Source organism: Salmo salar, chromosome 05 (assembly GCF_965601325.2).
Source record: "Salmo salar chromosome 05, fSalSal1, whole genome shotgun sequence".
Taxonomy (NCBI): Eukaryota; Metazoa; Chordata; class Actinopteri; order Salmoniformes; family Salmonidae; genus Salmo; species Salmo salar.
In genome coordinates, this window is record NC_138295.1 from 42505899 (window position 1) to 42650077 (window position 144179).

At 42.9% G+C, this 144179-nt stretch overlaps 4 protein-coding genes across 5 annotated transcripts; 1 reads left to right on the forward strand and 3 right to left on the reverse strand.

The window, feature by feature from the left end:
* The first annotated feature begins 13088 nt into the window (after nucleotides 1-13088).
* LOC106604936 (protein FAM13B) lies at nucleotides 13089-88412 on the forward strand. Of its 2 annotated transcripts, XM_014200084.3 has the most exons (21): nucleotides 13089-13304; nucleotides 29054-29215; nucleotides 29899-30090; nucleotides 32779-32991; nucleotides 33237-33414; nucleotides 34040-34181; nucleotides 58907-59034; nucleotides 75003-75044; nucleotides 76052-76147; nucleotides 76430-76583; nucleotides 77765-77874; nucleotides 78389-78440; nucleotides 78562-78676; nucleotides 80645-80861; nucleotides 81141-81282; nucleotides 81410-81491; nucleotides 81912-82061; nucleotides 82738-82943; nucleotides 83099-83574; nucleotides 84123-84224; nucleotides 84479-88412. In XM_014200084.3, exons 3-21 carry the CDS (start codon nucleotides 29940-29942, stop codon nucleotides 84600-84602), a joined length of 2880 nt encoding a protein of 959 aa, XP_014055559.1. In that variant the 5' UTR covers nucleotides 13089-13304; nucleotides 29054-29215; nucleotides 29899-29939; the 3' UTR covers nucleotides 84603-88412. The 2 variants fall into 2 exon arrangements, with proteins under 2 accessions (XP_014055559.1, XP_014055560.1); XM_014200085.3 differs by lacking the exon at nucleotides 81912-82061.
* A 1475-nt stretch (nucleotides 88413-89887) lies between these two features.
* On the reverse strand, nucleotides 89888-115566 carry LOC106604937 (kelch-like protein 3). The gene is made up of 15 exons (XM_014200086.3): nucleotides 115235-115566; nucleotides 112902-113024; nucleotides 111497-111603; nucleotides 111165-111286; nucleotides 109768-109930; nucleotides 108012-108121; nucleotides 107243-107359; nucleotides 106859-107008; nucleotides 106591-106708; nucleotides 97890-98087; nucleotides 97460-97561; nucleotides 97089-97217; nucleotides 92902-93042; nucleotides 92645-92788; nucleotides 89888-92532 (listed from the first exon to the last, which is right to left on the reverse strand). The coding sequence occupies exons 1-15, from the start codon at nucleotides 115252-115254 to the stop codon at nucleotides 92504-92506; spliced, it is 1773 nt and encodes a 590-aa protein (XP_014055561.1). The 5' UTR covers nucleotides 115255-115566; the 3' UTR covers nucleotides 89888-92503.
* Nucleotides 115567-126977: 11411 nt separating this feature from the next.
* LOC106604938 (heterogeneous nuclear ribonucleoprotein A1-like 2) lies at nucleotides 126978-128598 on the reverse strand. The gene has a single exon (XM_014200087.3). It carries the CDS (start codon nucleotides 128507-128509, stop codon nucleotides 127610-127612), a length of 900 nt encoding a protein of 299 aa, XP_014055562.3. The 5' UTR covers nucleotides 128510-128598; the 3' UTR covers nucleotides 126978-127609.
* A 2957-nt stretch (nucleotides 128599-131555) lies between these two features.
* On the reverse strand, nucleotides 131556-133294 carry LOC106604941 (heterogeneous nuclear ribonucleoprotein A0). The gene has a single exon (XM_014200088.3). The coding sequence runs from the start codon at nucleotides 133204-133206 to the stop codon at nucleotides 132277-132279; it is 930 nt and encodes a 309-aa protein (XP_014055563.1). The 5' UTR covers nucleotides 133207-133294; the 3' UTR covers nucleotides 131556-132276.
* Nucleotides 133295-144179: the final 10885 nt, after the last annotated feature.

The window sequence follows — 144179 nt, forward strand, 5'->3', positions numbered from 1 at the left end:
GACAACAAGGCTACAAGGCTAACAGTACACAGTATAATCAAGCTTCCAGAAAAACAATGGAGAACGTTATCTACAAGTTATATGCCTCTATGTGTTGTTTTTCATTCAAGGTTAGCAGTACACTGTAAAGGCCTATTAACCAAGTTTTCAAAAACCAATAACAGAGACAAGATGGAAAGATAATACATAATACAGAGACATGATGAGTATCTATCAAGGTCATTAAAGGCATTTTCTGTAGAGTTAAAAAAATACTACTAATAAATAAATAAATAAATAAAAGATTTCACCTTTATTTAATCCAGGTAGGCTAGTTGAGATCAAGTTCTCATTTGCAACTGCGACCTGGTCAAGATAAAGCAAAGCAGTTCGACACATACAACAACACAGAGTTACACATGGAATAAACAAACATACAATCAATAATACAGTAGAAAAATCTATAAACAGCATGTGCAAATGAGGTAGGATAAGAGAGGTAAGGCAATAAATAGGCCATGGTGTCGAAGTAATTACAATATAGCAATTAAACACTGGAATGGTAGGGTGTGCAGAAGATGAATGTGCAAGTAGAGATACTGGGGTGCAAAGGAGCAAGATAAATAAATAAATACAGTATGGGGATGAGGTAGATTGGATGGGCTATTTACAGATGAGCTATGTACAGGTGCAGTGATCTGTGAGCTGCTCTGACAGCTGGTGCTTAAAGCTAGTGAGGGAGGTAAGAGTCTCTAGCTTCAGAGATTTTTGCTGTTCGTTCCAGTCATTGGCAGCAGAGAACTGGAAGGAGAGGCGGCCAAAGGAGGAGTTGGCTTTGGGGGTGACCAGTGAGATATACCTGCTGGAGCGCATGCTACGGGTGGGTGCTGCTATGGTGACCAGTGAGCTGAGATAAGGAGGGGCTTTACCTAGCAGAGACTTGTAGATGACCTGGAGCCAGTGGGTTTGGCGACGAGTATGAAGCGAAGGCCAGCCAACGAGAGCATACAGGTCACAGTGGTAGGTAGTATATGGGCTTTGGTGACAAAACGGATGGCACTGTGATAGACTGCATCCAATTTGTTGAGTAGAGTGTTGGAGGCTATTTTGTAAATGACATCACCGAAGTCGAGGATCGGTAGGATGGTCAGTTTTACGAGGATATGTTTGGCAGCATGAGTGAAGGATGTTTTTTGCGAAATAGGAAGCCAATTCTAGATTTCATTTTGGATTGGAGATGTTTAATGTGAGTCTGGAAGAAGAGTTTACAGTCCAACCAGACACCTAGGTATTTGTGGTTGTCCACATATTCGAAGTGAGAACCGTCCAGAGTAGTGATGCTGGACGGGCGGGCAGGTGCGGGCAGCGAACGGTTGAAGAGCATGCATTTAGTTTTACTTGCACTTAAGAACAGTTGGAGGCCACGGAAGGAGAGTTGTATGGCATTGAAGCTCATCTGGAGGTTAGTTAACACAGTTTCCAAAGAAGGGCCAGAGGTATACAGAATGGTATCGTCTGTGTAGAGGTGGATCAAAGAATCACCAGCAGCGAGAGCGACATCATTGATGTATACAGAGAAGAGAGTCGGCCCGAGAATTGAACCCTGTGGCACCCCCATAGAGACTGCCAGATGTCCGGACAACAGGCCCTCCGATTTGACATACTGAACTCTATCGGAGAAGTAGTGGTGAACCAAGCGAGGCAATCATTTGGGAAACCAAGGCTGTTGAGTCTGCCAATAAGAATGTTGTGATTGACAGAGTCGAAAGCCTTAGCCAGGTCGATGCACAGTAATGTCTCTTATCGATGGCGGTTATGATATCGTTTAGGACCTTGAGCGTGGCTGAGGTGCACCCATGACCAGCTCTGAAACCAGATTGCATAGCGGAGAAGGTATGGTGAGATTCGAAATGGTTGGTAATCTGTTTGTTAACTTAGCTTTCAAAGACCTTAGAAAGGCAGGGTAGAATAGATATAGGTCTATAGCAGTTTGGGTCTAGAGTGTCTAGATGACCGCGGCAGCTTTCCAATCTATGGGAATCTCAGACGATACGAAAGAGAGGTTGAACAGGCTAGTAATAGGGGTTGTAACAATTTCGGCAGATCATTTTAGAAAGAGAGGGTCCAGATTGTCTAGGCCGGCTGATTTGTAGGGATCCAGATTTTGCAGCTCTTTCAGAACATCAGCTATCTGGATTTGGGAGAAGGAGAAGTGGGGGAGGTTTGGGCGAGTTGCTGTGCGGAGCGCAAGGCTGTTGACCGGGGTAGGGGTAGCCAGGTGGAAAGCATGGCCAGCCGTAGAAAAATGCTTCTTGAAATTCTCAATTATTGTGGATTTATCGGTAGTGACAGTGTTTCCTAGCCTCAGTGCCGTGGGCAGCTGGGAGGAGGTGCTCTTATTCTCCATGGACTTTACAGTGTCCCAGAAGTTTTTTGAGTTTGTACTACAGGATGCAAATTTCTGTTTGAAAAAGCTAGCCTTAGCTTTCCTAACTGCTTGTGTATATTGGTTCCTAACTTCCCTGAAAAGTTGGCTATTCGATGCTAATGCAGAACGCCACAGGATGTTTTTGTACTGGTCAAGGGCAGACAGGTCTGGAGTGAACCAAGGGCTGTATCTATTCCTGGTTCAACATTTTTTGAATGGAGCATGCTTCTTTAAGATGGTGAGGAAGGCACTTTTAAAGAATAACCAGGCATCCTCTACTGATGGGATGAGGTCAATGTCATTCCAGGAAATACCGGCCAGGTTGATTAGAAAGGCCTGTTCGCTGAAATGTTTTAGGGAGCGTTTGACAGTGATGAGGGGTGGTCGTTTGACCGCAGACCCATTACGGATGCAGGCAATGAGGCAGTGATCGCTGAGATCTTGGTTGAAAACAGCAGAGGTGTATTTGGAGGGCGAGTTAATTAGGATGATATCCATGAGGGTGCCCGTGTTTACGGATTTGGGGTTGTACCTGGTAGGTTAATTGATAATTTGTGTGAGATTGAGGGCATCAAGCTTAGATTGTAGGGTGGCCGGGGTGTTAAGCATGTCCCAGTTTAGGTCACCTAGCAGCACAAGCTCAGAAGATAGATGGGGGGCAATCAATTCACATATGGTGTCCAGGGCACAGCTGGGGGCAGAAGGTGGTCTATAGCAAGCAGCAACGGTGAGAGACTTGTTTCTGGAAAGGTGAATTTTTAGAAGTAGAAGCTCGAATTGTTTTGGTACAGACCTGGATAGTAAGACAGAACTCTGCAGGCTATCTCTGCAGTAGATTGCAACGCCGCCCCCTTTGGCAGTTCTATCTTGGCGGAAAATGTTATAGTTAGGGATGGAAATTTCTGGGTTTTTGGTGGTTTTCCTAAGCCAGGATTCAGACACGGCTAAGACATCCGGGTTGGCAGGATGTGCTAAAGCAGTGAATAAAGCAAACTTAGGGAGTAGGCTTCTAATATTAACATGCATGAAACCAAGGCTTTTACGGTTACAGAAGTCAACAAATGAGAGCACCGGGGAGTAGGAGTGGAGCTAGGCACTGCAGGTCCTGGATTATGCTCTACATCATCAGAGGAACAGAGGAGAAGTAGGATAAGGGTACGGCTAAAGGCTATAAGAACTGGCCGTCTAGCACGTTCGGAACAGAGTAAAAGGAGCAGGTTTCTGGGCACGATAGCATAGATTCAAGGCATAATGTACAGACAAAGGTATGGTAGGAAGAGAGTACAGTGGAGGTAAACCTAGGCATTGAGTAATGATGAGAGAGATATAGTCTCTAGAGACGTTTAAACCAGGCGATGTCATTGCATATGTGGGAGGAGGAACAACATGGTTGGTTAAGGCATATTGAACAGGGCTAGAGGCTCTACAGTGAAATAAGACAGTAATCACTAACCAGGACAGTAATGGACAAGGCATATTGATATTAGGGAGAGGCATGTGCAGCCAAGTGAATTGTATGGGTCCAGTGAGTGGTTGGGTTGGCTGGGGACACGGCGATTCTGACAGTTAGCAGGCCGTGGCTAGCAAGCTAGCAGTTAGCAGGCCGGGGCTAGCAAGGTAGCAGAAGGGCCTTAGAGGGACGTCGCGATGGGGGAAAGTCTGTTTCTGCCGCCTCGTGCGGTGACGTCGATAGACCAGTCGTGGAATTAGTAGGATTCCAAGTAGCAGATGGGTCCAAGTCAAATTGGCAAAATGGGTATAGTGGTCCAAGAAACTGGCCGATGGATCAGCTAACAGTCTAATATGCTCTAGATTACTGCCACTAACTATATGTTGCATTTCTATGGCTATAACTGTCCAATGTGACTTTAAATTCACAGGCACTATCAGATGCTCAAAACACCACCAATTGTGCCCTGTTCCAGGCACATTTGGCATAACCTTTTTGTCGTCACAAAACAGACTATGTAATTCCTGACTCGCAAAAGACACAGGGGACATTAAAACCTCTTAAGGATCATACACTTTGTTCAATTTTCGGCTAAAATGACATACCCTCAGTTAGATTTGGGTATCTCAGGACCTGAAGCAAGGATATGCATATTCTTGTTACCATTTGAAAGGAAACACTTTGAAGTTTGTGGAAATGTGAAATTAATGTAGGAGAATATAACACATTAGATCTGGTAAAAGATAATAAAAAACCAAAAAACATGCGTTTTTTTTGTTGTTCCGTCATCTTTGAAATGCAAGAGAAAGACCATAATATAATATTGCAGTTTAGGCGCTATTTCGATTTTGTCCACTAGATGGCAGTAGTGTGTGTGCAAAGTTTCAGATTGATCCAGTGAAGCGTTGCAATATGTTGTATCAAGTCTGCCCAAATGTGCTGGATTGGTAAATTGATACATTTTCAAGTACATAACTATAGAGAACATACAAAAATGATATGGTGATGCAAAATGTAAGTTTACACACTGCCAGGATCATTAGCTTATACTAGAGGTCGACCGATTATGATTTTTCACCGCCGATACCGATACCGATTAATCGGCCGAATTTTTCCCTTTTATTTAAATGTTATTTATTTGTAATAATGGCAATTACAACAATACTGAATGAACACTTATTTTAACTTAATATAACACATCAATAAAATCAATTTAGCATCAAATAAATAATGAAACATGTTCAATTTGGTTTAAATAATGCAAAAACAAAGTGTTGGAGAAGAAAGTAAAAGTGCATTATGTGCCATGTAAGAAAGCTAACGTTTAAGTTCCTTGCTCAGAACATGAGAACATATGAAAGCTGGTGGTTCCTTTTAACATGAGTCTTCAATATTCCCAGGTAAGAAGTTTTAGGTTGTAGTTATTATAGGAATTATAGGACTATTTCTCTCTATACGATTTGTATTTCATATACCTTTGACTATTGGATGTTCTTATAGGCACTTTAGTATTGCCAGTGTAACAGTATAGCTTCAGTCCCTCTCCTCGCTCCTACCTGGGCTCGAACCAGGAACACATTGACAACAGCCACCCTCGAAGCAGCGTTACCCATGCAGAGTAAGGGAAACAACTACTCCAAGTCTCAGAGCGAGTGACGTTTGAAACGCTATTGGCGCGCACCCCTCTAACTAGCTAGCCATTTCACATCGGTTACACCAGCCTCATCTTGGGAGATGACAGGCTTGAAGTCCTAAACAGCGCAATGCATTGCAAAGAGCTGCTGGCAAAGCACAGTAAAGTGCTATTTTGAATGAATGCTTACAAGCCTGCTGCTGCCTACCATCGCTCAGTCAGACTGCTCTATCAAATCATAGACTTAATTATAACATAATAACACACAGAAACACGAGCCTTAGGTCATTAATACGGTCGAATCCATAAACTATCACATTTATTCTTTCAGTGAAATACGGAACCGTTCCGTATTTTATCTAACGGGTGGCATCCATAAGTCTAAATATTCCTGTTACATTGAACAACCTTCAATGTTATGTCATAATTACGTAAAATTATGGCAAATTAGTTCGCAACGAGCCAGGCGGCCCAAACTGTTGCATATACCCTGACTCTGTTGCAGAGGTGACACATTTTCTCTAGTTAAAAGAAATTCATGTTAGCAGGCAATATTAACTAAATATGCAGGTTTAAAAATATATACTTGTGTATTGATTTTAAGAAAGACATTGATGTTTATGGTTAGGTACAAGTTGGAGCAACCTTTTTCGCGAATGCGCACCGCATCGATTATATTATATATTATATATATATTATATTTGAAAAGAAGGTTGACGATATCCGATCCTCGTTTGCTAAGTCAAACGAGGAGCTGGTCCTGCTCACACTGCCCTACCCTGTGCTTTGACCTCTTTCTCCCCTCTCTCTCCAGATGAAATCTCGCGTCTTGTGACGGCCGGCCGCCCAACAACCTGCCCACTTGACCCTATCCCCTCCTCTCTTCTCCAGACCATTTCCGGAGACCTTCTCCCCTACCTCACCTCGCTCATCAACTCATCCTTGACCGCTGGCTACGTCCCTTCCGTCTTCAAGAGAGCGAGAGTTGCACCCCTTCTGAAAAAACCTACAATCGATCCCTCCGATGTCAACAACTACAGACCAGTATCCCTTCTTTCTTTTCTCTCCAAAACTCTTGAACGTGCCGTCCTTGGCCAGCTCTCCTGCTATCTCTCTCAGAATGACCTTCTTGATCCTAATCAGTCAGGTTTCAAGACTGGGCATTCAACTGAGACTGCTCTTCTCTGTGTCACGGAGGCTCTCCGCACTGCTAAAGCTAACTCTCTCTCCTCTGCTCTCATCCTTCTAGACCTATCTGCTGCCTTTGATACTGTGAACCATCAGATCCTCCTCTCCACCCTCTCCGAGTTGGACATCTCCGGCGCGGCCCACGCTTGGATTGCGTCCTACCTGACAGGTCGCTCCTACCAGGTGGCGTGGCGAGAATCTGTCTCCGCACCATGCGCTCTCACCACTGGTGTCCCCCAGGGCTCTGTTCTAGGCCCTCTCCTATTCTCGCTATACACCAAGTCACTTGGCTCTGTCATATCCTCACATGGTCTCTCCTATCATTGCTATGCAGACGACACACAATTAATCTTCTCCTTTCCCCCTTCTGATAACCAGGCGGCGAATCGCATCTCTGCATGTCTGTCAGACATATCAGTGTGGATGACGGATCAGCACCTCAAGCTGAACCTCGGCAAGACGGAGCTGCTCTTCCTCCCGGGGAAGGACTGCCCGTTCCATGATCTCGCCATCACGGTTGACAACTCCCTTGTGTCCTCCTCCCAGAGTGCTAAGAACATTGGCGTGACCATGGACAACACCCTGTCGTTCTCCACTAACATCAAGGCGGTGACCCGATCCTGTAGGTTCATGCTCTACAACATTCGCAGAGTACGACCCTGCCTCACACAGGAAGCGGCGCAGGTCCTAATCCAGGCACTTGTCATCTCCCGTCTGGATTACTGCAACTCGCTGTTGGCTGGGCTCCCTGCCTGTGCTATTAAACCCCTACAACTCATCCAGAACGCAGCAGCCCGTCTGGTGTTCAACCTTCCCAAGTTCTCTCACGTCACCCCGCTCCTCCGCTCTCTCCACTGGCTTCCAGTTGAAGGTCGCATCCGCTACAAGACCATGGTGATTGCCTACGGAGCTGTGAAGGGAACGGCACCTCCATACCTTCAGGCTCTGATCAGGCCCTACACCCAAACAAGGGCACTGCGTTCATCCACCTCTGGCCTGCTGGCCCCCCTACCTCTGAGGAAGCACAGTTCCCGCTCAGCCCAGTCAAAACTGTTCGCTGCTCTGGCACCCCAATGGTGGAACAAGCTCCCTCACGACGCCAGGACAGCGGAGTCAATCACCACCTTCCGGAGACACCTGAAACCCCACCTCTTTAAGGAATACCTAGGATAGGATAAAGTAATCCTTCTAACCCCCCCCCCTTAAAAGATTTAGATGCACTATTGTAAAGTGCTTGTTCCACTGGATATCATAAGGTGAATGCACCAATTTGTAAGTCGCTCTGGATAAGAGCGTCTGCTAAATGACTTAAATGTAAATGTAAATGTAAATATGCAACACAGGACAGGCTATATAAACTAGTAATAATATCAACCATGTGTAGTTAACTAGTGATTATGATTGATTGATTGTTTTTTCATAAGATAAGTTTAATGCTAGCTAGCAACTTACCTTGGCTTCTTACTGCATTCGCGTAACAGGCAGGCTCCTCGTGGAGTGCAATGTAAAGCAGGTGGTTAGAGCGTTGGACTAGTTAACCATAAGGTTGCAAGATTGAATCCCCAAGCTGACAAGGTAAAAATATGTTGTTCTGCCCCTGAACAAGGCAGTTAACCCACTGTTCCTAGGCCGTCATTGAAAATAAGAATGTGTTCTTAACTGACTTTCCTAGTTAAAAAATATTTATTAAAAAATAATAATAATTAAAATAAAAAAATCGGTGGCCAAAAATACCGATTACCGATTGTTATGACAACTTGAAATCGGCCCTAATTAATCGGCCATTCCGATTAATCGGTCGACCTCTAGCTTATGCACTAACTTTCTCACATCTAGATGACCGGGCGGGGTGGGTGTGGAGCCAGAGACAGCAGGGGTTCAAACTGTAGAACCCAGTGCTTACATTTGAATATAAACATTTATTTTATCAAATAAAACTATGCTACATTTTATCTCTGGGACCCTCAGGATGACAAATCAGAGCAAGATTACTGAATGTAAGTACATTATTTACCTTCAGGTGAATGTATCAAACCAGTTGTCGTGATAAGCTTTTTGTTGTTGTGCACTCTCCTCAAACAATAGCATGATATTTTTTCACTGTATTAGCTACTGTAAATTGGACAGTGCAGTTAGATTAACAAGAATTTAAGCTTTCTGCTCATATAAGACATGTCTATGTCCTGGAAAGTTTGCTGTTACTTACAACTGTCATGCAAATCACATTAGCGGACGTTAGCTCAACCGTTCCGGTATAGTTACACCGATCTCATAGAGGATAATAGAAATTGCATCTTCAGATGTGATAATTGTACCCATCAATTATTCGATCATTGTCGTTGTTTAATTTGTTATAATCCTCGTTAGTAAGTGAAGATGGAAGGGTTTTGGTTGTCTTTGGAATTTGAAGTTTAGTTATTTTTTTGTGCATTTGTCAGAGCACAGATGACTTTTGATATTTCTGAAGAAAATGTAGTACTTTCTCAATGTGTTTATTTTCATATGATACCAGATAGAACACAGCTTGCTTCAGGAATTATTGGACCTTCTCTAAGGTAAAGCACACACTTGATTTTGAAACTTGAGTGCAGTCCATATACCAGAGCTTGCCATGCAGTGTGTACGATTTCCCAAATGGGTAATTATATGAAAATGCTATAATACTAGATCATTCGAAGAAGTGAATGTTATATACAGTATACTATAGGCAGGATATTTCATTTGTCAGGCCAAGCGATTGACCTGATGGAGTTTTTGGCACATGTCAAGCTTGGCCTTGGGCTGATTTGAATATGTGTAAAGGCGTATCCATTACCATCACCATTAGGTTAATCTAGGTCGTCAACAGGTATGCCAGTCCATCATTGTTTACATTTTATTTCACACTGGAAGCAACAAAAAAAAGTGTTCAAGTTTTTTGTCTTTACAACTGATAGTCAACACAACATAACATTAATTTATTGTTTTGGAATTAGTTTAACACGCAGGACTAAATGCATATGTTTATAACACTGTCTCCCTACAAAACTAACCATATTTGGTCAGTAGAGAAACTACTGAGTATTTCACACCCCAGATAGAAAGGTTTTCTCTCTACAAGCCGATATGTACAGTACCAGTCAAATGTTTGGACACAGCTACTCATTCAAGGGTTTTCTTTATTTTTACTATTTTCTGCATTATAGAATAATAATGAAGACATTAAAACTATGAAATAACATATGGAATCATGTAGTACCCCAAAAAGTGTTTTATATTTGAGATTCTTCAAAGTAGCCACCCTTTACCTTGATGACACTCCTGGCATTCTCTCAACCTGCTTCATGAGGTAGTCACCTGGAATCCATTTCAATTAACAGGTGTGCCTTGTAAAAAGTTAATGAATGCATTTGAACCAATCAGTTGTGTTGTGACAATGTAAGGGGGGGGGGGTATACAGAAGATAGCCCTACTTAGTAAAAGACCAAGTCCATATTATGGCAAGAACAGCTCAAGTAAGCAAAGAGAAACAACAGTCCATCATTACTTTAAGACATGAAGGTCAGTCAATCTGGAACATTTCAAGAACTTTCAAAGTTTCTTCAAGTGCAGTCACAAAAACCATCAAGTGCTATGATGAAACTGGCTCTCCTGAGGACCACCACAGAAAAGGAAGACCCAGAATTACCTCTGCTGCATGACAAGATATAGAGGATAACATCATTAGAGTTAACTGCACCTCAGAAATTGCAGCCCAAATAAATGCCTCACAGAGTTTAAGTGACAGACACATCTCAGCATCAACTGTTCAGAGGAGACTGCGTGGCCTTCATGGTCGAATTTCTGCAAAGAAACCACTACTAAAGTACACCAATAATAAGAAAAGACTTGCTTGGGCCAAGAAACATGAGCAATGGACATTAGACCGGTGAAAATCTGTCCTTTGGTCTGATGAGTCCAAATGTTCGATTTTTGGTTCCAACCGCTGTGTCTTTGTGAGACGAAAGTAGGTGAATAGATGATCTCTGCATGTGTGGTTCCCACTGTGAAGCATGGAGGAGGGGGTGTGATGGTGTGGGGGTGCTTTGCTGGTGACACTGTCTGTGATTTATTTAGAATTCAAGGAGCACTTAATCAGCATGGCTACCACAGCATTCTGCAGCGATACGCCATCCCATCTGGTTTGTGCTTAGTGGGACTATCAATTGTTTTTCAACAGGACAATGGCCAAACACACCTCCAGGCTATGTAAGGGCCATTTGACCAACAAGGAGAGTGATGGAGTGCTGCATCAGATGACCTGGCCTCCACAATCATCCGAACTCAACCCAATTGAGATGGTTTGGGACGAGTTGGACCGCAGAGTGAAGGTAAAGCAGCCAACAAGTGCTCAGCATATGTGGGAACTCCTTCAAGACTGTTGGAAAAGCATTCCAGGTGAAGCTGGTTGAGAGAATGCCAAGAGTGTGCCAAGCTGTCATCAAGGCAAAGGGTGACTGCTTTGAGGAATCTCAAATATAAAATATTTGTTTAACACTTTTTTGGTTACTACCTGATTCCATATGTGTTATTTCATAGTTTTGATGTCTTCACTATTATTCTACAATGTAGAAAATAGTAAAAATAACGAAAAACTCTGGAATGAGTAGGTTTGTCCAAACTTTTGACTGGTACTGTATATATATATTTATACTCTATACTCCAACATTGCTCATCCTAATATTTCTTAATTCCATTTTTTTACTTTTAAATTTGTGCGTTTTGTTGTGTATTGTGAGATATTACTGCACTGTTGGAGCTAGAAACAAGCATTTCACTACACTTGCAATAACATCTGCTAAACATGTGTATGGACCGATAAAATGTGATTTGATTTTGATTTGAGAAATGCAGAAATATCTGCATTACAAACACTACATTTAATACTGTGGCTACCAAAAATACAAAAACAACAACAAAAAATGAAACACGTTTGGCCGTTTACCTCTGATAGAGACACTGATGAAGAATAGATTTTGTCATAGAAAGATGATGGTTGTCTAGAAGCTTGCTGTACACTACCCGATTTTGTCCCCGATTTAACAGTCCCAGACAAGTTTTTGAGATCAGACACAAAATACACATGTTGTTTCCTACTCGGGGCGCGAGGCCGTCATCGACGATCGTTAAATGTGAGCGGGTCAAAGAGACGCCATCGGAGAGCTTTCGATCCAGTCTTTGAGCAGTCACAGGGATCCCGATATTTTCAAACATGCTTGATTTTTTCCCGCACAAAATCAGCAACGCTCTTGTAGTGTGCGATATGCAACAGCAAGATTTGAGAACGGCGATCAGCAATAGCCAATGAGAGCTCTCCAGAGAACGAGCCAGTGAGACGATGACGTATCGAATCATCCAGAATTTGTACTCTCGAGCAAGAGCAATGACTACTACTAGTTTGTACTTACGAAAGTGTAAAATCGTTACAGTTCTGACAAGCTCTTTACACGCAGTGTTATTCAGTTGAAAATGTATTGGCTAGATATTTGAACTCTATATGGCAAACGTGAATGTCTGACAAAAAACGTTTATTTGGCTGCTTTGAGCCATAGCTCGTTCTAGCTATCAAATCACATCACATCCTTGTTATTGAGCAAGAGCCTCAACAGCAAAAACAATCTGTAGTATTTCTCCCAGTAGATGGCGCACAAACTCTTTCCGATCATTATGGACAGTCCCAAATTTCAAATCCAAGATGCATCGCATCAGATAAAGTAATCTTTGTTTGAACATTTTAAATAATTTCGAATAAATTTATCCACGATATTCAGGTTGGAACAGTCTGAAAAGTCAAATAATTTAGCCCAAAGGTGGAGTGACAAAGGTGGAGTGACAGTGGCCTACATGTTCATGCTATGTATGTTTTAGTCATTATTTTAAAGCCATATGTTTTAATTTCATCAACATGATTTGTGAACTGCTGCGATTGTATAGACAAGGTGATACTTGAGTATTTATTCACATGGAAGATTGTTTGTAAACCACTTGTATTAATTTGTGCAATTTTACCTTGAAAACATTTCTAATGAAACATCTAACTGTCTGCACTGTGACTGTGTCTTCAAAATATGTAATGGCAACATGTAGCTAGCGATTATATCATATGCTATATCATAAACTGCTACTGTATCTGACATTCTTGCTTCTAGAGATGTGAGATGCGATGAGGAAGTTTTCCACTTGCTTTTGTGGTGGTATTCATTAGAACACAACGTAGCAAAACGTTTAAAACATTTTTTGACGGAACACGAAAACAAGCGATATTTATTGGACAATTCCATAAAAGCCCTCCATGTTTTAGTATGTTTGATTTAGTTTGGTGCCCAATGAATACAACCCCGAGCAATGGGAGAGGCGGGGACAAAAATTTGGCAGCTTCATCTCTTGTGGGTGTGAGCTGAGACGTTATAGCAACGAGCTACACACGGTATCTGAATTTCAACAAACGGGAACCGAATTGTTTTCAAATAGCTAGCTATGTTATCAATTGTTTGTTTTGCTAATATCTGTTTCATTTTTATCAAATTTGTCGTCCGTTAAGACCTCAATTAAAAACTCAAAACGATAATTGATGGTCATTGCTCTCCGTTCCTGTTGGATTTAATCTGGTAGGTTCACAACATTTGCTCCCCAGTTTAGCTAACATTGTTAGCATGCTAACATTTCCTAATTATTTGTACAGGTGTTTTTGTTTGACTAAATAATTGCATTATTCTGTAGTCACATCCGCAGGCTGATGGGTATGAATGTGCTACAACGTCTACTAGCGATGTTCATTTTTTTTCATTTAACCCATTGCCAAGATTTTGATGCTAGCTAACGTTAACAAGGTGAAAAGCAGCTTCTGCCAGTTAGCCTGCTAACATTTAGTATATGCTAACCCGAAAGCTAGCTAGCTTTCCACCGTCAATCCTGCCAGAGATTGGTTTAATTTCGGTTTCGTGTTAGCTAATACGAATGTTCGACATGACCACAGTTTTCGTTTTCTCACAAATGCTTACTCAATAGTTTATTTTTCTATTGCAATTTAGTAAACGTTGCACACTGAATTGGCTAGTCTGATTAATCAGACTGTAATACATACTATGTTATGTAAACAGCCTGAAATGAATAGCTACAAAACCGTATAAATGTTCCTTCCTTTACAAGCCAGAACGTTGAATAGAATGACGGTTGTCTGTGAGGTTGGTCCTTTAGCTGCTTGAAATTTTAGACACACACAGCCACAGGAATAAAGCTAGTTATACGTTATAAAACATCTTTAGTATTGTTTACCCGACTTTTTAGAGAGCTGGTAGGTAATTTTAAGTTTGTTTTATATTGGCTATTCGGTTATATTGGATATTCGGTTTTCTCTCGTCAGTAGCTATTGAAACAAGGATGCCATGAAATTGGTATAGTCTGAATCAGGAGAGGATGGATGGATGGAGAACAATCCACAACTGTTTTATTTTTTTAAATTATCCGAATAAAAAATAAATATAAAATTCACACACAAAGGTGCTGACTGTTCATCTAGTAATGCATGTTATTTAACTAGCTAGCTTGTTATCATATTCTGTGGTCACCATCAACAGGATGCCACAGTTGCATGCTATTTTTTATGCTTTTCATGTTCTGGGTTGACACTTTTTTTATGTGTGATTGAGTTTTTAATTTGGCTGTTTTCTTTAGACATCTGATTAACTTTTGACACAGTCTCTAAAGAAAAACACCAAGCTTATTTATTGCATGGTGGATTCCTGAAATATGATGGAATGATCTCTAAGAATAGTCTGCAATGCGAAAGCAACACAAGTCTCCCTCATCCAACAATAATATTGTGATTAAAATGCATTGTCCTCTGCAATTCCATTTTATTCGGAGTAATCAATGCCAAGCTGAATGAAAATGGCCCACCTCAATAAAGCTAACACCAGCTTGAGATTGTGAAGTACTGCAAATGTGTGGGATCCAAAGGTCAGCAGCAGTGATGCTCTGATGATGGAAAGCTATAACTAGGCCATGTCCACGCTGGTGCTATTGACTTAGATTCTACAAACTACAGTATTACATTTAGGCCTAATCTTTTGGATTTTGGTTATGAATGAGTAACTTTTATTGTTTTAAAATGAATACCAGAATGTTTAACTGCCTGCTATGTTACTGAATGTCATCTCCTCTTCAATTACTTCTATGTCAGACAGATAGTTAATGAGTTTTATCTGCAGGCAAGCTTTTAATGGTACCTTAGCATTTGAGGGAATGTCAGGAAAGGGAAAATAAAGTCACTCGAGTGCACAGCCTCCTGCCATGTGAGATTGTTGTTGCTAGAGGATTGTTTTGTGACGCAAACGGGCCAAGCATAACCAAATCTGGTCAGATGAGCCTAGGACAGGACATCCAAAAGGCCAGAAACCGATGTGTTCGCAGCAGAATGAAACGAACCGGGCTAACCCCAGAGGTTCTCTAAACAGAAAAAGGCGGGCGCTAGAATAACTTGGCTTCTTGGAGCCCCTGGGTAGGCCTATGCCTATATCCAGTAAGAATCCGATCACAAGATAGACCTAGGCCCCACTATGGGGTACAGGTCTATCTTGTGATCGGATGCTTGCAGCAGAGGTGTCCTGCCCTTTAAACCTGCTGAATGTGTGTCTGTTCAGATTACCACAGCCTAAACCAGCTGTCCATCAGGCCAGGGGATTTCTCTGCTTGGTGAGCTCTCCTCCTGGTGTTGGATTAGGCTCTCCTTTCCATCGCCATCCCTGGCAGCTTAGATGGACATTGGGCAGTTCTGAGACAGTTGGTGCACCAGTATGAATTATCCCCTCTACATAACTGTTTTTGCCTGTCTTGTGAATCTCTATCAGTTTTTATTGAGTGAAAAATGTTCCTATATCTTGTCATGTGATAACTAGACCGATGAAATACGTTTTTTATTATTGTATATCCTTATGAGTGAAATGTTAGAACCTGATGTAATATTTGATATTATCTAATGTCTGTAGGCAGGGGAGTGGTTTGTAAGCACAAGATTAACATGCTCTGGTGAAGCACCGTCTGCCAAAGGCTATATTGAGCTGAGTTTGTTTTCCTGTTGATTGAGTGGAGAGAGCAGTGGAGTTGAAGGCACAAGATCAGTTTCCCACTGTATGTACGCACTCAAGGTCAGAGGACGTAGGAAGCACAGCAATGCAAACTTTCTGGACTGATAGGGTCCAAATGAGCTTGGGTGTAAAGTCTCCTATTTGGCACCCGACCCAATGCTTCTTGGATACTCTTAGGGGAGAATTCAATTGAAATGTTTCGTCAATTCAGGAAATTAGTTTAAAATCCTTCATATGGAAAATTACTACGCTAGCAACAGATTCGGCTCCACCCACAAAGGGTAAAGAAAAAGGAATTTCTCATTGAAATGCATTCATTTTAGTGCCGCATTAAATTGCTTAAGTATTTTCAGAAAACCCTGTTTTCTATAGTCTTACTGTTGTTATTGTAGGAGTGGACCCGTTGTTTGCAGAGCGCACAACCTAGGCTACACTAAGTTTTAGTTTATTTATTTCCATTTAAGAGTTGTCAATTTATTCATTGTCTTTTGTTTGGAGCGCTCCTGTCAATCGTGAGTAAGGACACACCTGATTACGCATATAGAAGTAGGACTAGTCTAGAAGTAGGACTAGTTTACCAGTAGGACTAGTCTACCTGGAGTGCGTGCAAATGTAGGCCTGCAAATGTAGGCCTATAAATATGCCCATTTGGGGATCTAATACTCTTTCTGATTTGTCTTAATTCACCATCACTGGAGCTTTTCAAAGTAACTTTTTTCTTCACCTCGAACGGCAAGTAAACAGTCTGTTTTTACATCCATTTAGAATGATAATAGTTCATCAATGTAATCTTTCGAGCTCTCTCCCTATTGATTACCACTCAGCATGAAAGGGGAAAAATATGTCATGCTCTGATCAGACGGAAACATCATAAAATAGGCCTACCTGATTACTTGTTATCCCCTGCACAAAATGGCTTACAGCAGTGTATGTCTGTCTAGAGCTCACTGGGACAGGACACCCTTGAGAGAATTTTTTTTTTATACAGTGTTGCAAATTTGCTAGCACCGGACCAAGTTAAGAGTTGATACAATTTTGCAAGTTCGTTACAGACAAGTCATGCTTAGCCATTGTGATTTTATAGGATATTTATTTTTATCAGGATATTTTCTACCTATGGGCTGCAATGTTTTTATCTGTTGGCTTTATTTAGGCAATTTTTACATGTTGGCAATAAAAGCTACTTTTTAGATTTGTATCATTTTTATTTAGATATAATTTTGATTAACATGACATTGATTTTGAGATATGAAGACTTTATACATTTTAAATTGTGCCACAAATGTGCATATGAAAATCATAACTGGCATGCAGATCAGTAGAAATGGTACGATAACGTGGCACTCCATATTGAAAAGGTTGCTGACCCATGGTGTAGCCTATTACCAGCAACTTCAGGAGCTTAATGGCAGAATCTGCGAAGGCTAGCAGTGGGAGGAGGGTTGGGAACATATATATATATTTTTTTTCTTCCCCCTTCTGGCTAGCCTATTGATCTCTGGCGCCCTCTTTAGTAATTTGTCTTCATTTTTAATAGCAGTGCTTAAAGCATCAGACAAGCTCAGCAGCCTACATGTTTTTTTTTCAGAGTGGTGCAGCGGTCTAAAGCACTGCATCTCAGTGCTAGAGGCATCACTACAGACCCTGGTTCGATTCCAGGCTGTGTCACAACCGGCAGTGATTGGGAGTTCCTATAGGGGTGGCGCACAATTGGCCCAGCGTCGTCCGTGTTAGGGTTTGACTGGGGTAGGCCATCATTGTCAATAAGAATTTGTTCTTAACTGACTTTCCTAGTTAAATAAAGGTTAAAACCTATTTATTTTTTTAAAAGCCGAACAAGTGAGCGTGGTTTAGGACGAGCAGAAAAAAACAGTTGCAGTCAACCAAGACTACTTCTTGCATCACGATAATTAATTTTATTTTACCTTTATTTAACTAGGCAAGTCCGTTAAGAACAAATTCTTATTTTCAATGACGGCCTAGGAACAGTGGGTTAACTGCCTTGTTCAGGGGCAGAACGACAGATTTGTACCTTGTCAGCTCGGATTTGAACTTGGAACCTTTCGGTTACTAGTCCAACACTCTAGCCACTAGGCTATGATAAACCAAATATGTTGTTTGGAGAGATCCTCTCTTTGATAAGCTGAACTCTTTTGTAATCTTTTTTTTTTTTTTTTTTCACCTTTTATTTAACCAGGTAGGCAAGTTGAACAAGATCTCATTTACAATTGCGACCTGGCCAAGATAAAGCAAAGCAGTTTGACACATACAACAACAGAGTTACACATGGAGTAAAACAAACATGCAGTCAATAATACAGTAGAAAAATAAGTCTATATACAATGTGAGCAAATGAGGTGAGAGAAGGGGGGTAAAGGCAAAAAAAGGCCATGGTGGTGAAGTACATACAATATAACAAGTAAAACTAGATTTGCAGTGGAAGAAAGTGCAAAGTAGAAATAATGGGGTGCAAAGGAGCTAAATAAATAAATACAGTAGGGGAAGAGGTAGTTGTTTGGGCTAAACTATAGATGGGGTATGTACAGGTGCAGTGATCTGTGAGCTGCTCTGACAGCTGGTGCTTAAAGCTAGTGAGGGAGATAAGTGTTTCAGAGATTTTTGTAGTTCGTTCCAGTCTTTGGCAGCAGAGAACTGGAAGGAGAGGCGGTCGAAGGAGGAATTGGCTTTTGGGGTGACCAGTGAGATATACCTGCTGGAGCGCGTGCTACAGGTGGGTGCTGCTATATAACTCTAAATGCACTGCGGTCAAACTGACTACTTTTGGTTGACTAAGATTATTTATTTTTTGGCCGGGGAGATACCAAGAACATTATCAAGTTTTTGCTTTGATTACTCTCCACTGCAGTGTATTTCTGGAGGCTAGGACTGGATCAAGCTGCTGCTAGCTGTTGAGCATTTTGAATGTGATGACATTCAAGCAACCCAAAGACTGTAAGCTAGCTAGTTTGCTAACTATTTTTGAATAAGACATTTGTATCATAACCCTTGTAGGTAAGGTTGAAAGCAGTGTTATCTAGCCGGCATAAAACGTTTTGCTTTGTTTGTCGATCTCCAATGCTGGCTAGCAATGCAATACCAACCTGCTTAGCTGCCCATCCAACCAGCAAACAATGGGCAACTAGCTAGCTAAATATTTATAGTACAGAAAATACATTCTTCAAGTTGGATATTAGTAGGGCTGTAGTAATGGATATATTATACAGCCAGTTAAGATGGCATTAAAATGATTTACACCTACAAATATAGCAGGTGCTTTGCTTGAAATTAACATGTAAGTGAAGTTTTCCAACGTTCTGAAGCTTTGCTCTTCTTGGTTATTGCTAAACAATGGGCCTCACAACATTGATGACACAAACCTGTCTTCCTCCATTGTAACATTCAAGTCTTTGATCTGCCCAGTGAGGTTTTTGTCACGATGACTCATGTCTCAGTGAGGCACTACCCTCGTTATAAATCAGTTGTTACTTCCTTTGAGCGGCAAAGGAGGGAGCTTCAGTTTGCAAAGTCATTCTGATGTGCATTCTTTTTCATTGTCTTGGTTGTAGTAGGCTCAGGCAAGGTAAGGCTAATTATAGTTTTACAAGAATTTCTCTCTTTTGACCTGTTGTTTATAAGACGTTGCTATGTGCTAAGCAATGCATTAGTTATTCATTGCCTCTATTCATAGCTCTCAAATATCAACTCTCATTAGCAGCCATTACTCACCCCCATCAACTAGGTCTGTTTATCCCCACCCCACACATAACAATCTTTTGATAATGGTGAAGGACTGTTCCTTGCAACAAAGCAAAGGATTTTTGTTTTGCGCTGGTACAGAGGTGATAAAGTCAACGCTAAATCCATAATCAGAATGTCATTGTCTAAGGCAAGAGGGCCAACTCGGCTGAGTTGCAGGCATTTCAAGCCTACACCCACACCTCAAGCCTTCAGACAGCCGACATCAGTATCCAAGATGGAAAATGTATGCAAATGCACAATAAATGGTTCGGTCTGCCCATGCTCAGACAGTAAAATGGCATTGTGACTGAGACATTTCACACCTGGGTCGTAACTGATTATCTGTTCAATATATAAACTTAGTATGTTATCTACAGAACAATAAGTTGGCACCCTGTATAAATTTAGGCTACATCAGTGCTGTAAACTGTAACTTATGAATAGGTGCTGATTTACTGAGAGAACTATTACCTTTTTCTCTCTGCCACCCTGGCCTCTGGGTTAAATAACAAGCCCTTCTCATTCCTGTCCCCTAAAGATCTAGTTATTAAGGAATCAGTCACATGGGATGCTCAGGCAACTGCTGTGTCAAAGGCAAGAGTAGCACAGCATCCCCTACTACTACCCCCTATTTTCTCCTTTCTACCCATATTATTAGTACTCAATTAGAAAATAGGCTATTGGCGAATAGTTCAGGTCAATGAGTTCAGGTCAATGAGTTCAATCTCAGGACTAGCATTAGGGTCAACTCAGAGGTAGTGTTGACTCTGCAGACGTTGTCTCTTGTCTGCTCCTAGCCTATATCCTTTTCCTCTCTTCCCTCCAGTCAATATCAGACTGCCCTGTTGTGAAATCTGTTTCTCAGTGCTGTCAATATATCAACCTCTCCTGTTATCGTTACTTGGCAGTGCCAGTTAAGGCTTCCAGATGCTTCATTTTGGCTGGCACCTAACTGAACGAGTGTGCTCGCATACTCCCTAAGACATTCGCTTGAAAAACGAGAGAAAAGCGTCAATAGTACCTTTTTTCCATCTTGAGACGCTGTAGCCAGTATACACTCCCTCAAAATAGTCAGAATTAATCTAAGATAACTCAAGAAATCTGTCATTAATTTTGCCGTTTTTGCTTAGTCATGCAATTTTACCTCTTAGATGTTTGGTGCAGTATTTCGCAGGTGAAAAAATTTGCATGAAAACTCATTGAAGCACCCTAGGGTTTGGCCAGGGTAGGCTGTCATTGTAAATAAGAATTTGTTCTTAATTGGCTTGCCTAGTTAAATAAAGGTTGAATAAAAAATTCATTAATTGAAGAATCCCTACTGTTAACCAATGACCTTCGGCTAATGAATTTCAGCTTGCTTCGAAAAAATGTAGTATCCACGATCAGCTGAAAAACCCCTTTGCCGAAGACCAAAATGTTGTCGTAATATACACACAAACTGTTCCGAACTGTTTTGGATGGGAAGCATGCGGACGCCTTTAGAGGTTAGGTGAGGCAGTCACCTCAGCCCTACAATAGAAAGTCTGTCGAGGTGAAAGTCAATTACTTGTGTGTTTGTAGTTGGAATACATAGTCTCCATTGAGCTTTCTACTTGCTTTCAACACATTGCCACCAAAACGCTCTATAAAAATTAAATAAAAAACATTTGTCGCATTCACACTCTCAATTCTCTGCATCAAGTTAAGTAGCCTACTTCTCCTCCCCTAGTTGGGCATACAAGATCAAGTACACCTCGTATGTCTGGTCTCAATGAAAGAGAGTAGGCTGCCTATGCATGGGGCAGTTCTTTCCAAGGAAATGTACTTAATAAATATGATTAGGCTATAGTTTACTAGATTGCAGGGTTTCTGTTAGGAAAATGTGGTGACAGAAACTTGACAGTCAGCATTAAAACTTACCAAACATTTTAAGAAAGTTACTGGACCCATAATGTATTGGTTGTGTAACCTGATTAGGGCGTCCACCCACGGTTCTCAGAATGAGAAATCTCATTTAGTTTATGGTAATTCATCTTAACAGAACATGCAACTCGGATGCAACGGCGTGTCATTCTTACCAAATTCCGATGAACAATTTTAAAGATGGAATACATAGGAGGTGAGTCCATAAGGCTAGAGGAAGCTAAGCTTTCCCCAAAGTATACTGAACAAAAATATGAACACAACAAGTAAAGTGTTGGTTTCATGAGCTGAAATAAAAGATCCCGGAAATGTTCCATACACACACACACACACACAGCTTTTTTCTCTCAAATGTTGTGTACAAATTTGTTTACATTCCTGTTGGTGAGCATTTCTCCTTTGCTAAGATAATCCATCCACCTGACAGGTGTAGCATATTAAACAGCATGATCATTACACAGGTACACCTTGTGCTGAGGACAATCAAAGGCCACTCTAAAATATGCAGTTGTCACACAACACCATGCCACGGATGTCTCAAGTTTTGAGGAAGCATGCGATTGGTATTCTTACTGCAGGAATGTCCACTAGAGATGTTGCCAGAGAATTGAATGTTTAATTTCTTTACCATAAGCTGCCGCCAATGTCCTTTTTAGAGAATCTGGCACAATACGTCCAACCGGTCTCAACCTCCGACCACGTGTAACCACGCCAGACCAGGACCTCCACATCTGGCTTCTTCAACTGCGGGATTGTCTGAGACCAGCCACCCAGACAGCTGATGAAACTGGATTGCATAACTGACGAATTTCTGCACAAACTGTGAGAAACCATCACAGAGATACCTTGTGAGATCCTGAGGCCCATTGTTGTGCCACTTATCCACCGCCATCACCTCATGTTTCAGCATGATAATGCACGGCCCCTCGTCGCAAGGATCCGTACACAATTCCTGGAAGCTGAAAATGATCCAGTTCTACTATGGCCTGCATACTCACCAGACATGTCACCATTTAAGCATGTTTGGGATGCTCTGGGTCGACATGTACGACAGTGTTCCAGTTCCCGCCAATATCCAGAAACTTCGCACAGCCATAGAAGAGGCATGGGACATTACAACGGCCACAATCAACCCTATGTGAAGGAGATGTGTTGTGCTGCATGAGGCAAATGGTGGTCACACCAGATACTGACTGGTTTTCTGATCCACAACCCTCATTTTTGTTGTTGTAAGGTATCTGTGACCAACAGATGCATATCTGTATTCCCAGTCATGCGAAATCCATAGATTAGGGCCTAATTTATTTATTTCAATTGACTGATTTCCTTATCTGTAATTCAGTAACATCTTAAATTGCTGCATGTTGCGTTTTATTTTTTTCTGTGTTAATGTTATTAAATTGTCAAAATTATATAGCTTAATTAGCTTACTCCGGTCTATACATAAATAAAATCTTTCAAAATAGGCTAATACACCAGAAAGCATGATTTGGCCACAGAGGATAATTTAGCTTCTTTAAAAGGTAAAAAAGCTGTGAATTGTTTAAAATCACATAACCTACCGAAAGGCACGCAATTTGAGCTGAGCCCACTGCAAATACCAAATGGATGATTGTATTTTCACTGACAGTCGCAACTCAACAATCGAAGATAAACTGTTGGGAAAACAAATGATACTTTTTCTTGCCACTGTAGGTTAAATTATGTGAACACTTTGGAATTACCTGGATTTCTGCGTAAATTGGTCATCAAATTTTATCTGATCTTCATCTAAATCACAACAATAGACACAGTGTGCTTAAACTAATAACACACACATTATTGCATTTTTCTTGTCTATATTGAATACTTCATATAAACATTCACAGTGTAGGTTGGGAAAAGTATGTGAACACCTAGGCTAATGACTACTCCAAAAGCTAATTGGAGTCAGCTAACCTGGAGTCCAATCATTGAGACAAGATTGGAGATGTTGGTTAGAGCTGCCTTGCCCTATGAAAAACACTCACAAAATTTGAGTTTGCTATTCACAAGAAGCATTGCCTGATGTGAACCATGCCTCGAACAAAAGAGATCTCAGAAGACCTAAGATTAAGAATTGTTGACTTGCATAAAGCTGGAGGGTTACAAAAGTATCTCTAAAAGCCTTGATGTTCAGAAGTCCACGGTAAGACAAATTGTCTATAAATGGAGAAAGTTCAGCACTGTTGCTACTTTCCCTAGGAGTGGCCGTCCTGCAAAGATGACTGCAAGAGCACAGCGCAGAATGCTCAATGAGCTTAAGAAGAATCCGATAGTGTCAGCTAAAGACTTACAGAAATATCTGGAACATGCTAACATCTCTGACGAGTCTACCATACGTAAAACACTAAACAAGAATGGTGTTCATGGGAGGACACCACAAAAGAAATGAACTTGGCTTCCCTGTGGCTCGGTTGGTAGAGCATGGTGTTTGCAACGCCAGCATGGTGTGTGCAACACCAGGGTTGTGGGTTCGATTCCCACGGGGGGCCAGTACAAAAAAAAAAATGCATGAAATGTATGCATTCACTACTGTAAGTCGTTCTGGATAAGAGCGTCTGCTAAATTACTAAAATGTAATGTAAATGTAAAAGAAGACACTGCTGTCAAAAAAAACAACAATGCTACACGTCGGAAGTTTGCAAAAGTGCACCTGGATTTTCCACAGCGCTACTGGCAAATTATTCTGTTGACAGATGTAACTACAGTTGAGTTGTTTTGGAAGGAACACACAACACTGTGTGGAGAGAGAAAAAGGCACAGCACACCAACGTCAAAACCTCATCCCAACTGTAAAGTATGGTGGAGGGAGCATCATGGTTTGGGGCTGCCACAGGGCCTGGACAGCTTGCTATCATTGACGGAAAAATTAATTCCCAAGTTTATCAAGACATTTTTCAGGAGAATGTTAGGCTTTCTGTCCGTCAATTGAAGCTCAACAGAAGTTGGGTGATGCAACAGGACAACGACCCAAAACACAGAAATAAATCAACAGAATGGCTTCAGCAGAAGAAAATACGCCTTCTGGAGTTGCCCAGTCAGTCCTGACCTCAACCCCATACTTTCCCCACCCTGCACTGTGAATGTTTACACGGTGTGTTCTATAAAGACATGAAAACGTATCATTGTTTGTGTTTAGTTTAAGCAAACTGTGTTTGACTATTGTTGTGACCTAGTTGAAGATCCAATCAAATTTTATGACCAATTTATTCAGAAATCCAGGTATTTCCAAAGGGTTCACATACTTTTTCTTGGCACTGTATTCGGTAGGTTATTTTTGCACATTTTAATATTGCCTGTACGGCACAAAATGGCTGTGAACATTGCTGCCAAGTGAGCTGCTTCACATGTCTAAATTAACATTGTGGGACTGTGGTTGGGTTCAGGACCAGTTCTTGCGGTAGCGGGTGGGAGTAGGACAGTAAGCCGGGGGGTGCAGGCGGAAGGTTGATGAGTAAATCAGTCCTTCGCAGACCTCTCTTTCAGAGTAATGTAAGGGAACTCAAGTCCCAATGGAGTCATGCAAGCTTCTCCAATAACCATAACCTTTCAAACTCCCAGGATTTATGCAGATGAAGTGGAAAGATTTAGGAAATAGCTTCTTTTTTTTTTTTTTCAATTGCAGATATGTCATTAGCATTGGTGATGTTTTAATTTTTGAAAAGCAAAGCATAAGTGAGACGACTGCTGCTAGGCTTGGCAAATGAAATGCAGAACTGGACAGAAACAATGCACCACCTCATTGCCTGACTGTTCTGTTCTGTCTGGCCTCCTCTCCTCCCCCTAACAATGGCTGACATTGTGGATGAAAAGGTTGTCACGCATGATATGTGGGATTAAGATGGACTGGCCCATTCTGTCCATGAAAGCCAAGTACAGGGGGATTTGGGAACATTTTGTCCCTGGTCTGTACACATTGCGCCCATCTTCCTATTATATCAAGTCTGTCTGTGACCCTCGCCTAATTAAAAGCAATCTGATTAAGAAGACCATGCTTATTGGAGATGGTACTGGAAATGGTATGATGTAAAAAGACCACATTGAGTGGCCAAACCATAGCTTCAGAGGCTGGTGACAAAGGGTGCATCCCAAATCGCACCTTATATAGTGCACAACCCTATAGTCCCTGATCAAAAGTAGTGCACTACATAGGGAGTAGTGTGGTATTTTGGGATGCAGACACTCAACAAGGCAGTGAAATTAAGTGGTTGGTAAGACAGTAGAACTAGGGCTTCTGATGAGCACAAAAGAGCCCTTTCAAGAGGGATGCAAAGTAATTGAGGAGCTGCACTAGTTTCATGTACAGAACAAGAGGGCTTCTTTGAGATTTCTACCAAAAAGAGGCCAGGGGCAGGCGATTCATCGTCATCTTGTAGAAATGACTTTCATATTGAATGTAGGTCATTTGTTGCGGAACATGGTGGATGGCAAGGACTGACTCCATGAAAGGAAATTCCATTTTCATAGTGAGATAAATTTGAAACAATCCTCTGATTTAGGTGGGCGTGTGCACAGGAATGGTGCAGCCTGGGTCAGAACACGGAAAATTGACTAGCATGACGTCTAATCGCATCCCTTTGGAAGGTGAGAATGACCGTCACACCATGAAGCAGTGTGACTCTCGAGCTGGGAGTGGGGACTTCATTTGTTTCTTAAAGGCCCAGTGCAGTCATCAACCTGAATACATAATTTTTTCTTCTATGTTTTATATACATTTCCACACTATGCAGTTGGAATAATACTGTACAATTTTGAAATGCAGATAATTCCTTTTTAGTCTGGAGTTTTGGCCTGCCTAGTGACATCACCAGGTGGTAAATTAGTGCTGTCAATAAGACTAATAAGAGTTCTAAACCTTTGCTAATAGGCAATTTTTGTTTTTTTGACCACTTTGTTTTAAATTGATCATAGTAAGGTACTTAATTGTTACCCAGAAATTATGATATTGAGATATAAACTTTTGCTTTGAAACTTTTCTTTTTAAACGTGTGAAGCTAGCCTAATTTATGCCTCATAGATCTGTCTTATAAAGATATCACTGCACAGTGCACTTAACGACGCACCATTCATAAGTACAGCCTAGTCTGTTAATATTTTAACACCCCACTCTCTCCCTTGAGAAGGCAACTCCCTTACTTAGCCAACAGGCATTGGCAGCCTGTTAGTTATCGCAGCTTTGTTTTTCTTCATGATTCCTGAGCTGGTGGACTTGTTTGGGAGGCCATGACAGGCCAGTAAGCACAGCTTCCAGTTCCACCATCTAGCTTACACTAGCCTAATTTGGAAGAATTCTTGCACCACTGGGCTCTAACATAGCTGTCATGGCTCTCACACCACATGCATGTGGATAGCTTCTAGATGAAACATCTGTATTAAGGTATTCTCTAGCATGCCAACACTGTAAGCTTTGTGGGATCATTTGAATATCTTCATGTATTGTATAGGGCTGGGAATTGCCAGGGACCTCACAAAATATTATGATATTTAGGGGCCGATACAATATGTATTGCAGTTTTATACTGCCTTATCGAAGTTCCACATTGCTCAACATAATTTTGTATGTACAGTTGTGGCCAAAAGTTTTGAATGACACAAATATATATTTTCACAAAGTCTGCTGCCTCAGTTTGTATGATGGCAATTTGCATATACTCCATAATGTTATGAAGAGTGATCAGATGAAATGCAATTAATTGTAAAGTTTGCCATGGAAATGATCTGAATCTCAAAAAAACATTTCCACTGCATTTCAGCCCTGCCACAAAAGCACCAGCTGACATCATGTCAGTGATTCTCTCATTAACACAGGTGTGAGTGTTGACGAGGACAAGGCTGGAGATCACTCTGTCATGCTGATTTAATAACAGACTGGAAGTTTCAAAAGGAGGGTGGTGCTTGAAATCATTGTTCTTCCTCTGTCAACCATGGTTACCTGCAAGGAAACACGTGCCGTCATCATTGCTTTACACAAAGAGGGCTTCAAAGGCAAGGATATTGCTGCCAGTAAGATTGCACCTAAATCAACCGTTTATCGGATCATAAAGAAATTCAAGGAGAGCTGTTCAATTGTTGTGAAAAAGGCTTCAGGGTGCCCAAGAAAGTCCAGCAAGCGCCAGGACCGTCTCCTAAAGTAGATTCAGCTGCGGGATCGGGGCACCACCAGTACAGAGCTTGCTCAGGAATGGCAGCAGGCAGGTGTGAGTGCATATGCACGCACAGTGATGCGAAGACTTTTGGAGGATGGCCTGGTGTCAAGAAGGGCAGCAAAGAAGCCACATCTCTCCAGGAAAAACATCAGGGACAGACTGATATTCTGCAAAAGGTACATGGATTGGACTGCTGAGGACTGGGGTAAAGTCATTTTCTCTGATGAATCCCCTTTCCGATTGTTTGGGGTATCCGGAAAAAAGCTTGTCCGTAGAAGACAAGGTGAGCGCTACCATCAGTCCTGTGTCATGCCAACAATAAATTATCCTGAGACCATTCATGTGTGGGGTTGCTTCTCAGCCAAGAGAGTGGGCTCACTCACAATTTTCCTAAGAACACAGCCATGAATAAAGAATGGTACCAACACATCCTCCGAGAGCAACTTCTCCCAACCATCCAGGAACAGTTTGGTGACGAACAATGCCTTTTCCAGCATGATGGAGCACCTTGCCATAAGGAAAAAGTGATAACAAAGTGGCTCGCATGATTTTGGGTCCATGGCCAGGAAACTCCCCAGACCTTAATCCCATTGAGAACTTGTGGTCAATCCTCAAGAAGCAGGTGGACAAACAAAAACCCACAAATTCTGACAAAGTCCAAACATTGATTATGCAAGAATGGGCTGCCATCAGTCAGGATGTGGCCCAGAAGTTAATTGACAGCATGCCAGGGCGGATTGCAGAGGTCTTGAAAAAGAAAGGTCAACGCTGCAAATATTGACTCTTTGCTTCAACTTCATGTAATTGTCAATAAAAGCCTTTGACACTCATGAAATGCTTGTAATTATACTTCAGTATTCCATAGTAACATCTGACAAAAATATCTAAAGACACTGAAGCAGCAAACTTTGTGACAAATATTAATTTCCATTCTCAAAACTTTTGGCCACGACTGTATAGTGTATGTGGACACCCCTTCAAATTAGTGGATTCGGCTATTTCAGCCACATTCGTTGCAGACAGGCGTATATAATGGAGCACATTGCGTGGCAATCTCCATAGATCAACATTGGCAGTAGAATGGACTTACTGAAGAGCTCAGTGACTTTCAACGTGGCACTGTCATACGATGCCACCTTTCCAACAAGTCAGTTCATCAAATTTCTGCCCTGCTAGAGCTGCCCTGGTGCTGTTATTCTGCCCTGCTAGAGCTGCCCCGGTGCGCCACCCCATGGGTCTCCCGGTCGCAGTAGAGCCTGGACTCGAACCAGGGTCTCAAGTGGCACAGCTAGCAAATGCAGTGCCTTAGACCACTGCGCCACTCGTTAGGCCCTATAATAATCATGTTTTGTTGTTTTTAATGTGGATCAGCTCTTGGCAATTAAGTGGTCATTGTGGCCTTGTAGTTTCAGAACCTAAGCAAGCAACTTCTTTCCAACACTTTTGTTCCTTTCTCCCCTGCAGCTTAGCTACTGAAGTCCTGATCAGGATTCGCGGTCTGTCAATGAGGAACTACAGGCTCATCTTTTGCCATAGCCTGAAGCAGCCATAGATGACCATTTGATTCACTACTAGTGAGTGGTGCTGAAGATAAGGTGAACTACTGGGTGTTTTAAGTGCTAAACGGTGAGTACATCAACAAAAACAACACACAGGTCAAATTGCAGCCTAAAAATTGAATCCGTTTCTGTACATTTAACATTGATGTAATATGTTGGTCCTGAACATGTTTACTATAATAAATGGCAAGCCATTTGGAGTGTGAATCATTCCAACATAGCCAACAACACACTCCTGTGATTTAAAAAAAAAACTACAGTCAGTAATTGGTGTCTGGATGGATTGGTATTTGTTTTCACAGCCTAATATGCCCCTGGCTGACCTGTAGCAGAGCCGATCTTTAGAAAGGTCCGCTAGCCTGGTCAGTGTGTGTTTGTTTAATAGGGCACAGATCATTGAAGTCTGTCACTGAAATGTAGCGTAGCTAGCGCTCAAACGCTCCAAGCCCAGGCACCTGCTCCTGTTAACATTGTGAACATGCCTGTTCTGATGGCTGTCAGACACACTTGCGGTTGACTCTCACTATACTTACATAACCCTCTGGCTCCGAGCTAACTGTGCCTGATAGCTGCACAGGGAGGGAGGGTCAGACGGGGCCCGATCAGATTTGTCAGATTTTGTCAGATTTCATCTGTATAATGCTGGGACCTGCCCCGCCGTCCTCTCTGTGGTGTGTATATGTATGTCGGATGGAGAGCACAGCCTGTGAATCTGCCTTTCTGTCTCTCCTCGGTGTGGTTTGGCGGTAGCGGGTGTCCAGACCTTCGGAAACAGCTCGGCTGTGGAAGCGATGAGGAAGAGCCTCTCTACTTCCCCCAGCGACTCCCTGACACCAGCCAGGGTTTTTGGGGTTCCCCTAGATGTGGTGCAGCAGAGCGGCCAGCCAGGCCAGGAGGTCCCCCTACTGGTCAGGCACATCGTAGAGTACATCGAGGAACATGGTGAGTGGCACATCCACGCACACTGCAGAGGTATTCCTTAGGCAACAAACGGAAGGCCACTACCTTGTCCAATAACTTATTTAGTGTTTGTAAATATCTACCGAGTGCGACACAGGAGAGCTGCATGAATGGGACCTAAAAAATACACGCACTCTCTCTCTGGCAAATGATTCACCTCTTTGAGCATCACATTTACCTTAGTATCTTTTTACGTGCTCAGTAAATCCCATTATTCTTCCACTGTGTCTTGCTTTATATCGTTGTGGCTTGTTTTGACAACTCCTCCAGGTACTTTAGAGAGAGATTACCTTTTACCTGTCATAATTTCAGTTTCTTGTATGAACCCCCACTGGAGATGCTTCTACTTGTTTTACATCAAAGCAGAGATTATAGATATATATAGAGAGAGATTAAATGATTGTGTGCGTTTTTATTATTTGTAAAAAATCTGTTCATGTTCCATGTAGCCTAGCCCACGGGTGTGCAAACCACGGCCCATGGGCATAAAAATATATTTTGGGGGTTAGGGGGGGTAATTATTTTTGGTACATGTATAACATTTTTCTATTCCAGGCCACAATGGAATGTCTAAAACTAGATAGGAAGTATGTAGTAATGGACCTATATTTTCAAATAACTGCTCTTTTTCTGGGTTGCAACTTGATTTTGACTGACAAATTGATTTTGACTGACAAATAAGTCTGTGAATTTCGAAATCCCGACGTGGCCCTTGAGACAGTTTTCACACCCCTGGCCTAGGGCTCCCGCGTGGCGCAGCAGTCTAAGCCACTGCATCTCAGTGCTAGAGGCCTCACTACAGACCCTGGTTCGATTCCAGGCTGTATCACGACCGGACGTGATTGGGAGTCCCATAGGGCATCGCACAACTGGCCCGGCGTCGTTAGGGTTTGGCCTGGGTAGGCCGTCATTGTAAGTAAGAATTAGTTCTTGCTTAGTTTTAAATAAAATAAAAAAGCTGAACAAGTGAACGTGGCTTAAGACGAGCCGAAAAGAACAGTTGCAGTCAACCAAGACTACTTCTTGCATCACGATAAACCAAATATGTTGTTTGGAGAGATCCTCTCTTTGATAAGCTGAACTCTAAATGCACTGCGATCAAAAAGATGTGCTTTCTCCGTTGCGTAACATTTTAGACTCCTTTCTACTGAAAGTTTGGGTGCAGGGGGAAAAAGAGCTAGTCAATCCAACACAGGCATAAGCTGCAACTCCAGAGGCATAAACATCTATTTAGTTCTTCTTACAATGACAGGGATTTTCACTTCCTCATTCGTTTCAACTTGATTTATCTCCAGTCAACTGAATGTGACATCAAGCAGACATTGGGTGGTTATGTAATACACTACACCCCCCCAAACACACCTCCTTTCATTCCCCTGCTGCCATATTAATGATAATTGTGCAGTCCAGAAGTTAATCAGGCATTGAAAATACTTTAATCTGTCTGTTTGCACTCAGAACGGGATGCCATAATTGTGACTTAATGAGACCTCTGTAAGCTGCAGCAGGGGCCCAGGCCAGCGAGCTGCTGCTGTAGCCCCAGTGGGGTTAGGGTGGGCATGGAGGGAAGGGGGGGAAGGTCATGGCACGTACCAGGGTGTTCTGCCTTACAGCTACCGCCCACCCACTGTTTTCCTTAACCAGGCAGCTCACTTTGAACAAATCCCAGTTGCAGATCTCCTCATTCTCTGTGGTGAAACAAACCAGAGTTGTGGAATGACATGACAGTGTAATGATGGTGTGCTCTTCTTCCTGGTTGAGAGACTTCCTTGTGTATAGTATCACCCCCCCCCGATGCATCTGGAAACAGGAAGCCACTTGCACAACCAACCAACGCACATTGAATGGGATAGATGTGGTAAAGAAGTCAATGGAATGCAGACCACATTGGCACACATTCAACAAATCTGATCTAACAAAGTGGATATTCCTCAAATCCGTCATGATTTATGTATTGTAACAGGCCCACAATGTGGTTACTTGTATATCCTATTTGGCTGTTTTAGCTGCACAACATTTATAAGTTGTTCCTTTTCAGGTTTAGAGGAAGTGACCGCTAAATGCAAACTCCCTTTCGTATAAGCTGGTTAGCATAGCTAGCATACAGAGATAGGTGGTGGTAGTCAGTCGTTTTTAACTGTGGTGACATGAACATGTGTTGGGGTTGACATCCATACAAGCATTATACTCTGATTTTTACCTCAACCTAATGTGAAATAAACAATAGCCTAAATGTAGGCTAATTTCAATGAGGAGACTTGGGATCATTCCCCCATGGCCCTTTCCCCCCCCCACGCGTTTCCATGGCAATTCCATTTTTGGTTGCTTTTACCGCATCTATTGTGGGTAAAATAACATTCCTTCCTCCCTTACATGTAATATGCCCTGTGATTGAGCTGTTAGTACAACTGCACAAATTATAGTACAACTGAACAAATCTGGGAAATGGTCAAATTTGACCCATTTGAGAAATTAGGCCTTCAACTTGATCAGTTTATTAATGTACTAAAATCAGTGTGGAATCTGTTTGAAAAATTCATGTAGCCGTTCTACTCAAAGTGAAAGATGTATTCACAGTCTATGCTCACAAAGAGGAGTCATTCATATATAACTGTTTAGCAGACAGAGCAAGTGATTGACTGCTGTCCTCTTTGTCTCTGTTGCTCTCAGGGCGTCTGGATTTGGAGGGGCTGTTCCTAGTCAACGGTAACGCGGAGCGGGTGGAGTGGCTACGGCAGCGCTATGACTCTGGGGAGGAGGTGGACCTGGAGAAGGAGGCTGACCTGGCCTCTGCCGTCAGCCTGCTGCGTCTCTTCCTGCAGGAGCTCCCAGAGCCCATCATCCCTGCAGGCATGCAGTCCCACATCCTGCAGCTCTACCAAGGTACGTTTATCTTAGTCATCCTCATTTTCATAATTATTATTCTCCTTCTCTTCAGTCTTCTACCTCTTCATCCTCCTCCTCGGTTTCTGTTTGTCTGACCTGTACCCCCTATACAGGCGCTGCGCATAATTCCTTCTCTCTTCATCATCCTTCTCCATCTTTTTCCACCTTCTCTCCTCATCTGACTCTCTTACGTCTTTCCCTTGGCACCATCTATCTCCAATCCCCTGTTGTGTGTTGTCCAGACTACAGCAGCGAGGAAGAGCTCGCCCGCAACATGAAGTACTTCCTCCAGCAGCTGCCTCAGGTTAACTACAGCCTGCTGCGTTTCCTGTGCCGCTTCCTGTCCAGCGTAGCCTCGCTCCAGGAGGAAAGCTGGAGCGTCGGCGCCCTCGCCGCGGTATTCGGACCAGACATCTTCCAGTAAGGCCAACAACACAGCACCTCGCCTATCCATACACCCATACCTCCACAGGCCTTTAGTACTTGTACTTGGCGTTCAGTTTTTTTTACGTGTACATGCCTGCATAATGGCAATCTCACGTTGCTGGAATTCTCACAGGAGATGGTGCTGTATAAGTGCTTATAGAACAGAAATTATATTTGGCAACATGTTCATTTATATCATGAAATATATAACACACCCTGGTGATCAAGCTTAGACATGTATGCAGCCACGTGAGGGGTTGCATTGTGTAATAATAGTAAGAGCATCTTCTAGACGAGAGCGTCTGTGGCCAATGCTCTGAAAACAGCCGTGTTCTGTTGACTTAAGGGAGACAACAGCTGTTCTGTCAATGCCAGTCTAATTATTGAATATGAATATTTGATCTTTGTGTACTTACTAGCACCAGTTCTTAGTCATCTGATGTGGAGTCAGATTACTCAAACTAAAGTTAGTCACTCATTGCATCATTAAGTTTATTGTAAGGTGGGATGGTAGTGATAAAAGCTGATCTAAGGTCGTTTCTTGTCTGTATATTGTAGTTCCGACACAGATGTGTGTTTATGATAACAGCTGATCTGAGGTCATATCTTCTATCCTTAGTTTAGACACGGACGTGGAGGATCTGAAGGAGCAGGAGTCAGTTAGCCGCATCCTGGCGGAGCTGCTGGAGAATCAGGAGGAGTTCTTTGACTCGGAGGACGATGATGTTTCCACCACCGACTACAGCTCCATCAATGAACAGGTAAGGACACTCCTATTCTCCCCTCTAGAGATGTTCTATTCTGGGCCATTGTCTTGCGTCAGCACGTTGATTCTGCCTGGGCTGATCTATCTTGTATTTCGCAAACAGTATTGGGATAGATCAGAAGTAGTTTGGCCACAACGTGTTGTCATAACATTTGAAAAATATTACCTAGGTTACATCATCTGTCGAACCCAATTTCTGCCTCTAATCAGTCAGATTAATTCAAAGCTAAAACAATTCTGTACATTTTTTGGGGGGTGAAGAAATCTTAGTCGTGCCATTTTACATCTAGCAAAGGAGTTTTATACTTCAACAAGCAGTATTTCTCAAGATTGTCAATGTGCTTGAAAGCTAGTATAAACTTGCTAGCTGAGCCAGTCAGATTTCACATTTCATATGTGTGGGTCTTCCAAATGGACAATGACCCCAAGCATAGTTTCAAATTTGGGGCAAATCATGCACTCTACTATTATTCCCACATGTCACATTCTTAAAATAAAGTGGTGATCATAATTGACCTCAAACAGGGAATCTTTACTAGGATTAAATGTCAGGAATTGTGAAACTGATTTTAAATGTATTTGGCTAAGGTGTATGTAAACTTCCGACTTCAACTGTGTTTTAGATTCTTCAAAGTAGCCACCCTTTGTCTTGACAGCTTTGCACACTATTGGCAGTCTCTCAACCAGCTTCACATGGAATGCTTTTCCAACAGGCTTGAAGGAGTTCCCACATATACTGAGCACTTGGCTGTTTTTACTTCACTCTGCGGTCCAACTCATCCCAAACCATGTCAGTTGGGTTGAGGTCGGGTGATTGTGGAGGCCAGGTCATCTGATGCAGCACTCCTTCACTCTCCTCCTTGGTCAAATAGCCCTTACACAGTCTGGAGATGTTGGGTCATTGTCCTGTTGAAAAACAAATGATAGTCCAACTAAGTGCAAACCAGATGGGATGGCGTATCGCTGCAGAATGTGTTAGCCATGCTGGTTAAGTGTGCCTTGAATTCAAAATAAATCACAACAGTGTCACCAACAAAGCACCATCACAACACCACCTCCATGCTTCACGGTGGGAACCACACATGCAGAGATCATCCATTCACCTACTCTACGTCTCAAATTTGACTCATCAGACCAAAGGACAGATTTCCACCGGTCTAATATCCATTGCTTGTGTTTCTTGGCCCAGCCAAGTCTCCTCTTCTTATTGGTGTTCTTTAGTAGTGGTTTCTTTGCAGAAATCCGACCATGAAAGCCTGATTCAGGCAGTCTCCTCTGAACAGTTGATGTCTGTTACTTTTACTCTGAAGCATTTATTTTGGCTGGTAACTCTAATGACCTTATCCTCTGCAGCAGAGGTAACTCTGGGTCTTCCTTCTCTCTATTGGCCCTCATGAGAGCCAGTTTCATCATAGCGCTTGATGGTTTTTGCGACTGCACTTGAAGAAACTTTCCAAGTTCCTAAAATGTTCCGGATTGACTGACCTTCATGTCTTAAGGTAATGATGGTCTGATCTCTTTTACCTTGTCAGCCCCTACCTTGTCACACCACAACTGATTGGCTCAAATGCATTTAGAAGGAAAGAAATTCCACAAATTCACTTTTAACAAGGTACACCTGTTAATTGAAATGTATTCCAGATGATTACCTTGTTGAGCTGGTTGAGAGAATTCCAAGAGTGTCATCAAGGTAAAGGGTGGCTACTTTGAAGAATTTCAAATATTAAATACATTTTGATTCAACTCTTTTTGGTTACTACATGAATCTTAATTTATTTTCATAGTTTTGATGTCTTCACTATTATTCTACAATGTAGAACATAGTAAAGATAAAGGAATGAGTAAGTGTGTCCAGACTTTTAACTGGTGCTGTATATGCATCAGCCTACTAACTATACAAAAATATGTTTTAAAATCAAATTCATTAGCCTATACTTGTAACTCTGCAACAGAATCGCATGTTTTCTCCCTGCTTTATCATGGTTTGAATAATGTGCGTAATTCCGGTCCATTTAATACAGTACAGTTATATAGTTCACACTCAAAATGATTTGTCTACTGGAGCTAGTTTCATTTATTTACCCAAGAGAGCATTGACAGTGCATTCGGACGTATTCAGACCCCTTCCCCTTTTTCCACAATTTGTTACATTACAGCCTCATTCTAAAATGTATTCATTTTTTCCCTCATCAATCTACACACAATACCACATAATGACAGAGTTAAAACATGTTTATAGACATTTTTACTAATAAAATTTAAAAAATGAAATACCTTCTTTACATAGGTATTCAGACCCTTTGCTATGAGACTCGAAATTGAGCTCAGGTGCATCCTGTTCCCATTGACCATCCTTGATGTGTCTACAGCTTGATTGGAGTCCATCTGTGGTAAATTAAAATAATTGGACATGATTTGGAAATGCACACAAGGTGTGTGTGTGTGTGTGTGTGTGTGCATATGGTCCCACAGTTGACTGTGCAAGCCATGAGATTAAAGGAATTTTCCGTAGAGCTCCGAGACAGGATTGTGTCGGCACAGATCTAAGGAAGTACAGTGAAGGACATTTCTGAAGCATTAAAGACCCCCAAGAACAAAGTGGCCTCCATCATTCTTAAATGGAAGAAGTTTGGAACCACCAAGACTTCCTAGACCTGGCTGCCCGGCCACACTGAGCAATCTGGGGAGAAGGGCCTTGGTAAGGGAGCTGACCAAGAACCCGATGGTCACTCTGCCATAGCTCCAGAGTTCCTCTGTGGCAATGGGAGTATCATCCAGAAGGACAACGCTCTGCAGCAATCCACCAATCAGGCCTTTTTGGTAGTGGCCAGGCACCTAAAGGACTCTGACTATGAGAAACAAGATTCTCTGGTCTGATGAAACCAAGATTGAACACTTTGGCCAGAATTTTGAGTGTCACGTCTGGAAGAAACCTGGCACCATCCCTATGGTGAAGCATTGTGGTGGCAGCATCATACTGTCGGGATGTTTTTCAGCGCTGGGAGACTAGTCAAGATCGAGGGAAAGATGAACGGAGCAAAGTACAGAGAGATCCTTGATGAAAACCTGTTCCAGAGCGCTCAGGACCTCAGACTGGGGTGACAGTTTACCTTCCAACAGGACAATGATCCTAACCACACAGCCAAGACAACGCAGGAGTGGATCAGGACAAGTCTCTGAATGTCTGTGAGTGGCCCAGCCAGAGCCTGTACTTAAATGTACTGAGTTAAGGGTCTGAATACTTGTCATATATTGTTTTTGTAATAAATTTGCAAACATTTCTTTAAAAAATAAAAAACCTGTTCTTGCTTTGTCATTATGGGGTATTGTGTGTAGATTGAGGGGGGGAAAATGATTTAATACATTTTTAGAATAAGGCTGTAACTTAACAAAATGTGGAAAGGGGTCTGAATACTTTCCGAATGCACTGTAAAACCTCACTCGCCCTGCTGCATGGGTTAAAGGCTGAATGCGTGGCGGTAGGGAGCCCGTACGTCAAGGTATAATGGTCTTTGGTTGTTATTACCTAACATAATTATTAACTCTATTCCGCCATGCCTGTGTTGACGGAAAATATGTTCATTTGAATTTCCGTAATGAGGAAGTAGAGGGTTTTAACATTATTCCAGCCACTCTGGCACTGCCATGAAAAAAAAATGGAGATTATGGAATTACTGCAGTGTTTATTCAAAGCAGTCAAATGTTGGGGACAGTTTTTCCGTCCCAAGCCAAAGACGACTGTTGCGAGAATGGAGAAAGTGAAGAGGCTTTGGGGTGGAGTTGAAGTTCCCTTTGTTGTCTGCATGCCTTTTTTATAATGGCCTTCTACTCCCATGGAGACACCTAGAGGTGTGTCCATTAGCAAGTGTTCAGTCATGGTCCTGAGCCTGAAAGATGGCTTCTGTTATACCTGCCTGCATGCCTTTTATGAAGTAGCAATGGTTGCGCCAGAAGTTCCCAGCATTTTGTGGGAAAATGGGTGTTCATGAGCTCCTCTCAGCCATGGCTCCCCGCCACACACACACACACACACACACACCACACACACACACACACACACACACACAGCAGTCTTCAGATCAGCGTTAGGCAGATGTGCTGCTGCACCCTCTCAAATCTGGACCTAATCCTCGATGGCGGCCGCATATTTGCGTTCCAGAGGCAGGCACTCTTACACAGGAAACTGACAATGATAAGCCACATTCCTTTCATATGACTCTATTCTCCCTCTGTTTTGTAACTGAATAGTTCAGGGAAATGCTGTTCAGGAATGGCCCTCTGTTCTGTATGAAGAAAAATGTGTAACCGCAGTGTTTACATAACCATGGTGACGTAGCGGTGGAACCGACACCTGCGGCCATCTCCGGGGACGTCTGGGTTTCCTAACGGACCTCAAGGAGTATTAAGACTGACTCGCCAGGCTAAGTCACTCTCACACCGCACAGTCAGGCAGCCAGCAGTGCTTATTCTATCCTGCCTGGCCAGAGACCATAGGGCGGTGGGAAGCGCTTCCTTGCCTTCAGTTTCACTGCATTTAATCAGGAATAGTAGTAGCCTTGAGGCAGGGTTGGGCTAGTCATAACTGCGAGGGACTGAGCTGTGTTGTTGCTAGGAAAGGTCATCCTGTTGCACAGTGACACTCATCTGAATAAGGCAGGGTCATCCTATTCTGAGGAAGCTCTGCAGGGTCGATGAGGTTCATTGTTGTACAGCTGTGGAGTAGGAGAGGAAGGCATGAAGGTAGGCAGCTAATTGGAGAAGGAAACAGCAACCGAGTTGGAGTTGAGCCAGGGTAGCGGAGGAGCACTTGACAGCTCACAAGGGTCCCTGGTAATTAATCCAGGCATAAATCTCAGGTTCCCTGCCAGCTTCTCTCCTCTCAGCTTCTCCCTACTCTACTGCTGGAGTGGCTGGTTGTGATGGGGACATTGCCGTTACCCATCGTCTCCCTCCAGGCCTGTTCTACATAAGATACCCTTCTCTGGCCCATTCTGATGAAGCTGCTCTACTTTAGCCTGGGATAGGGCATTGTTTTTTACAGGCAAGGCATATGGCACCTGTGGGTGCCCTATAAAGTCAGCGCTGCAGACGGAATCACAGTATCCAGAAATTAAAACTTAGTAGGAAATCAACTAAATGTATTGAACTTATTAGAAAGATCATGAATTTGCCCAAGTTAATCATAAGACCTCAACAAAGTGATTCGTATTTTCCTGCAACTTTCTGAAACGGCACAGAAATGCACCACTTTGTGTAGCCTTTAGCGATGATGCTATTCATAACCTTCTAGTATAGTTGGAAAGGCTTTTCCAAAAACCTTCTCAATTAAATATTAACTACAAAGTAGCCTATGCCTGGCAGAATATGATCATTTGCAACACAATTGGCCACTGAATTGATGCGAACAGTGCAATCACATGAGCACTAAAGAAACATCGCTAACCAAACAACAGTCTCATGCTGGTGCGCACTTGCATTAAAGGGTAGCTGCAACCAAAAATCAAATTGTCTTTATTTTTCCCAGACCTCTAAGTGGTCTGATGTGGTTTAAGCATTGTTGTGGACTTAGAATATCCACTTTTGTTGTTTTTTCTATAAATAAAGTGATTTTTGAGAGAGAGCGAAACTTTAAAAAAAAAAATGGAAACCTGGAAAAACTAAACGGAGAAAATTGCATACCCGCTCTTGCAAGAGTGAAACCAAAGGCGGTGGAATTTGAGTGAATATTATGCTCTTCTCTATTCAATTGTATATTATTTTATTTTCTAAGGCTCGACCTCCAATCAATCAACCTATATCACAAAGTGCTATACAGAAACCCAGCCTAAAACCCCAAACAGTAAGCAATGTAGAAGCACGATAGCTAGGAAAAACTCGCTAGAAAGGCAGGAACCTAGAGAGGAACCAGGCTCTGAGGGGTGGTCAGTCCAGTCCTCTTCTGGCTTTGCCGGGTAGAGATTATAACAGTACATGGCCAAGATGTTCAAACGTTCATAGATGACCAGCAGGGTCAAATAATAATCACAGTGGTTATAAGAGGGTGCAACAGGTTAGCACCTCATGAGTAAATATCAGTTGGCTTTTCATATCCGAGCATTCAGAGTTTGAGACAGCAGGTTCGGTAGAGAGTAGCACGTCCGGTGAACAGTTCAGGGTTCCATAGCCGCAGGCAGAACAGTTGAAACTGGAGCAGCAGCACGACCAGGTGGACTGGGGACAGCAAGGAGTCACCAGGCCAGGTAGTCTTGAGGCATGATCCTAGGGCTCAGGTCCTCCGAGAGAAAAAGAGAGAATTAGAGGGAGCATACTTAAATTCACACAGGATAAGACAGGAGAAATACTCCAGATATAAGACTGACCCTAGCCCCGACACAAACTATTGCAGCATAATTACTGGCGGCTGAGACAGGCGGGGTTGGGAGACACTGTGGCCCCGTCCGAATATACCCCCGGACAGGGCCAACCAGGCAGGATATAACCCCACCCACTTTGCCTAGCACAGCCTCCACACCACTAGAGGGATATCTTCAACCACCAATTTACTACCCTGAGACAAGGCCGAGTATAGCCCACGAAGATCTCCCCCACGGCACGAACCCAAGGGGGGCACCAACCCGGACAGGAAGATCACTTCAGACTCAACCCACTAAAGTGACGCACCCGTCCTAGGGACAGCATGGAAGAACACCAGTAACCCAGCCCCTATAATGGGGTTAGAGGCAGAGAATCCCAGTGGCGAGGGGAACCGGCCAGGCAAAGACAACAAGGGTGGTTCGTTGCTCCAGTGCCTTTCCATTCACCTTCACACCCCTGGGCCAGACTACACTCAATCATAGGACCTACTGAAGAGATGAATCTTCAATAAAGACTTTAGAGGTTGAGACTGAGTCTGCATCTCACACATGGATAAGCAGACCAGACCATTCCATAAAAATGGAGCTCTATTGGAGAAAGCCCTGCCTCCAGCTGTTTTCTTAGAAATTCTAGGGACAATAAGGCCTGCGTCTTGTGACCGTAGCGTACGTGTAGGTATGTATGGCAGGAGCAAATCAGAAAGGTAGATTGGAGCAAGCCCATGCAATGCTTTGTAGGTCAGCAGTAAAACCTTGAAATCAGCCCTAGCCTTAACAGGAAGCCAGTGTAGAGAGGCTAGCACTGGAGTAATATTTTTTGGTTCTAGTCAAGATTCTAGCAGCCGTGTTTAGCACTAACGTAAGTTTTATTTAGGGCTTTATCCGGGTAGCCGGAAAGTAGAGCATTGCAGTAGTCTAAACAAAATAAAACAATGAATGCACAAGGTGCAATTTCAAAATTGGGTAGTGCATCATCAGTTCCTCTTGTCATGTTAGTCATTGCATACCTTAAAGCTATTTATAGCTTGTCAGAAATGTCCAGATCAACTAGCCCATGTCAGCTAACTTGTTTGTATATTTTTTTGCCCATAGATATTGTTATTTTTTTGTCACTGAAATATCACATGAATACACATTAGACATGGCAGAATGTATAGAAGTGCAAGAAAATTAGCTTTAAAACTGCAAAAACTTTGTTGAACCCCATGACAAAATGTCTAGAATTGGAGGAAATTAGCTTTAAACCTTCAAAATTCTCTCCACCAACAAGAGGGGTGTGAACAGTTTGTGTCATGAACAGTGCCATAGAAATAGACGTGAGGGGCCCCCGAGTGGAAAAAGTTTGGGAACCCCTGCTCTAGCCCTAGCCAAGGTTATGCCCTTTTGTTCCTCACATTGCTGTCTCTACCCACTGGTCCTTAGCGAACGGGCAGACTTGCTCGGGCTGAGTGGCTAACACACAGAGCCCTCTTTCTGAAACATTTAATCCTCTAGCCACCCTCAGCGGGGACGGAAGAAACCGTATGCATCCGGTTTTCAGGGGAAATGGAAAGAGCCTGTGATACGACTTCCACTTTTGGACGGTAACAAGGCGACACTCCATCTCAACATCACATTTTACTGGATTAGTTAAACAGTGCAGAAGATTAGTTAAACAGTGCTCCCCCGACATTTTTTTTTTTTCTCTCTCTTTGGACCTGAATGCCAAAACATTCAAGAGAGAAATGTGGTCAATGTTTACCTATTTTGTATACCCCACCACACCAGGAGACATCCATGTCTTCATCACTGGAAAAGATAAACGGTTGAGATTGCTGTAATTGAAAAGCTTACAAATAGGGTTGTCAAACTTTGATAATTTCTAGATTTTAAATTGTATTTTTTACAGTAAATGAGAATTATTATTTTCTTCATATTTGCATATGTCGTAGCTTTGACCCTATTTTACAACTGGAGTTATTGTCTTGTGCCCGCCATCGGTTGAGACACATGCTCTTGAATACAGGGTGGGTGTCATGTTTTGGCTAATAAATGTACTAAAATGGGACTCAAATAGACATTTCTACTTTCAAGTGGTACCACAAATATGGAGGTCCACACATCAGAGAATGTTTGAATGGGATTATCTGTTGTAAATGATACTGTCAATCCTCTATAGGAAACCTATTGAAATCATATAAATACTGTACAGTTCCTTCATAAAGTATTCATACCCCATGACTTATTCCACATTTTGTTGTTACAGCCTGAATTCTAAATGGATTTAAATAAAAACAATTCTCAACCATCTACACACAATACCCCATAATGACAAAGTGAAAATAAAATGTACATTTTTTTTTTTAAATAAAGAAATATCTCAATACATAAGTATTCACACCCCTTTGCTATGACACCCCAAATTGAGCTCCGGTGCATCCAATTTCCTTTGATCGTCCTTGATGTCACTACAACTTGATTGGAGTACACCTGTGGCCAATTCAATTGTTTGGACAATATTTAGAAACACACCTGTCTATATAAGGTCCCATAGTTGACAGTACATGTCAGAGCAGAAACTATACCATGAAGTCCAAGGAATTGCCTGTAGATCTCTGAGAGAGAATTGTGATGAGGCATATCTGGGGAAGGGTATGAAACAATTTCTACAGTGTTGAAAGTTTCCAAGAGCACAGTGATCTCCATCATTGGGAAATTGAAAAAATATGGAACTTCCAGACTCTGTCTAGAGCTGGGTGTCCGATCAAACTGAGAAACCTGGCAAGAAGGACCTTGGTTGGCGAGGTGAACAAGAACTCATTGACCACTGACAGAACTACGGAGTTCCTTGGCTGAGATGGGAGAACCTGCCAGAAGGACAATAGTCTGTACAGCACCTCACCAATCTGGGTGGCCATACAAAAGCCACTCCTAAGAACAAGGCACATGACAACGCCTGGTGTTTGCAAAAAGGCACGTGATAGACTGAACGCATAAGGCAAAAATATTCTGTGGTCTGATGAGACAAAAGTTGAACTCTTTGGCCTGAATGAAAAGCACTATGTCTTTGTCCACCGTGAAGCATGCTGGTGGCAGCATTATACTATGGAGATGCTTTTCACCGGCAGGGACTGGTAGACTGGTAAGGATAGAGGGAACAGGGAATGTAGCCAAGCACATGCAAATCCTTGATGAGAACCTGCTTCAGAGTGCAAATGACCTTAGAATGAGGGTGAAGATTTACGTTCCAACAGGATAATGGCCCCCAAGCATAAAGCCAATGAAACGCTGGAATGGCTTCAGAACAAGTGTGTGGAAGTCGCCCAGACTTGAATTCCATTGAAAATCTGTGGAAAGACTTGAAGAATTCTGTTCACTGCCGATCCAACTTAACAAAGCTTGAGGAAATCTGCAAGGGAGAATGGGAGAACCCAAATGTGTAAAGCTGATAGACATATCCAAGACTCAAAGCTGTATTCGCCGCCAAAGGTGCATCTACTAAGTATTGATTAAGGGGTGCGGATACTTAAGCAAATGACATTTCTGTATTTAATTTTCAATAAATTTGCAAAGATTTCTAAACATGTTTTCACTTTCGTTATGGGGCATTATGTGTAGATGGGTGAGGGGAAATCTATTTAATCCAATTAGATTTCAGGCTGTAACACAACAAAATGTGGATTAAGTCAAGAGGAATGAATACTTTCTGAAGGCACTATATATATAGAATAGACATGTCCAATTAAATTGACCGGCAGCCATCTTTTGTGGTAGTAATTAGAATTTAACGTTTCAATTTCAATGGTGTATCAGCTAAATGGCAGTGGTCTGAACGGATCAGTCCATTCTGTTTGGGCAGGGACGATACCAGTATTGTGACTTTCGTTACTATCGCAGCAAGGAAACAAAACATGAAGCGGATTTAACTTCTTTAGGGAAATAAAAAAGCCCTAATGTTGTAAACAAACATCATTATGTTGTCTTTGCAGAGTCACATTTGTTTATTTTCCATGCAATAGCACATACGATTTTACAGACAGCTGGTTTTTAAAGGACCTAATAGTTAGATCTGCTTCGTGTTTTCATTTTTTCCATGGAACAAATATTGCAATACTGGTATTGTTCCCGGCTCTAATTTCTATGATTTGAAAGTACACCTACCCTGTATTTAAGAGCATGTCTCAACTGATGACGGTCACAACACAAACCTCAGATGTAAAGTAGGGTCTAAGTTACATAATGTGAATATGTGGTTGTAGCTTTATATATGATTTTACAAATTTACAAGATAGTTTGACAACCCTGTTTTTTTGTAAGCTTTTAAATTATTTCTAACTCAACCGTTTATCAGTTCCAGTGAATGTTTTGGCATTCAGGTCCAGAAAGTAACGATCTGACCACTTCTTCCATAGGCAAAAATGTCTGGAAAGTTTTGTTTAAATCAAAAGGGATGCTGTCAAAAAGTGATTGAATTCAAATGGATTTACCTGACAGCCTAGGATATTAGAAATCACATTCACTAGTCAGAAACTCTGAGGTGTCCTATTCATAATAACAGGTGACTGAAACAACGTTTTCCACTTCTTGAGCTCCCTGCTTGGTACTTTCTGTTCTGTATGATGACAATTTTAGGCATGGTGGAATTAGATGAAGTCAGCAGATACTGTTACATAATATTAATCTTTCATGGACAGACTACGGAAACATAAATGCTATCGTATGTCTGTCAAGATACAATGGGATGCGTGACATAACGAGCAGCATTAGTTCCGTGAGGGGACATTTGGCCCATAGACTTGCCTGTAACTTGCAGAGGTTATCACTCTGTTCTCTTAAAGGAAAAAATCACCCAACCACTCATTCCTATTATTTAGTGTTACATAACACTATGTGAGAACAATGACTTTTTTTTGTCAACAAATGTTTCATTTTGTATAATAAGATTGGTAGCAAAATGTGTGAATTGTTGTGGAAATCTGTTACAGCTAAAGTTAACTACAAAACCCACAATGCTCTCTCTATGGATTGGCTGGCTAGCTAGGTAACTTGCTAGCAAACGTAGCTACACACAATAATACCAAAGTCATTATCAGCGTGTGCAGTAGCTAATTATCTGTAAAATCGCCTAATCAAACTGCACTATCAATTTAGGAGTCAATCTCACCATGTTCAATCTGCAAATTGATGTGCCTCAGAGTGGGGTTTGACATTCACAATGGCACCATGCAATGCACCCTGGACTGAGAGGCAGACAAATGGGAGAAATGTGTTATACCCTCTGTTATATTACACATTTCCAGAGGTACGGGTATCGCAAAAATATGATCAATGGCTTATGAAATCTGACTTGTATGATAGATGTTTTCGCAATCTTAAAGTTGCGTTCCTTTTAACTTCCAGTGTAGTGAGACCGGCTTTATCTCAATGCTACGTCATACCGGCTGAATTTCTGCCTGCTAAAACGGCAATATCTCAGATACAAATTAATTGACCAAGGGAATCTATAGAACATCGCTCAGAGATCCACAAAAACTATCAGTCAAAATGGTGACTCTTTAATTGAACATGTATGGACTCATAACTTAATCGAGCGTCTGACCAATTACACAAGACCTTAGTTATGGGTTAACCAAGATTACAAAATATGAATGCATGGCTTCCTCCTTGTTTAACATATACAGTGCCTTCAGAAACTGTTCACACCCATTGACTTTTTCCACATTTTGTTGTTACAGCCTGAATTTAAAATTAATTACATTTTGGGTTTTTTGTCACTGGCCTACACACAATACCCCATAATGTCTAGGTAGTATTATGTTTTTTTGAAATGTTTACAAATTAATTAAAAATAAAAAGCTGTAATGTCTTGGGTCAATAAGTATTCAACCCTTTTGTTATGGCAAGCCTAAATAAGTTCAGGAGTAAAAATGTGCTTAAGTCACAAGTTGCATGGACTCCTCCTGTGTTCAATAATAGTCACTACAAAGATACAGACATCCTTCCTAACTCAGTTGCCAGAGAGGAAGGAAACAGCTCAGGGATTTCACCATGTGCCCAATGGTGACTTTAAAACAGTTCGTTTTTTCCTATCACAGCCATTAAACTCTGAGGATGGATCAACAACATTGTACTCAACAATACTAACCTAATTGACAGAGTGAAAAGAAGGGAGCCTGTTTGCAACAAGGCACTATAGTAATACTGCAAAACATGGCCAAGACAATTACTTTTTGTCCTGAATACAAGGTGTTATGTTTGGGCCAAATCCTATAGAACATATCACTGAGTACCACTCTCCATATTGTCATGCATAGTGGTGGCTGCGTCATGTTATGAGCATAGCGATTACAAGCATAAACTGGTGAGTTTCAGGATTAAAAAATAAACGGAATGGAGCTAACCACAGGCGAAAACCTGGTTGTCTGATTTCCACCAGACACTAGGAGATTCATTCTCCTTTCAGCAGGCCTAAAACCTAAAAGGCCAAATCTATAGTAGATTTGCTAAAGAAGACAGTGAATGTTCCTGAGTGGCCGAGTTACAGTTTTGAAAACCCATGGCAACACCTTAAAATGGTTGTCTAGCAATGATCAACAACCAATTTGACTGCGCTTGAATAATGGGCAAATGTTGCACAAACCAGGTGTGGAAAGCTCTTCGAGACTTACCCAGAAATACTCACAGCTGTAATCGCTGCCAAAGGTGCTTCTATAAAGTATTTACTCAGGGGTGTGAATACTTAAGTCATTGAGATTTCTGTATTTCATTTCCAATAAATGTGCAAACATTTCTAAAAACAGTTTTCACTTTATCATTATGGGGTATTGTGTGTAGACAAGTGAGAAAATAAATACATTTAATCCATTTAGAATTTAGGTTATATCACAACAGAATGTGCAGTAAGTCAAGGGGTATGAATACTTTCTGAAGGCACTGTAGATGTAAACATTGATTAGCCTATGACCTAATATTTTGGATAAATATTCCATGTGTTTGAGAAAAATATTCTAAACTTTTGAGAAAACAATCCACAAAAAGTTAGTAGAATCAAGCCTTTCTACATCTGAATTTGACATGGGAAATGGTTCTAGGTAATTGTCAATGCGTAATAATCATTGTCCGCACCCGGCGGTTTATGAAAAGCTTGTGGAGATGATACAGAAAGTTCCATGGTCTCTGTAACACATTGTGAGCATTTACAGCTGTCAGGCCCTTGTGTTGTAAAATGTGAAGGTTATTTTGACTCCCCATTCATCCAACAGAGACCTTTAGTAGTCTCCCCCTTCAGTATATTTAACCTTTGGAGAAATGCTCAATGTTCTGGGCTTTGTTGATGTGGATAAATGTGTCTAATCTGTTAAAACAGTGTGAGAATCCTCCTCCCTGGGCTCTCTTTCTGTTGCTATACAGACAGCGGACAGATACCGCTGCCATGACAACACACAACCATTACTCATAACCGTCTGCATACACAATGAGGGACAAGACCCTGAAATGCAATCAGTGGTGTCAGGGAGCTGTTGCCATGGCAATGTGGCTGTGACACGGCAGCAGCAGATGCAGTTGGCGAGGGGGAGAGAGAGAGTAAGTCAGCGTTTATGGGTTCTAAAACATCTCAGAATAGGAGGGGGAATGCGGTGCATATGTACAGTGGGGGGGAAAAGTATTTGATCCCCTGCTGATTTTGTACATTTGCCCACTTACAAAGAAATGATCAGTCTATAATTTTAATGGTAGGTTTATTTGAACAGTGAGAGACAGAATAACAACAAAAATATCCAGAAAAACGCATGTAAAAAATGTTATAAAATGATTTGCATTTTAATGAGGGAAATAAGTATTTGACCCCTCTGCAAAACATGACTTAGTACTTGGTGGCAAAACCCTTGTTGGCAATCAGAGGTCAGACGTTTCTTGTAGTTGGCCACCAGGTTTGCATCACATCTCAGGAGGGATTTTGTCCCACTCCTTTTTGCAGATCTTCTCCAAGTCATTAAGGTTTCGAGGCTGACGTTTGGCAACTCGAACCTTCAGCTCCCTCCACAGATTTTCTATGGGATTAAGGTCTGGAGACTGGCTAGGCCACTCCAGGACCTTAATGTGCTTTGTCTTGAGCCACTCCTTTGTTGCCTTGGCCGTGTGTTTTGGGTCATTGTCATGCTGGAATACCCATCCACGACCATTTTCAATGCCCTGGCTGAGGGAAGGAGGTTCTCACCCAAGATTTGATGGTACATGGCCCCGTCCATCGTCCTTTTGATGCGGTGAAGTTGTCCTGTCCCCTTAGCAGAAAAACACCCCCAAAGCATAATGTGTCCACCTCCATGTTTGACGGTGGGGATGGTGTTCTTGGGGTCATAGGCAGCATTCCTCCTCCTCCAAACACGGCGAGTTGAGTTGATGCCAAAGAGCTCCATTTTGGTCTCATCTGACCACAACACTTTCACTCAGTTGTCCTCTGAATCATTCAGATGTTCATTGGCAAACTTCAGATGGGCATGTATATGTATTCTTGAGCAGGGGGACCTTGCGGGCGCTGCAGGATTTCAGTCCTTCACGGCGTAGTGTGTTACCAACAGTTTTCTTGGTGACTATGGTCCCAGCTGCCTTGAGATCATTGACAAGATCCTCCCGTGTAGTTCTGGGCTGACTCCTCAACGTTCTCATGATCATTGAAACCCCACGAGGTGAGATCTTGTACGGAGCCCCAGGCCGAGGGATATTGACAGTTCTTTTGTGTTTCTCCCATTTGCGAATAATCGCACCAAATGTTGTCACCTACTCACCAAGCTGCTTGGCGATGGTCTTGTAGCCCATTCCAGCCTTGTGTAGGTCTATAATTTTGTCCCTGACATCCTTGGTGAGCTCTTTGGTCTTGGCCATGGTGGAGAGTTTGAAATCTGATTGATTGATTGCTTCTGTGGACAGGTGTCTTTTATACATGTATCAAGCTGCGGTTAGGAGCACTCCCTTTAAGAGTGTGCTCCTAATCTCAGCTCGTTACCTGTATAAAAGACACCTGGCAGACAGAAATCTTTCTGATTGAGAGGGTGTCAAATACTTATTTCCCTCATTAAAATGCAAATTTTTGACATGTGTTTTTCTGGATATTTTTGTTGTTATTCTGTCTCTCACTGTTCAAATAAACCTACCATTAAAATTATAGACTGATCCTTTCTTTATCAGTGGGCAAACGTACAAAATCAGCAGGGGATCAAATACTTTTTTCCCCCACCGTATGCTGCGTTTACACAGGCAGCTGAGTTCTGAACTTTTTTGGCCAATCACATCAGATCTTTTTCAGAGCTGATCTGATTAATCAAAAGACCTCTTAGTGAAAGAAAAGAGCCAAATTGGGCTGCCTCTGTAAACGCAGGCAAAGACACAGACCGAATATCTATTAGGAATCATTCCTATTCTGTTAGGTTACCCCACCGAGTCTCTCTCTCCTTGCAATTATAACATTAAACATAGGGCACGGAACAATTTTCAGCCAAGGTGATGAATGGTGTGATCTATCTTTAGATCTTTATGGAACGTCTTGTACAATGTAATATACCTCCCACCATATTAGCAGCAGGCTCTGCACTTACTGCACCGACTGCAGTGTCAACGTCTAACGCTAGGTACATTTCAAGGGATGTCACCACCACTGATTCAATAGGACCTATTCAAGGTACAGCCAGCCTGGCTGAAAATGTACAGCAGCAACCACTAATTGGTAATTGTAACAGATGTCTTGGTGTTTATAGTCTCTCTGTGTGTACACTGTACATAGAAAACATCTGAGCCCACATGACCTGTCCTGCATAAGAGATGCTTGCTTTGTTTGCAGACTGTATAGAGTACCAGTCAAGAGTTTGGACATCTACTCATTCAAAGGTTTTTTTATTTTTAAGATTTTCTGCGTTGTAGAATAATAATGAAGACATTAAAACTATGAAGTACTACATATGGAATCATGTAGTAACCAACAAAGTGTTAAACAAATTAAAATATAATGTATATTTTAGTTTCTTCAAAGTAGCCATCTTTTGCCTTGATGACAGCTTTGCACACACTTGGCATTCGCTCAACCAGCTTCAGATGGAATGCTTTTCCAACAGTCTTGAAGGAGTTCCCACATATGCTGAGCACTTGTTGGCTGCTTTTCCTTCACTCCCAGTCCAACTCATTCCAAACCATCTCAATTGGTTTGAGGTCGGGTGATTGTGGAGGCCAGGTCATCTGATGCAGCACTCCATCACGCTCCTTCTTGGTCAAATAGTCCTTACACAGCCTGGAGGTGTATTGGGTCATAGTCCTGTTGAAAAACAAATGATAGTCCCAGTAAGCGCAAACCAGATGGGATGGCTTATCGCTGCAGAATGCTGTGGTAGCCATGCTGGTTAAGTGTACCTTGAATTCTAAATAAATCACTGACAGTGTCACCAGCAAAGCACCATCACACCACCCCTTTCATTCTTCACGGTGGGAACCACACATGCGGAGATCATCCGTTCACCTACTTTGTGTATCACAAAGACAGGGCGGTTGGAGCTAAAAATCTCAAATGTGGACTTATCAGACCAAAGGACAGATTTCCACTGGTCTAATGTCCATTGCTTGTGTTTCTTGGCCCAAGTAAGTCTCTTCTTCGTGTCCTTATGTAGTGGTTGCTTTGCAGCAATTTTCCAATGATGGCCTGATTCACACAGTCTCTTCTGAACAGTTGATATTGAGATGTCTGTTACTTGAACTCTGTGAAGCATTTATTTGGGCTGCAATCTGAGGTGCAGTTAACTCTAATGAACTTATCCTCTGCAGCAGTGGTAACTCGGGGTCTTCCTTTCCTGTGGCGGTCCTCATGAGAGCCAGTTTCATCCTGACCGGTTGCATCACCACCTGGTATGGCAACTGCTCAGCATCTGACCGTAAAACCCGGACTACACCGCTCGCGTCGCAAAATAAATTCAGGAATCTATGTTATTCAATTATTGTACCCACACTGCTCACGCGCGTCAACGAGCGTCTGCGTTGCCAAAGGCTAAAATAGAAGTAATTCCTATTTCTGATGCATATCGCACTGCAAGTCCTGCCTCTCCCATCTCTTCATTGGTTTATAGAAGCAGGTACCCACGTGCCATCCAGTGGCGGTTCAAGACCATTTCAACTGGGGAGGCCAAGACGTTATTGTTGTCAAATCGTTTTCTTCACTGCATTGCAGGCATTAGCAGGCAAAAGACCATATTCCGTGTTGCCACTGTCTAATAACGGATGTAAAAAAAGAACGATAGCAAAAATTAGTTATGTAAAAATTATTTCATACTGCACATTTAGGGGGGCCACAAGGAGGTCCAAAATTGTTGTTACAGGGACATCGACCTGTACCCAAATTAATGTCATTGGTTCAGAGTTTGTTTTGATATTTTAACCTGCGTGTCATGATCGCGTTTGGTGTAGAGGGACAAAATTAATTTATGCGCGATGTTGCACGTGCGCAGCCGGTTTGTGTTCTGTGTGAGGCGCTACGTAGGGTTGTGTGTACTGCCCAGTACGTCACTGGGGGCAAGCTTCCTGCCATCCAGGACCTATATACTGCTGAAGAATTAATGAAATGGTCACTACTCGCTGTTTATCGATGCATAATCACTTTACCCCTACCTACATGTACAAATTTACCTCGACTAACCTGTACCCCCGCACATTGACCCATTTACCCCCTGTATATACTGTAGCCTCATTATTGTTAATAATATTGTTTTTATTGTTTTTATTTTTTACTTGAGTTTATTTAGTAAATATTTTCTTAACCAACAATCCAGTCAAGAAAATAGTTATGGGCTGGTAAGTAAGAATTTCACAGTAAGGTCTATACCGCCTGTTCGGCGCATGTGACAAATAAAATTAGATTTTAGAGCAGGGGAGTATAGGAGGAAGTATTTTCTGCATATGCATTGTTATTTCGAAAGCCAAACCCACCTCTGGTGTGCATTGCCAAATACGTTTTTATTTTCGTGTGATATACGGCCTCTATAATATAGCTCATTATTTGTATTTATTTTATACTTTTTTTGATCATCTTTATCAAGGGATCCAATAATTCCGGACCCCACTGTAAAGGGCTGTCCCTGAAAATAACAACAAACAAATCTTGGTTGTCTGAAAAGTTGTCTGTACTTTCGACCAATGTGGATTTTATATATAGACATACCCTATGTGTTTTAATAAAATCAACTCAATTAATTGAGCTTGTTTGATGCTTTAAACTTACTGTTTGAGATAAGATACATGACTCAACCTGACCCAACCATTCTCCTCCAGTCCTGCTGGCCTTTTCAGATTCTGCAATTACTCTCCTGAAGTTGCCGGTAATAGGCTATACGAGGAATCAGCAACCATTCTCATGTGGAATGCCAATTTATCTTACCATTTCTACCGATCTGAGTGCAGTTATGGTTTTCATATGTACATTTTCATGGAACAGTTTAATTTATAATAATGTCTTCCCATCTCAATCTTTTTCATGTGGTTAATCAAAATTGTGTCTAAATTAAAATGATACAAACCTAAAGTAACTTCTATTGCCAACTATGTAAAAATGGCCTACATAAAGCCAACAAATAAAAGTAGAAAATATCCTGATGGGAAAAAATATATATAAATGACATTGGCTACTCATGGTCTGTCTGTAACGAACTTGAAACATTGTATCAACTATTAACTTGGGTCCAGCCTGAAGCTTGTGCTAGCGAACTTGCAACATTGTATAAAATATTCTGGGCCCTCAAGAGTTTCCTGCACCAGTGAGCTCGGGACAGACACAGCTGTGGAGAAGATGGAAAGCTTAAAGTTTATTGGCGTACACATTACTGACAAACTGAAATGGATCACCCACACAGACAGAGGCTAAAGAAATTTTCCTTGTCACTTAAAACCCGCACAAATGTTTAGATGCGCAATTGAAAGCATCCTGTCGGGCTGTATCACCGCCTGGCACTGCACCGCACACAACCGCAGAGCACTCCAGAGGGTGGTGTGGTCTGCCCAACGCATTACCGGGGGCAAACTACCCGCCCTCCAGGACACCTACAGCACCTGATGTCACAGGAAGGCCAAAAAGATAATCAAGGATATCAACCACCCGAGCCACTGCCTGTTCATCCCGCTATCATCCAGAAGGCGAGGTCAGTACAGGTGCATCAAAGCTGGGACCGAGAAATTGAAAAACAGCTTTTATCTCAAGGCCATCAGAATGTTAAACAGCCATTACTAGCACATTAGAAGCTGCTGCCTATAGGCATAGACTAGGAATCACTGGCCACTTTTTAAGGAATGGAACACTAGTCACTTTAATAATGTTTACATATCTTGCATTACTCATCTAATATGTACATACTGTATTCTATACTATTCTATGGTATCTGTCGCTTAATGCTTACATATCTTGCTTTACTCATCTCATGCATGTAGTTTTTCTATACTATTCTACTGTATCTTAGTCCATTCCGCTCTGACATCGCTCGTCCATATGTACAGTTGAAGTCAGAAGTTTACATACACTTAGGTTGGAGTCATTAAAACTCATTTTTCAACCACTCCACAAATGTCTTGTTAACAAACTATAGTTTTGGCAAGTCGGTGAGGACATCTACTTTGTGCATGACACAAGTCATTTTTCCAACAATTGTTCACAGACAGATTATTTCACTTATAATTCACTATCACAATTCCAGTGGGTCAGAAGTTTACATATACTAAGTTGACTGTGCCTTAAACAGCTTGGATAATTCCAGAAAATGATGTCATGGCTTTAGAAGCTTCTGATAGGCTAATTGACATAATTTGAGTCAATCGGAGGTGTACCTGTGGATGTATTTCAAGGACTACCTTCAAACACAGTGCCTCTTTGCTTGACATCATGGGAAAATCCAAAGAAATCAGCAAAGAACTCAGAAAAACATTGTAGACCTCCACAAGTCTGGTTCATCCTTGGGAGCAATTTCCAAATGCCTGAAGGTACCACATTCATCTGTACAAACAATAGTACGCTAGTATAAACACCATGGGACCACGCAGCCGTCATAACGCTCAGGAAGGAGACGCATTCTGTCTCCTAGAGATGAACGTGCTTTGGTGCAAAAAGTGCAAATCAATCCCAGAACAACAGCAAAGGACCTTGTGAAGATGCTGGAGGAACCGGGCACAAAAGTATCTATATCCACAGTAAAACGACTCCTATATCGACATAACCTGAAAGGCCGCTCAGCAAGGAAGAAGCCACTGCTCCACAACCTCCATAAAAAAGCCAGACTACGGTTTGCAACTGCACATGGGGACAAAGATCGTACTTTTTGGAGAAATGTCCTCTGGTCCGATGAAACACAAATAGAACTGTTTGGCCATAATGACCATCGTTGTGTTTGGAGGAAAAAGGGGGAGGCTTGCAAGCCAAAGAACACCATCCCAACTGTGAAGCACGGGGTGGCAAGTGTCATGTTGTGGGGGTGCTTTGCTGCAGGAGGGACTGGTGCACTTCACAAAAAGTCAAGGAATTGGAGTGGGCGTCACAAAGCCCTGACCTCAATCCCATCGAAAATATGTGGGCAGAACTGAAAAAGCGTGTGTGAGCAAGGAGGCCTACAAACCTGACTCAGTAACACCAGCTCTGTCACGAGGAATGGTCCAAAATTCACCCAACTTATTGTGGGATGCTTGTGGAAGGCTACCCAAAACATTTGACCCAAGTTAAACAATTTAAAAGCAATGCTACCAAATACTAATTGAGGGTATGTAAACTTCTGACCCACTGGGAATGTGATGAAAGAAATAAAAGCTGAAATAAATAATTGTTATTATTCTGACATTTCACATTCTTAAAATAAAGTGGTGATCCTAACTGACCTAAGACCGGGAATTCTTACTATGATTAAATGTCAGGAATTGTGAAAAACTAAGTTTAAATGTGTTTGGCTAAGGTGTATGTAAACTTCTGACTTCAACTGTATATAGTTTTAATTCATTTCTACTTTGATTTGTGTGTGTTGAGTATATGTTGTGTAATTTGTTAGATATTGCTTGTTAGATATTACTGCACTGTCAGAGCTAGAAGCACAAGCATTTCGCTACACCCACAATAACATCTGGTAATTATGTGTATGTGTCCAATAAGATTAGATTTTTAGGCTTTTTGCGCAACGGATAAGAAGCAGTGCTTGACTTGGGCAGGAGCTCACCGGAGCTGAGTACCGGCACCTCAAATGTTGTACTGCTTGAGCTCCTGTTCCTCTTAAAGAATATTAGCTCAAAAGTATTGTGGCGCTCCTACACCCAATATAAACAGCACTTAAATATAAAAAATGACCAGCGCCCAAAATGAGTACCGGAACCTATTTCAGTCCAAGTCAAGCACTGATAAGAAGTAATTAGGTAGGCCTATTTTTATGACGTTTCCACTGGATCAGAGCTTGACATTTTTCCCTTTCAGGCTGAGTGGTTATCAAAAGGGAGAGCGACGTTAAGGTTTTTCAAATGGCCTACATTGAGGAACTATTGTCATTCTCAATGAATGTAAAAACAGACTTTGTTTGCTTGCTGTTTGAGGTGAAGAAATGAACATTACTTTGACAAGCTCCACAGCTCATTAGTGGTGGTGCATTTAAAGTTATCAGATCCCCAAATGGGCACATTTAAATGCCTACATTTGAGCACAGGCCAGGTTGCCTATAGGCCTGTATATGTCTATGCGTAATCAGGTGCACATCCTTACGCAACATTGACAGGATCGCTCCAAACAATAGACAATGACTACATTTAAATTGACTAAACTCATAAATGGTATGAAATTAACCAAAACTTGTTTCTCTCAAGTGTAGCATTGGTTGTGCACTCTGCAAACAGTGTCCACTCCGACAATGAGAACGGTAAGACTGGAAAAATATATTGAATGCATTAACATAATCATAACCAAACAAGCATGTTAGATTAGAAATTATAGGAATTAACAGTAAATGTACTACTGGTGATATGTAATGTGGAGGTGATATACACTAACAATCAAAAGCAAACAATTCACACAATGAAGTTATGAAACAATAAATGTGCACAAATTGTTGGGAGAGAACACATTATGGAGAGAAGTGCATTGGGCTTCTTGGGCGCTGCATGGTCAACCCGACGTCTCTATTGGCAATGTTGCATTTACGATGATATGGCTCTGCAGAAGTCAGGGCATTTATACTTGCGCTTCGTAGAGCATTACAAAGCTGTTTGTTGTGAACGGAGTTGTCAAGGAAGTGAGTTTGTGTTTATACAGGACCTACCGCCCCCACCAACCGTCAACCAATTGTGTCAATGCGGAGCTATACAGAGCCCTCCGCATTGTTACAACATATGGGAGGTGCATGGCGATGCAGTACTGAGCTCAATTTGGCGCCTCCGCAATTGCGTCACACCCTCCATATGGAGCCTCCGACCACATTTTCGGATCAAGCATAAATCGGCTTTTAGTCTAGTCCTCCAAAATGGATTAGTTCACTAAGGTGAGTGTGTGTGTGTGTGTGTGTGTGTGTGTGTGTGTGTGTGTGTGTGTGTGTGTGTGTGTGTGTGTCGGGGAGCCATGGCTGAGAGGAGCTCATGAACATGCATGCATACATACATACATACATCTTAGTGAACTAATCCGTGTGTGTGTAAAAAAAGAAACGTCCCTTTTTCAGGACCCTGTCTTTCAGAGATAATTGGTAAAAATCCAAATAACTTCACAGGTCTTCGTTGTAAAGGGTTTAAACACTGTTTCCCGTGCTTGTTCAATGAACCATAAACAATTAATGAACATGCACCTGTGGAAAGGTTAAGACACTAACAGCTTACAGACGGTAGGCAATTAAGGTCACAGTTATGAAAACTTAGGACACTAAAGAGGCCTTTCTACTGACTCTGAAAAATACCAAAAAGATGCCCAGGGTCCCTGCTCATCGGCATGAAGACTGCAGATGTGGTCAGGGCAATAAATTGCAATGTCCGTACTGTGAGACGCCTAAGACAGCGCTACAGGGAGACAGGACGGACAGCTGATCGTCCTTGCAGTGGCAGACCACGTGTAACAACACCTGCAGAGGATCAGTACATCCGAACATCACACCTGCGGGACAGGTACAGGATGGCAACAACAACTGCCCGAGTTACACCAGGAACGCACAATCCCTCCATCAGTGCTCAGACTGTCTGCAATAGGCTGAGAGAGGCTGGACTGAGGGCTTGTAAGCCTGTTGTAAGGCAGGTCCTCACCAGACATCACCGGCAACAACGTCCCGTATGGGCACAAACCCACCGTCACTGGACCAGACAGGACTGGCAAAAAGTGCTCTTCACTTACAGGTCACAGTTTTGTCTCACCAGGGCTGATGGTTGGATTCGCGTTTATGAGTGTTACACCGAGGCCTGTACTCTGGAGCGGGATCGATTTGGAGGTGGAGGGTCCGTCATGGTCTGGGGCGGTGTGTCACAGCATCATCTGCCTGAGCTTGTTGTCATTGCAGGCAATCTCAACGCTGTGCGTTACAGGGAAGACATCCTCCTCCCTCATGTGGTACCCTTCCTGCAGGCTCATCCTGACATGACCTTCCAGCATGATAATGCCACCTGCCATACTGCTCGTTCTGTGCGTGATTTCCTGCAAGACGGGAATATCAGTGTTCTGCCATGGCCAGCGGAGAGCCCGGATCTCAATCCCATTGAGCACGTCTGGGACCTGTTGGATCGGAGGGTGAGGGCTAGGGCCATTCCCCCCCCAGAAATGTCCGGGAACATGCAGGTGCCTTGGTGGAAGAGTGGGGTGACATCTCACAGCAAGAACTGGAAAATCTGGTGCAGTCCATGAGTTGGAGATGCACTGCAGTATTTAATGCAGCTGGTGGCCGCACCAGATACTGACTGTTACTTTTGATTTTGACGACCCCCCCCCCCCCCCCCCCTTGTTCAGGGACACATTATTACATTTCTGTTAGTCACATGTCTGTGGAACTTGTTCAGTTTGTCTCAGTTGTTGAATCTTATGTTCATACAAATATTTACACATCTTAAGTTTGCTGAAAATAAACGCAGTTGACAGTGAAATTGCTTTTTTACTGAGGTGTGTGTGTGTGTATCTGTTTATTTATTTCTTTATTTGCTACTGCTCGACTAAAAGCAATCGACCTGTCGACTAATTGGGGTCAGCTCTAACACTGTATTACATAATGTTGTCTGGGTGCACAGTTTGTGCTGGTACAGCTCAGTCACAGTGTCCTGTCAGAGGTGTCATGTATGGTGATACTTAAACCTCCTAGCCTACTTCTATGAAAAGGCAGCTGTTGGAGTGGAGTTCCCCCTTCTAAAATGTTCCACGACCCTTCTCTCTCCCCTGCAGATCACTGAGCTCCTGGACGATGAGAAATTAGAGGCGTGTGAGGAGCTGCCCCAGGACGGCGAGGGCGAGGAAGGCTCCGCTTCCGAATCCCCCCAACACAGTAACACCCAGGTCACTCCCTCTTCAAGGTAAGATAAGTTGATGAATGACTTTATGAACCCCATGGGGAAATTTGTTTTGCGGCTCTGTGTATACAAAAATATATCAAGCATAGACATTTAGGAAATAAATACAAAGGGGCAGTTCATGTGCGATTTATCAATGATTCATCTGTACTACAGCTGGGCGATATGTATCGCGATAAATATTTTGCTTGATAAGAAATAACTTTTTTTATGAACAGTTACTTTACATTAGCGCCATGGCTCTATACTTTTTTCCCCAGTGCCAAGTCAGGACAACTGACACGGTAGCAAATGATTAAAAAAGTAAGATATTTCATCGAACATATCCAGGGAATGTATGTCACATTCCAACCAAGCTGCCTGCTCCACCACAGCTATGTTCTTGTATCTGGGTTAAGCCATAAAGATCTCTTACAGTATAATGTTATTGGGTCAGCTCAGCTCCCACATGAGTATTACATAATTGTAATCACAATTTCCACAAAATGCTGAGTGATAAGGCTTATTTATTATTACAGTTAAAATCAAATTTTATTGGTCACATACACACATTTAGCAGATGTTATTAAGGGTGTAGTGAAATGCTAGGTCCAACAGTGCAGTAGTATCTAACAATTCACAACATTACACACCAATCTAAAAGTAAAAGAATGGAGTTAAGAAATATATAAATATTAGGACGAGCAATGTCGGAGTGGCATTGACTAAAATACAGTAGAATAGAATACAGTATATACATATGAAATAGGTAAAGCAGTATGTAAACATTATTAAAGTGACCAGTGATTCCATGTCTCTGTATATAGGGCAGCATTCTCTAAGGTGCAGGATGAGTAACCGGGTGGTAGCCGACTAGTGATAGCAATCATGGTGGGAAATGTTCAGGGCTCTACGCTGACATTTTTTTCAAGGAGTAAATAATTTGACATTTAGGATCAAAAATAAATTGAGTGTTTTAATGATAAGAAATTACTTAAAGTTAATGAATACATGTTTTTTAGGGAAGACAAAAAAAATTCTGCTGCCACTTTCAGGGGCGGGCCGTTACCATGGTAAAGGGGCATGCCGTCTCTGTCAAACATGCGAATCACTGTTTCTTCCGTAGCAGCAGACATTTGAAGCAAACCCAACTAATATTGAAAAACGATGTAACTAGCCAACTCGACCAACTTCTACATCTGGGCTTTGGCTTTATTAATTTTTTACTATTCCCAAATGCTTTGGTTGTTGAAATAGACATTCTTACCTAACAATTTCAAAATCTACCTGCATTTGGCGGGTGTATCGTGTCTGCCATGTAAAAGCTGTGCTGATCTCCACTCTAAACGGATGAGTCTCCCTTCAAAAGTCCAGAGGTCTAGACATGAAAGATAATCTAAGTCTTTCTGTTGATCTCATCTCCTCCTCGCCTCTCTGTTAAGTTCCAGTGCACCTGCACCCACTTTGATCTCAGCAGAGCGCCAACAGGGCTATTGAGAGCTCCACCGCAGGGCCACCATACAGCAGCTAAATGTCAGACTGGTCTGGTATGACAGGCTGCTTAAATCGTATTAATGGAGAACAATTTTAGAGGATCGAGTCTGTCATTCCTTTACACAATTTTGTCTGTTTTTATGGCCACGCTCCTCCACATTCTGAGCATACTGTTCAACACAGCCATTACAGGAAGCTACACCAACCCCGCTTATACGCTACTGCTACTCTGTCCATCATATATGCATAGTCACTTTAACCATATCTACATGTACATACTACCTCAATCAACCTGACTAACCGGTGTCTGTATGTAGCCTCGCTACTTATGTAGCCTCGCTAATGTTATTTTTTTCTGTCTTTTTACTGTTGTTTTTATTTCTTTATTTACCCATTGTTCACCTAATACCTTTTTTGCACTATTGGTTAGAGCCTGTAAGTAAGCATTTCACTGTTGTATTCAGCGCACGTGACAAATAAACTTTGATTAGATTATAAGAGTATGCAGAACAATGGGGACTTAAGAGTGACTGTTTCATGAGGTACACGAGGCTGTAAAGATTCACTAGTGCAAAGTAAACAAATTACTTTCAAGATAAAGATCCCAGTCAGCCTCCAATTTAGAGCATAGGCCTCTAGATGTTCTGCTTTTGCTTAGGAACTTTTTTTTCATAGATTGTTGGTGGTGTAGCTTCCTGTTTAAATCGAAACAGAGCTATAAAGCTCTGCCTCTATCAGAGTGGGTTTGGGTGGCTCTGCCTGGCCCACTTACCCTGTATTTACCCCTTTACACTCGTGCCCATATACTGGTTGAAAATGGCACATTTTGGGCACTGATAAACGCCTACATTGGAACGCAGTGGCTACAGGGTTCGCAACTAACTTTTTTCATCACCGCCCCAGTACCGTGCCAAAGTTCAATTTCAACTGTTCCAAACTGAACTTGAACCGTCCCATATTTTAAATTAAACTTTTTTTTATTTTATGTTTTGATATGCCAGCATGGATCTAGGTCATTTGCAGTGCTTTTAAAGTAATTGGTTTATTTCGGAGACTGATTAAATACAGTCTATATTACAAAAACCTTTTTGCATCTTAATGTAAACAAACACCAATTACATTATTAATAATTATAGTTTATTAATTGAACATGCTAACCACATGCATACAATATATTGGAGAGAAGAATTTTATTGTGAACTGATTACTGAATAAACTTAGACATTCCATTACACCACCAGCTGCCCCATTTAAACACAGCACAACAAAATACAATAAAGAATGCGTGTGTTCCCCAGCCTGACAATGCCAAAATCTACCTGCATTTGGCAAAATCTTAGTCATTCAGTTTTTTTTTACCAGCCCAAATATTTTTTGTTGTTGCTAAAATCACACCAACAAAACGCAAAAAACAGATGAGCATGCTTTGTAATGTTTCTAAAACAATACATGTAGTACTAGTAAGAAGAGTCATTTAACCAAAATATCACAGCAGCCTGTAATTTAATGCCTGTGCGCATCACTTCTAAAAATGAATCATGTCACTCTGTTCTTCACTTCCGCACACACAGCGCCAAGACAGGCAGTGTTGCGGCGCAAGGGAGAAATACATTGCACATTTTACAGTGTGCATTCGGTTTAAGTCAGGGAGATACAGCCATATTCTCAAGAATACCATAGTAGCTAGCCATAGCCTACAGACAATGCAAATGCCATAGCAACTCCCGGCACACAAAACCTCAGCTCCGGGCCGGCAGGCCGCAAACAGGCTGGAAGAGAGTCAAATGGGCATTCTAGTAGGCCTATTTGCCCAACATTGGAATGATATTCTAGTATTATACATTTATATTAACCGAAATAATTACAAATGCGATGCCTAGCCAGAAATATCATAGGTTGTCCAGGTTTCAAACAATCGTACCTTGCTTTTAATAGCCTACAGCCAAAATCCGACCATAGAAAAAAAGCGAAGATTTTCTTCTGATATGCCATTTAAACCAACATTTCTTATTCTACTGTCCAAAGGCAGTAAGGCACAATCGTATTGTTGCATCTTCAGATATTCCCTCTTTCTAAGTTTCTACCATTAGGCTGTACCAGTGGCGGTTCTAGACCATTTCAACTGGGGGGGTCCAAGCTGTGGCCAGTTGTACTGTTAGAGGGGCCAGTTACATTAGACGTTATTGTTATCATATCGTTTTCTTCACTGCATTGCAGGCAAAAGACCATGTTCATAATCATTCAACAATTTATTAGCATTTTCTGTCTAATAACAGATGTAAAAAAAGAACAATAGCAAAAATTAGTTATGTAAAAATTATTTCATACTCCACATTTAGGGGGTCCAAAATTGTTGTCACAGGGGCACACTGCCCCCCCCCCAGGTGCGTGTTTGAGAATGGTGTTCTCCCGTAATAGCGTTTTGGAACAATCACGCATATGGCTGAGATGAGGGAACATATTTGTGTACTTGTAATGTGAATTATTCATAGTGGATCAACTTTTAAGCTAAATGTTGTAATCGGTTTCATCCTCGTCTTTACGTTTAAACATTTTAGTATGGAACCACTGTTGTATGCATTTTTATATTTTCCCACAACTTTCCCAACATCCCAGACATATTTTTTTACCGTCCCCGGGACGACGGAACACCCTTAATTTCGAGCCCTGAGTGGCTGTACAGTAACATGCTGCAGTATACAGGAAGTCAGAGCTCTGGTTATGCGCTTCCCAGCGCTGTATGGGTTTTGACTGACAGTCGTTCTGAACTTGAGCACCTCGCGCAACAAGAAGTTGACCCATCCCTCCTGTTAATTTGGCAGCTTTTGCACATTTCTTGTCTGAGTGAGGGAAATACTTTAAATGAAGAGGGCTCTATGTATTTTTAAAGACGAGACGTTGAGGATTATAATAAATACTGCGTTGATGTCATACAAGCAAGCCAAACACCCTTTAGTCCAAATGTGCAATTTCCATAGAATAAAACTAATGTCATATACATTGTCAACGTTTATGATCACTATGTTTGATGTACAGTTACAAGATGACATGCTGTCACACCCTGGGTTGTTCTGAACAGAACGAGTGTGAAGAAAATTTGCTGCGTCACACGCACCTGAATGCCTCCTTTCTATGCGCATCAAAATTACTATCTGTTTCCCTGAATTGCACTGTGAAAGCCTAACACTAATGTCATATTTTATAGCTTAGCTAGCCATGTTGGCAATAGAACACGCTTTCAAATGATGCCCACCTGACCCAGATTGCGATTTAGAGTGGACCGTTTTGGGATTTCGTAAACAACACATTTTTTTGATGGCAGGGTTGTGTCAACCAAAACAACTACAGGTGTGCTTGCTCAAGTTCAACGGCGAAGGAGAACTAGGAGTACCAACAACAACAAAAAGCTAAGGTGCTTTGAGTCATAAAAGTCCATTGAAATTACTTAGGAACTGTGCACACTTTGGAGAGATGTGTGTGTGGCCACTTTGAGATCCCAGTTAGTCCCTTCACTCAAACCCTTATTTTTTTCTTATTTCTTATTTTTCTGTAAGAAACATTTAGCCCTATCCATATAGGCCAATTCTCACTAGTGTAAAGGGTTAAGGTGATTAAACCCACTAATCCCTAATCCACACAAACAGACAGCCACATGCACCACGGCAGGGGGAAATAGTCTACATGGCTAGAAAGGCTTGAGACAGTGACGCTTGAACCACTGCACATACAGTGAGCTCCAAAAGTATTGGGACAGTGACAGTTTTGGCTCTACTCCAGCACTTTGGATTTGAAATTATACAATGACTACGAGGTTAAAGTGCAGACTGTCAGCTTTAATTTGAGGGGAATTTTCATCCATATTGGGTGAACTGTTTAGAAAGCACTTTTGGTACATAGTCCCCCCATTTTCGGAGACCAAAAGTATTGGGACAAATTCACTTGTGTATTAAAGTAGTCAAAAGTTTAGTTTGGTCCCATATTCCTACCACGCAATGGTTACATCAAGCTTGTGACTACAAACTTGTTGGATGCATTTGCTGTTTGCTTTGGTTGTTTCAGATTATTTTTGCCCAATTTTAAATGAATGGTAAATAATGTATTGTCATTTTGGAGTCACTTTTATTGTAAATAAATAAGAATGGAATGTTTCTAAACACAATGTGGAGGGCCAGAGAGCAACGGAGATCAGTTCAGAGTGCAGAGCCACGCGTGTGCACATTTGTTGATATTCTTTGCTAGTTAGCGAGTTATTAGCCCACTTATAAGTATAGGTCAGCAATGGGGAGTTAGTGCTTCCTTACAAGAGCATAAAATGTGTAGGCTACATTTCAAGCTGTCTTTGAAAAGCCAGTCAGGTAAAAAGCTAATATCTTAATTAAAGGGGCAGTGTTGTATTTTGAGACAGGCTTGAATATTGTCATTCTCTGTATGCTAATAATAATACATTGTATTTTGTAAAGTGGTTTCTTGCATCATACAACACAATACAATGCAATTTACAGTCACCTATTTGGCCCATGGTGTTATAAACCAAGTAAAAAAATAATGAATTAATGTCAAGCCCTTCATAATGTAAAAACGTTTAAGTCTCATGCAATGTAGGCCTGCATTGAACACCACATATAGGCTACGGTAGACTATATCATAGAAATCAAAAGCTATTTCCATGTGAAAATGTTATGGGATTTGCTCCATTGGTTTTGTTGGTAGGCCCACATTATGCTCAAATAGCCACAATAGCCTATTGGCTACTGTCTAAAACCGTAAGGGAACAACATTCTCACGTTTACACTCACAAGACCAAACATTTGCTCTATTCCCCAAAATATTTGAGGGAACATTACGTATAAGTGAATCTTTCCCAATACGTTTGGTCCCCTAAAATGGGTGGACTAAGTACAGGAAGTTTGCACTTTAACCTCAGTCATTGTATAATTTTCAAATCCATAGTGCTAGAGTACAGAGCCAAAACAACAAAACATGTCACTGTCCCAATACGTTTGGATCTCACTGTATTTGTTACCAGTCTTTACTGGTTGTTTTCCTGCTTCGACTCCCAAACCATACACACAATAGCCTTGATTTGGTCCCCCATGGGAGTTGAAAAATAACCATGACACGCGCTTCTGGGCTATTGTTTTCCCATTGACCCTACTGCTGCAGTGTTTAACACTTTATGGTATGCCAAACAAGGACCGAGAAGGCCCTTTTCGGCTAACTTGACCTCACTCTGTGCCTCCGGTTTCTGAATCATGTCACCAAGGAGCCAGACATGAACTGTAGGGGTATATGTGCAGTGCTTTGGGAAAATATTCAGACCCCTTGATTTTTTTCCCACAATTTGTTACGTTCTGAAATTGATTAAATAGTTTTTTCCCACCTCATCAGTCTACACACAATACCCATAATGACAAAGCAAAAACAGTTTTTTGGATTTTTTTTTTTGCAAATTTATAAAAACGTCTAATTTACTTAAGTTCTCAGACCTTTTGCGCGGTACTTTGTTGAAACACTTTTGGCAGTGATTACAACCTCGAGTCTTCTTGGGTATGACACTACAAGCTTGGCACACCTGTATTTGGGGAGTTTCTCACGTTCTTCTCTGCAGATCCTCTCAAGCTCTGTCAGGTTGGATGGGGCGCATCGCTGCACGGCTATTTTCAGGTCTCTCCAGAGATGTTTGATTGGGTTCAAGTCTGGGCTCTGGCTGGGCCACTCAAGGATATTCAGAGATTTGTCCTGAAGCCACTCCTGCGTTGTCTTGGCTTTGGGTCATTGTCCTGTTGGAAAGTGAACCTTCACCCCAGTCTGAGATCCTGAGCGCTCTGGAGCAGCTTTTCATCAAGGATCGCTCTGTAATTTGCTTTGTTCATCTTTCCCTCGATCCTGATTAGTCTTCCAGTCCCTGCCGCTGAAAAACATCCCCACGGCATGATGCTGCCACCCCCATGCTTCGCTATAGGGATGGTGCCAGGTTTCCACCAGATGTGACGCTTGGTATTCAGGCCAAAGAGTTCAATCTTGGTTTCATCAGTCCAGAGAACCTTGTTTCTCATGGTCAGAGTCCTTTAGGTGCCTTTTGGCAAACTCCAAGCGGGCTGTCATGTGCCTTGTACTGAGGAGTGGCTTCTGTCTGGCCACTCTAGCAAAAAGCCCTGATTGGTGGAGTGCTGCAGAGAGAGCTCCAGAGTTCCTCTGTGGATATGGGAGAACTATGTCAGAGTGACTATCGAGTTTTTGGTCAAATCAAAATGTATTTGTCATATGCGTCGAATACAACAGTGAAATGCTTACTTCACAAGCCCTTAACCAACGATAGCAAAGGGTCTGAATAATTTTGTAAATAAGGTATTTAAAAAATGTTTTTTAATAAATTTGCCAAACTTTTGAAAAACCTCTGCTTTGTCATTATGGGGTATTGTGTGTAGATTGCTGAGGGAAAAAAAATTGTTTATTACATTTTAGAATTTGTCTGAAACGTAACAAAATATGGAAAAAGTCGAGGGGTCTGAATACTTTCCGAATGCGCTGTATGTGCTTGTCCTGGTCGTTCTGTAAATGTTAAGGGGATTTGGGTGGTGGCTGGACTTTACATTTACATTTTTGTCATTTAGCAGACACTCTTATCCAGAGCGACTTACAGGAGCAATTAGAGCTAAGTGCCTTGCTCAAGGGCACATCGGCATATTTTTTTGCCTTGTCGGCTTGGGGGATTTGAACCGGCCAAACACTTTAACTGCATGGGGGGATAGGGAGAAGCTTTGGATGACAGCTGCTGCAGAATTAGGGCCCAGTCCCAGACAGACTCATGTAGATAGAAGGGTGGAGTTGGGGCAAGCACTGAAATTAACAGAGATTAAATGGCAACCATCAGAATTGGTAGCTGCCTGTATTGCTGTGATGCCGGGGATTATGCAGTTACAGCTCTGCCTTTGATGGTATTTGTGGTATTATGTAATTTTCTAAATGTCTTAAATGTAGTTTTTTTTTAATTATTTTTAATTCTCTTGCTTATGAAATCATGACGGTAGTCATTGATCAACAATAACACTTGACTGGTCATGTACGATGTGGTTCGGTCATTGATAGGGTTGCAAAGCTACCGGTAAGTTACCGGAATCTTTTGTAATTTTGGTAATTTATACTTGAATAAAAGTATTCATATACAGTACCAGTCAAAAGTATGGACACACCTACTCATTAAAGGATTTTTCTTTATTTTTACTATTTTTACTAAGAATCATGTAGTAACCACAAAAGTGTTTAAAAAAAAATCCTAATATATTTGAGATTCTTCAAAGTAGCCACCCATTGCCTTGACAGCTTTGCACACTCGTGGCATTCTCTCAACCAGCTTCACCTGGAATGCTTTTCCAACAGTCTTGAAGGAGTTCCCACATATGCTGAGCACTTGTTGGCTGCTTTTTCTTCACTCTGCGGTCCAAGTCATCACCCAACCACCTCAATTGGGCTGAGGTCGGGGGATTGTGGATGCCAGGTCATCTGATGAAGCACTCCTTCACTCTCCTCCTTGGTCAAATAGCCCTTACATAGCCTGAAGATGTGTTAGGTCATTGTCCTGTTGAAAAACAAATGATAGTCCCACTAAGCACAAACCAGATGGGATGGCGTATCGCTGTAGAATGCTGTGGTAGCCATGATGGTTAAGTATGCTGGGAAGTCTCAATAGATCGCTGACGGTGTCACCAGCAAAGCACCATCACACCACCACCTCCATGCTTCACGGTGGGAACCACACATGCGGCGATCTGTTCAGCTGCTCTGCGTCTCACAAAGACAGGGCGGTTGAAACCAAAAATCTAAAATTTGGACTCATCAGACCAAAGGACAGATTTTCAGTGGTCTAATGTCCATTGCTCGTGTTTCTTGGCCCAAGCAAGTCTCTTCTTATTATTATTATTGGTGTCCTTTAGTAAGGGTTTCTTTGCAGCAATTTGACAATGAAGGCATGATTCTCCTCTGAACAGTTGATGTTGAGACGTCTGTTTCTTGAACTCTGTGAAGCATTTATTTGGGCTGCATTTTCTAAGGCTGGTAACGAATGAACTTATCCTCTGCAGCAGAGGTAACTCTGGGTCTTCCTTTCCTGTGGCGGTCCTCATGAGAGCCAGTTTCATCATAGTGCTTGATGGTTTTTGCAACTGCACTTGAAGAAATGTTGGAAGTTGACTGACCTTCATGTCTTAAATAATGATGGACTGTCATTTCTCTTTACTTATTTGAGCTGTTCTTGACATAGTATGGACTTGGTCTTTTACCAAATAGGGCTATCTTCTGTATACCACCCCTACCTTGTCACAACACAACTGATTGCATTAAGAAGGAAAGAAATTCCACAAATGAACTTTTAACAAGGCACACCTGTTAATTGACATGCATTCCAGGTGACTACCTCATGAAGCTGGTTGAGAGAATGCCAAGCATGTGCAAAGCTGTCATCAAGGCCAGTGGCTACTTTGAAGAATCTCAAATATAAAATATATTTTTATTTGTTCAACACTTTTTTGGTTACTACATGGTTCCATATGTGTTAGTTCATAGTTTTGATGTCTTCACTATTATTCTACAATGTAGAAAATAGTACAAATAAAAAACCATTGAATGAGTAGGTGTGTCCAAACTTTTGACTGGTACTGTATATAAAGGATAATTTGCTTAAACCCTCATGTTAAACACCAATGCTATTCACTAAGTTGATGGTTTATATTTAGAATAATGTTTTGCAGCTTTTTCATTTTATTTAATTGTAATATATTTTACATAATGCCACAGAGGGCCAGAGATAATTAGACACGTGATAATCTGAAGTTCCCAAAAGGGCTACTAGATGTAAAATCAAATTGTATTTATCACATGCGCTGAATACAACGGGTGTAGACCTTACCGTGAAATGCTTACTTAAAAGCCCTTACCAACAATGCAGTTCAAGAAATTAAGAAAATATTTACTGAATAAACTAAAGTAAAAAATAAAATAAAAAGTAACACAATAAAGTAACAATAACGAGGCTATATAGAGGGGGTACCGGTACCGAGTCAATGTACGTGGGTACAGGTTAGTTGAGGTAATTTGTACATGTAGGTAGAGGTAAAGTGTGACTGCATAGATAATACACAGCGAGTAGCAGCAGTGTGAAAATGAAAGGAGGGGGGTGCAATGTAAATTGTCCAGATGGCCATTTAATTAATTGTTCAGCAGTCTTGGGGTTAGAAGCTGTTCATGAGCCTTTTGGACCTAGACTTTATTACATAACATCTTTGAAAGATACTACAATTTTGGTAGTTTACTGGTGAACTTCTAAGATTTCCAGTAATCTATCCTCCCTTTGCAACCCTAGTCAGATGGAGAAAGTGCAGGCTTTGCTGACTTGTTTGTGCAGAGCCTTGACAGCCATTAAGCCTGGCAGCGACAGCTCCCATCAAATCTAAATATAAGCCTGTTGGACCCTCCATCATACATCCTGCTCCATGGAAAGTCTTTTTCATGGGGCACAAAAATAAACTCCAGTGATGAAGACTAGCGTCCTAGAGACACGCTGTTTGGCGAGGTTTGAGACGGGAATGTGTGAACAGGTGTTTGTGCCATAATGACTGTCTGAGGGAGGTAGCAGGGTCACAGACCTCCCTCCTCCTACCCTCCACCTGTCCTCCTCCTCTCACCCTTTCACCTCTCCAACTCATGAGCCTGCATGCCTTCCCTCACAACACCACCAGGCCAGGCAGGCGTGTAAACCTAGCCAGTGGCTTTGTCCCAAATGTCACCCTTTTCCCGAGAGTGCACACATTTTGACCAGACCCCGTAAGGACCAGGGACCACTATATAGGGACTAGGGTGCCATTTGGGACTGCTTCAGAACCAGAGGATCAACAGCCCCTGGGTCCAACCTGTTCTCATTGTCATAGTCCATCTTCTCCAGCCAGACCTGTCCTGAGGAGCCTGTGGACATTATTTATGAGGGCTTTCAGGCCACTGCATGCCACAGAAACCTGCCGCTCTTATGTGTCAACGGAACTCTTGCTGTCTCTTTCATGAGGGCGGTTGAGTGAAAGCCCAGTATTCATCATGGACACACAGCCAGACGTTTACATGGTTAACGGCACCCTACAAGGTGGACACCTGCTCCTGTCGTGGCCTGTGCCCATCAAAACAAGTGCCTCCTCCTACTTCTATCCCATATACCCACTCCTGGTATTGCGATCTACTCCTGTCCACTGCTCTCAGCTACCTCCATCCCCTTCGCATCTTAGTTACTTCTTACTGCCCCCTCACGACCTTATTACCTCATCTCACTACCTGATTTGTCAAGGCTATAGGCACCGGCACCATATACTGTATTTAGCATATATTACTCTGATAGGCAGGTACTACACTGCTTGGAGTATGATGTCCATGCGACCTAGATAACATAACATATATTATCAGTTCTCAGCCACAGTACTTGGACAGGCTTCTCATCTTACATTCCTAGGAGTTCTGACACACTTTCCACCCAGGAAAGATTACTTTCATCGCAACTTAACTGTGGCAATGATAAATGGGTCACGCAAGATGGGAGTAAGAGCAAACCTGACCCGCTTCCTGCTAGTGGCCACAGTGAAGCATTCTCAGAACACATGTCACTCACTGGACTGTCGTCGTCAGTTCAGACAGTCCTGTGACCTTACTCAGGATGTATGTGATTTGTAACTGTGTGTGTGTGTGTGTGTGTGTGTGTTCACTCAGTGACAAACATAGATATGAGCGAGCAGAAGTAAACTGCTAAAGAGGGCCTGTGATTCAGTGTGTGGGTGTGGCCTGGCCAGTAGCCACCCTGTCCCCCTAGGTGAGCTCCAGTCAGAGCTATTAAAGAGCCAGCCCTGTCAGTGAGCCAGCCCAGCCATTGGGCTATGATTGAATAGGATGTCAGTGGGTACCAAGCGGACATAGGGGTGATGTGCAGGTTATATAAAAGCCAGTGGATGACAGGTGGGTGGGGGGGGGGGGGGGGGGGGCTGCTGTGTTATAGTCAGTTTTTACTGGCTGTTGGTTGGGGAAGCCTGCCCCCCTCGGGTCAGGTGATTGGCCAGCGGTGTTGGTTGCCCGGTTGCGTCAAGCAGCCCTGTATTTGAGCAGGGTTCTGGATTGTTTACTGCAGCACTTTTCAGCAGAGAGTCCCGAGCCCAACACGACGCAGCAAGCCAGCTGAAGACAGAGCTCTCCACAATATGTACCCAGGGAGTCAGGTTTTGCTCTTCGACCTTCTCATACAGACTTTATCGCCAATAAGCGCTCAGTCTGGATAACCAGAGAACCCACCAAAAAAACGTCAGGCTTGATAAACAAAACAACACGACTAACCAAGCTGAACCGACAACCGGTGAAAATGGCGTGTGAAATTCTGCTGCTCAGGTAAAGCCATGGGGGGGGGGGAGGATTGTAACAGTGTGTGTACATTGTCATGTTCAATTTTTGAGATGTATTCAGTATGTGGGGATGCGGGGCTATTTGTGGCGTATGATGATTTATGATAACTTAATGCAGCCCCATGGTATCTCTGGTTCATGACCGGTTAACCTTTACGGATGAACTTGTTAAGGGTTCGCATTACATCGCGGGGGGTGGGGGGTGTGGGGGGGGGTTTGGTGTTTAAGATTGACTGACTAATTCTACAAATCTCACGGGAGGATGCTGGTCTGCGTAACCGACACGTGTAGTTTTAATCCTCAGATAGTGTATCAAGGGGAAAACAGGTGTTTACGAGCTGAAGAGTGATGCCTGGTAGAGAGTGTGTGGGCTTTTCTTCAAGTACCTGCTGAAACTGTGATGTATGGCAAGCACACTGCGGCGCTACTCTCTGCCAGACCCAGTACATAACCTACAGACGCAGTGCTGAGCAGAGCAACTCTGCTGAATCACAACTACCTGGCTACCTCTTCAACTGCTGCGACTCAGCCACTCATACTAATAGCAGGACTGTGTGTGTGTGTGTGTGTTTACAGTATGTGTCCGTATGACAGCTGACTATGGGATGATGAAGCTAAATTGCGGAGTTGGAGGAAGCTCGTTGTTTCCTGGAGCTTTGCCTCTGGTGATCTTTTAGTTGGGCAGCAGATCACACACTGATCTCTCATTAGAACAGCAATAGACATCAGTAGGTCCTCAGCTAGCTACCTTACTGAACTCCTGTCGGTGTTACCAGTCAGGCGGTGGTATCCTAGGACGTCTCTTCATCCGGCACTGTTAAGTAACCTTATTAGTGGAAGGAAATACGGACTGTTAAGTAACCGCCTTAGTCAGTGGACCAGAAGTCCACAATAGGCATCAGCAGTTCCCTTAAGATTCATCTTACTGCAATTCTATTCCTATCTGTCATACCCATGGTTCTCCATGACGTGACTAGGCCAGACGCTGTTAAGCTACCTCTATTTTGAAAGGAGAACACTGGTCTGACCTACCACTAGAGCCCTTTGCCCTGAGGTCAGGTCAACATACTACAAAGAGCTATGTGGCAGATTATATGGCATTCCTGCTTATCCAAATCACTTTGGCAAAGCTGGTACGGTTATTCCACTTCATTAGGTTAGCCGATTGCGTGAGGCACTCCAGGGCTTTTTAAAAGCTGGTAAAGCTTTTTTGTCTCTGACTCCAAAAACCTTGGCTGGTGTTCCGTCTAGTCACACAAACCGATTTCTCCACAGCCTGGGAATCAGGCCTGAGCTGAGTGAGTCTGATCTGATTCAGAACAAGTAATAGAATAATCCAGAGTGTTTGAGAGGGAGATGCGCAGTAACAGATATCTCTGTGCTTTGCTCGCTGGCCTGTGTGTGGCCACATCCAACAGTGCGCTCTCATTGTTTCCAAGGCAGAGCGAGAAGGTTCGACTTACAGAACATTGCTGACTCTAAAATGACTACTACCTTGGAGTCAGTGAGATGGAATGGTGTTATGTCATCTAAAATTGGAAGACAAATAGTCAACTCTCTTTCTCTATTGATCCACACTGGCAATTTCACTGGCCAAAGTCCAAATGCAGGCATCAATGTGGAGGTGTGCTGGAACTTTTACGTGACTCTTCTCACAGGGTCGATCTGTATGTTCAACTTAACTGTCAGAACAGGAGGTGTGATGGTGGGCGTCTGGGCGTCTGGCCTGTGTTGTCTGACAGCCTGAGGCTTCAGTGTTTAATGCCTCTTAGTGCAGTATCTCACTGTACGGCTCTGTACAGCTCTTCAAGGACACAATGTCAGTCAGTGCGGAATCCGAGCGCTGCCTTTTTCTCAGTAAACAAGAGGATGGGGGAGGGGTGACTGTGTAAATAATTAAGGTGCTATTGATGTGATTTGAGCTGCTGGGCAGATGCAGAGACTGAGGTGTGAGCCAAAGGGATGTATCTTTAACGCTAGAGAGAGAGCACTCTGAATCCTATTGGCGTATGTAGGTCCTGTTGGGGCTTGGCTGTGAAAAGCGATACTGGAGATGGACCACACGTTCTAACATTCTGTGGCGGGTCTGAGTCTGAGAATCCTTACTGTCAGTGGTTTCAAAGCTGTAGTCTAACTAAGGGCCCAGTGGGATAGCATAAGATAGGGTAGGCTAGACTGTCTCTAGGTCGCAGCCATCTCCCAGGTTTAGCTGGTTAATAGATAGAATCATCCTATATACACTGGTGGATGGAACTGTTGACAGGAATACGCCAACACCATCCTACAGTTAAACTTTGTGCCTGTTTGTGCGTGTTTGTTTGTGTTGCTTGCGTGAGGAGTTGACCCACCTTGTCAATATCAACCTTTAGAGCGCCAGTCCCCCCCCTAGGTGCCCTGTTAGTTGCCCCCCCCCAAAGGAGACCGCTAAACCCAACACGGGCGTTAACAGCGACGGGATAACCAGCCGGGCCGGTGCGTTATGCAAGCTCAGATTCCTGGCATTGTTTATGAGGCGGGCGGGCGAGCGCAGACTGCTGAATCAACCGGCCCCTTCTTCCTGTCACAAGCAACGGCGCTGCCTGATGAGAGGCAGGCTGTGTCCTGTTTGACATTTGCCCACATCAATGGAATGGTCCCTGTTTTTGTGTGGCGGGTACAGAAAGGGGACGCTATTTACAGTAAATGGGCCTCTGCCTACCCGCCAGCCCATCCTGTGTGCCCGCCCACTGTACACCCTTTGCGGCGCCTGGGAGTAGCTATTGAGAGGCGCGAATTGAATGACATAAGGAAAGAACATGCGTGTGTGCGTGCTCTCATGCAGTGCTCTCCAGAGGTGTGTGTGTGAACTCCCTTGATACCCGGCCCTTTGGATGTACTTCCCCTCCCTAGGTAGAACTGTTGCATAACTGGCCCAGATTAGGACCCAGCTGAACTGAGGCCATGACCTGTTGGGTCACCCCACTGCTCAGATAGTTTCCAATTGAATACACTCAGAGAAGGTCCTGGTTGAACAGGGAGGACGAATGCGAGTAGGTGGTACATGATGTTCTAATGTTGCTTTCTGTTTTCTCCCAGTTCACACATCTCCCCCATCAGCGTTCTTCCAGGATCTGCAGTGTAAGTACTTCTTCTAAATCACCACGTACCCCTTTTTAACAGCAGGCGCTTCAACCCTATAGCCATTTGAATGATTTAGTGCAAATGTTTTGCTTTTAGCTACAATGTCCCCCCCCCCCCCCCCCCAAAATACAATTTCTGCCATACCTTAATGCACTAAATCAAGTGTGAAATCAAAGGATCCCCCAAAAAGTGTAAACCGCTTTCTGGTTAGACTATGTTTTTCAAAGACAGATAAAAGCTCATTGTTAATCCACTGAGGAGGAGTTGAAGGGAAGGGGAGGAGCAAGCCATGTCAACCCATCACCAAACCATTTGCGTCACAAAACATTGAGACTTGAGCACGTCCATCACATGACATGCCTTCTCTGGTTCCTCTGTGGGTGTAGAGAAGGGGCGAGTGACGCTGTTGACTGGTCGCTAATGGATTGTAGCTTCAGGAGGCTTGTGCAATGTGCATCAGCTGGTGGTTAACTTCAGGGCTAGTAATGCATTAGCTATAGCTGGTGGCTAGCTCCAGGCATAGTAAATCTTATGCATTAGCTATAGCTGGTGGCTACTTTCAGGCATAGTAAATCTTATGCATTAGCTATAGCTGGTTGCTAGCTTCAGGGCTAGTAATGCATTCGCTAGGCTATAGCTTCCAGCTAGATTTTACAGACTACACAGTCCCGTGTTTATTCACTAAAGCTAAGCCTTTATCCGTGGGTTTTAAACTTCAGAAGCCAAAGAATACAGTAGAGTTCCGTACAGCTAAATGAGCAGGGAGTTTTGGTGCTTAGTTCAGATAGCGCTGGATTTATGTATCTCACAGGACTCTAGAGCACAGGACTGTTCCCTTTTTTAGTCAAAGTTCCCTGCATGACCTTATTAAACGTGACAGAGAGCAGGAAATGGGTCGCCGAGCGGTTGAACTCCTCTGCTAATGTTCACTCATTAGATGGATTCAGAGGGTTCTTACTTTGCCAACAGAAGTTAATACGTTTTGCTTGTGTTGTTCCCCGCAGCATTATAGAGAGGACTATCCGCGCCGCGGTGGAACAGCACTTCTTTGACCTCAAGAGCTCCATCGACCAGGACATCAGCAGCTATGAGAGCCAAGGGTGAGCAGTGAACACACACACTTGTGCTCAATCTCACACTACACGCACATAATGCCCATACATGATGCAAATATTTTCACACATGTACAGAACGTGCATGGAATGTATCCATTTTCATTTGAACAAACTCACTTTAGCCTCACACTCTAACATGCATTCCCTTGTCACCCATACTGTTGCCTAACACTGGGTGGCAGGCAGCTCCAGAAAGTTCATGTTACCGCAGTTGACAGTGAGCAATGCTGATAGTTGCTTAGTTAATGACTTGTTTGGTTTCCACAGCGCGGGCCCCAGTGAAAAGCAGGTGACGGGGCCAGGGCCATTTGATGGCCATGGAGAGGAGGGTCCGTGTACGAGTAAGGAGGGCCCCGCAAGCAGTCCCCTGTCAGCCCCAGAGACAGAGAGGCACTCTGAACACAGCCCACAGGCCCAACAGGTCAGTTATACAGTCAGTCACTCCAGGTCACCGGAGAGCGACACACACACACATCCCAGACAAACAACTCCACAAGCTCTGGCCGTAAACAGAATATTGAACATTTACCATACCGAGCCCTGTCGCTGAATAGCGGCTATCACTTTATTACAAGGTTGATGCTTGTTCTACTGTATCAGCAGGGCCTTTTGTGTGACCCATAACAAAGATGTCATTCTCCTGGGAGGGCCGAGGTGGTGGGGGGACAAGGGAAGGCTTGTCAGATACAGACTGTCTTCTGTTCTCCCCGAGCACAGCCAGTCTGTCTTGATAACATCATCATAGATAAGAGATGAGAGACAATTCCATGAACTTTAGATATCCTACATAGAATCAGATTTAGCCTATATAGCATAAAATTACAGGTCATGGATTGGGGGGGGGGGGTGGAAGAGAGACATGGAGGTGGGAACCATTTTAGCTCTCCTGGCTAGTAACCTTGGATAGAGGCTGGCTGAACCCTAGATAAAATGGCAGCTAGTTTCCGCTGACATCTGCCCACCCTCTCCTCCTATTCTTCACCACCACAGACCTGGCTGCTGGATGGGCCTCCACAGCCACTCAGCCCAGAGGTGGGACCCTCTATGAATTGGGTCACCCTCTTTTTAAATAGTCTGCTTGCCCCCAAAGAATGACTGCAACATCTGTTCAGACCTCAAACACTCCTCCCACCCCACTCATACATACATACACACACTGTATGCAGTTCAACCAGGTCCATCTCCACCTACTTTGTAAAAATGGAGGCCACCCTCCAGGAATTCAAGCTAGCGTCTCATCAATATAATGAGTGTGGCTCAGTTGGTAGAGTGTGGCTCAGTTGGTAGAGCATGGTGTTTGCAACACCAGGGTTGTGGGTTTGATTCCCACGGGGGACCAGTACGGGGGGGGACTACTGTAAGTCGCTCTGGATAAGAGCGTCTGCTAAATGACTAAAATGTAAATGTATAACTTTTTTTTTTTAAACGTTTGCTATTGATGCAGCCTCCGTTTGATAGTCTACATGTTGGGCTGTGCTTCAGGGTACTGTTTCATGTTGGTTTTTAAGCTTGGCAAGTGGATGCTCTTCAATGTGTCAATTGTGATCAAGAAATTAGGTAAATCTAATCCTTGATATGTTGTTTCTGCGTGTTTTCTCCTAGGAGGTCCAGGATTGTGACTCCCAAGGCGCCATCCTGGAGGAGAGTTCTGGAATGGACCTGGATGCCGCAGAGGCTCTTGTCGATGCAGAGAACAATATCAACACTGCCAGGTTGGCTTTAAACCGTTTTAACAGTATTACTACACAACACAATTACCTCAACTGCTTAAACACCAGGCTTTGCTGTCTTCCCAGAGAAGGCTGATGGCTGGCATTCAATGAAACAAGCTAATCATACTGTTGTATGCTAATCAGGACTTGGGGAATTTGTTGCTGTTTTATTTGGTTATGTACAACACAAACAGCCATAGCACGGCTTTGAAAAGTTTTTGACTTTGCTGTGATGAGGCGTTCTTCTGTTGAGACTTTCTTGTGCTGCTGAGTGGAGGACACTTGACATGTTGTCTATTCTAATCAGTTGGATAGGGTTTTGTCCTCCCTCAGCTCACCATTGGGGTCAACGTGAAGCAAGCGTACTCGCACAGAAGCCTGCCAGTAGTCGTCAGTCAGCTGGTCAATGGTCACTATCATGCATTGTGCATAATGCGTTGTGTTCAATAGCCATAGCAAAAACGCATTTCAAACCGGCCAGTACTCATGTCTCTCCCTCTCTCTCTCGTTGCAGGCAAGAAAGCCAATCCTGTGACAAGATGGACCAGGCCGATCTCATCACCTGTGTAAGTGTCTCTGGCAACCCCTTCCTCTCTCCTTCACATGACTAATGTGTGTTGAACACTGTCTAACCCTCCTATCTCTCTCCCTCTCTCTCTCTCTCTCTCTCTCTCTCTCTCCATCCAGGACTCTGAGTGTGACCAGAACCCCAACACAGAGGCCAGGGGGTACCCCTACCACCACCCTGCCAGCTCGCACCACCTCCAACTCAGCCGCATCTTCCCCCACAGCCAGTGGGAAGGTAACTTTCTTACCATTGTTGTTTTGTACTTTATAGACCAATGTTCCACAGGGGACAGTTAGGATAGTGATAGAGTGAAGTTAGTTTAAACGAAAACAAAATGCATTTTCAAGTAAACCCGGATGCTAATTATTTGAATGATGGGTTGTGGTATCTAGGTATGAAAGTGCCTTAGAAAGTAGTTTAAGCTCCAGCTGGTTGCCTCAAACCTCGGCTCACCGCGGTGTTCTCTGCTATATCGCTCTCCCTCCCTCCCTACTGCATTAGCACCATCCCTAAACCATCTCCCCCTCATAGACTTCACATGTACAGTGCCTTTGGAAAGTATTCAGACCACTTGAATTGTTCCACGTTTTGTTACGTTACAGCCATATTCTAAAATGTATTCAATAAAACAATTTGCTCAGCGATCTACACACAATACCCCATATTGACAAAGCAAAAACAGGTTTTTAGAAATTTGTGCAAATGTATTAAAAAATAAAAAATGGATACCTTATTTGCATAAGTATTCAGACCCTTTGCTATGAGACTCGAAATTGAGCTCAACAAGGTTCTTTGGTCTGATGAAACCAAGATTGAACTCTTTGGCCTGAATGCTAAGTGTCATGTCTGGAGGAAACCTGGCACCATCCCTACGGTGAAGCATGGTGGTGGCAGCATTATACTGCGGGTATGTTTTTCAGCTGCAGGGACTGGGAGACTAGTCAGGATCGAGGCAAAGATGAACGGAGCAAAGTACAGAGAGATCCTTGATGAAAACCTGCTCCAGAGCGATCAGGACCTCAGACTGGGGCGAAGGTTCACCTTCCAACAGGACAACGATCCTAAGCACACAGCCAAGACAATGCAGGAGTGGCTTTGGGGCAAGTCTCTGAATGTCCTTGAGTGGCCCAGCCAGAGCCCGGACCTGAACCCGATCGAACATCTCTGGAGAGACCTGAAAATAGCTGTGCAGCGACGCTCCCCATCCAACCTCACCGAGCTTGAGAGGATCTGCAGAGAAGAATGGGAGAAACTCCCCAAATGCAGGTGTGCCAAGCTTGTAGCGTCATAGCAAAGAAGACTCAAGACTATAATCGCTGCCAAAGGTGCTTCAACAAAGTATTGAGTAAAGGGTCTGAATACTTATGTAAATGTAATATTTCAGTTTTAAATGTTTTATTAATTTGCAAACATTACTAAAAACCTGTTCTTGCTTTGACATTATGGAGTATTGTGTGTAATTTGATGAGGGGGGAAAAAAACGATTTAATCAATTTTAGAATACGACTGTAACCTAACAAAATGTGGAAAAAGTCAAGGGGTCTGAATACTTTCTGAAGGCACTGTATTCACCTGCAAGGGAGAGGCCATGGTAAGTAGGAGATCATTCATTCATTCATCCTTCTTCCCTCTCTTTAGTAATCCAGGCCTTCAGAGAGACTAATCCAGAGAGCTCGCGCTCGCTCTCTCCCTCTCCTGGGCGACCCACTTAGGGCTAGCTGATTCTTTGTTGTTAATCACACAATGAGTCAGTCAAGTTCATCACACCTCACCAGTATCTTATAGTTCCAGAGAGGAAGGCCACTAGCCCCATAGAGTAAACCTTCTCCTGCCCCACACCTGCTCCAGTGTTGACCCTTCACGTGTGTCAGTGCACCACTTCCGCGTGCTGAAAATCCCCAAACACCACCCTCAGTAATTCAATTTATGTGCAAGTTATAAGTGCCACTTGATGCACCAGGCCACAAGGGTTTTGCTGTTGTCTTCCAACTCTCCATCCTTCTCTCTCCTGTCTCTAGATGTGTCCAGAATGACAGTGTGCTTTCCCTGGCCCTATCCCGGGACTATATCTGTGTGTTTGTGTCCTGTCTCTTTAGATCCTGGAACTATAGTGCTGGCAATGGTAACATTTTTCTCCAACTTATCCATTGACTCATGTTACGTTCTGAGACTCATCTGTGTTTATTTTTGTGTCCCGGCCAGACCCAGTGCCAGCCTACAAGTCATGGCAGGACGAGAGTGACTCTGGCGAGGCCCAGCTGTCCCCCCTGGCGGGGCGCATGGTGCCCTTGCCCCACGAGGAGGACGCTCACCCCCTTATGGCCCGCCGGTTCCTGGACTTTGGCCACAGCCAACGGTTCCTGCAGCACTCCGACCCCGACGCAACCTCGCCCACCAAAGCCCACCACTCCCTGGGGAGGTGAGACCACACACACACTGACAAATCAGTAATGGTAATTTGTACAGACATGACAGGCAGCTTTGATGTTTTCATGTTTAGCTATTCTAGCTGATGAACAGATTGCCTATGGCTCATTATGATTCTTCGTTATGATTCCTGTATAAGCAGTGTTTCAAAGAGGATATGTGCTTTACACACTGTATGTAGAGCATAGATGGGCTTTTGCATTGAGACTGCAGGTGCAGGTCAACCACCTCCTCTCTCACTTGCCTCCGTCGTTGTGTCCCCCTCATCTAGGCCTCGCCGTGCCTCCTTCAGTTCCAAAGAGAGCGGTTTGAGGAATGACTCGGTCTCCCACCAGCTCACCAAAAAACTACAGAGCCTCAAGAAGAAGATCAAACAATTTGAGGAACAATTTGAGAACGAGAGGAACTACAAGGTAAGAAGGATACTTCAATATGAGGAGCAAGTTAGTGTTGAGAAATATTGAGTAGTTTAGTGTTGCTAGTTTCATACTTCACCATTAGACTCGGATACTTCTATTCACTGTCCTCCACTTCCCCAAGCCGTCTCATGGAGATAGAGCAGCTAACCCAAAAGTCCTCAAGTGGATGACAGACCTCACCAAAATCCGCAAACAGTTGAAAGGTAAGAGCAGTCTCTGTGTCTGTATGGTCACGTTAGGGGGAGTGGGAGGGTGCTTGGTTCCATGACAGGGATGGGGGGGGGCTCGGCGGGGCGGGTGAACTTCTGTGTGCCATCCTGTTCCTCCCCTGGGCAGCCTGGTCCTGCCCTGACCCACCTGCCCGCCTGACTGCCCAGTTGTGGCAGAGCTGGGTCAGTCTCACATCACTGCATGTATGCGTGTTAGAGTACACACCAACTGTGGCTCTCACATGTGGCCTTCCTTCACTGTGTTGGTCCATTTGTGAAAGTCCTCCCCCACCCCCCTCCACCCATCTATATCCATTCCATATGAACGCCCCCCCAATCAGGAGATGCAAAGCCGAATAAGTTTCTCTCTCTTCTTTAAAATAAAAAAAAAAAACGGACGTCCCTCATCGGCAGGAAGACCGCATCTCTTTCCCAAAGGGTCCCTGAGGCACCAGGCGGTGCTTCAGTCATACAGACGTCACCACCCCTCCTCCTCCGCCCCGAACACATCCCATTTTACACTTGCACGCCCCCTCACTGCCTGTAGACAGGCACCCTACCTATGTAAGTACACTCTAACAGCAGTAAGTAGAAACCAAAAACACTTCCAACTTGTTAAGTTTGAACTGCAGGTAGACTCTCTTTGCCTCTTCTTTCTCTCTTCTTATAGCTCTTTTCCTCTCACTTTCTCTTTTTCTCTACCTCTATTACTCTTGTGCGTTCTCTCGCTATCTGTTTGATGCGCTCCACTGGTCATACAGAAGCATATCCCACAGTCTCAGGGGTTTGGCAGTATGTCATGTACTCTGTAGTGTTGTCATTTGGGTGTGAATTCTGCGGTGAGCATCTTTGTGGGTGGGAGTCTAGCCAATGTGTGGAAGCTGGATTCCTTGAATGGACATGGTCCTTGAGAACATGCCTTTTTATGACATTGCAAAAATACCTCCGTGCAGACAGACTGGTTTGTTTCATTTGCTGCTCATCCATCCTCTCCTGTGGTTTCAGACAGACCTGTAGTAGTGGGTAGTTTGGCATGTTTGTGTGGGTGTGTGGTTGGTCGTCAGGGCTATCCCCTTTTTCGGTCTCTGGCAGACAGACAGACAGACAGACAGACAGACATGAGGACTCGTGGCAGCTGCAATAACATCCCATCAAGCACCTGCATGCCCACTTTCAACTGTGTAAACTAACCGCTCTGTTCCTCAGTCACCCTCATGTCTCTCCTCTCCCCCCCCCCCAGATGCCAAACACAAAGAGGCTGAGCTGACTCCTCAGACTCGGCCACGAAGCAACACCTTGCCCAAGAGCTTTGGTTCCACCCTGGCAGTCCACGAGGTTGTTGAAGAAGCCAAGGGCCACCGGCCCACCAAAGAGGAGACCCTGGACCTCATCCAGCGCCGCGTCAAGGGCAAGAGAGAGGAGGACGGCTGGCCAGAGGACATCAAGGTGAGACCGGTGAAAATACAGTCTTAGAGAGGCTGTAGAGACACTTGGAATAGAACCCTACAGCTACACAGTCCAATGAGTCCTGTCCTCAGACATACATTTACAAGCGTCAATCGATATTGTGTCAATTGCATGTTTCCTTTCTCTCCATGTAGAAAATGACCAAGGAGGAGCTGTCGTGTGAGAAGACGGTCCTACAGAAGAACCTCCTGCACTACGAGGGACTGCACGGCCGACCTGTGACCAGAGAGGAGAGGCTGGTGGTCAAACCGCTGTATGACCGCTACCGTCTGGTCAAGCAGATGCTCACCCGCGTCAGCATCACCCCCATCATCGCTTCCCCCTCTAGCAAAAGACGCAACCAGACCCTGCAGCCCATCATCGAGGGCGAGACGGCCCACTTCTGCGACGAGATCGAGGAGGAGGAGGAGGAGGAGGAGGGCGAGGAAGAGGCTATAGCCGAGGAGGTCCAGAGCTCAGGGTCGGAGGTGATCATGGCTCTAGACCCAGTGTGCCAGCCCCAGACCAGCTCCCAGAGAGACAGAGACAGCCTGCTCAGGCCCAAGATGGAGGAGACCTCCGGGAAACTGGCCCTGGACCTGCGCCTGTCCAGCTCCAATGCCTCGTCCATGTGAGCACAGACACACTCGCAAACATCCACTACACTCAATTCACAACAGCCTCATCAATAATCTTAATACAGTAACCAGTGTAACTCTGCCATGTTTGCTACACATTAACACAACTGAACATCCACACAAACGCGTTCGGCCGTTGAGGTTAAATGGGCTCTGGCCGTCATTTGACGTCTATTTAAAGCACCTGGAACGGGGTTCATATCTACTACAGTCGCTGGTCTTAGGAGCTCAAGCAGGATAAAGCAGTAATCTGGTTAGGGGCGTAAGCTAGCTCATAGCCCCGGGCAAGCAGCAGAGAGAGCTGCCAGGCCAGCTCTAAGCCCAGGCAGCAGGGCTGGTTCAGGTGCCATGACCCAAGGTCCTAACCTAACCTGACCTCTGTAATCTGGTCTCGGTATGCCCTGTCCACAGCTTGACCTGCTTCCATGCCCACGCAGGGCCACTGCCAGGTCATTTCCTGTCCCTGAACTCACACTGACTTCCTATTTTGATATGAGGCCCCTCACTTAGTGCGCTAATGTAGACCTTCTGTATCCCATAGGCCCGAACTCCTGGAGCAGCTGTGGAAGACCCGGGCAGAGAAGAAGAAGCTGAGGAAGACGATCCGCGAGTTTGAAGACGAGTTCTACCAGCAGAACGGCAGGTCGGTACACACGCACACAAACACAGTCCTACAAAACAGTGGTGCTGAAGCTTCAGCACCTGCCTCAACAACAGTCTTGGTGACTGAGGAAGAGCTTGAGATGATTGGTTGAGTAGTCTCAGACAGGAGCCCTGTTTGAGCCTAACTTATTTACAACAACTGCTTGTTTGTTGATGATTGTGCAACCCCTTGGGATGCAGTAAACGGGCCCATATCCAACTGGTGTCTCAGACCTTCTCGCTCTCCCTCTACAGGAATGTCCAGAAGGAGGACAGGCTCCCCATGATGGATGAATACAAAGAGTATAAACGGATCAAGGCCAAACTGCGTCTGCTGGAGGTGCTCATCAGCAAGCAGGACTCCTCCAAGTCCATCTAGAGAGGGAGATCGGCCACCCTGCTTCCCTCCCTTCATCCCACCTAGATGAGGGTCAACCGCCTCACCCCAGGCCTTACATGTCACCCCTACATGGCCCATACTCCTCCCCATCCCTTATCAACCATCCCACTACCTGCACCCCTGAGGGAAGGCATGGCAGCCACCATATCCCGCCGCTGTCTCACCACCACAACTCATCTGTTTCTACCACCGCCAGCTCATGTACAGTCAAGGGGTCCTCACTGGGGACTCTGAGGGAGAAGAGTCACATCTTCATTCCACCAGTCAAGACTCAACACACCCCTTTTTACTTATTTCTGTCAGTTTCATTCGGAGGAGTTCCCCCTTTCCTCATTAGTTTTGTTTTTGTTGTAGCTTCCCCCCCGAACTTTTCACGTACGGTAGTTTCTCATACTGAGAAATCATATTGGAGAGGACATGAGCTCTGTTTTGTAGCGCATTTTAGTCACCTGACCACCTGTTTAGACGTAACAAACTGAACTCTCCCTCCCTTGGAACGAGGAGACTGGCCATCCTGTTTCAGACATTCAGACTCGCATGGATTCAGTTGCCGAACTCGATCTTCATCCTTCAACACTGGGACGCTTTTGTGTCGTCTGAGTGAGTTTTTGGGAGAGAGGGAAAAAGTAATTACTGTGTATGTATTCTTGTAAATCAATATGTACACATAAATGTTTCTATGTTACAGTATGTTATTTTTCTTGAATGAAGAGTAATTCCTTCTTGGGTTTGAAAAGAAACTTACTGTGTTTGTGTGTTATTCTATTTCCTTTGCCACTATGGAAACTGAGTGAGTTTTATCAGTTGGGACTGGTTGTGCTGTTCCTTTCTCTTAGGTTTTAAAAAAATATTTGGATCTTCAGTCGTCACTGAAAGGAGTTTTGGCACACACCAGGTGGGCAGGACAGCCAGTTAGGTGTATCACTTAGTGTTCCTGTACCTTAACCGTCTCCATTTTCTGGCAATAAAGCTAGACAGCTTGACTTATTTTCTATATATATATTTTTGTTTTATACGCGTTAAAGTTCAGTTGCGGAGTGGATCTTTGTGCGAGGTGTCCAGAATGGGGGGGGGTGGATGGGTTGTTAGATTAAAGCTAATGTAGTTTCGACCTCATCAGTATTATGCTAAATACAGCATATGGCAATGTTAGGGCGTGATATGGCAATGCTAGCCCTGTTCGATGGACTTTAACCTAGCGTTCCGTCCTACAGTCCGTGACCACCTTTTAGTATGGCAGACAGACACTCCCTATCACTCCCAGGTGCCTAGTTATACAACCAGGTGTGTTGACCAACACCCTACGGCCACACAGCCAGTATTTAACCCCCAGTGGTGTGTGTGCTGATGGACAGTGGTCAGGCGGACCATCCGGCTTCTTGAGGACAGCCATAGATAAGTTATCACAATTTGGCTGCCAGTCAGTCTGGAGGTCCGGTCAGCCCTGTGCCCAGGTTAAGATGAAAAACAGTCCTCGTGGCATAATCTCCTTTTAGTCACTGGGGAATGTGAACACCAGCTAAAAGAGTTCTCATGCATCCCATATCCAGTGTGAGGTAAACTAGGCGTCTCCGTCTAAGGTTTCACTTAGTACGCAGGACGGTGTCTCAAAGGGAAGTTCCCAAATCTAGCCGAGAACAGGATCAGCTGACTTCCTGGCTTGTAACCACTTGTCACAACATCTAGCTACTGTATGTTGTTGCACCAAAAGTTCAACGTGTCCTTGGTTAGCGATCACTGACCCACTGCAAAACAGCAACATTCCTTCAATCTAGAGTCACACAATGTCAGGCTATTGCTATACATGTTTTCTCTGGTGCTAAGGTCGCTGGGTGTTGGTTGGTTGGTTAAGTCTATTATTCATTATGGGATATGTCCCATAGTGAGCCAGAGTGTTTGGCCAGGCAATGTAGAGCCAGGTCATTGTCAGGTCCTGGGGAGTTGTCTGACCACAGGGCTCTGAGAAGGCTTTACCACGGCCAAGCAGAACCAACAGCACCTTGACTCCTGACAGACAATTTACGTCAAGGGTCAACTTATTGATGTCTCTAGAGCCCGAAAGCTCTTCTGGGCTTCAATACAAAGGTCACATACAACAAAAACAGAGTCCAAGTTATGCATATTTGGAATGAGGTGTGTCTGGTCTGTCGGCGTAATGCCGCCTCGGGAGTGCTGTCTGCCACTCCTTAAAGGTCATTGATCCTAGCCTTTGACCCCTAGCTAAACTAGCAGTCAGCCCAGAGGCAGAATCACATCACTATCCTTCAGAAGCTCTCTGGACTTGACAAAACCAAGCAGGAGCTTTAGAGTGGAGAAACGACCCTTCGTCTGTCCAGTTGACTAGTTCTAGTCCTGGCAATAAAATACAAAAAACATTTGAGATGTTGTAGACTAAATGTCTCTGCACATTAGGGTGGGGAGGGGAATTAGTGCTGTTTCCTTGTTGGGAATGGGAAGGCGCCATCAGTGGCACCAACTGTAAGGATCTGCATCTGCTTCAGGAGGTGGAATAATGGAGTACATTGTCAGTCAGACCAACACACCCAGAATATAGGGAATCTAATTTTTCCTGAAGGATGTTTGCGCTGAACCAAGAGTTTTGCCTTGGTCCCTCACTGGGTCAAAACCAAGTCATGTAACCTTTGTTTGAGTTGGCAGGGTGTGGTGTATGCATGAGTGGACAGTGTGGGGAGGTTTCTAGAAGTTATTTGCACAGCATTCTGAGAATGCAGCCCTTGTTTTGTTTGTCAATTTGTTCCTTGTTTTAGAAGCACTACTTATATCTGAAGGATGAATGTCAGAATTTAAATTATTTCTAACACATTTGGCCCCTTGTTTCAATTTCTGTGATGTTCAAACTTGAGAATGTGTTTTGTTTTTTTATTACATTATTTTGTATTTAAAAAAATGTACCCCTCACTAATACATCTATACAGTGTAGTACCTCTGTATTGGCTAATAATCTGCTATGTTTTTGTTTTGTATAAGCTAGTCTCAGTAGTTGGCTTGCATGGCAAAGACTTGTATTGTTTCTATTTTTGTGCCATGAAAATGAAGCAATAAATTAGCATCAATGGAATGTGGGGCCTTGTTAACCCTTTATGTGCATTTTCTGAGTATACGGCTGATTAATGTTTAATCTATTAATGGGACTAACTTGGTTTGCTGTTTTTTACCTCGCAGGCCAACCCATGAAACTGTCACTTGACTAACTGCTGTGAGAGTTCCAACGCGACTCAGTTTTCTGTCTGCTAAACCTGCATTTTTACCACTTGTTGTCAGCATTATGTTTTCTGGGGCACTGCTTTAACCAAAATGAGAAGAGATTATCAATGTGGTGACAATGATGGAGGTATATTTGGACCAAACATTCCCGATTTTTTTTATTATTTTAAAAGAAAATAAATGTGAAATTGGTCGATCGATTTATGTCCATGTCAAATTGAAGGGCTTTTTTTACTCTCATTTTGTGTTGTGCCTGCAACAAGTGGTAAAAATCATGTGAAGCCCACAGGCTATAAGGATGTACACTGACCCTGTTCACAGCCCCATGCCATCCCTCGCATGTTTGTTTTTCTGGCCCATGGAGCCGGTGGCAGGTTGCATCAACTGACTAGCCGATCAACCACTGGCTCCCAGAGCCTCCCTATCTATATGTGGAGCTGTGTTTTACATCTATATATATGTATCTATAAATGTTTTTGTGAATGTTTTTCCTTCATTTACACATTATAATAAAGTACAATCAGTAATAATGTATAATAAAATAAAAATAAATATTGTAATTTACATGCCTCCTGCTGAAGTTGTCTTCAAACTAATGGGAAAGGTTACTTAAACCAGATGCACAATTGAAATACAAGTCAATATAGCTTATGTATGTCAAAGTACACTGCACCCAATATCGCCCAGTATGCATGCAATAACTAGCTAGGTGGATTGCAGTTTGTTGAGTCAGGTGAATGCCATTATTAAGAGCAGGAATTTGTTTTCATGGAGGACAGAGATGGTTGTGAGGGCGGGCTGACCATGACCCGGCAGAATAAGAGTGGAAAAACTCCTGAGTCTGCAAAGAACAGAGGTCAGCACGCGAAGCCGCAGTTGGAACAAACCCAAACAGTGATATATTACACCCTATACACATAAATCCATCTTCATGGGCCCCTGAATTGCCATAGCACATGTTGATCAGCAGACCATCTTTAGGCTTTATCACGTGCATCTTTAACAAGATTTAGTGAATGGTCAATGTATCCCTAAGCCCCAAAAAAAACATATTTCGTTGCCTGGCTTTCACACACTTCTAGAATGGGCATGGCCATGTCTTTTTTGTTGTTGCTGCCCTCTAGTGTTCACAGCCAACACTAACACTTAGGTAACACCACACTTTATGAAAAGCTTTGGTGATGCCTTCTTGGAGCTTAAGTGCAACAAATTCATAACATATATGAATTGCAAAAATAAAACATGTAGTACACAAACGGTGACTACTTTTGGCTCATGAGCACCACTTTCAAAACAAAATTATGAAATTATATGAAACTTTGAGAGGACCTCTTTATTTGAAGAGTCTGCCTAGATGGTCAATAGCTGTGGTGTATTCATTACCACTTGCAATGAAAACTGTTTACCATTTTAGAAGCAAACAGCAAATGGAATGAAACAGAGGGACTGAATTTGTCCAATAGAAATTAGTTTTACATTTGGAGTAAACGGTTTCTGTTGTAAACTTCTTGCAACAGACGAAACTGTTTGCAACAGAATTGACGTAATGAATACACCCCAGCTCAAACTACCAACTGCAAAAGTTAACCCTAACCCAAGTTTCATGTCCTCAAACCTAACCTTAGATTCATGTCCACACAGGATGTCAACCCTGACCCTAAACTTAGCCATAACCCTAACATCATGTCCACACCCCAGCTCAACACTCCCTGACCCTAATTTATGATATGTCCACACTATGGGGTTGAAATAACACTGAAATTGCGCAAAAAATGATAATGCGCTTTTTGTGTAAGAACTGGGGGGGGGGGTTTCAGCCTGTTCAGGTGTGATGGAACTTTTGGCCCACATCATGACATCACAATGTGATCTGATTATAAAAGAACAATGACTTTGTCTCTTCTAGACTATAAGTACCAGCCAATCAGGGGCTGTGTGTGTAAATATCTTCAAATCTGTTTCCTGACACCCACACAATCAGACTGAGCATTTTGAGGGGCCAAAGGAGGCTCAGGAAAATACATAGAAATAAATTGGAGTTATTTTAATAAACAGTGATTTATTAGATATACAGTGATGATTTTAAAATACAAAGACTGCATGGCTGTTTTAACCCTAACCCTGGTATGTATATTTGATCCCTGTGGGAATGGAACACACAACTTTGGTGTTGCAACTTGCTAGTGTGCCATGCTCTTTAAATGGTTACATATAGCGTTGTTGAATTATATAATATATCATAAAAAGAATGACACCAAATCCATGTTTTAATTCATATACATATTCATACTAACGCACACAGTCCCTACCAGTCGTGTTAATGTTCAGCACAGTTAGACAATGATTCAAGGCCCCACTTAAAATGAAAGGCCATTTTTGTCCGTCATAAACTGAGCAGCCAAAGACATATGAAGACTGTCAGGCGGGATGGACACAGTCGGTCCATGCAGGGTTTTGGACACTCATGGTCTGTAGATCTAGGCTGGTGTCCTTAGGCTGGCTCAGTGCAGATCCCTGAGTGGTCCAGCTCTGACATATGACCGCACCTCTCAAGAGGGACCCTGTGAGACTCAGCTGTGAGAGGTTAAGGAGGATGCAGTCTGGGATTGTCAGTGATGTGTGGCTAGCTAGTAGAAATGTTTTAAGTTTTACCATTACCACCAATGGAGAGATTATCCCTACATTCCGTGTCACAAGTGGCCTGAAATCTAATGTACAAGGCCACGAACATGGCTGCTAATGGCATTCCCTGACAACAGATGTCATTGTAAATAAGAATTTGTTCTGAACTGACTTGCCTGGTTAAATAAAAAAATATGTTATCCTCATACACTCCCAGTCACAAATACATCTTCTCTCATCCACCCTCTTAACGCCATCTTACAATGGTGGCTTACATAGTCAGCTGCATAGTCCAAGTTAATTAAAAAGCCAGGTTAGGTTATATGTTATGGTGAGAGGCGGATGTTCTATACATTATAATGATCAATGTACCCACGGTAACCATGTATCCACTTCTTGAACATACGAGAAGATAAATGCTCAAAGGGATTCTAGGTGGTCGTAGTACACACAACAAATGCTCATTAAAAATGATATTTACTATAATTTAATATCCACAATCAAAGAAACTTTAGAAAATATTTCACCGATCTTGATATAATATACTTAATATTATACAAGTTGCCTATGTCCTGCATATTTCAACATCGCTCTGGGGTGGCTAAGTACAACCATAGTAAACCTATGGATTGTGCAGTAAATTGAAATGATTCTATCAGAAATACCAGAATCTCTGAAGAAAATGACAGTATAGGCGAGAAGTAGAAAAAAGACAGTAGGGGTCAATTCCATTTCAAGTCAAGATATTCATTGAAAAGTGCCTTGGTTTATTCTCATTTCAAATTTCCAATTCATGAACTGAATTTAAAATTCACTTCCTGAATTGATGAGAGCTGAAATGAAATTGAACCCAACCCTGGTAAAAAGATGTGTTGAGCTTGGAATAATGTTAACCATAATTACCGTGCCTGATGCAGAAGTTGTAAAGTAGTCTTTTGGTTATGTTACAGGAAATTAGCTTTATACAAAAAAATAAAAATTTAAAAAAAAAGTGCTAATGCATTCATTCTTTGACATGATGTCTATTGTCTAATGTTTTTGCATCAAATTGGCACATATCCTTCAGACACAAAAGGTTTGCAAACAAACACTCATTATGGCACATCAAGTAAGCCAAGTCAAGACTGACAGCATATTGGTTATCACTTTGCAAATATGTATCTACAGTGCATTTAAAACACCTCATTAACATGGTCTCCCATTGTGCCCAATTCCAACATGAGGGGAAAAAAACATGATCGATTCCAAATTGGAAATTGTATGCATTTGAGGCATGTGGCTCCCGGTGAATGCTGGTCCAGGTTGGTCCTCCAGTCTGTCTTGAGTTCCTCCGACAATTATCTCAGGTGGTATTTAAAAGAGAGGACCCACTCAGGCTGCAGACAGTGAGAGAGCCTGTGGACATCACCGTGGACTCTACAGTCCATCCATGGCTCTCCAGTAGAGAACAGACAGACTTGACCTGACCTGATGATCATCTGTGCATTTCTACAGCAGTAACACGACATGGCATAGCAAGAGCCCATGGTTGGTTTGAGAGGCCTATGTTGGCCACAGTGTAGTTTCCTAGGCCAATCAACAACCTTCTTCTTGGTCATAGCTCATTTAGTCTATCCCTTTAAAAAAGGCCAGTATATTCTCCCTCTCTGTTCAGTTGTAAAGGAGTATGAGGAGAGTGTGGCCCTCCTAATACTAATATAGCTAAATGGCCCCCTATGAGTCTGTAGGACAACAGTCTCCCTCCAGTCCTGCTTGGCCCAACACATTGGCAGCCAGTCTTTAAGACACTCTGCTTCAGGCAGCATTGTTGAGTCTTGGGGTCACTTTGACCATGGAAGCCAATGTTCCCCCCGCTCTCTTTCTCCCTCTCCTCCTCTCTCTCTATGGCAGCCCAGGCCCATGCTCAGAGCCACCTGTCAAGCTAGTGTTGCTTCAAGGAGTTGACTGTGAAATCAGACATCTGTGTGTGCATCAGAGTGGCTCCCTTTGGCTGCTGCGTCTGGCTGTGGGGTCCTGCAGTCGGGGGCTGATAGTCATAAAGGCTTGTCTATGACGGATACACCTGTAGGGGAGATAACAGAGGACTTAATTCTTCAGACCAAAAGGTCCCGAGTTTGGATGCACGGACAAGCATTTGAATAGGGGGTATGAAAAGGTCAAAAGTGAAAGGTTACCTGCATAGCTTCGGCCGTTGCTCATGTTGGTGGGGATGAGGCTCCACTTGTCTGTGGCAGGGTTGTAATACTCCACTGAGGAGAGGTTACACGAGCCGTCGTCTCCTCCGATCACATACAGCAGTCCGTTTATGGCACACACTCCTGCACGAACACAGGGGGGAGAGGTTAGAGACACACACACACACACACACACTATGCCCAAATGTTCTGCATTTCATGGTCTCTAGTGTGTGTGTGTGTGTTAGGATATTTACCGGCGTTCCTCCGACACATGTTCATGTCGCACACTTGTTTCCAGGTGTTACTAGGGGGATCGTACACCTCCACACTCTTCCTCACCAGGGGCCCGTCGTGGCCCCCCGCCGCATACAGCTGCCCACTCAGCACCCCAACACCTACAAACACCACCGCACACACGTCTAGTTATATCTCATCACACATAAACACATACACATGCTACAGATGTTCACCAGCCAGAACTGTAGTCCATTAATAACCAGCAAGCTGGGGCTAAGTATCAGCTCCAGTAGTTCTCTTGTGAACAGCACCCTCTACCTCTATGGCAGTAATCTCATTTCAGTGCTCATTCGGTTTAGATCGCTGTATACTAGGGTTGGGTGATGTTAACCTTATGTACCCATAAAACATTGTGATGCATACGAATGCAACTGGACGAATCGTGACAACAGTTTATGATGAAAGCCTGGGCAGAGGCTAAGCGCTGGCAAATCTTTTCTACCATTCCTTTCTGGTGGAGGAGAAGAACAGAGGTGTGTGTGTGTGTGTGTGTGTGTGTGTGTGTGTGTGTGTGTGTGTGTGTGTGTGTGTGTGTGTGTGTGTGTGTGTGTGTGTGTGTGTGTGTGTGTGTGTGTGTGTGGGGCGCACCTGATGGAGTAGTGACTATCTGATAAGGAACGGGCTGCCTTACCGTAGTGGGCTAGGTTATAGGCCTCCATCTTGGGCTGAATAGAAGTAGTCAACCTTCTTCAGAACTGGATAATAATTGCTTTATTTGCCTCATAAAATAATAGGAAAATGACTAATATGGTTCGTTTTATCTCTCATAAAAGGTGTGACTGAGAATAGCCGACGCTATAGAGGCTTTCATTCTTGTTACTCTTGAAAGTCACTACTTTAGGACAACACCTTCGTAGGTTAGAAAATGTGGGCTATAAGCTACTGTTTATAACTGTAACTTGTATGATAGGCCTAGTAGGAGGATCATTTATTGACCATTTTGTTTTCAACCTCACATGGCGGGTTTGTCCCGGGCCCGCACGGATAATTTCTTTCTTAATAAGCTTAAATTTGATTGAACTTGTCATTCGGTTTTTCTACAGGCTACTGATATATTTTTTTCCTCTCTCATTATTCATCCCCTGGCTACCTTGTGTTTTTAGGCTATCCAAATAACTTTTTGAGATGGAACTCCATTAGATTCATTGTTTGATCGGGCGAAATCCATGCATAAAACCATGAAGTGTAGCCTTCAGTCATATTCATAGCCTATCGAATTGAGAGAGAAGGGAATATAGGCTACATTTTTCATTAAACACCTAGTCAATATAGATAAGGAGTGTCCGTTATATACAAAAAAAAAATGCTTTAAAATGTTTAGGCTATAGCCTAATGCCCATGCATCCAACAGAGAAACAATATTTTCTGACTAGACATTTGGCGCTGCTTTGGTGGAATTCTTCGCTCTATCTGGCCTACATTCCTCTCTTGGATTCTGAAGGCTATATAACGTATTTATTGAACATAACGATGTCGTCACCGTCGAAGATGGCTGTCAATTATCATCGATATTGTAATATCGCTCAACCCTAACATATACTCATGCAGGGAAAACAATAATGAGTTGTAGGTATTGATATGGTTGTGCTGTTCCCTCACTGCTCCTGCTGCCAGCTAGTTAGTTAGCAGTGTAGTCCTAGATGAACCCAGGCAGCATCACCAGGAATTAAGGGGCTGCATTGTGTTGGTGCTACTTCCTCTGCCCGGCTGAGCAGACTGCACAATGAGCACAGGAGACTCATTCACATTCCCAACAACAACATTGACTGAGAGACACTCTCACAATACCAAAGTTAACAGAACGGGAGGGAAAATACACAACGGCACCCTTGAGAAAGAGACGCATAGCTACCATCCCAAAAGAAAATAATTTACAAGACATTTCCTATTTCCAGGAATCTCTGTAGGCAGTAAATGTTACTGTGTGAGGTTAGTTGAGGTCTAGAAGCCCATTATAACTCTCTCACACACACACACACACACACAAAAAGTTCAAACGCATTAAGGAAAGAAATTCTACAAATTAACTTTTAACAAGGCACATCTGTTAATTGAAATGCATTCCAGGTGACTACCTCATGAAGCGGGTTGAGAGAATGCCAAGAGTGTGCAAAGCTGTCTCCTAGAGAAGAACATACTTTGGTGCGAAAAGTGCAAACATCCCAGAACAACAGCAAAGGATCTTGTGAAGATGTTGGAAGAAACAGGCATAAAAGTATCTATATCCACAGTAAAATGAGTCCTATATCGACATAACCTGAAAGGCCGCTCAGCAAGGAAGAAGCCACTGCTCCAAAACCACAATAAAAAAGCCAGACCACGGTTTACAACTGCACAAGCGGTCAAAGATTGTACTTTTTGGAGAAATGTCCTCTGGTCTGATGAAACAAAAATAGAACTGTTTGGCCATAATGACCATCGTTATGTTTGCAAGCTGAAGAACACCATCCCAACCGTAAAGCACGGGGTTGGCAGCATCATGTTGTGGGGGTGCGTTGCTGCAGGAGGGACTGGTGCACTTCACAAAATAGATGGCATCATGAGGAAGGAAAATTATGTGGATATATTGAAGCAACATCTCAAGACATCAGTCAGGAAGTTAAAGCTTGGTCGCAAATGGGTCTTCCAAATGGACAATGACCCCAAGCATACTTCCAAAGTTGTGGCAAAATGGCTTAAGGACAACAAAGTCAAGGTATTGGAGTGGCAATCACAAAGCCCTGACCTCAATCCTATAGAAAATGTGTGGGCAGAACTGAAAAAGTGTGTGCGAGCAAGGAGGCCTACAAACCTGACTCAGTTACACCAGCTCTGTCAGGAGGAATGGGCCAAAATTCACCCAACTTATTGTGGGAAGCTTGTGGAAGGCTACCAAAAACGTTTGACCCAAGTTAAACAACTTAAAGGCAATGCTACCAAATAATAATTGAGTGTATGTAAACTTCTGACCCACTGGGAATGTGATGAAAGAAATAGAAGTTGAAATAAATCATGCACTCTACTATTATTCTGACATTTCACATTCTTAAAATAAATTGATGATTCTAACTGACCTAAGACAGGGAATTCCTCCTCTTCTTCAAGGTCCTTTGCTGTTGTTCTGGGATTGATTTGCACTTTTCGTACTTTTCGCATCAAAGTACGTTCATCTCTAGGAGACAGAACGCGTCTCCATCCTGAGTGGTATGACGGCTGCATAGCCTTCCCTGTAGCTCAGTTGGTAGAGCATGGTGTTTGCAACGCCAGGGTTGTGGGTTCGATTCCCACGGGGGGCCAGCACAGAAAAAAAAAAAAAATTGTATGAAATGAAATGTATGCATTCACTACTGTAAGTCGCTCTGGATAAGAGCGTCTGCTAAATGACTAAAATGTAAATGTAAAAAATGCATGGTCCCATGGTGTTTATACTTGCGTACTATTGCTTGTACAGATGAACTTGGTACCTTCAGGCGTTTGGAAATTGCTCCCAATGATAAACCAGACTTGTAGAGGTCTACAATTGTTTTTCTGAGGTCTTGGCTGATTTATTTTGATTTTCCCATGATGTCAAGCAAAGAGGCACTGAGTTTGAAGGTAGGCCTTGAAATACATCCACAGGTACACCTCCAATTGATTCAAATGATGTCAATTAGCCTATCAGAAGCTTCTAAAGCAGTGACATCATTTTATGGAATTTTCCAAGCTGTTTGAAGGCACAGTCAACTTTGTGCATGTAAACTTCTGACCCACTGGAATTGTGATACAGTGAATTATAAGTGAAAAAATCTGTCTGTAAACAATTGTTGGAAAAATTACACATTCCATAGATTCCCTGGACTTAAAGCCACAACACTCCCATGGCTTATGTTTTCTCTTTGGACACTGACGATGTGAGTGTGGCACAGGAGGTTGGTGGCACCTTAATTGGGGAGGATAGGCTCATGGTAATGGCTTGAGCGGAATTGTATCAAATACATCAAAACACGTGTGTTTGATGTCAATCCATTCGCTCCCTTCCAACCATTAATATGAGCTGCCTCCTGTGGAGTGCAGTGTGTATGTAGGCCACTGAGAGGTGGCACTGCATACTTCTCGAGACAGAAGCTACTGCTGTGTCTGTGAGGAGGACAAGAGAGGGTTGTTGATGCTGAGGTCTGTTCTGTACCTGCTCCGCTACGTCTGGTGCTCATGTCAGCCATGTAGCCCCACTGGTTACTGACTGGGTTGTACTCCTCCACCGTGCTGAGACACTGGCGCGACGCCCCATCGTAGCCACCCACCGCATACAGCTTCCCTGTGCAACACAACACACACCCACTGAGGAATACAACAAGGAACACGTACAAAGAGATGCTGAATGGACACCCACCCAGAAACACAACACCCCCACTGATAAATACACAAGCACAGATACACACAGAAGCTCTATATAGACACAGAAGCACTCACACACACTGATATACTGTAGACAGACAAAATGAGAAGTTCACAAATAGCACTGTTGACACACACACACACACACTGTTCTTCTCTTACCATCTACCACTCCCACTCCGACGCTGCTGCGTCTCGTGTTCATGGGAGCAACAAACATCCACTCATTGGTCTTGTAGTTGTAGGCCTCCACTGACGACAGGCCTGAGATGGAGGGAGGGAAGGAGGGAAAAGGGAGAGGAGAAAGCTCTAATGTACTGAAAGCAGGACACAATACTCAAATGAAATGAGGCCCAACACTAATGCTCTCTCCTCTCTGCTCCAGCGTATCAGTATAATCACATGTGGTTGGGGTGACATCACCACTGTGTCTAACCATACAATCTAGACATTCATTCTGGAGCCACTACTGTTCCTTGCTCCATTTAGTCACACTGTTACACACTCCGCTGCCCCTCAAAGGCCTGCTGGAACACTTAGAAAACACACAAATCTTGGACAGTGGTGACAAAGGGGGGGTAAAAATGGGTACCTGTGCTTCCGTCGAAGCCCCCCACGGCATAGAGCAGGTCCCCCAGCACGGCCGACCCAAGGGTGCTGCGTCGCTCTTGCATGCTGGGAACTGTAGTCCACTGGTCCCTCACCCCGTCATACACGTCCACCGTCCTGACTCGCAACGAGCCGTTGAACCCTCCCACCGCGTACACCCTCCCTGCCATGAACACCACACCTGAGAGAGAGACAGACAGTGAGAGAGAGAGAGAGAGAGAGACAGAGGGAGGCAGAGAGAGGGAGAGAGAGATTGGCATAAATCTCTTACCCCTGCCTATGAGTGCACACATTAAAGCAGGCCTATTCAACTGGCGGCCCGTGGGCCAGATCCGGTCCATTTATCCATTTAGAATGGCCTTTGATCAATTCTGAACATTAATAAAAAGAATCAGTGAAAAAAAGGCCATGTTTAGTTCCAAAAAGAGCCCTAATTCAATATTCCCCAAATGGGAGAATCTGTTATGCATCACTACATTGGATCACTCCAATATTGTATCCAGGATACATTCTGAGTAAGAATTTCAGATTAGTCCCGTGAACCGGGTAGTGCTGCGGCTGACCCCCTTAAATAGCTGCCGCCGCACTACTCCCACCTCTTCCTTTTCTCAGCTCATTCCAAAGAGGATTAGCTTGGTAAGGGCTCTATGTTAGAGTGTATAAGGGCAGAAGTATACCCACAGCTATTCAATAACTTGGAGCAGCTAGCTAAGCTAGCCTCTCCATCTGGGAGCTCTGTAATTCCCCCACTCGGTTTGGTTATTTAAGTGTGAACCACTGGTACCATTAACGCTAGTTAATGATAGTTTGACCACCAGAGAGCATCTTTGAGAAGCATTTGATAGCCTTCAATAGTAGCTGTACTAGAGAATTGAAAACCTTTTTTTGTAAGAACATAGTATATGGGACTGATTAAGAAATGTTGCTTAATTAATTTGATTAATATTATGGTGTTTCTTTTCCAAGAAAAAAAAAAAAAAAAACACTGTTTCCGTTAGGATGGAACGGAAAATATGGCGCTGTACAACGTGACGGCTGGGAGTACAGTACTGGGCTATTTAGCTAAAGAATCCTCGTATCATGTGGGCATGCGGGAGAACGGGGTTCAATTCTCCGACAGGGAGGAAGGAATAGGCTGCCCTGTAAATAAGAATTTGTTCTTAACTGACTTGCCTAGTTAAATAAAGATTACACTATAATATCCCAATTCAAGTCTAGCCAATACCCAAAACAGAGATTCAGTGAAAATAAAAATCGAATTTATTTATCAAGACCAGTCCCCATGCTTGTCTCAGAGCAGCGCATAACGGTGCAAAGAATAATTGTAGGCTATTGCTTCAAATCTTATTGCTTCTAACTTCAATATGCTCTTTAAATAAATAAGACCTACAGCACATTACGCAACACTAGTGAGACTCAAGTCGCCTACGGTAGGCCTACAGCATATTGAAAAATGATGACGTCTCTCTGCCAATAATATATTTAGAGCATTGGAGGATATTTCTGTAATTCAGTGATATTTATTCCCATAGTAATTTGTTATGGATCCACTAAATAAACATTAGCATTTTGAAAGAGTATTTTTATAATTATCTTATTAACGAAAGCATAAAAATGCCATTATTAGTTACATTGTTTTAGTTCGAACGTGCAGACCGGTACTAAGAAAAGAACAGCGGGAACGTTTCTCTAGTCAGCTCCATTATTAGTGCAATGCCTCTTAAAGTGTTGCTCTGTGTGGCGGTGTGGGGGGTCCATCACCCCCCCTTCCTCCTCCTCCCTTCCCCATGGGCGCGGCTCTGCGGCCCATCCCGTGCCCCCTGCCCCCATCCTGTGCCCCCTGATACAGCTGGAGAACTGCAAGGCAATCCCATTGTGTGCCACTCGTGATCCATGACCAATATATATTGTCCTGCTAATAACAGGGTTAATAATATAGCTGTGAGAATATCCAATGGGATTTTATATCGTTCTAAATTAATGATAATAAATCGCTTTGTTTAAAAAAATAACAATATTTTGGAGCTGATTTCATTTTCAAATAACGTAAAATGAGCGAGAAAAAGGCCATTCTTGAACATGGGCTGAGACATTGTTACTAACTTGTAAATAAAGCCAGTTTGTTATTTATAATTATTTATTTCTGTTTTTAGAGGGACAGAAACCAAAAACCTACAGTCATCTCATCGGTCTCCCAGTCGAGGACGGCACGGGTATTGAACCAGCATCTGTAGCAACACAGCTTGCACTGCTATGTAGTGTCTTAGACCGTTGCGCGACTCAGGAGCTGTACAACGTGACCGGTCAGGAGTGGCCTACACTACTATAGTAAGAGCAAAATAATCCTAACAAAATAAAATAATAAAAACCTTAGTGTAACAACAGTTTAACTAAGTAATACTGAAGTCGTGCACAATTACCAGTTTCTATTTAGGTTTATGTCACCCATTCCTTGTCAGTTAGTGACACAGTAGGACCCAAAAGCATAATCAGTGCTCTAACTCCCCCTTGCGCTGGTCTGGACCAATGAAGTGGTGACACAGGGTACCGTACTAAACCACAAATGAACTCTAAATCCCACAGCATAATTGCACAACTTTTAGTGGAGCAACCACTGTACCAACCTGGGCGATACTCGGTTTGGTCAATCAGTATTGCGGAGCTGAGGGTTTGTCCTAGTTTTCTGTGTCTTGTCTGTCCACCGGAAGCCTCCCGGTGGTGCCTTCGGGCTTGGGGACCACACCTAACCACGCAGGATTGGGAGTCTGTGTATGTTTCGCTCTGGCGGGCTTGCAGTTCTCCCCGGAGAATGAGTCACGTGTCCCTAGGTGCACCACACTTCTCCCTCACAGGGAGCAGCCATCTTGCCTAGACTCTTGTGTGTTCCACGGTGAATGAACTATGCAGTAGCTAGCTTAACAAGAGGAGACCACCGCAGGACTAAGCACACTCTTTACATCCTGACAACACCCCCACGTATAGTAGAATAAACTATAACGTGGCGTGAGTTACAGCCGACTCACACGTACAGTGCATCCGGAAAGTATTCAGACCCCTTGACTTTTTCCACATTTTGTTACATTACATTATTCTAAAATTGATTAAAACATTTTCCCTCAATCTACACACGATACCAAAGCAAAAATAGATTTTTATAAACTTTTGAAAATATATAAAATATTCTAAACTGAAATATCACATTAACACAAGAATTCAGACCCTTTACTCAGTACTTTGTTGAAGCACCTTTGGCAGCGATTACAGCCTCGAGTCTTCTTGGGTATGACGCTACAAGCTTGGCACACCTGTATTTGGGGAGTTTCTCACATTCTTCTCTGCAGATCCTCTCAAGCTCAAGTTGGGATGGGGAGCGTCGCTGCACAGCTATTTTCAGGTCTCTCCAGATATGTTCAATCGAGGTCACGTCTGGGCTCTGGCTGGGCCACTCAAGGACATTCAAAGACTTGTCCCGAAGCCAATCCTGAATTGTCGTGACTGTGTGCTTAGGGTCGTTGTCCTGTTGGAAGATGAACCTGCACCCCAGTCTGAGGTTCTGAGTGCTCTGGAGCAGAGTTTCATCAAGGATCTCTCTGTACTTCGCTCCGTTCATCTTTCCCTCGATCCTGACTAGTCTCCCAAATCCCTGCAGCTGAAAAATATCCCCACAGCATGATGCTGCCACCACCATGCTTCACCGTGGGGATGGTGCCAGGTTTCGTCCAGACTTGACCCTTGCCTTTCAGGCCAAAGAGTTCAATCTTGGTTTCATCAGACCAGAGAATCTTGTTTCTCATGGTCAGAGTCCTTTAAGAGCCTTTTGGAAATCTCCAAGCAGGCTGTCATGTGCCTTTTACTGAGGAGTAGCTTCCGTCTGGCCACGCTACCATAAAGCCCTGATTGGTAGAGTGCTACAAAGATCGTTGTCCTTCTGGAAAGTTCTCTCATCTCCACAGAGGAACTCTGGAGCTCTGTCAGAGTGACCACCGGGTTCTTGGTCACCTCCCTGACCAAGGCCCTTCTCCCTCGATTGCTCAGTTTGGCCAGGCGACCAGCTCTAGGAAGAGTGTATGTGGTTCCAAACATCTTTCATTTAATAATGATGGAGGCCACTGTGTTCTTGGGGACCTTCAATGCTGCAGAAATGTTTTGGTACCCTTCCCCAGATCTGTGCCTCGACACAATCCTGTCTCTGAGCCCCAAGGACAATTCCTTTGACCTCATCGCTTGGTTGTTGCTCTGATGTGCACTCTCAACTGTGGGACAGGTGTGTGCCTTTCCAAATCATGTCCAAACAATTGAATTTACCACAGGTTGACTCCAATCAAGTTGTTGAAACACCTCAAGGATTATCAATGGAAACAGGATGCACCTGAGCTCAATTTCGAGTCTCATAGCAAAGGGTCTGAATACCTATAATAAATAAAATTAATAAAATTAATTAAAATTAATTAATATAATTAATAAATTAAATAAAATCTAAAACCTGTTTTCGCTTTGTCATTATGGGGTATTGTGTGTAGATTGATCAGGCAAAACATTTATTTAATACATTTTAGAATTAGGCTGTAACGTAATAAAATGTGGAAAAAGCCAAGGGGTCTGAATACTTTCCGAAGATTGAGCTAACGTGTGTGAGTTCATGTGCTCTGCCCCTCCTCCCACGATCAGGCAGCTCATACCCTGTTCACTTCTCCTCTCCTTCAGATAGTCTCATACACTAAGGCTGGTACTGTAGGTCTATAGTATCTGACTTTTACAGTATTGCGCAGTATAGAGACATAGTAATATCCCACTGTTGGCTTCACTTTCACAGAGAAACGAAATAACTATTATTGTGTTTCATTGTGAGAGATGTGGGGTACCCCTGCCTGCGGGGGAAGCACACTCTGCCTGCATGACCCGTCTTGGGTTAGATCACGCACGGAGAGTGGTTAGAGAACCCAACAGTATCTGCGCCTCTTTTGGAGAACACATGCTCTTAGCACACCTGGAGGGGATGAGGGCCCCAGTACAGTCCTACCCACCCCTACCCTCTGGGGTGATGAGTTGTCGCGGCAGCACCCCTTCGGCCACTTTGGGGGCCCCCTTCCAAACTTAGTACGGCTGAGGAGTTGATCTGCCTCAAACGTCAGGCGAAAAGACTGCGGGAGGAAGTGAATGCTTTACGGGGGGGTTGATGACAGCGACGATGCCCTCGCTCTCCCGCAACACGGGAGCTTTTAGCAAGAGTGGCTATCGCCCTTGATATCAAGCTGTAAGAAGCACCATCTGAGCACCTCCTTATCCCCATCCTCCCTGACAAGGAGATCATTGGCAAGGTGCCTTGCCTCAAACCAGGACCAGAAAGAGTAAGCGATAAACGGTTGCAAAGCACTTTCGGTACCCTCTCCATCATGGTGCACCTCGTAAACGCGGCTACGATGCTGCAATCATACCTCGCCCTGCTGATCACTCGCATCCCAGGGGTTCGTGATGAGCTTAAGGAGGTCACAGAGGTGTCAAGGCTACTCACTATGCTCCAGTCAGACATGGCATGTGCCAACGGCAAGGCTTTGGCTTCAGTGATGACTTCACACCGCCATCTTTGGCTGACAGAGTCTAAACTGCCACTGCCAGTTCAGAAAACATTATTGGAGCTCCCCTTCACGCCAGGTTCCACCTTTAGACCAGGGGTCAACAACGTCATCCAGCAGACTACAAAAGTGTGTAAAGACAGAGACTTTGCAGGAGTTCTTGGTAACTGGGCACCCTACTGCCACCGCCCCTCGGAGGAGCTGGAAGACAGGGCAGGATGTCCCGAGGGCTCCAGCAACTTCTTGGCCACCCTCCTCCCCCACCGAGACAGCAGGGGCAGGGAAATGGGAACAAGTGTTTTACACCCCGACAGCACAAGGACAGGTGTCGTGACCACCCTTACAAGCAGCGGCACGCGGTTAAGAAGGATGGGCCCTGGCACCCCTCCTGAGGTGCTGTCGGTCGGTCTCGGCCGTCTCTCCCAGGCCCAAAAGGGCAAACTGGGAGATTCAGGTGGAGTCTCCCTGGGTACTGGGCACAGTCCTGGGGGGATACAAACTCCCTCCTACAGGGGCATCTGGGTCACCTCGTGGAAGACGGGGTGAGAAAGGAGGCACTCCGGCTGGAGATAGCCTCACTTCTGAGCAAGAACACAATCAGGAAGGTAGAGCCACTAGAACGGTTAAGTGGGTTCTACTCCACGTATTTCATAGTGCCGAAAAAGGATGGCAGCTTTCGGACGATCCTGGATCTGCGCGGCCTCAACAAATGTTTAAAGGAGCTCAAGTTCAAGATGCTCCCGAGACGACCATGGTTCAGCCTCCTGTTGTCCCTCCTCTCTGGGACCCAATGGCAGCTGCCGCTGAGGTCCCTCTCTCAGGCTCGAGGGACCCTCTGGCATCCAGACGCACGCAGCCTCCAGCTTTGGGCTTGGCCCCTGAGAGGCGTAAATGGGAAAGTCTAAGCATTCAGGACAAAGTGGTTAACAAGTTGCAGAATGCCAGGGCTTCCTCCACCAACGCGTCATATCAAATGCGGTGGGGCATATTCTGTACTTGGTGTGAGGGTCATAATGTTACCCTCGAGTCGTGTGATGTACAAACGGTTTTACACTTTTTACAATCACTGCTTGATGCGGGTCGAGCGTCATCTACTTTCAGAGTGTATTTGGCCAGATAGTACCTAGCAAAAGTGCTGTATGCCTATCAAGTCAATGTTGTTGCCGCAACCAGGTCGGGATGGACGTGTTGAGTGTTGCCTCCACTTCGCTGGAGGGGGATAGAGGCACACAGCAACCATGACTGCCCTGAGCTCAGTCCTACGGGATTTCGCTCGTCTGGCCATGCCTAGTTCACCGATTAATATGGTATTGTGATACCAGATTGGAGTGATCCAATATAGTGCTACATAACGAAGGTTACATATCTAACCACAGATATGCGAGCTATTGGATCACTCTAATCCTCTTGTCGGTGATCTACGGCATCTAGAAAAGGACACGAGGTGGGAGTAGTGCGGCGGCAGCTGTTTAAGGGGCCAGCCACAGCACTACCCGGTACATGTGACTAATCTGAAATTCTTAATCAGAATGTATCCTTCAGAATGTATCCTGAAGGATACCATATTGGAGTGATCTAATAGCTCACATAACCGTAATTACATACGTAACCTTCGTTTTCCTGTAGTCCCGCCCATTAAGTGCTATCAATCAATATCATCCAACATAGCAGTTACAGCCAATTAGAACTGCTAACAGGGGTACAGGGTCTGTCTGCCCGCCTATCTGCTCTTTCACCACAGATGAGATCACTACACTGCCTGATACACCAGAACGTGCTTTGCACTTAAATCAGCAGCGAGTTCAAAAACACTATGGACTCAGTTATGGCCAATGTTCCCTCTAAACTGCGGGCGCGCGCTCATCTCCCCTCGGATTGCCGCACAGAAGAAATATGAGCCTGCGCAGAAAAGTATGAGATTGAACTTCATTCAACGTTCTACAGTTTTTCCCATTAGTTAACACTATCAATGTTTCGCTCTACGGTGGGGAAAAAAGTGGTTTCTTGCATCAAAGGGTAATAATGCTCTCAAGAGAGCAGCCTAACCAGGCTGTATCACATCCGGCCGTGATTGGGAGTCCCATAGGGCGGCGCACAATTGGCCCAGCGTCATCCGGGTTTGGCCGGGGTAGGCCGTCGTAAAAAATTATTTGTTCTTAACTGACTTGCCTAGTTCAACAAAATTTGAATAAAAAAAAAAAAAAAAAAATGTGAGCTTAGGGAGGAGATAGTTGCTTTTCTCCATGATTGCCGCCACAAGAAAGCCAACACATATCTAGCAAATGATTGATGAGGAGTTCGTATCAGATGGTTTTTTTCAGTGACATCTTCATTCAATTGAATGGACTTAATTTGGGACTACAGGGTAGAGATAAAACAGTTATTCACATGATTGAATAACGGATTTATTTTCTAAATAAAGTGGCTATTTTCTCCTCTGATTTTAGCCCCCAAAAAACACTAAATTTCTCTACACTGCGCAACTATATTCAGTCATCATCAGTACAGACCAATGTCAAAGTTTTTAGATAAACTGAAAGCTGACTATGCAATGAGATTTGATGAGTTGAAGTCCCCATTGAGCTGGTGCAGTTTGTTACAGGGACCTGTTCTCTACTGATGCGCAGGGAAAGTCTTCTCCGCAAAAACTAGTCAACTGAGATATGCTGTGCATACAAGGTTTCTATGTGTAAATGAAAACAAAATATGAAGCTATGTATGTAAAACAGGAAAGTAAAAAATTATTCATGTGATGCAGGTCAACTGTGTTATAAGTACAAATGTGTTCCATTATTTAAACAATTTGATGCACTGAATTAGGCTAATCTTAAAGCACTTTAAATTCACTCTAAGTGAATTTTTATTTAATTTAAACAAACATTCTTTATAAGATTATAATCCATAATTATAATGCATTGTGTTTATACCGGTTTTAGGAAGAGTAATCTCATGTAGAAAATGTCCCTGTAAATAACCTTCTTCCAATCTGGCCCCCATAATACAATAGTTGAATAGCCTTGCATTAAAAGGCTTTTAGGTTTCCCCAGCAGAAGAGAAAAGTCAGAGGGGAGTGTGTGATTTCAGAGGTAGTAGAGACCAGAGTGTGTTTACCTGCTCGACAGCGTCTGGATGGCAGGTCAGCAACCTGGTACCAGCGGTCCTCCTTGAAGTCATAGCACTCCACACTGCGGATGGCTTTAGGAGCCTGGCCACCCACCACTATCATCACCTAACACACACACACACGCACATAAACACACAACAAGAGGGCTCCTATTTAGCTACATGTAACAGTCTCAAGGTATAAATAACGGTGTGTGTGTGTCTGTACGTGTGTGTGTGTGCATGCGCGCGTGCGTGCATATGTGTGTTGTCTGACCTTGGGCAGGCTGATAGGCGTGCGTGGGCGTGTACGGTCAGTCTTGATCAGGTGGCGCTGATCAGAGGGCAGGAGGTGGTACTTCATGGCCTCTATCAGGAAGTCCTTGCAGATGTTGTTGTTTTTGATCAAGGCCTCCTCCTCCACTATCTACTCCACGGACACAGCACAGTGAGCACACAAAGTGCAGACAGGAGCACAATAGAGCCACATGAAAATATTGTACATATTGTGCTTGTTTCAAGTTCACCATCTGGAATAAAATATATACACAGGTTTTCACATCTCACAGTATGATTTCTATGCTGGAGAATTTGGGAGCTTGATTCATTATTAATGCTACGTGAAAAAACATGATGAATGGTGGTGATGAGTGTGACCCACCTGCACCAGGTAATCTCTGGACAGTAGTGGCAAACGAACGTGCTCCATCAGCTTTGGCATGTGCTCCAGACGAGCTTCCTTGTTGTGTTTTATCCACGCAACCATGGCCTCAAACACCTGAGAGAGAGAACACAGAGTTAATTACATTTATGGGGGAGGACAAGAACTGGATCTAACCGGTGCTGTGACTCCCCTCTATCTGAACACACAGACAGACAGCCATCTGCCATATTTCTCTCTCTCTAGCTCATCCAACCTGCTCCGCTCCCTGAATATAGATAGGATCAGAACCATGATTGAAGAGACAGGAGACGGGGGCAGAGACATTAGAAACAGGGCTGGTGTCATGTTGGTGTGTACATGTGGGTTGGCTTTGCTTTGTAAGCACATTAGCAAGTGGAGCATGAGGCCTGGAGTGGGTTGGTCAGCACTGGCAGCAGCAGCTCTCTCTCCCTCTGTGGTAAGTCACTCTGGGACGGGGATCAGGCTGTTTGTGACATGGCTGTCCTCTACTACAGCAGGAGTGAGTCATGAGGAGTCTGTTGTTATGGTGAGTGTCGTCTGAATAAGACCAGGAGGAGAGAGCTTGAGAGCCAGAGCTCTACTGAGCTAATTCATAGCACAGAGAGTGGAGTTCCTGGAATGCACTTGTCTTGCATAGTAATTGGAAGTGAAGTACTCTTCATAGGATAGGTTAGCATAGGAGCCTGCAGTGTGTGACTGAACAGAACAGAAGCAGAGGGAAGTTTGGGATGTTCTGGTGGCTGACCTTCTCCTCTGTGGACACGGTGAGTTTGTCGCTGGAGATTAGACTGCACACCTGCTGTAGAGACAGGCCCATGAACTCCTCTCCCAGCATCACCTCTGAGAAATGCTGCTCTGTTAAACATACACAAGCACATGGTTAAGCAACACAACTAGGCTTCTCACAGAACGTTACACCCCTGAGAAATAACAAAGGTCATCTGCATATGGCCAGCAAGCTCCAGTAGTTTACCATGTCTCCACAATGTCAGGTCAAATTTGATATACTCAGTCTTGACAGCTAGCTGGGATACTGGGCTTTGGCAGAAGAATGTCCATGCAAAACAGGACAAGGGTAATATCTTCTAACAGCAGTCTTAATCAAGAACTTCCACAGTTTTTTTTCTGGATAAAAAATGAGTGTGGTAGTGGGTGTGACAGGGGGCGTGGTAGGGGGGCATGGCAATGAGCGCGGTTGGCAAACATTTTAGAGCCCACAAATTTCCACAAATTTCTCCATGGAGCTGAGAATGTATTTAGCAGTTTTAAAGCGACTTGCAGTTTTAAAGCGAATTTTCTACAATGCTACCCATTTTGCCATGCAGCCGAGAGAAAATGTTGCAGTTTTAAAGGTAGTTTCCTGCAATTCTATGCATTTTGCCATGTTCTTCTGCTCAAACATAATAACAAAATGAATACTGCTAAATTAATTGTTTTTGGAATTTTCAGTTCTCCCTGTCTAGCTTTTATTTTGGTGATTGTTGGTTCTCAAAGATTATATTATTTTTTTTTAAATATATATATATATATATATAGGTCCATCATCTCACAGATCACTGCACCTGTACATAGCTAATCTGTAAATAGCCCATCCAATCTACCACATCCCCATACTGTATTTATTTAATCTTGCTCCTTTGCACCCCAGTATCTCTACTTGCACATTCATCTTCCGCACACCCTACCATTCCAGTGTTTAATTGCTATATTGTAACTACTTCGCCACCATGGCCTATTTATTGCCTTACCTCTCTTATCCTTCCTCATTTGCACATGCTGTATATAGATTTTTCTACTGTATTATTGATTGTATGTTTGTTTATTCCATGTATAACTCTGTGTTGTTGTATGTGTCGAACTGCTTTGCTTTATCTTGGCCAGGTCGCAGTTGCAAATGAGAACTTGTTCTCAACTAGCCTACCTGGTTAAATAAAGGTGAAATAAAATGTAAAAAATACAAATATCTGGTTTTAGTCTTTTGAGTCCTCTGAAACTGTTTTTCCATCCCGAAAATATATATTTTGAAATTATAATAAATGACCATTTGGACTTAGGTGACCGGAAAAAATACTTAGGCTACTTTCTACCACTGTAATCCTTGGGCGGGCCGCCTATCATAAATGCAACTTTATACAGGATAGGGTTATGACAAAACCAGTATCACAATACAATAAAAGAAGTATGGCAAGGAAAGAAAACCTGAAGCGGAAACAAACATCATTATGTTGTCATCTAGAGTTACATTTGTTTAGTTTTCAAGCTACAGCACACAATATTTGACATAAAGCAGGTTTTTGAAGATCCAAAGAGTTTGGTCTGCGCCTCGTTTTCATTTTTCCCATGGAAAATCGAGTATTGAGATTCTGGTTTTGTCACAACCCTTCCGCAGTTTGCTTTTTAACTGCCTTCTGACTAAGACAGAGGCCAGTTTCTCCATCCTCTCCCCTATTCCCACACGCTCTGCCTAGTGAATCCTAGAAGTGAGGTGGGAGTCCACTCACCAGCATAGGCATGGGACTGGTTGAGGAGCTGTGTGCATGTGTGGAGGTCAGCAAAGGCTCGGATGCCCAGACAGTTGGTGGAGTGCAGCTGGCTCTGCAGGAACTCACAGCACACCTGCCTCACATCCATCAGCTGCAGGAGACTGGCTGCAGGCAGGAGTACCTACAGAGACACACCGTAGGTCAGAACACACAACAGGAGACACTATAAACATAACAGACATCCAAGCAACCCACAAAAGGGAGAGAGAGAAAAGAGAGAGCAGGCCACATAAAAGACACAGTCCACTATATCATCAGGACAACTAATAGAATCCACAGTAGCAGGGAACAAATCTCATTGTGCTTGTTTTTCTAATGCCAAGCAAATCTCCATGTTTTCATTTAGAACTCAGAGGATTTGAATATTATTGAATGGTTTGAAGAATATTTTGGAGACTCATTCCAATTTAATTCCAGAGTTAGAGTTAATACCAAAGTAGAAGCCAACCGAAACAGAGGCCAGACTCAGAATGGACAAAGGGCAGGAAACAGCCAAATATTTACTAGAATAAGGGCTTAAACTGGGAAAACCACAAAACAAGAACAGCAGGGATTACAGGGGAACTCTGCATCCCTGGCTGTTTCTCAGACTTTAACCGGACAACTGGAATAATATGTACTGGTGGTATATGTTGGTCAATTCTAAAGGAGCCATTTGGCTTCTCTGGTTTATTAGCCTCCATCCTGCCAGTCTGTTGGTACTATTGTGTGCTTTAACAGGCAGCCCAGCGCTCCCATTTGCCCACATCCCCACGCAGTGCAGACACATAGAAACTAGGTCACTTAGCTAGGCTCTCCTTTGAAAAGCCCTGTGATTATTCATGTTTTTGCCTGTTGCCCTTAGGTCTGAACAGGGAGCTACAGGCTGACTATTATAGTGGGTGTTTTCTGCAGCTGTGGTCCACACATTCTGAGAGAGCCCACACAGAAAGTACTATAGCACCACACACACACACACACACACACACATTCACACACACACACACAATGAAAAATGATCCAGTCTTATGACGAGACTTAGATGCCATTCTAAAACACACACACACACATCTAAGCAGGCATGTTGCAAACACAGAGGATTTCCCCTCGCTCCACGCACATTTCCTGAGCTAATAATAACAGGAAATACCCCGCCTGCTGAAACCCTGGCCTCACCAGCAAGGAAGGAGCAGACTGTCAACGCAGGAGAAAGGGAAAGGCCCGGGTAGGTGGAGACAATTCTATGCCACTTAAACAGCCAGTAAATTTGAAGAGTCCAATCAAGGAATACCAAAGCAACATGAAAGGATCCATGGAAACCAATGCTGTACTCAGTTCAACTTGGTTGAGACACAGATAGGGACGCTGTAGCTCACCTGAACGTTGTTCTCTGTTACTTCAATCTCAGCTGTATAGATATAGTCCACCAGCTTCCTAAGTGTCTGGCCATCCACATCCCTGATCTCCACCTGCTGGGCTTTGCTCTCACTCATGTCCCCTGTCCACCACACACACAGTGAGAGAAACCACTTGAGAAGGTTTTATGTGACAAGACAAACAATCATCTCACTGTTGCAATAAAGCGGGCCTCACTTTCACAACATTTTTCACTTGACCCATTACTTTCACAATGATGACAAATGTAATCTATACACACAAATGTATACACTACAGTATTTACCTTGAACTATATGAAGTGTAATAATACCTGTGAACATGGCACAGAAGTAGGGGCTGCAGGAGGCTAGCACCAACTTGTGAGCTGGCACCTCTATGTTTCCCGCCACCAACAGAACGTCGCACAGCATTTTCTTACTGTAAACACAAAAGATCCGAAAGGTTGGCTGTTGATGAACAGTATTTTCAACAATCATCATACTGATGATTTCTTAAGAACTGTCAACTGGATGTATAAATGCTCCCACTGCATGCCAAGGGCATTGTATTAGGTAACTGCACAGTAGGCTACTCGGTGCCAACAATAAGCTGTTATGTATAATGTGTAGGCTATTAATGTGTATAATGAGTTATATTATCTGGGTTATATTATCGACAACTTACATGGTTTATTTTCAATGATGGAAAAAGGGGATACTATGGAACTAGATAAAAACAAAAGAACACCACGCTTTGCAATGCAGGGGGGGTCGTTCCATGTAATTTCAGCCATGACACCCACCATCTCAAATTGTTCTGAAATCGATTCTGTACTTAGAAACAGATAAGACCCCACGCCAATCCCACCCCAACAACATCCAGCCATGATTGGGAGTCCCATAGTGCGGCGCACAATTGGCCCAGCATCGTCCGGGTTTGGCCGTCATTGTAAATAAGAATTTGTTCTTAACTGACTTGCCTAGTTAAATAAAGTGGGAGTTCGGTGGGTCGGTTTTAACAATGTCTTTGTCACTACTCACTAACCAGGTTTCCATCCAACCTTTTTATGCGAGTAAAGTACATGTCAGTTCAAAAATGTCATGACAAGCCTGATGGACACATACAATGTGTAAAACAAAATATGCTAGAGAAGGTGGGAAATGTAGGTGGAAGCGCTTTTATGAGCAAATATTGATATAATAACCATCATATCAAAGTAAACTTGTAGTCACGCAATGACATGCTGTGTGGTCCTCCCACTATGACTCATTGGGAAGGAAAGCATGCAGTTTCTTAGGCTACAGATGAAATAAATTATGATTACTTCATTGTTGGTTTTAGAGCTTGCAAGAAAAGCTTTTCACTGTACTTTTGCATGTGACATTAAAACTTGAAGATGAAATAAGTTATGATGAACTTCGCAGGGTGGTGAAAGTGCAAGGTGATGAGCTTGATGCTCCTTTCCAATAACTATTGAGGGTATTTTTCTGGTGACATGACCATCGATGCTTGGCTGCCATTTGACAAATAAAAATTCTCGCTTTTTTGTCCATAATAATATCATCATGTAGGCTATAGGTGTGCTCTAGCCAACAGCGCTATCCGCTCACACGGTATCAAATCTAAATGTATTCAACATTCTGGCTTGAAGAGGATTAGAGAGGTCTATTTCCAGACTTTAGTGTATTTAAGAAATTTACTCGACATGTGTCCTGGCAAGGGTGAAAGCAACCCACCTCCTTAAGTCATTCATCAGCTGAAAAGCCTTTCTCATATGGGTGTGGTTGAAGGTGTGCATCCCTGCATCCACTGCATCCTCCTCGGAGTCACAGGTCGGCTGCTGGACACTAGATTCTTGACTGGTCAGGGATAAACTGGACATAAATAAACTTACCTAGCTAGGATAGCTCAAAGATTATTAACCTCAGTCATAAACCTAGCAGACTAAACTCCACACCATGGTGAAGGAGTGTAGCAGAGACCTGGCTTTGTGGAACCTAGCTCCGACTACATCGATTTGCCCAAATTCAACACACACACACACACACACACACACACACACACACACACACACACACACACACACACACACACACACACACACACACACACACACACACACACACACACACACACACACACACACACACACACCACCGTTCAAAAGTTTGGGGTCACTTAGAAATGTCCTTGTTTTTGAAAGAAAAGCACATTTTATGTCCATTAAAATGACATCAAATTGATCAGAAATACAGTGTAGACATTGTTAATGTTGTAAATGACTATTGTAGCTGGAAACGGCTGATTTTTAATGTAATATCTACATAGGCATAGAGGCCCATTATCAGCAACCATGTGTTCCAATGACACGTTGTGTTAGCTAATCCAAGTTTATCATTTTAATAGGCTAATTGATCATTAGAAAATCCTTCTGCAATTATGTTAGCACAGCTGAAAACTGTTGATTAAAGAAGCAATAAAACTGGCCTTCTTTAGACTAGTTCAGTATCTGGAGCATCAGCATTTGTGGGTTCCATTACAGGCTCAAAATGGCCAGAAACAAAGTACCTTCTGAAACTCGTCAGTCTATTCCTGTTCTGAGAATTTAAGGCTATTTCATGTGAGAAATTTCCAAGAAACTGAAGATCTTGTACAACTAGCAGCTTCATTAAATAGTACCCGCAAAACACCAGTTTCAACGTCAACAGTGAAGAGACGACTCCGGGATGCTGGCCATCTAGGCAGAGTTCCTCTGTCTGTGTTCTTTAACCTATCTTAATCTTTTATTGGCCAGTCTGAGATATGGCTTTTTCTTTGCAACTCTGCCTAGAAGGCTAGCATCCCGGAGTCGACCTCTTCACTGTTGATGTTGAGACTGGTGTTTTGCAGGTACTATTTAATGAAGCTGCCAGTTGAGGCAAAAGGTGGCTATTTGAAGAATCTCAAATATAAAATATATTTTTATTTGTATAACACTTTTTTGGTTACTACATGATTCCATATGTGTTATTTCATAGTTTTGATGTCTTCACTATTATTCTACATTGTAGAAGATAGTACAAATGAATGAAAAGGTGTCTTAAAACTTTTGACCGGTAGTATGTATGTATGTATGTATGCATGTGTGTAAAACGCCTACCTATGTTTGTACTCTGTAGTTGTGTTCCTTTCTTTGTTTCCCGAAATCCACACTTTTCAATAAACGTGAATCAAATACACCCACCGACTGTTTGCTCATTCCTGTAAAATGGCAACTCCGCGCAAATTCCAATTAAATCTCAACGAAGAAACAGTCGGTAGTTGTATTTGTTTAAGGTTTATTGAGAAAGTATAGATTTCAGCAAACAAAAAGGCTCACAACTACAGAGCACAAACCTATGTACACGGTAGTTGATTCATAATTTACATTTTTTGAAGTATTGACTTTGGGCGAATCGATGTGGTCGGAGCTAGTCATCAGAAACTTCCTTCACCATGGAGTTAAGTCAACTATCGTTACCCCAACTTGTACAAAGATAGCATTAACAAAATACAACTGTAATTTCAAAACACAATTCTGGGTTCTCACTGCTCAACAACTGAACAAAATATATTTTAAAGGACAACGTATAGTAACGTATGCTTCAGTACAGTGGCTACAGTTTCTAGGTGGCTAACGCCTGTGCTGTGTGCTAACACAGAGAGTACAGTAACGTTACTAGCAGCTGAAGTGTTGGTCGTTAAATAGTTACCTAGCTAGCAAGGTAGTAATTTGTCTGTTATCTTTAGCTATGACTTGGTTACTACTACCACGATATAATAAGTATGTGTTACCCTTATTGACAAACTAGAAGATAGGTACAGCTGTCATGGGCTTGCTTTTTGTTCACGCTGTTCGCTTAGCTTGCTAATGTTAGCTAGCTACATCGGCATAAAAATGCGTGCAGTACAGTAGTTAGCTAGCAAGTTAGCCAGCTATTCATGGAAAATGCCAAATCTCTATAAATCAACTGGCAAGTTATATACGACAACAGCTATACCGTATTCATCGGAAGACTACACTTTCATCACGACCCCTCTGACAACTTACCCCAACGTTGCACAGTCCATGATATCAGATATGCTGCATGAGTTGTACCGGGGTTGGCTATGGGCCCATGCACAAAATGAATCGTTCAAAGTCCAACACAACACTCACTGCATGAGGTGGCTTATCGAATCTACACTTATTCATTAGCTGACAAATAAACCTAGCTAATAAGCAGACATCTTCTCATGGTTACTGCTTATTTCTTTTCTACCCTAAACTATTACAAAATGTGTTATTTTCTGACTGAGCAAGAAAGGCTAGAGAACGTCTTTCCCAGTCACTGCTGCTTCATCCTGCCCCATTTCCAATCGGCAAAGCTTTGTTCCACCAGAGAAAAATCTTGGTTCTGCTTGCTCCCGCGTTGCTAGGTTACGGCGTGTCAGGACGATGAAGAAGGATCCAATCAAGAAATTGTCGTTGTCGATTACAAACTAGCAAGCCATCAATTAGGTAACGTAGTAATATATCAACATAATCAGATCATTTAGAATACTGATGTATGAACTAATTACATTTGAGTTAACTATTTTGAATAGCCTAATGTTAGCTATCACAAAGTTTTAGCTAGCAAAAATGTGTGGAAGCTTATTTAGGGCTAGCAGTGTGAGGGTCTATGACAGTGAATTTCAAATCTGAGAATGTAGGCCTAATGTGTTTCACTTTTTTTTTTTTGAAAGTCATCATTGTTTCAAGGTTGCTTACAATTCAGATAAAACAGCATGCATCCTACATTACATCAAAATTAGCTCACACACAAACATAGCTTTACATTTGAAAAGAATGAATAATGTAGCTATAGGTTTAAAACACGTAATGTTTACTGAATCCACAAACAAATATCACAGTACAGAACAAGCAGTATGTGATTCCACATACTGGAATACAAAACAAGGATACATATCTTAATGACTCATTGAAAGTTTCAACCTTCCTAACAGGTGGATATTAGGCCAAAGAGGTCCTTCAAAACACCCACATTTTTAACAGACATTCTTCATCCTGTAATGACAGGACCACTGGAGCTGGATCAGCACAGTCTGGGGTCACACCTGTCAAAATACATTCGAATAGATCACCATTAAAACAATTTCTAAAAGCCATGCAGTATCTAGTTACTATCCACTGGCAATGTAACATTTTAAACCAGATAGTCATTTACTGTTTATTAGCAAAGAAATGCTGCCCTCCTTAGGCTAAAGACAAAAACATACAGAAGTTCCTTGACTGAAAATAAACACTGAATTAATACAATTGTGTAGGTCATATCAAATTACATGTATGTAAACAGAATGCCTCTAATAAGTAAATTAGTACAAAAAGTAAAATCACCCTAGTCATTCCAGTGCCATAAACAGGGTTTCCCTCCTTATAGGAACTTTTCCTCATCTTGGTCCAATCAATCCCTTGAGATCCTCATCAACCAGCAGGATTTATGAGGAAGAATGTGTCATCTATCCATTCTGTGGAAGAAAATAACATTTTAGAAATTGTCATCCAGACAGGCAAAAATGTGTTTCTCAGTGAAGTGAAATAGACCCAGGACTATTTCAATGACGCATGTTTGAACAAGGACCATGTGGTTGGAATTACTATCACAACTTGTCATGGAAGGGGGGTAGAATGCAGGACAAGTGGTCCCGTGTGGCTCAGTTGGTAGAGCATGGTGTTTGCAACGCCAGGGTTGTGGGTTCGATTCCCATGGGGGACCAGTACGGAGAAAAAAGCTTAACTTTCTGAACTTTCGAGTTGTGTAGTCCACTTGTGTAGCTAGCAGGACTGACTTTGTGTTAGCTAGCCAATGTTTAATTCCTTCTGCGTTATGAAAGGAACTAGACACGGAAACGAATGATCCATTGGTAGTTTGTTGTAACCAAGTATTGGTGCTAACCGTGTGTTATTGGATGCTAGTTAGCTACGGCATCATAGGATACGGTGCACTGGGTGGGTTTCACGGAAGAATACTGTACCAAGTTATCTAGCTGAATAAACAAAGTTTGAGCCTATTCCTGGAAACATCGAACCACTGTAGTTTACATCAATTATAATTTCTAAAGTGGAAGTTGGAAAAGTTATATTTGAGTGTTTCAGTGAATGGTTAGTGAGGGAGGCCCTGCTCTCTCGCTTCCCCAGTTGTTTAGTTAATTTTCATTCCAATCTCCTTTGCATTAGCTTAGCCTCTCCTGTAGCCTGTCAACTATGTGTCTGTCTATCCCTGTTCTCTCCTCTCTGCATAGGCCAAACAAATGCTTCACACCGCATGGCAGCTGCCACTCTAACCTGGTGGTCCCAGGGCGCACGACCCACGTGGAGTTCCAGGTCTCCGGCAGCCTCTGGAACTGCCGGTCCGCGGCCAACAAGGCAAAGTTCATCTCAGCCTATGCTACCCTCCAGTCCCTCGACTTCTTGGCGCTGACGGAAACATGGATTACCACAGAAAACACTGCTACTCCTACTGCTGTCTCCTCGTCTGACCATGTGTTCTCGCATACCCCGAGAGCATCTGGTCAGCGGGGTGGTGGCACTGGAATCCTCATCTCTCCCAAGTGGACATTCTCTCTTTCTCCCCTGACCCATCTGTCTATCTCCTCCTTTGAATTCCATGCTGTCACAGTCACTAGCCCATTCAAGCTTAACATCCTTATCATTTATCGCCCTCCAGGTTCGCTTGGAGAGTTCATCAATGAGCTTGACGCCTTGATAAGTTCCTTTCCTGAGGATGGCTCACCCCTCACAATTCTGGGTGACTTTAACCTCCCTACGTCTACCTTTCACTCATTTCTCTCTGCCTCCTTCTTTCAACTCCTCTCCTCTTTTGACCTCACCCTCTCACCGTCCCCCGCTACTCACAAGGCAGGCAATATGCTTGACCTCATCTTTACTAGATGCTGTTCTTCTACTAATCTCACTGCAACTCCCCTCCAAGTCTCCGGCCACTACCTTGTATCCTTTTCCCTCTCGCTCTCCTCCAACACTACTCACTCTGCCCCAACTCAGATGGTACTGCGCCGTCATAACCGTCGCTCTCTCTCTCCTGCTACTCTCTCCTCTTCCATCCTATCATCTCTTCCCTCTGCTCAACCCTTCTCCAACCAATCTCCTGATTCTGCCTCCTCAACCCTCCTCTCCTCCCTTTCTGCATCCTTTGACTCTCTATGTCCCCTATCCTCCCGGCCGGCTTGGTCCTCCCCTCCTGCTCCGTGGCTTGACGACTCATTGCGAGCTCACAGAACAGGGCTCCGGGCAGCCGAGCGGAAATGGAGTAAAACTAGCCTCCCTGCGGACCTGGCATTTTTTCACTCCCTCCTCTCTACATTTTCTTCCTCTGTTTCTGCTGCTAAAGCCACTTTCTACCACTTTAAATTCCAAGCATCTGCCTCTAACCCTAGGAAGCTCTTTGCCACCTTCTCCTCCCTCCTGAATCCTCCTCCCCCTCACCCCCTCCCTCTCTGCGGATGACTTCGTCAACCATTTTGAAAAGAAGGTTGACGACATCCGATCCTCGTTTGTTAAGTCAAACGACACCGCTGGTCCTGCTCACACTCCCCTCTCTCTCCAGATGAAATCTTGTGACTTGTGACGGCCGGCCGCCCAACAACCTGCCCGCTTGACCCTATCCCCTCCTCTCTTCTCCAGACCATTTCCGGAGACCTTCTCCCTTACCTCACCTAGCTCATCAACTCATCCTTGACCGCTGGCTACGTCCCTTCCGTCTTCAAGAGAGCTCAAAAAACCTACACTCGATCCCTCCGATGTCAACAACTACAGACCAGTATCCCTTCTTTCTTTTCTCTCCAAAATTCTTGAGCATGCCGTCCTTGGCCAGCTCTCTTGCTATCTCTCTCAGAATGACCTTCTTGATCCAAATCAGTCAGGTTTCAAGACTGGTCATTCAACTGAGACTGCTCTTCTCTGTGTCACGGAGGCTCTCCGCACTGCTAAAGCTAACTCTCTCTCCTCTGCTCTCATCCTTCTAGACCTATCTGCTGCCTTTGATACTGTGAACCATCAGATCCTCCTCTCCACCCTCTCCGAGTTGGGCATCTCCGGCGCGGCTCACTCTTGGATTGCGTCCTACCTGACAGGTTGCTCCTACCAGGTGGCGTGGCGAGAATCCGTCTCTGCACCACGTGCTCTCACCACTGGTGTCCCCCAGGGCTCAGTTCTAGGTCCTCTCCTATTCTCGCTATACACCAAGTCACTTGGCTCTGTCATATCCTCACATGGTCTCTCCTATCATTGCTACGCAGACGACACACAATTAATCTTCTCCTTTCCCCCTTCTGATAACCAGGTGGCGAATCGCATCTCTGGCAGACATATCAGTGTGGATGACGGATCACCACCTCAAGCTGAACCTCGGCAAGACGGAGCTGCTCTTCCTCCCGGGGAAGGACTGCCCGTTCCATGATCTCGCCATCACGGTTGACAACTCCATTGTGTCCTCCTCCCAGAGTGCTAAGAGCCTTGGCGTGACCCTGGACAACACCCTGTCGTTCTCCGCTAACATCAAGGCGGTGACCCGATCCTGTAGGTTCATGCTCTACAACATTCGCCGAGTACGACCCTGCCTCACACAGGAAGCGGCGCAGGTCCTAATCCAGGCAGTTGTCATCTCCTGTCTGGATTACTGCAACTCGCTGTTGGCGGGGCTCCCTGCCTGTGCCATTAAACCCCTACAACTCATCCAGAACGCCGCAGCCCGTCTGGTGTTCAACCTTCCCAAGTTCTCTCACGTCACCCCGCTCCTCCGCTCTCTCCACTGGCTTCCAGTTGAAGCTCGCATCCGCTACAAGACCATGGTGCTTGCCTACGGAGCTGTGAGGGGAACGGCACCTCCGTACCTTCAGGCTCTGATCAGTCCCTACACCCAAAGAAGGGCACTGCGTTCATCCACCTCTGGCCTGCTCGCCTCCCTACCTCTGCAGAAGCACAGTTCCCGCTCAGCCCAGTCAAAACTGTTCGCTGCTCTGGCACCCCAATGGTGGAACAAGCTCCCTCACGACGCCAGGACAGCGGAGTCAATCACCACCTTCCGGAGACACCTGAAACCCCACCTCTTTAAGGAATACCTGGGATAGGATAAAGTAATCCTTCTAACCCCCCCCCCGTCCGTCCGTCCGTCCGTCCGTCTGCTAAATTACGTAAATGTACTGTTTTGGAAAAAGAACATCTGGACTAATGTGTCAAGAACACAGGAACTCCAAGCTCCTGTCTAAAATGGCTATGGGTTATTATTATCAAACAAAAAAGGTCCAGAATCACATTCAAGCTTGACTTTTTAGGTTGTTGTATTTACACTGTTAAGATAACAGCTGAAGCCACCGATTTCCAGAAAGTACAAATATAATAGATTTACTTATTTATCTGGAATTAGTGACGGACTGTTGAGCTATAGTTCAGATGCATGCATGTTTGACCAACATGTGAAAACCTGACTGTAGTACAGAGCTTAAACCCTCAATGGGACTCCATGTTAAAGATTAAATATTGATATTATGTAATAATGTCTTGTGTATAAAGTATTGTAACAAACTTGATGTCTTATGGAAGCATATCCTATGGACTTTCAGCTGGAATTCTACAGCTTGGAGTACCATGGAGATTCCCATGACGTAGAGGATACAGTTTAGGTATCTCCAGCCTATTTGTTCACTAAGGGTGTTGGAACAGGAGCTCTAGAATTCATTTTATGAAGAAATAGACATTCTGAAGGTAATGTATATGGTGAAAAATATACAAAATAAAAATAGTCTATTCATTACTCTACCAAATGTGATTGATTGAATAGAAAATATAGTTTGCCTTGAATAGCTATCAAAACAAGAGTGGGTAGAAAATAAGTAAAGAATACATTCAGTAAAATCTAGAAATTAATTTCAAGGTGCTTAAAAGCACAAACCCTGATAACATTTTCCGTACCACAGCAGGTTACTTACTGTTGTTTCATACCCTAAGTTATACCTAATTGAATTCAAAAGTACCAAATAAAGGTATTTTTTGGACCATTCCTCTTTACAAAACTGTTTCAGTTCAGCAATATTCCTGGGATGTCTGGTGTGAACTGCTCTTGAGGTCATGCCACAGCATCTCAATCGGGTTGAGGTCAGGACTCTGACTGGGCCACTCCAGAAGGCATATTTTCTTCTGTTGAAGCCATTCTGTTGTTGATTTACTTCTGTGATTTGGGTCATTATCCTGTTGCATCACCCAACTTCTGTTGAGCTTCAATTGGCAGACAGAAAGCCTAACATTCTCCTTAAAAATGTATTGATAAACTTGGGAATTCATTTTTCCGTTGATGATGGCAAGCTGTCCAGGCCCTGAGGCAGCAAAGCAGCCGCAAACCATGGTGCTCCCTCCACCATAGTTTACAGTTGGGATTAGGTTTTTATGTTGGTGTGCTGTGCCTTTTTTTCTCCACACATAGTGTTGTGTTCCTTCCAAACAACTCAACTGTAGTTACATCTGTCCACAGAATATTTTGCCAGTAGCGCTGTGGAACATCCAGGTGCACTTTTGCAAACTTCTGACATGCAGCAATGTTTTTTTTTTGGACAGCAGTGGCTTCTTCCGTGGTGTCCTCCCATGAACACCATTCTTGTTTAGTGTTTTTACGTATCGTAGACTCGTCAACAGATGTTAGCATGTTCCAGAGATTTCTGTAAGTCTTTAGCAGACACTATATGATTCTTCTTAACCTCCTTGAGCATTCTGCGCTGTGCTCTTGCAGTCATCTTTGCAGGATGGCCACTCCTAGAGAGTAGCAACAGTGCTGAACTTTCTCCATTTATAGACAATTTGTCTTACCGTGGACTGATGAACAGCCAAGGCTTTTAGAGATACTTTTGTAACCCTTTCCAGCTTTATGAAAGTCAACAATTCTTAATCTTAGGTCTTCTGAGATCTCTTTTGTTCGAGACATGGTTCACATCAGGCAATGCTTCTTGTGAATAGCAAACTCAAATTTTGTGTGTTTTTTATAGGGAAATGCAGTTCTAACCAACATCTCCAATCTCATCTCATTGTTTGGACTCCAGGTTAGCTGACTCCAATTAGCTTTTGGAGACACTATGTGTGTTTATTGTTGTGACTTAAATGAAGATCAGATCAAACTTGATGATGATCAATTTATGCAGAAATCCAGGTAATTCCATAGGGTTCAGATACTTTTTCTTGCCTTGTTACTGAATTCCTTTGTGGTTCTACTGTCAAATAGAAAAACTGGAATGCTTAGATAAAACCTGTTTTCAGAATTTGAAGTAGTTGAGAAGTGAGACAATGTTCATGGTAACAACTATGGCATAATGACCATAGTAATGATACAATTATTTATTAACATTCAAACTAAATGGGAATCACAAATCAAACTAAAACAAAATAGCCTACATTTCAGGAACAGCAGCAGTGAACCTAGAATACTTAAAAAGTGTGACCTAGTCCTTACAGCCTAAATACTGCATGGAGATTTTCCTTTGACCAAACGCTATTGGGCACATTTTATCATATACTTTGGTATAGTGCCGGGGCAAGTAATAATATATTTTATGGCCAATATAACTTCAGTTGCCTTTTAACTAATAAGATGCAGAAAATTACTCAAATCAAGTTCACTGCAATTGACTACATGGCTCTATTAAGTCAAACATGGGGTCCCATATTAATAACACTCCAACTTAAATCCAAATATTTAAAACAAAATGCAATTTACTTACAACACATTACCTAAAGAAAATGCACTAACAAGCAAAGAGACTTAGCTATTAACTTAATTTCAATAATATCTGGCCAAAATACAAAACCACAGTCCTCCACTGCTCAAAACAAAATAATCCAAAGGAGTAGTCCTATTACTTGTGGACAATGGACATTTAGACCTAAGTTATTTGAGACCTTTCGGAGTGAAGACATCTGCCTTCTCGTGCTCTGCAGTTGCTATGGGCATGAAGACCGTTGTCTAGAAATTTACAGGGCATTCGGAAGGTATTCAAACCCTGTGACTTTTTCCATTTTGTTTTGTTACAGCCGTATTATAAAATTGATTAAATTGTTTTGTCCCCCCCTCAGTCTACACACACTACCCCATATTGACGAAGCAAACCCAGTTTGACATTTTTGCAACTGTATAAAAAAAATATATACTGAAAGATCACATTTACCTAAGTATTCAGACCCTTTACTCAGTACTTTGTTGAAGCACCTTTGGCAGCGATTACAGCCTCAAGTCTTTTGGGGTATGATGTTTCAAGCTTGGCACACCTGTATTTGGGGAGTTTCTCCCATTCTTCTCTGCAGATCCTCTCAAGCTCGGGCAGGTTGGATGGGGAGCGTTGCTGCACAGCTATTTTCAGGTCCCTCCAGAGATGTTCGATCAACTCAAGGATATTCAGAGACTTGTCTCGAAGCCACTCTTGCGTTGTCTTGGCTGTGTGCTTAGGGTCGTTGACCTGTCTGAAGGTGAACCTTCGCCCCAGTCTGAGGTCCTGAGCTCTCTGGAGTAGGTTTTCATGAAGGATCGCTCTGTACTTTACTCTGTTCATCTTTCCCTTGATCCTGAATAGTAAGGACTGTGCCAAGTTTCCTCCAAACGTGACGCTTGGCATTGAGGTCAAAGAGTTCAATATTGGTTTCATCAGACCAGAGAATCTTGTTTCTCATGGTCTGAGTCCTTTAGGTGCCTTTTGGCAAACTCTAAGCGGATGGTCATGTGCCTTTTACTGAGGAGTGGCTTCCATCTGGCCAATCTACCATAAAAGCCTGATTGGTGGAGTACTGCACAGGTTGTCCTTCTGGAAGGTTCTCCCATCTCCACAGAGGAACTCTGGAGCTCTGTCAGAGTGATCATTGGGTTCTTAGTCATCTCCCTAACCAAGGCTCTTCTCCCCTGATTGCTCAGTTTGGCCTGGCGGACAGCTCTAGGAAGATTCTTGGTGGTTCCAAACCTCTTCCATTTAAGAATGATGGAGGCCTGTGTTTTTGGGGACCTTCAATACTGCTGAAATTTGTTGATACCCTTCCCCAGATCTGTGCCTCAACACAATCCTGTCTCGGAGCTCTACGGACAATTCCTTCAACCTTGTGTCTTTGTTTTTGCTCTGACATGCACTGTCAACTGTGGGACCTCTTATAGACAGGTATGTGCCTTTCCAAATCATGTCCAATCAATTGAATTTACCACAGGTGGACTCCAATCAAGTTGTAGAAACATCAAGGATTATCAATGATAACAGGATGCGCCTGAGATCAATAGCAAAGGGTCTGAATACTTATGTAAATAAATTATATATAAAACATTTCTAAAAACCTGTTTTCGCTTTGTCATTATGGGGTATTGTAGGTAGATTGATGACAAAAATATATATATTTTATCCATTTTAGGATAGGACTAACGTAACAATGTGGAAAAAGTCAAGGGGTTAGAATACTTTCAGAATGTACTGTAGTTATGAAGGTAGAGACATCTGCCTCCAAGAGTATCTGAAGTTAGTTGCTAGATGGCCAAAGTTACTCTGGCTAGATGGCAAGGAACTCTAGCTACCTATTTAGGCCAGCTTTAAATAGTGAATACTGTAGTAACTTCCCTGTCTGAAACACTTGGGCTCAGAATTCCGTCACTCTTGTGCCATTATAGAATGTTTGGTCGGAACAATGTTATTAAGAGTTCATCATTTTTACTAGGCAGTGGTGTAAAGTACTTAAGTAAAACATACTTTAAAGCACTACAAAAGTAGTTTTGGGGGGGTATCTGTACTTTAATATTTATTTGACAACTTTTACTCCACTACATTCCTAAAGAAAACTATGTACTTTTTACTCCTTACATTTTCCCTGACACCCAAAAGTACTCGTTACATTTTGAATGCTTAGCAGGACAGGAAAATTGTCTAATTCACACACTTATCAAGAGAAAATCCAAGGTCATCCTTACTGCCTCATCTGACAGACTCACTAAACACAAACGCTTTGTTTGTAAATTGTCTTGAGTGTTGAAGTGGGCCCTTGGCCATCCATAATTATTTTATTTAAGTAAATTAAGAAAACAACGCCGTCAGGTTTGCTTAGTATAAGGAATTTGAAATGATTTATACTTAAGTATATTTTAGCAATTACTTTTACTTTTGATACTTAAGTACATTTAAAACCAAATACTTTGACTTTTACTCAAGTAGATTTTTACTGAAGTATTTTACTCGGTGACTTTCACTTGAGTCATTTTCTTTTAAGGTATCTTCACTTTTACTCAAGTATGACAATTGGGTACTTTTCCCACAATTTATTTGGGGGATGGGACTGCTTTGAGTGAGATTTGATGGGGCTCCCCCCACTATAGTTGCCATAGCCACCAAGATATCCATTTTAAGACCTTGCTTCCCTCCCGCCACGGGGTTCCAGCAGCCTGCATTTCTTGCTTGGTGAGGGCTTTTTCGTCTCAACTTTATGGCCATTAATGGTGTGGAACTAAAGAACAACTGCTTAGTCAGCATAATCATTATCTTCGAAAAACAAAACCCTCTTCTTACCAGTTTGATTATTGCTAATATCCTCGGCCATCTCGATAGTACCGAACTGAAATTACTCGTTCAGAAGTTCATCCTCTGTAGCTTCTTTAACCACCGATAAATGTTTTCTTAATCTTTGCCAGGTCCTCCCGCATCTTCGTGTGCCACTGTACTTTTCTGTTCAACATTGTTGCCACCCAGGGCATGAGCCCGCGCGGACATTGCAGCGTCTGCCTCCATAGCACTAGCAGTTACAAAACCAGACCGCAGTAGTTGCAGGTTCTGAATAACTACGCAATCGGTTAGCTCGCCATACTGTTCAAATGGTTTACGAAGGCGATCGTCAGTGGTGTAAACATTTAGTCCACCAACAAAGAGCTTGCAGAGTTGATTTTACATCTCTAGTATCTTGCTTTGATTATGCTATGTCAACACTGACTTGACCGTGCTTCTCCCGGTGTCTAAAATGGCAGATGTAGAGATCACCGAGGGAGACAGATGGTGGGGTTGACGTAATGAGTACAAGTCCCCTAGTGGCAAGCTATTGTAAATTGTTGGCATATTTGGCCTATTATAGTACAAAATTATCATTTTGACAGCAAAAAGGGTAAATGCTGACATTTTGTATATTTCCATAACCACAGACCTAATATTTGTGCACATTGGTAACTTGGAATAATAATCTAAATTAAAAATCAGCCCTGTCATGTAATTTGAATAGGACAACCTAGAATTATATGTAATGGTATGGAGTAGTTTATTTTTGGTTGCCTGTGCAGCAAAAAAAATGGGAGTGTTGAGAGGCTGTAAAGCAGATGTACTGGAGAAAAAATCACAATACTCACGGCCATTATCAAAACAAACTAGTGTCAGACAAATGTGTCTATTGACATGGGATGTTACCTGCAAAATTCTTGTCCCATTAAAAAATAAAATCTGATTATAAACCAAGAATCCCTTTCATTGAAAATGTGATTCAAAAAAGCCTTTACAGTATTAGCAAGAATGCTTTTTGGTATTAGCATAACACAGGAAATGGCAGAGGGCCTAAAAAAAATGCATGACTGTTGGCCAGTTAGCAGTCCCAGATTAGTCCATTCCTGAACAAGAAAGTTACCAGTGATAGTATGTCAGTAGGGTGTGCAACTACCTCATGATAGGACTGTGATCCTGAATGATCTGAAGGCTTAACTTGATTCTCTTTTGAAACAAGAGGTCAGAATGGTTACATTGACAATGAGCACCGATTGCTTTCAAACATTAAAAACTTTAATACAGCCAAAAGAGTTAGGCTCAATAGCTAACTAATATTTAAGTAACATTCCACAAAACTGCATTGCTTTGCAAGGTATTGAATAGCACATCTTGGACGGAGAAAAGCATTGAGGTAACCATAAAAAAGTATAATAATACAATAACCATAAGTACTTAATACTTTGACACGAAATATTATGATCTTAAAAACACTCAAGCATACACTAAGACTGCTTTCAACTCCATTAATACCCCTGAGTTTCATGTTGCTAAAGCAATATGTCTTGTTATTAACCTGGCTGGTACTAATGACATACAGTATCATACCAAAGTCTTGGAAGCAGCGACGTTAACTACAATTAAATAAAAAATATTTAAAGGAATCACTACATTGACAAGTCAGAAAGTTGAATTGGTAATAAAGTGTCCATGTCTTTAGTAGCGTCGCCTAGGGACAACGGTGTAGTCCGGATGGAGGGTACATCAGGGTGGGCGAGGGGCACGAGTACTTTAAAATAGTAGCAACAAAGAAATGGGCAACTCCGACCCGTGTGTGTAAATGCAGGTCATTGAATCAGAAATTCAGAACATTTCAAATTATTGGGTCAAATGTGGTCAACGGTGTCTAATAACCACCATATCCACCCCTGCTATAACCACTGCCGCCTCCACGGGAGTACGGTGCTGCGCTCCTGCCTGAATAATTACCCCCTTTCATTGCACCATAGCCGGAGGACTGCTGTCCGTAATCTTCGCCAAAGTCATTATAACCGTTCCCACCATAACTGCTCCCCATTTGATCTCCATAACCTCCTCCGTATCCCCCTTGGTTACCGTAACCACCTCCATTGCCGTATCCGCCACCGTAGCCACCATCGTTTCCTCCATAATTACCGCCATAGTTGCCGTAGCCGCCACCTCTTCCGCCGTCGTAGCCATTTTGAGACCCCCTCATTCCTCGCCCGCCTCTTCCCCGACCACCGGCTGACTGCATCTCTTGCTTGGTGAGGGCCTTCTTCACCTCCACTTTGTGCCCATTGATTGTGTGGAACTTCAGCACCACTGCTTTGTCGGCAGAGTCATTATCTTCAAAATAGACGAAGCCGAATCCTCTTTTTTTGAGAGTCTGTTTGTCACTGATTACTTCGGCCTTCTCAATTGCCCCGAATTGAGAGAAATAATCATTCAAATGGTCGTCTTCTATGTCGTCTTTCAACCCACCGATAAATATTTTTTTAACTTTGGCGAGTGCCTCTGGCCTACCGGCATCTTCCCGTGCAACGGCCCTTTTTAACTCCACGTTGGTACCATCGACGACATGTGGCCTAGCGGCCATGGCTGCGTCGGCCTCCTCCGCGCTTGAGTAGGTTACAAAGCCGAAACACCGGGACCTTTGTAGCTGCTGGTTCTGGACCACTACGCAGTCGGTTAACTGGCCGTACTGCTCGAAATGTTGCCGAAGTCCATCGTCTGTAGTCTCGACGTTCAATCCACCGACAAACAGCTTACAAAGTTGGTTCGTCATTATTACTAGCCGAGTTGTTATGGCGCAAATACAATTGAACCTGACAAAATCGTATCCCTCTTTGAAAGCAGCTGACGCAATGACGTCTGACGTAGGATTGGGAAAATAAATCACCAGTCCTGATTGGTTGTTCCACTCAAATCCCACTATTTTATTCAAATAGATGTTTTTCTTATTTGTCAATTGACTTGTTTGTTGAATCAAAAAGACAATGCCTATTCCAAGCACATTTCTTTACATTTATTTTTAAATTCGTCTAGTTAGCTGGCTGTTCTTGATCCTGCTTTGTAGTATACCCCAACACTTCATTCCGCTGTCCACGCATTGCACATTCAATTGTCAGAAAGTGGCCACTTCTGAATAAATATTGTGGAACACAGTGATTTCTATATGCAATCTTGCCATACAAACTTGACGTGGACACATTCCATTCCATTTTTTTTTTTTTTAACTATTTTCTACAGTGCAGAATGAAGACAAAATTGAAACATGGAATCATGTACCCCAAAAAGTGTAAAAAAAATATCAAAACACATTTGATTCTAAGAAACCAACCTTTGCCTTGACAGCTTTGCACACTTGGCATTCTCTCAAACAGCTTGGTGTCACGTGGAATGCATTTCAATTAACAGGTGGAATTTATTTCCTTAATGCATTTGAGCCAATCAGTTGTGACAAGGTAGGGGTGGTATACAGAAAATAGCCCTATTTTGTAAAACCAAGTCCATGTTATGTAAGGACAGCTCACATTAGCAAAAAAAGTCAATTTCTTTGACATGGTTAATCCAGGAAATATCAAGAACTTTAAGTTTCTTCCAGTGCAGTCGTAAAAACCAAGCGCTATAATGAAACTGGCTGAGGACCGCCACGGGAAAGACCAAGTTACCTCTGCTGCAGAGGATACGTTCATTAGTTAGCCTCAAATTGCAGCCCAAATAAATGCTTCAGAGTTCAGACACAAGAGCAACTGTTCAGAGACTGCGTGAATAAAAGGCCTACATGGTCCAAATGCTGTAAAGAAAAAAAGGACCCCAATAAGAGATTTGCTTGGAAGCGCAATGGACATTAGACCAGTGGAAACCTGTCCTTTGGTCTGTCAAGTCCAAATTTTAGATTTATGGTTCCAACTACTGTATGCATGTGGTTTCCACCATGAAGCATGGTGGGGTGATGGTGCTTTGCTGGGGATTTAATTAGAATAAGTCACACTGAACCTGCATGGCTACCACAGCGATACACCAGCCTATCTGGTTTGTGCTTAGTGGGACTGCCAATTGTTTCAACAGGAAAATGAGCCAACACATCCAGGCTGTTTAAGGGCCATTTGACCAAGGAGAGTGATGGAGTGCTGCATCAGATGACCTGGCCTCCAAATCACCCAACCTCAACCCAATTGAGATGGTTTGGGATGAGTTAGACTGCGGAGTGAAGGAAGAGCAGCCAACAAGTGCTCAGCATATGTGTGAACTCCTTCAAGACTTTAGGGAAAGCATTCATGAAGCTTGTTGAATGCCTGGAGTACACAAATCTGTCACAGCAAAGGATGGCTACTTTGAAGCTAAAATAAATATTTTGATTAATTGTACACTTTTATTTAATAGTTTGTCAACACCCTTCTACAATTTGGAAAATTGTAAAATTAAAGAAAGCTTGAATAAGTAGGTGTCCAAACTTGACTGCTACTGTACATTAGAAAATCAGAACCTGCGCCATTCATGGCATCATCTGCATTAGGGCTGAGAATTGTCAGGGACTACATGATATCACAATACGTACTGTGATTTGATACTCATTTTATTGCAAACAGGAACATGGTCAGCTGCAAAGGGACATAAGAAATGCTCAAAACAAATTTGCTACATTCTAAAATATGGAGAAGCTAATTTGAATTAACAGGTTAATATGAGTAACTTATTGTTATTTACAAACACTTGAGTAAAGAGTGCAAGCCATTGGCTATAACTCCCATTCAACACAATGTTACTTCAAACCAGTTGTACATTTTCCAATTTAAAACAAATTGTAGCAAGTGATGAATAGATAGCATGGCAAGGCCAACAATGCAGTGTCCATTTTCCCATAGTACACGATCTAACATTCACACCCAGTCTTCCTACAAACGGTAAGAGAACAGAGGTAGTCAATTACACCAACCAACTAGATTGACTTGACACAAGTCGATACCTGCTGGCCATCATTGCAACCCGATTTTATATGGGCAGAAGGTCCTGGTATTCCAAATCACCTGCGGCAGTGGGACAGCTTTAGCTGTGCCTCATCCACCACCACCGGTCTTGATGTAGCCAAGTCCTTGCCAGATTGGTTTCCTGGCAGCCAGGTCACCATGGCTACCTGGCAGAGAGGGGAAGAGTAAAGAATGAGACACTGCAGTTACACCATCATGCCATGACAGGAGGTATGCCTAACGTGCCAGTTTATAGATTCATTAATGTAGAATACGCACGTAATCTCTTGAGCCTCATTTTAGATTTAGGACCAAATGCGTGCAGTAAACACTTAAACTAAGATGCATATGGCAAAATAAGAGCAACTATGGATAAATGCAAGAACTATAAATAAGTGACATTAAGTACATTTCAGTACCATATCTGAATACTTGACCAACACAGTAAAGACAGGTTGATTTACATACCTAGTTTGCTGGATGTGATCCTAAAGAGATATTTCAGAATCCTATGACAATCGACCCCAGGTATTGCACAGGGTCCCTGTATAAAGTCAAACTGATACTGCTATTTTGGCGTACTTGGATAACAGTATGAACACCTAAATGTAGGAATCAAAGATAAAATGAGCCCCCAGGTCCACAATATTCAAGAGCCTGGTAACGTCATGGAACAATGTTATTGCCAACCTACAATGCCTTCATGCATTGGCCATGGTGGCAAACTGCAATCCTTCTTCACCCAGGAAGTGTAATGGAAGAAATACCACGAAGCTACTAAAGATTAAATAAATCACATAATATAACCATATCAGAAGTGGACTTAAAGCATCCTAGTAAAATGAGTAAAAACTAGCTAAATTTGTTTGACTTTTTATTTAAAATGAACATACATATGCATACCAATGCTTAACAATTGTAGTTTGATGTTCAGACAGATAATACAATATACATGAGATTTATGTAGTAAATTAAAGGAACATTAAGCTCATAGCTGAACGCTGTGTGTTGGGAAATTACTGGCGTACTTCGTTGATTTACAAAACATCTTGGCAAGAAAATTAAATGTTTAAACTGGATCCGGCCTACCAAACACGCGTAACCAACAACCTATAGGCTAGTGGACAGAACATACATTTACATAGTCAGCTAATAAATCCAATTATATAGCACATGCGTCCCAATCCTCTGTAGACTAGATCCATGGGAATTTCCTTACTACTTGCTATAATGTAGATAAGAGAAAGTATAGTATCAAAACAAAATGTAAGACTAAACACGAACGTACGCATACGTAAAATAAAAAGCAGGTCAACTAACGACAGCTACACGCCCTCATCTTGGAACATAAATGATAAATGAATTTAGCAATCGAACGTGTCCTATAGCAAGAGCTGGACGTGCAAATCAGGTTCTGGGAAGTGATCTTCCTACCTGTTTGGTTTGAGGTCTTCTTAAATGATTTGGTTTCACAGTGTCCGCATTTTGCCAAATGCCCGAGGACTGAATTTTGAGCACGGTTTGATGATCAGGCGGGTATGTGTGGAGAATTATTTTCAAATAGTCTGTCGAAGCCACCGGTTTAGTAGCCGCCATACGCCCCTCTGCTGTAGCCACCTGCACCGCCTCGGGGGGCGTACGGAGCAGGGCTCCTACCAGCGTAGTTGGTGCCGCCTTTCATGGGCCCATAACCGGAGGACTGCTGGCTGTACCCACTGCCAAAGTCACTGTAGCCATTGCCGCCACCATAACCTCCCATCTGGTCGCCGTAGCCACCTCCGTAGCTTGCGCCTCCCCCATAGGCCCCGCCGTAGCCTCCACTTCCGTAGCCACCGCCATAGCCACCAGCACTGCTCCCGTAGCCCCCACCGAAACCACCCCCGTAGCTGTCGTAACCACCTCTGCCGCCTCCGAAGCCATTTTGTCCTCCTCTCATGCCTCTTCCTCCCCTACCGCCACGGCCTGTAGCTTGCATCTCCTGCTTTGTGAGGGCTTTCTTCACCTCCACCTTGTGCCCATTGATGTTGTGGAACTTAAGTACCACTGCCTTATCGGCCGAATCGTTATCTGTGAAGTGAACAAAGCCGAACCCTCTTTTCTTTCCGGTTTCCTTCTCTGCGATAACTTCGGCCTTCTCGATCTCACCGAACTGGGAAAAATACTCATTCAAATGTTCGTCTTCGATGTCGTCTTTCAGTCCCCCAATGAAAATTTTCTTGACCTTGGCGAGTGCCTCGGGTTTACCGGCATCTTCACGAGCGACCGCTCTTTTCAACTCCACGTTGGTGCCATCAACGACATGTGGCCTTGCCGCCATTGCTGCATCTGCCTCCTCAGCGCTCGAGTAGGTTACAAAGCCAAAACAGCGGGACCTCTGTAGTTGCTTATTCACAACCACAACGCAGTCGGTCAGTTGACCGTACTGCTCAAAATGCTTGCGGAGCCCGTCATCGTCGGTATCTACGTTCAATCCACCGACAAAAAGTTTACAAAGTTGAGAGGAGTTATCCATTTTCGACAGGAACGACCGCGTTGCTCGACAGAAACAAAAAAAAGTACAAGCAATGCTTAGAGGTGGAGTCAAGAAACAGAATTCCAGGTCGTATTTATACCGTAGTTATAGTGACGTCATACTACAGCAACACCGTTACGCCCCTTACATTGAGTTTGTTAAGGAGGGTCAGTATGTAGTAAACGCTGCGCAGAGATTATTTGATCTGTAGATCACCTCAACCGCCAAAGTCCTAGCGCCAAAGTAATTTATATGCATGACAGATTAGCGAATTTCCGCAGCCCCAGTCCCCAGTTGACCCTCGTGAATAAACAGATGATCTTTTGTTCTTGCGTGGGTTGGAAAATCGTTTTGAAAATGAAGTGTATATTTATGTTGTAGTTAGTATCCTTTTTTTATGTGCGACTAACTTCATTCACTTTATTGTGATTTTGCGAATTTATACCCACCATTCAATTGAATCAAATCACGTTTTATTTGTCACATTCGCCAAATACAGCAGGTGTAGACCTTACAGTGAAGTGCTTACTTACAAGCCCTTAACCAACAATGATTTAAGAAAAAAATAAGTGTTAGGTAAAAATAGATAAGTAAAAAATAGAAAATAAAAGTAACAAATAATTAAACAGCAGCAGTAAAATAACAAGCAAAGCTATATACAGGGGGTACCGGTACAGAGTCAATGTGCGGGGTCCGGTTAGTTAAAGGTAATATGTACATGTAGGTAGAGTTAAAGTGACTATGCATAGATTATAAACAAAGAGTAGCAGCAGCGTAAAAGAGGGGTCTGGGTAGACCTTTGATTAGTTGTTCAGGAGTCTTATGGCTTTGGGGTAGAAGCTGTTTGGTGCTCCGGTACCATTTGCCGTGCGGTAGCAGAGAGAACAGTCTATGACTAGGGTGGCTGGATTCTTAGACAATTTTTAGGGCCATTCCCCTCCATGTTTCTATCCCTTAAAATTGCCTGTATTAATTGCATCATAAAATGATACCCCAAGCCAGTTTCCAACAAGCTGTATAGAGGGGTTGGTTGTTAAGCAACAAAACTGATGCGTGCGCAACTATGGAGCAAAACAGACAGGGTTGGCTCACATTGTTGACAATGTAAACTATATTTTGTCTCCAATGTTAATTGAAAACAGAAATAAATGTGCACAATGAGCACTTGTTGTCTCTCAGATACATCAGTAATGTTGTTGGTTAGCTAGCTAGTGATTTTTGCAGTATTAGCATAGACGACATCAGTCAAAACATCTCAAAACAAGACATAGTATCAACAACAAGATAAAACTAGCTGAAATGAGACACCGATGATTCGTGAAGTTGTCAGTAGACGGGTTGACTGACAACGTCACAAAAAATTATGCGTGCACATTGATGTGGCCGGAAGCTGTGCCTTGTTATGATTCTGAACCTTTCTGAACGGTCAAATCGCTAACAACAAGGACATCTTTACTGTGGCCCTGTTTTATCTTGTTCTTACCATTTCTTGTTTTGAGGTGTTTTGATTGATGTCATGTCAATGCTAATATGGCAAAAATTCGGTAGCTATCTAACAACAACTGTAATTATATATTTGAGAGACAACAAGTGCTCATTGTTCAAATGTATTTATGTTTTCAATAAACATTTGTAGACTAAATATAGCTTACATATTGTCAACAACCTAAGCCAAGCCCATCGGTTTTGCCCCTTAGTTACACACATGTTTTTTTTGTTGCTAAACAACCAACCCACCTATGGTGAAAGAAAAACTGTTAAGAGTGCCTTAATTTCCACTTCAGACTTGAAAATGTAGAAATAAAAATAACAACAGACATTTAGGCCTCAGCTTTTTTCCTGAAGTTAGTGAAAAACAGTAGCCTTTTAAGGGCCAATCTGCAGTTGCTACATCCATTTTTGGACTTATACATTAATGATATGTACCATTGATTCTTTTAGAATATAATTATAAATGCTTCATAAGCTTAGATCAACTGTCGCAGCCCCATCAGAACCCCAAAAATACACTTGTTTTACTCCAAAGTTTGTAAACAAAGTAAATTAATACAAACACGTATACCCTCAAAGCATGCATAAAACTATAATTTTGATATCATGTATGGTCAGTCCTTGCATCCATAGCTCTGTCTATGAATTTGAGAGTGGTTACATTTCTCCAGCCCCATCCCTCAGCGGTGGCAGGGAAAACGATTTGTTATTGTTTCAACTACAGATTGCCACTTTAACCTTCACATAATCTAAACTGCAATTGGGATAAATAATAATAACAGGCAAAGGCTATACGTTGTTTTATTTTAAGGTGCACTATGGAGCTAGTTCATATAGCAAAAGTCATATAATTTAATTGCATGTAACATTTACATAATCTAAAACTGCAATGATGCTGTTCCTGATGTAAATTGATAAGACTGATGTATTTGCACAACAACAGAGGTATAGTCTGTGATCAGCGCCTCAGACAATGGCATGGTATCACCCTATGCTTCTGCTCATTTGTGTTTGAATGGGGGAGGACCCCACTCTCTGGAGATGTGAAAATGTCTTTACCTGGGCAATCAAGACTTGTGGTGCCACCAGTGTTCAAACTATTATTTTCACTGATCAAAGGTAAGCAGCCTTCATCATGTACATTGTCATCTTCAGGTTTATTGGCCAGAATTGTTATCCAATGAATGTCCCCGCTGGTCCCATATTCCTGAAAAAAACAGGCCTCTTGCAAACAATTGTGGCAAGTCTTTGGCCAATTTGGCCAAATCAAGTGCAAATTAGTTTTGTGGCAAATAAATTGCAGCAACTTGTGAACTCCTGTGAAACTTGTGGCAGACATTGTACTGTTTGCTGCAAATTTGCTGCAGACTCATTATGAATATGCAAATTACATCAGGTTTTTGATTACTTTATATATTAACTTGCTTCTCACAAAGTACACTAAACTAAATGTACTAAATATGAACTAAATGTACTAAATAAACTAAACAACATGTATTAAATCTCTTAACAGATAAAAATAAATCCAATACAATTTGAAATTAAAAGAGCAAAGACTGAATATTTCCTAGCTAAATTGTTTATTTAATATTTGTATGTGTACTGAACAATAATATAAACACAACATGTAAAGTGTTGGTCCCATGTTTCATGGCCTGAAATAAAATATCCCAGAAATTTTCCATACGCAGGAAAAAGCTTATTTCTCTCAAATGTTGTGAACAAATGTGTTTACATCCCTGTTCGTGAGCATTTCTCCTTTGCCAAGACAATCCATCCACCTGACAGGTGTGGCATATCAAGAAGCTGATTAAATCAATCTAACCCCCCCCCCAAAAAGGATATAGATGTACTATTGTAAAGTGGTCGTTCCACTGGATATCATAAGGTGAATGCACCAATTTGTAAGTCGCTCTGGATAAGAGCGTCTGCTAAATGAGGTAAATGTAAATGTAATGTAAACAGCACGATCATTACACAGGTGCAACTTGTGCTGGGGACAATAAAACGCCACTCTAAAATGTGCAGTTTTGACACACAACACAATGCCACAGATGTCTCAAATTTTGAGGGAGGAATGTCAACCAGAGTTGTTGCAGGAATGTCCACAAGAGCTGTTGCCAGATAATTGAATGTGATTTTCTATACCATGAAGCCGCCTCCAACTTTATTTTTGAGAATTTGGGAGTACGTCCAACCAGCCTCACAACCACAGACCATGTGTATGGCTACGTGTGGGCGAGCGGTTTGCTGATGTCAACGTTGTGAACCCGGGTGCCCCATGGTGGCGGTGGGCTATGGCATGGGCAGGCATAATCTGGGAACAATGAGCACAACTGCATTTTATCAATGGCAATTTGAATGCACAGAGATACCGTGATGAGATCCTGAGGCCCATTGTCGTGCCATTCATCCGTCACCATCACCTCATGTTTCAGCATGGTATTGCATGGCCCCATGTCGTAAGGATCTGTACACAATTCCTGGAAGCTGAAAATATCCCAGTTTTTCCATGGCCTGCATACTCACCAGACATGTCACCTATTGAGCATGTTTGGGATGCTATGGGTCAACATGTACAACATGTCCAGCAACTTTGCACAGCCATTGAAGAGGAGTGGGACAACATTCCACAGGCAACAATCAACAGCCTGATCAACTATGCGAAAGAGATGTGTCGCGCTGCATGAAGCAAATGGTGGTCACACCAGATACTGACTGGTTTTCTGATCCACGCCCCTGCCTTTATTTAAAGGTATCTGTGATCAACAGATGCATATCTGTAGGGCCCCATTAATTAATTTCAATTGACTGATTTGCTTTTATGAACTGCAACTCAGTAAAATATTTGAAATTGTTGTATGTTGAGTTTATATTTTAGTTCAGTGTAGCTACAACATTTACAGTGCCGTCGGAAAGTATTTACACCCTTTGGCTTTTTCCACATTTTGTTGTGTTACAGCCTGAACTAAAAATGTATTACATTTAGAGTGTTTTTTGTCACTGGCCTACACACAATACCCCATAATATCAAAGTGGAATTATGTTTCTAAACATTCTTACAAATTAAAAAGAAAAAGCTGAAATGTCTTGGGTCAATAAGTATTCAACCCCTTTGTTATGGCAAGCCTAAATAAGTTCAGGAGTAAAAACGTACTCATAAGGGAATTTCACCCTGTGGGAATCTGGGCTTGTTTTCATCATGTCTGAGGAAGTTTCATGGACTCATTCTGTGTGCAATAATAGGGTTTAGCATGATTTTTGAATGACCATCTTTGTACCGCACACATACAATTATCTGTAAGGACACTCAGTCGAGCAGTGGATTTTAATCACAGATTCATCCACAAAGACCAGGGAGGTTTTCCAATGTCTCTCAAAGATGGTGTTACGCTCGTCGTTTCAATGAGACCAAGGTGCAGCATGGTAAACGTACGCCTTACTTTTATTTGATGAACACTGACAAAACAAAGAAAATACAAAACGAACGTAAAGTTCTGCAGGCTTCACAGCAGCTATACAAAAACAAGAGCCCACAATCACAGGTGGGAAAAAGGGCTGCCTAAGTATGATCCCCAATCAGAGACAACGATAAACAGCTGCCTCTGATTGGGAACCATTCTAGGCCAACAAAGAAATAGGAACATAGATATGCCCACCCAAGTCACACCCTGACCTAACATAATAGAGAATAAAAAAGGCTCTCTAAGGTCAGGGCATGACAGAAGGGCACCTACAGTATAGGTGGATCGGTAAAAAAAACAGATATTTAATATCCCTTTGAGCATGGTGTAGTTATTAATTACACTTTGGATGGTGTATCAATACACCCAGTCACTACAAAGATAATTCAGTTGCCGGAGAGGAAGGAAACTGCTCAGGGATTTCACCATGAGGCCAATGGTGACTTTAAAACAGTTACAGAGTTTAATGGCTATGACAGGACAAAACTGAGGATGGACCAACAACATTGTAGTTACTCCACAATACTAACCTGATTGACAGAGTGAAAAGAAGAAAGCCTGTACAGAATACAAATATTCCAAAACAGGCATCCTGTTTGCAAAAAGGCACTAAAGTAATACTGCAAAAATGTGGCAAAGCAATTAACTTTTGGTCCTGAATATAAAGTGTTATGTTTGGGGCAAATCCAATACTGTGAGGGAAGACGCTGGGAGACGAGAAGCAAGTACAGGGAGTGCAGATTTAATGGTTAAATGGACATATAACAAAACAAGACCAGCGTCTGGACAGGGGGAACAAAACAACATTAATGCAGACACGGTGAAGAAACTGAGGAAGTGACAGATAAAGGGGAGGCAATCAATAAAGTAATAGAGTCCAGGTGAGTCCCATGAAGCGCTGATGCGCGTAACGATGGTGACAGGTGTGCGTAATGATGGGCCGTCTGGTGCCCTCGAGTGCCAGAGAGGGGGAGTGGGAGCAGGCGTGACAAATACAGCACATTATTGAGTACCACTCTCCACATTTTCAAGCATAATGGTGGCTGCATCATGTTATGGATATGCTTGTAATTGTTAAGGACTGGGGAGTTTTTCAGGATAAAAAAGAAAAGGAATGGAGCTAAGCACAGGCAAAATCCTAGAGGAAAACCTGGTTCAGTCTGTTTTCCACCAGACACTAGGAGATGAGTTCACCTTTCAGCAGGACAATAACCTAAAACACAAGGCCAAATCTACACTGGAGTTGCTTACCAAGAAGACAGTGAATGTTCCTGAGTGACCGAGATACAGTTTTGACTTAAATCTACTTGAAAATCTATGGTAAGACCTGAAAATGGTTGTCTAGGGATGATCAACAATCAATTTCACAGAGCTTGAAGAATTTCTAAAGAACAATTGGCAAATGTTGTACAATCCAGATGTGGAAAGCTCTTAGAGATTTACCGAGAAAGACACAGCTGCCAGAGGTTCTGCCAGAGGTTCTGACTCAGGGGTGTGAATACTTATGTAAATGAGATATTTATGTTTTGACTTGCAATAAATTAGCACCATTTTCAAAAAATATGTTTTCACTTTGTCATTATGGGGTATTGTATGTAGATGGGTGAGAAAAACAATTATTTAATCCATTTTGAATTTAGGCTTTAACACAATAAAATGTAGAAAGGGCATGAATACTTTCTGAATGCACTGTACATGAGAGAAATGTAAACACTATAGGGATGTTGACCATAGGACGTTTAAACGGGCAACAACAAAGTGATAACTGAGCAATGAGCTTTCAACCAATGAATGACCAATTAATGTTTAAAAGAGAATGAACAACATTTAAATAATTAAAACAACAAAATCAAACTCAGTTCAGAACTATTGCCTTTTTGAGTAAACTTTGGAAGTCGTCCAAAGCTTGTTGAATACATGCACTGAAACAATCAGAAAACACAACACAAAAACAACATTAGGATACTGAAAACAACTGCAGAAAACATTTTCTATTTTGGCATCTTAAAAGGTTGACTCAGTGGCTAATGGGCGGGTTTGGCTTTGGAAAAACGGGGTCAACTGTAACAAAGTTGCCTTGATGTTGCTATGCTTCTCTGAAATTGGCATTCTATATATTTTTCAGCAAGGAAACAATGTTTCTGCCTTTTGTAAATGCTATATCAACAAAAAAATGTAGCTAGCATAAACTGGGATTTAGGCCTACTAAATCTACCTTTAAATATGTGGCCTACTGTTCCATCACCCACCTTGAAATCTGAGCAGAGGCAGTCAGCATTTTGAAGCTATTTTATTTTGTATTATTTATTTTTTACTTTTGACCCCTTTTTCTCCCTAATTTCATGATATCCAATTGGTAGTTACAGTTTTGTCCCATCGCTGCAACTTCCGTGCGGACTCGGGAGAGGCGACGGTCAAGAGCCATGCGTCCTCCGAAACACGACCCTGCCAAGCCTCACTGCTTCTTGACACACGGGGACAAGGACATCCCAGTCTGTCCAACCCTCCCCTAACCCGGACGACGCTGGGCCAATTGTGCGCCATGTGCGCATTGCTGTGCTTATAATGTGAATCAATAATAGTTTAAGTTAAACATTCTGATCTGATGCATCAGCCTCAATGCTTCTTATGTTTTTTGTTTATGTAGAGTGGTTGTATGAATCTGGGATCTATTGTCCCACAACTGTCCCAGAGACTATTTTGAATATTTCTTTCTCACAGAGAGCGACAAGCCACACATTTTTTTTTACATAGTGGCGCAGTCACATCTTACATTCTTTGGGGAGAACCCTGTAATAATAAGCCTTCATGGTGAGATGTATTATTTTGGAGTAATTACAGTACATTTGCAAAGTCTGAATCCAGTTGACAATGTGATACAAGGTTAACATTGGTTTTGTTCTTATATGTGAGGATTGTGTGCTACTTTTATTTTATTTTTCAATGTTTTAGTGTTTAGTCCTGTAGTTACTATAGTCTGAGCTTTAGTGGATTGCATGAACTTGGAAGGTTGGACATGGTTTCAGTTTGAGGTGACAGACTGAATATTCAGGAGCATTTCCACCACAGCAGGGGATGTTCCACCACAACAGGGGATGTATCACTGGACATGTTTCACAAAGGTTAGGTCACACCCAGAGATGCATGTGAAAGTGTCTGGTGATCAACCCATTAGCACCAAATCAATACATTGTTTAGCATGTCTGGTTGGCTCAATGACTGTATGTTGGTTACAACAGCAATCCTAACTCCTAGAATAAAAATGCAACATGTTTTAAAAGACAGTGTTCAATGTAAATATTATAATAGTATTCATATTTGAACAAGTCAAACAATTCCATATTGCCAGCAATGCGTTGTCAAGAGAATTACTCATTGACACAACTGGGAGAACAGAATCTATTGAATCTTGTAGAATGGATAAGGTATTGGGCCTGTACAACAGAATGTAGGAGGAGGGGAAGCTACCCGGGCAGCTGGAAGGAGGCAATAGTGGTGTCAATCTGGAAGCCAGGGAAAGACCCAACAAGGCCAACAACCTATCGGCCAAAATCCTTAGCATCCCATTTATGTAAGATTATGGAACATATAATTATGGAGAGATTAATTTACTTCCTGGAGAGCACGGGGCTAGTATCATCACATCAGAATGGGTTTCAGGAAGGGGAGGGGGAACTATGGACTCAGTGCTCTGTGTAGAAGCAGAGGTCAGGAAGGTCAAAAAGACAAGGAGACGGTTGTGGCTGTCTTTTTTTTGATGTGGAGAAGGCATACGATATGATGTGGAAGGAGGGGTTGCTAATCAAGCTTGATCTTTTGGGGGTAGGAGGTAGAATGTTCAACTGGATTAAGGACTTCCTGTTTGGAAGGTCTATCATGGTGAGGGGTGGGTTAAATCTCTATCAGGCAGCTACTTGGTGGATAATTGTACACCGCAGGGGAGCGTGATCAGTTCTCTTTTGTTCTGAATCATGATCAATGATGTGTACGGCTGGATATTAGGAGGTCTTTATTTGCAGATGATGGGGCCTTATGGAAGAGGGGAAGAAATGTACCTTACACAAATCAAATCAAATTTTATTGGTCACATACACGTGTAGCAGATGTTATTGCGGGTGTAGCCAAATGCTTGTGTTTCTAGCTCCAACAGTGCAGTAATATCTAACAAGTAATATCTAACAATTTGCAACAATACACACAAATCTAAATTAAAGGAATGGAATTAAGAATATATAAATATTTGGATGAGCAATGTCGGAGCGGCATAGACTAAAATACAGTAGAATAGAATAGAATACAGTATATAGATATGAGATGAGTAAAATATGTAAACATTATTAAAGTGACTAGTGTTCCATTATTAAAGTGGCCAGTTGGGAAGGTACAGGAAGTAATTGATGGTGGTCATTAAAGTGGGGATTCAGGTTCGTTGTAGAGAAAACGTAGACAGTGCCCTTTACCAGGAGCAAGGTGTAAGGTGAGATATGCCTGAGATTGAATAGGAGAAATTTGGAGAGGATGGGGTCCTTCAGGTTCCTTGGGTTGTACTTTGATTCTAAACTGGGCAGAGCACATTGAGAGAGTGGTGGGAAAATGTTAAAAAGTTATTGTTAACGGAAAACTCTACAACCTTTTCTGAGTCAAGATCACTTTCTGAGTCAAAATGCAAGCTGAGATCTACCACTCTGATTTTTTTTAACATGACTTAAGAAAAACGTAAGCCTATGCAACATCAACCAATTAAAAACAGTACTGTAGCGATGAGGTTTGTGCAGTAAGCTATAGGCCCAACACATTATCACCGCATATTGGCTTTGCTTGAATTGCCCTGCCAATGCATTATTGTTCAGGCCATTTAAAAAATATATATATTTCCAAATTTGAGGTAGGCTGTATGAACACACCGGTAATAGATCCGTTGTTGTATTACTTGTGAGGCACAGCTGAATGAGCATACATTGCTTTTTATTTTATTTTACTGGGCTGATGGTGCCTGCATCTGATGGTCAGTCTCAGCGGAAGGAGAGAGGAGCAGACTGAGGCTCTGCCTCTCAACAGCCCTCCGCTCTCCGTTTCCTCTACTAACACTGACCAAAAAGGGACACAGACTTCCAGCTGATGGCGAAACTCGAGTCTCACCGCATTATTTCTGCCTCATGCGAAATTCATGTTGTTACTCCTATGAACAGAGAAAGTGTAATATTCCTCGATATTAAAGAAGACCCAAGCCGCTAATAATAAAACAACGCAAGCTTAAAGATACACTTTCCTACTCATTCATTACTACTGAGGTGCTTGTAGCGCTGAATGGAAATAGTAAGCCTTTATGGCTTATAAAAGTGTTGAATACAAAAGGTTGACAGTGCTGAGTAAGAACTTAAACATGAACTCAATCATACAGACTCTGCCAGGAATGCAGAGTTTGTACCTTCAGACACATGAAATGGTTCAAAATGTCAACTACCTAGCGCGCAGGGCAGCTGAATCTGGTGCTCCTACCGCCAACAGCACGAGACAAAAAATAAATAAAAAGGAACACCAGGCTTTATTGTTGTTTTTTTTACAGAAATGTTTGCCGATCGACTAGGAATGCCTTGGAGATCGACCAGTTGATCGCGATCGACCGGTTGGTGACCACTGTTCTAGAAAGTTGAGTGAAGTTCAATCTTGTGCTTCTTCTTATTCTTTAAAGTTTTATGGCAGACTACACCTATTGGTGTATTGCCACCACCTACTGTACGGGTATTGAAACAAAACAAAAATAATATATTCCATTGCGGGAAGGGAATAATACCAAATACAAAACTAAATAAAAAACATCCCAGTCCTTCAGACACATTCAAATCACATCCCTACACAGGCTCAGGTGCCTATGAGGACAGAGCATTCATCACAGGATTCCTTGTAATGCTTCAGCAGAAAAGTTCCTGAATACCAAAAAACAATCCAAAGAAAAACCAACCAGAATATTTTTGTTGTTGTTGAGAGACCATCCTCTTAGAAATGCAAGAGAAAGGT

What these genes read in the sequence shown, in the direction of transcription:
- LOC106604936 (XM_014200084.3), top strand. Translation starts at nt 29,940, where the DNA reads ATGAGGAAGAGCCTCTCTACTTCCCCCAGCGACTCCCTGACACCAGCC. An exon ending in AGAGTACATCGAGGAACATG is followed by an intron (nt 30,091 to 32,778) that starts GTGAGTGGCACA and finishes TGTTGCTCTCAG; the next exon opens with GGCGTCTGGATTTGGAGGGG. An exon ending in AGGCCGATCTCATCACCTGT is followed by an intron (nt 78,441 to 78,561) that starts GTAAGTGTCTCT and finishes CTCTCCATCCAG; the next exon opens with GACTCTGAGTGTGACCAGAA.
- LOC106604937 (XM_014200086.3), bottom strand. Translation starts at nt 115,254, where the DNA reads ATGGACTGTGCAACGTTGGG. An exon ending in CCAGAGATTACCTGGTGCAG is followed by an intron (nt 107,009 to 107,242) that starts GTGGGTCACACT and finishes TCCGTGGAGTAG; the next exon opens with ATAGTGGAGGAGGAGGCCTT. An exon ending in CACCAGACGTAGCGGAGCAG is followed by an intron (nt 93,043 to 97,088) that starts GTACAGAACAGA and finishes TGGTGTTTGTAG; the next exon opens with GTGTTGGGGTGCTGAGTGGG.
- LOC106604938 (XM_014200087.3), bottom strand. Translation starts at nt 128,509, where the DNA reads ATGACGAACCAACTTTGTAAGCTGTTTGTCGGTGGATTGAACGTCGAG.
- LOC106604941 (XM_014200088.3), bottom strand. Translation starts at nt 133,206, where the DNA reads ATGGATAACTCCTCTCAACTTTGTAAACTTTTTGTCGGTGGATTGAAC.